General features: G+C 36.5%; 3 protein-coding genes and 1 long non-coding RNA gene across 6 annotated transcripts; 3 read left to right on the plus strand and 1 right to left on the minus strand.

The window, feature by feature from the left end:
- The first annotated feature begins 7,294 nt into the window (after positions 1-7,294).
- LOC147842806 (uncharacterized) lies at positions 7,295-15,969 on the plus strand. Of its 2 annotated transcripts, XM_087265257.1 has the most exons (6): positions 7,295-7,379; positions 9,418-9,448; positions 12,278-13,345; positions 13,486-13,641; positions 13,777-13,872; positions 14,832-15,969. In XM_087265257.1, the coding sequence occupies exons 3-6, from the start codon at positions 12,278-12,280 to the stop codon at positions 15,147-15,149; spliced, it is 1,638 nt and encodes a 545-aa protein (XP_087121383.1). In that variant the 5' UTR covers positions 7,295-7,379; positions 9,418-9,448; the 3' UTR covers positions 15,150-15,969. The 2 variants fall into 2 exon arrangements, with proteins under 2 accessions (XP_087121383.1, XP_087121385.1); XM_087265259.1 differs by lacking the exons at positions 7,295-7,379; positions 9,418-9,448 and adding an exon at positions 9,536-12,197.
- A 14,269-nt stretch (positions 15,970-30,238) lies between these two features.
- Positions 30,239-33,875, plus strand: LOC147842807 (uncharacterized). Its single transcript, XR_015498368.1, has 3 exons — positions 30,239-32,158; positions 32,591-33,430; positions 33,857-33,875. It is a non-coding gene; the product is annotated as an uncharacterized LOC147842807 (long non-coding RNA).
- Positions 33,876-61,398: 27,523 nt separating this feature from the next.
- On the plus strand, positions 61,399-119,131 carry lzts1 (leucine zipper, putative tumor suppressor 1). Of its 2 annotated transcripts, none has more exons than XM_087265249.1 (6): positions 61,399-61,547; positions 110,410-110,868; positions 111,601-112,446; positions 112,548-112,736; positions 116,493-116,687; positions 116,767-119,131. In XM_087265249.1, the coding sequence occupies exons 2-6, from the start codon at positions 110,548-110,550 to the stop codon at positions 117,352-117,354; spliced, it is 2,139 nt and encodes a 712-aa protein (XP_087121375.1). In that variant the 5' UTR covers positions 61,399-61,547; positions 110,410-110,547; the 3' UTR covers positions 117,355-119,131. The 2 variants fall into 2 exon arrangements, with proteins under 2 accessions (XP_087121375.1, XP_087121376.1); XM_087265250.1 differs by lacking the exon at positions 61,399-61,547 and adding an exon at positions 106,786-106,905.
- On the minus strand, positions 72,198-88,067 carry LOC147842808 (uncharacterized). Its single transcript, XM_087265273.1, has 3 exons — positions 87,967-88,067; positions 75,951-76,835; positions 72,198-72,759 (listed from the first exon to the last, which is right to left on the minus strand). Exon 2 carries the CDS (start codon positions 76,822-76,824, stop codon positions 75,958-75,960), a length of 867 nt encoding a protein of 288 aa, XP_087121399.1. The 5' UTR covers positions 76,825-76,835; positions 87,967-88,067; the 3' UTR covers positions 72,198-72,759; positions 75,951-75,957.
- Positions 119,132-144,179: the final 25,048 nt, after the last annotated feature.

A 144,179-nucleotide genomic window follows, 5' to 3' on the forward strand; every position in this document is an offset into this window, starting at 1 on the left:
CCTTGCATGTAATCTCGTATTTAACCTTGTGGAATGTTTGGAGAACATTTCTAATGCATTGGAAAGAAGTTTGGTCTTTTATGAAGAAACTAATTGCTATGTGCAAAGCGATATCTGTACAGGAAACCAGAAAGGAGCAGAAGCAGGAGATTAATCCGGTGATCGAGTATATCTGAGGTGCTCTGGAGAAAGTGGAGTGAAGTCAGGAGAAATGGACCTTATGCCAAGGTTGCCAAAGGGGATGCCATCAACTGGGTACCATCGGTCGTGCCCAACTGAGTCTGGTTCCCTCAAGGTTTTTTTTCTTCACTCCCATCAGGTGAAGTTTTTTTTCCCTCTCCGCTGTCGCCACTGCCTCGCATGGTTCAGGATTGGTAGAGCTACGCATCGATGAATTGGCTCTTCAGTGATTGAACTCTCAGTAATGATTAAATCACACTGAACTGAGCTAAACTGAATTAAACTGAACTTAAACACTAAAACCTGAACCACACTGTTCCAGTTACTATGACCATTTATGTGAAGCTGCTTTGACACAATCTACATTGTAAAAGCGCTATACAAATAAAGCTGAATTGAATTTAATTGAATCGGAGAGACTGCACAAGGGTGCCAAAGAAAAAAAAAAAACTCCAGCAAGAGAAAGTTAACGGGAAACAGAGGAGGCAGAAAATCCAAAAGCTCAAACCAACGAATTGCAAAGTGTGGCAGAAGTAGTTGATCAGAACAGTTAAAAAAGTAATTCTGATAGTATACCTGAGTAAAATATACAGAAGGTGCCACAAGTTCAAGTGATGAGAATCACCACAACTTCAGGTTATAGACTCTCAACATAAAGTCTCTAGCAACACTTTTTAAGGCCAGAATGAAACAAAGAATGCTCGCAAGTCTGTGCCAGATTTAGGGTCAAAAAGATGAACTAGTGCTAAAAATTTTGATAGTTTATAAGAAGAGGATGATGAAGAGGATCCATGCCTTGGGTGTTAAGTGCTAGTCAACCTCTACCCCAAAACGGCGGCTCTCTACGATACGCAAAGTATCTGGGCTGAAGATCAACGTACTCTACTGATTATGTTTTTTGGGTGTTAGATTAGAATATTGTGTTGTGACCATAGATTGGGAGATTGTGCATGTTTAGTTTTTATTTTAACTTTATTCTTTACTGTGTGTTAAATAACCATGACCCCCAGAAGCAAATATATAACCACCTGTATGCTTACAACCTTACCTCTTATGATAACAACAAAATAGAATCGAGTCTTTTACTGTGTCCTCGTCAATAGTGGGCGCAGAAGTTTGGCTCGATTTTATTCCAAAGTGCAATTACATGATCTGGTCATTTGTAATAATACTGTGACATATATTTGTCATTAGGTAGTATGGCTAAGGGCTAGATCATGGAGTTGCACTATGGGCCAAAAAACAAGAATATTAAGACTTAAAGTCTTAAGATGAGGGATTATATGAGGTGGAATTTATACTCTTTAAAGTGTGAAGTTAATCTATATATTCAAATTATATGTGTATAATCTGCTTGTAGACTTGCATACCATTAAAACAATTAAAGTGTTATGTAGAGTTAGAAAGGGGAAATGGCCTGAGAAAACAACTAAGGGTCATAACAAAGGGATGGAAAGAGAGTGGTAAAAAAGCTTGAGGTGTCTCAGGAAACAGATGTCAGAGGTGGAATTTAGGGTCAGGGGTTAAACTAGGAGGGATCGTCCAATCTCACTAATTAATGTAGACACTAAAATAATTGCTAAAGCACTTTCAAATAGAATAGAAAAAATCATGCCATCCATAATCCATCCAGATCAAACCGGTTTTATTAAAGGTAGACAATCATCAAACAATACACGCAGACTCATAAACCTAATACACCACTCATCAATAAACAAAAACAAATCTATCATAGTCACCCTCGACGCAGAAAACGACAAAGTAAACTGGAAATTCCTGTTTTCCACATTAGAGAGGTTTGGTTTTGGGGAGTCATTTATTAATTGGATAAAAATTCTCTACACATCACCCTCAGCTACTGTCATTACTAACGGACTAACATCACGCAGCTTCACTCTACACCGGGGAACTAGACAAGGATGCCCACTCTCTCCCTCTTTATTCACCAAATTCATTGAACCACTTGCAGCAGCTATCCGTCAAAACAATTATATCAAAGGAATTCAAACATTAAACATACACCATAAAATAAGTCTTTATGCTGATGACATATTATTATACTTACAAAATCCCCAAACATCATTACAGGAAACAATAAAACTTATTGATACCTTTTCAAATATTTCTGAATATTCAATCAACTGGAACAAATCTGCTATACTCCCAATAAATTCCACCAGTGTGGATGTGACATCCCAAACATCACAAATCCCTCTGTGCACTAACTACATCACATATTTGGGTATCAATGTTTCCGCCAGGCTGTCAGAGTTGTTTGCACTTAACTACACTCCGTTACTTAAAAAAATAGATGACGATCTGCAACGTTGGATGAACTTACCATTATCCATCATGGGTAGAATATCAGTAACCAAAATGTCCATACTCCCAAAAATAAACTATTTATTTTCAATGATTCCAACACAACCCACACATACATGGTTCAAATCTCTAGAATCTATTATAACACAATTCTACTGGAAAAACAAGACCCCAAGAATTAAATTGACAACCCTACAGAAACCAAAAACACAAGGAGGATTAGAAGCACCACATTTTTACAACTATTTTTTGGCAAATCAGCTTCAAAACATACACAAATGGATTAAACCTAACTCATCAGAATACACATGGCAAGACATTGAACAATCAATATGCAAAGACATTAACATTTCAGAATTACCCTTTCACAGTCAATCAATCAGGAAACATCACTGTTTTAAAGAGCCCATATTATGGGTTTTTGAAAATTCCCCTCCATGTAGTGTGTAACACAGCTCTAAGTGAAGTGAAGTATCCAGCTAAGGCTTAAATCTGTAAGAATACAGTGTTTAAAATGGTTGATTCATCTATAAAAGAGTCGACTCATAGTGCTTCAAACGAGTCGCCTTGATACCGATTCATTAGGTGTTTCGCCATGACGTACGAACGAAACCAAGTTATTCACGTGCACGCGCAAACCCGGGAGATTTCAAACCTGAGGCCCCGCCCTCTGACGCAGAAACCCAGAGACACACACACACACACACACACACACACACAAACATGCCGGTGGATTGAAGTCACACTGCAGATGGATATATTGAGTCTCTACCCAAAGATGAAACCTCAGCATTATAGTCAAGCAGTTGGAAACTACTGGAAACTACATGCTACAAAGAATACTTCATCTGAGTTTGTTAAAGGAAGGATCAGTAAAGAGTAACTTACTGATGGATGTCAGGATGGATTTTTCTTCCTCCATTTCTCAAGTGTAAGTAAGTGCGATTAAAGTTGCCTCGTTTACTCTAGCTTGCAAATGTATTTAGTTGTGATTTGTTACTTGTAACCGCGTGTACTGTATCAGGTTAACTGGCTATATTCTCTTATCGCGTGCAAAGTCACGTTAAAAACGTGACGCGTGCTGCTTTGTTAACGGAGCTCCGTGGACGGGGAGTAGTGTGTGTGTCTGTGTGTGCGTGTGAGCGCGCTGTCGTCCGGAGGTGTGTGTGTTTGTGTGTGTGTGTGTGTGTGTGTGTGTGTGTGTGTGTGCGCGCGCGTTGTCGTCCGGAGCAGGGTTAAGTGCGTGTGTGTGTGTGCAATATGCGTGTGTGTCTGTGAAAAGAGCAGAGTGAGAAGCTAGGAGATCCCTCAACTGTTTTTGAGTTTTTGCTCAATAAAATAGTTAGTTGTCTGTATTTTCAAGTCCATAGTCTGTATTTACATTGACCCACTGGCAGCTAAAATCCACGCCTACACTATCGAGCGTGTATGAACTGTGATTACTTTTATATTGCTGATTAGCTATTGGCCATTTCACTCTCTGACTGAAGGCAGTCAACCAATCGCAACAGACTGTCATTGGTCCAATCAGCGCAGATTAGCTTCGCGCTAAGGAGGGGTTTGGGAACAAACGAATCACTGGACGATTCATACAGGAGTCGCTGGGACAATTAGGTAAAAATAAATGCAGATTATAAGACCACGAAAGTGTTTTTTGACCTTGCATGCATATTAAACTGTTGTTGGAGACCCTTACAACCAAGATATGACCCTATTTCATGTATAATATGGGCTCTTTAAAATGCCGACAATAGAAGCAACTCTGACAGCCTGGTGGAAATTCCATCAGGTCACAAATTCCCCACTCACACCATCTAAATACACCCCAATTTGGAATAACCTTGATTTCCTAGCCAACAAGAAGCCACTTAACTTTCGCACATGGGCAGCCAAAGGAATCACACAACTTCAACATATCTTTATTAATAATAATCTGGCACCATTTCCCCATATAGCCCAGACATACAGCATTGGGAGTAATTGCTTTTTGGAATATTTACAAATCAAATCATCAATTAAGTCAAAATTACCTAACCAATCAATCAATCTAGACCTTCCACATCAAATCTCAGAGTTTATTAATATATCTCCCTCCAAAAAATTGCTCTCCCAAATATACAAAATGATATCAAAATCAGACAATGCATTAGTTCTACCAACCACTAAATGGCAAACAGATTTATCTATTAATCCCAATGCTGCATTCTGGACTCAAATTTGCAAAAACACATTTTCCATGACTAAAAATGCTAACTTACAACTTATACAGTACAAAGTACTTCACAGATCACATTTAACTGGGCAGAAATTATTTAAAATGGGTTTCACGTCAGAAATATGTTCACATTGCACACAAAACACCCCAGACACATATCTTCATGCCTTATGGCATTGCACTTCAATTAAATCATTTTGGGAAAAGGTTACTGACTCACTCTCCAACTTAATGGGTTGTCACATCCCACTGTGTCCCTCCCTCTGCATATTAGGTGACATATCCACAATCAATATAAATAATACAAATGGTCAGTTTCTGCTGGTGGCTCTAACTATCGCAAAGAAAACTATCCTCATGAACTGGAAATCAAGAAATACCCTTCACATCTCATACTGGAAAAACTTATTAACAGAATACATCTCCATTGAAGATCCTCTTTGCCTGAAGCCATTCCCCAACAACACCTTCATCAGTACATAAACAAGAGGGGAGGGGAGAGAGGGGATCAGGTAGAGATGAGGAAAAAAAAAAATCTTAATATTAAATCTAATTTAAAATAAATAAATCAATTGGAAAAAAAGTATAATGTAAACAATTAAAATAAAAGAATCATAATTCGGTCTTTATATACTTCTTTACTTTCCCTTTTGTTCTATGTGTTCCCCTTTCCTGTCTCTATCAATGTTATTTATTCATTTTATTATTATTATTATTTATAATATTTGTTTTCTATTTATGATTATTATTATTATACATAAATTATTATTTTTTTTTTTTATATACCAGTACTTCTCCTGACCAGTCCAACAACAGATTTAAAGAAAAAAAAAAAAAGGAATAAGTATGAAGGGAAAAAAAGGAGAGAAAGAAAGAAAGAGAAGAGGAGGAAAAAAAAGAGAGGGAAAAAGGAAAGAAAAAAAATCTACTTGCATGTACTAAATTCACAGGGTAAAGTGTAACGTAGGCATGGCAGTCTGGGCACTGCACTGGACTGATCCATGCCACACGTTACACTTTTTTTATGCATCACAAAGCAACTGACAAACACTATATACCTCAATGCCCATCACACAACTACAACCTCCTCAATTTATTGTTACAGCTGTTTTTTATTATTATCATTATTATTAGTATTATTATTATTACCAGCATGAGTATATTATAGTTATCAAGTTAATAATCTATCATACATATCTTTAATATTATTCTTCCATGTGGGTTTGTATAATTCATAATTAGCATTGATATAGTGTTTTCTTTTTTATTTATTTAGTTTTTATTATTATTATTCTTTTTTTTGCTTATTCTCTTTGCTTTGTTTGCTGAACTTTATTTTTCTTCTCTCTTATTGTTTCTTTTCTTTGTCTTCTACTCCTCCCCTTCCTTTTCTGTTTTTTTTATTTTATTTATTTTATTTTATTTATTTATTATTATTATTTTATTAATTTTTCTTTATTATCATTAGTTTATTTTCTCTTTTCCTCTCTCTCCCCTTCTACTTACTACTTACTACTATTATTATTTATTATTATTATTATTTATTATTATTATTACTTGTCCTCTCCCTGATTTCCCATCCTCCCCTCTCCTCAACACCTTTGTCATAAATGGTATTAATTTTATTTTTTATAATCATTATTATTATTATTATTAATGTTCTGACTTGTCCTGTTATCTTTCCATTATCATTATAAAAAGTATTTATACCATTATCATTATTAAGGTTGCAATTGTTGTAGTTGTAGCGGTGGTAGTTGTAGTAGTAGTAGTAGTAGTAGTAGTTGTAGTTGAAGTAGTAGACAGTGTAATAGTATCGATTATTATTGAGTAATTGTTACGGAGATTATTGAAGTAGTAGTTCATGTAAGTAGTAGCAGAAGTAGTAATGGTGTGGTAGTTACAGTAGTAGTAGTAGTCGTTGTTGGTGTAGTAATATCAGTAGTAGATGTTGTTGATGTAGATGTAGTAGAAGTGATTGTGGTGGTGGTAGTAGCAGTAGTAGTAGTAGTAGCAGCAGACGTTGTTGTATTAGTTGTAGCAAACGCTATAGTAGTATCAGTAGTGGTAGTCGTTGTAGTAGTATCAGTATTAGTAGACATTGTAGTAGAAGTAGTCGTGGTTGTGGCTGTAGTAGAAGCAGTAGTAGTTGTAATATAAGCAGTGGTGGTAAGAGTACAAAAAAATTGTACTCAATTACAAGTACTGTTACATTGCTGAAATTGTACTCAATTACAAGTAAAAGTACTGGTGTTAAAAAGTACTCAAGTAAAAGTACAAATTACTCTTCGTAAAAACTACACTGTAAAAAGTGATTTTTTGACCTTGTAAATAATGGAAACATTATTTAAGTATGTTTTACAAACAAATACTATTTTGTCTTTTTACTTAAAAATGGCATGTTTAATTCAGTACATTACTTGCAGTTTCTTTGTCATTTATTGTTCTAAAATACATATGTAGATTTGAATACAATCTCCTAAGTAATATTTACTTAGTGTTTGCCATCTAATCAAATCACACCAAAAAATGAACAACTCAAGTAAAATGTACTGTTCAGCAAGATAATTGATGCGCATGCGTCTTTGGCTCTGAGTTTGAAGTGGCGCGCACAGAGGAAAGGAAGAGAGACTTCACGACGGCTAAAGTGATTTTTACCACGGTAAGTTATTAATAAGCTTATTAATTAATCGAAGAATGTTTGCAGAAAAGTGTAGAGTTATTAAGCTATCTGCAGTCCCAGTGGTTTGTGCCTATACCGTTTCTTTTTTATCAAGTTACGGATGCTAAAGTGTTCATGTTAATTGCTAACAGATTTTTGGATAACGTTAAAACGTAATCTTAGTTTTGTTTTGTTTAACACACGGATAACAGAGTTAAATCATTACTAAATAAAGCTATTAATATAGTTGACGGAGTTTGCGATTTGCACCACAATCCGTTATTAGCAAACGGCATGATCTGTCGAAAACAATTGTCTTAAGTTTTATATATGACCTAATCTTGTCAGATTATTGTAAAAATGAGTTTTAACATCCGTGCAAATTTAGCTCGAGGCATTGCTATGGAAGCCCGTTCCCGCATATAAAGTCAGAATTGCGAGATATAAAGTCAGAATTGCGAGTTATAAAGTCAGAATTGCGAGATATAAAGTCAGAATTCTGAGTTATAAAGTCAGAATTGCGAGATATAAAGTCAGAATTGCGAGTTATAAAGTCAGAATTCCGAGTTATAAAGTCAGAATTGCGAGATATAAAGTCAGAATTGCGAGTTATAAAGTCAGAATTCCGAGTTATAAAGTCAGATTTCCGAGTTATAAAGTCAGAATTGCGAGATATAAAGTCAGAATTGCGAGTTATAAAGTCAGAATTCTGAGTTATAAAGTCAGAATTCTGAGTTATAAAGTCAGAATTGCGAGATATAAAGTCAGAATTCTGAGTTATAAAGTCGCAATTCCGAGTTATGGACTTTACTGTTATGGCGACTGACCATAAATGTGTGTTAAAGACTCTTTCAGGTTCTCTGCTTGTGATCTGGTATGGATTCACAGCCCAATTTTCCCAATAAAGGCCAGGAGGACACAGTATTTGGTTGACACTTTTACTGAACTGAAATATGAACTAATACAGCCCTTTTAGTTTTATCCCTGTGTACAATAGCCTGCATATGTCTGTACATATGTACACCACATGAGGGCACCCTTACAACGTGAAACAACAGCTGTAACAAAATGTAAATCATATCGTTACACATATAATACAGAAATAATAAAGAAATCTTAATTTTAGTCTTTTGGAGGAATCACACAAGCTACAGCTAGTTTCTGTTTAATGCTTTATAATTGCTATTTAGACCAAATGTTGTAAGTGGCATAATTATAAAGAACAAATCCATACAAATAAATAGACAGCCTAGTTTAACTAGCCTATATTTTCTTTTTAAAAGCGTGATAAACAATAAACAGTTGGATATAGGCTTTATGTTGTGATTATGGGCTAATGTGAGTCTTTAACACTCCATTTATGGTCAGTCGCCATAACAGGAAACTCCTTAATAACTCGCAATTCTGACTTAATATCTCGCAATTCTGACTTTATAACTCGCAATTCTGACTTTATAACTCAGAATTCTGACTTTATAACTCGCAATTCTGACTTTATAACTCAGAATTCTGACTTTATAACTCGGAATTGCGACTTAACTCAGAATTCTGACTTTAGAATTTTTTTTATTTCATTTTATTTATTAAATTTTTTTTTATTTAGTGGCGGGAACGGGCTTCCATACATTGCCCTGTCGTGTTCAAGCATTCTGTCCCAGAAAAGTTCGAGCTGCCGAAATTTAATAATCACCCTGTTTTTCGCGTATTAATAGGATTAAGCTTAGTTTTTAAAATGCACTTGTAAAAGGCAAATATTACCTTGAACTTTATTTATATTGTTTACCTATACTATCGGGTATAATAGCTATATATAGAAATCGATAAGGTGACTGTACTGCACACTTTTGCATTTACACAAGTCTAAATGCTTGTTTAAATAAATCTTAATTACTTAACAATCAACCTTACATAAGTTGTAAAGCCTGTATTTTGTTTCATGATGTTCTTTTACTGACCAATATCTACTTTACACGTGGTTGATATTTGCAAGTAGTTAAAAATTAATTCTGACATAAACATTTCTTACATTCTTTTACAGATATTGCACTCAGTATTCAAGCTAATGCAAGGTAAGTTGGCAATACTTTATTACAGCACACCTCACAGATAGGTAGCAATAAGTATGCATTCACATGTGCATCGTTTGTTAACTTTAGGTGCTGGAGAATGAGGTGGTTATGTAAAAAATGCAGCTTTCAGTCAAACCGAAGACTACAGCTATTAAAACACTTAAGGCTCAAACATGGAAATGCAGGCCGTCAATCATCAATACCATGTCTTTATGCAGATTGTCCTTGTTCATTTAAAACATTTAATGCCCTTCAGATACACTTATCCCGAAACCACACGGAATCAGACAAACCAAGCGAGGTGCTGTCATTTAGTTGTCTAAAATGCAGTGCAACTCCATTCTCTTCGGAGAAGCAATATTTTGAACACCTTAGAAGCCATATGAGGAGGTATGAGGTAATGACATGTGTGTTCAAAAACTGCAGCTTCAGTACCAACATTTATTCAACCTTTGCGACTCATAAACACAGGAAACACAATAAACACTCCATTGAAGATTTTAAAACTGAAGTCTTGAAAAAATACCCAAATCCTGCTGCTTTTCAAAATGATCTAGAGGTCTCTGATGATGACACAGAACTTGATGAAACTTTGGTTGATGCAGGAGAGAACTTACTTGAAGTTGTAAAGAAGAAGTTTGGACAACTTCTTCTAAAGTTGCAAAGTAATTTCAATGTGTCCGGCAAGTGTATTGATCAAATTGTAGATGACCTTCAGTTCCTATCTTCCGCTGCATCTGCTCCAGTTTTGAAAGATGTTGTTGAGTCCACTTTGAAGAAACATAACTGTGAAGTACATTCAGCGGTTATCTCAGATTTGGTAAAAAATCTTTGTGAATCACACCCTTTAAGTTCAGCTCTAGGGAAAGATGGCCCTTTTTCAACGTCATTTAAGAGGTCACAATTCATGAAAGCACATTTTTCAGTCGTTGAACCAGTAGAATACATACTACACAATAAAGACAACAGAACATTCCAGTATGTCCCAATACTTCAGTCGTTATTGCAAATCTTGAAGAATGTAGAAGAAAAAGACTTGGTCACTCAAAGAAAATCTGGATGTGCATCACAATACCAGTCTTTCCAAGATGGATCTCACTTCAGTAAAAATTATTTTTTGGCTGGAGATGAGGATAGATTAAGTCTTATTCTGTATATCGATGATTTCGAAGTGTGCAACCCCTTGGGAACTTCCCGCAAGATCCACAAAGTTACGGCCGTCTATTGGGTGTTAGGAAACTTTCCAGCACATGCACGATCAACACTAGCTTCTATCAATTTAGCTATTCTGTGCAAAGCAGATGACACAAAGCGATTTGGATATCAGAAAGTTTTAGAGCCACTCCTGACAGATCTTCAAAGCTTGGAAAAAGATGGTATTTTTATTCCAAGTTTAGGAAAAATCATGAAAGGCACTGTGGTGAGCGTGGTGGCTGATAATTTGGGAGCCCATTCTTTGGGAGGATTCGTTGAAAACTTCACAGGATCTAATGTCTGCAGATTTTGTCTTGGAGAAAGGTCCCAGTTTCAGACCACAGATGTAAGATCTGGACTTTTTCAGAGGAGAGATAAAGAGCAGCACACTCTGCATGTTGAGACGGCTATGTCAAGTCCTATTTCCACTCATTGCTATGGTGTGAAAAAACAGTGTGCACTGTCTGAAAAACTACAACATTTTCATGTAACATCTGGTTACCCACCAGATGTGTTACATGACCTTCTTGAAGGTGTCGTTCCATTGGAACTGGCATTGTCATTTCAAGACTTCATCAAGAAGAGATATTTTTCTCTTGTGGAGCTCAATACTTGCATTCAACAGTTCCCTTATAAGTGGAGTGACCAAACAAATCGTCCACATGTGATTCCTAGTCATTTTGCCACAAAAAGAACTGTAGGAGGGAATGCACACGAAAATTGGTGTCTGTTGCGTCTGTTGCCTCTCATAATAGGTTTGAAAGTACCTGAGGATGATGAAGTATGGCAGATGTTAATGACCCTTAAAGACATCGTGGAACTTGCAGTGGCCCCAGTGCATACTGAGCAGAGCATCTGCTACCTTGCCACTTTAATATCTGAGCACCGAAACAGATATCTGGAAGTTTTTCCTCAAGAAAAGCTCCTCCCCAAACACCACTTTCTCGAACACTACCCTGAGCTTATTCAGGAATTTGGTCCTTTGGCAGCCCTGTGGACCATGAGATTTGAAGCTAAACATAGCTTTTTTAAAAAAATTGTCAGACAAACAGGCTGTTTCAGGAACATACTGCTGTCCCTTGCAAAAAAACACCAGCTCATGGTTGCATTGCATCTCCATGATTCAAATGTGACAAAGTCATCACTTTCAGTCACAACAACTTCACAAGTCTCTGTGGATGTGCTAAAGGATGGAATAAAAGATTTGGTGCAACACAGGTATCCACATGTCACAGTGGTGCATGTTGCAAACAATATGCACTTCTCAGGCACCAACTACAAACCAGGGATGTTGCTATGTCATGGCTTTACTGCAGATTTGCCAGACTTTTCTGAGGTGTTACAGATTATCTTGGTTTGTAATGAACTGGCCTTTGTTGTCAGACTACTAAGCACATGGTATAACGAGCACTTTAGGAGCTATGAGTTGGAACACACAGGCAACATTCAGATACTGGAGCAAAAAGAAATGGTAGACTACTATCCTCTGGCTGCATACACTGTTGCAGGAAGACGACTAACTACCTTAAAGCACTACATTACTCCTTCTGTTTAGGTACATGATTATCAAAGTTAATATTGTACTTAATTCATATTGTAATAAATTGTTCATTTATTTTTTTGTATCTGTTGCAGATGTGCACCCCAGCAAAGCTGCGATTAGTTTTTGGAGAGAATGATGTTCGCAAATTGGTTCTGCCCTCAGGCATCCCCAGTACTCTCCAGGAGCTCAAAAGTATAATCCAAATAACATTCAGTATTCCAGAATGCTTTACTTTGATGTATGAAGACATGGAATTTGGGGGACAGTTTTTCAATTTGGACTCAGTAGATGATGTGCAGGATAAATGTACTCTAAAAGTAGTACAAACTGAACCCATCACCCTAAATATGGTTGCTATGAATAGATCAACTCTACCAACAGAGTCTGATGCCAGGTCATGCAGTTCTCAGGACACTGTTGGGCTGACTCCTGTAAGTGACACTTACCTTTCTTCTGACTCCACATCCAGCGGATCTCAGGACACTGTTCTTTTATCGTCCTCTGAGACTACCACATCATGCCGTTCTCAAGGATGGCCAACAAAGTTTATAGTACCTACTTTCTCCTTTGATACTGAGCTCTTGCTTTCAGATGGAAACAAAGCCTACCAAAAGGACGGCACTCTCTTGAACAATCATAGAGTGACAAGTAGTGTCCTTGAGACGCTAGCAGAGACAATATTTTGTTACACTGCATATCCAACAGGTGTCCAAATTATGAATGTAGTGGAGATGTTGATTGAAAAGTATCCATGCCTCAAAGAGCCAGGGTCCTTTAATGGACAATATGGGTGGCAACAAAGGATTAAATATAAAATGGGAAATTATCGAGCCAAATTAAGAGGTAGCCAGCTTTCTTGCCCAGAGCTTGAGGTGAACCAGAAAAGGAAGACAAATGAAAACCCTACTCCAAAAGGCTTCAAAAGACCTAGGAAGGCTGAAGTAAATTACTTGCCACCATTTCCATTTGGGGAAACAGGAGAAAGTTTGGAGAAGGAGAGACTAGATCTCCTTAATGAAATTAGGAAGAAAAACAACAAAAACATCATTGGCGAGAAAATGGAGAAGACTTTCTCCTATCGAAGAACAGAAGTAGTTAAGGACTGCCCTGCTGTTAAAGATTTCATGGAGAGATGGCCAGCCCTTTTCTGTGAATCTGAGGTAAACTTCACTTCTTTTCTTTGTTGGCATAATATGCAGTGATTTCAAATATAAATTTTTTGAAGTGCAATACAAAAATTTACCAGTGCACTCAACTCTAATCATCACTTGATTGTGTTACATTTTATTTTCTGTTTTAGATCAAGAATGAATTTAGAAGAATCACCACAATTTCCTTGGAGCGTACATTCTTGGAAAAGCTGGACTTCTATACTCCAAAACTCCTGGCTTTGTTTGAGATGAAGGGTGGGGTTGCTGGCATAAGAATTAGACATTTGCTGGATTCACTCAGCCAGGTAAAATGTAAATTTTGTTTACAATTGTGAATCACTTATGGGATGGTATGCTGCTTCCTGACTCTGTAAATATGTTGTTATATGTAGATGTATACACATTTAATGTTCGCTGCATTTTACTTCTGTTTTTAACAGCAAGAAGATAGGCTTGAAGATAGGCGAGACGTTGTGATTCGCTGCCTCCTGTCTTTCCTTGGAGAATCAGCTGAGGAGCTCATTGAAGACCACCAGGTATTACAGTTCAATTAAATTCAAATTTATTTGTATAGTACTTTTTACAGTGTACAATGTTACAAGGCAGCTTTACAAAACACACATTGTTGAATGATCAATAAATTGAAACAAATCAAAGAAAAAGTAATAATCAATTATTAGTCTAGTGCTGACTTTGTTTGAAGTCCTTACATGGCCTGGCGTCGTCAAGTCTTGGGTCATCTAACGTCATACTGGGAGGCGGGGTCCAGACATGGATATACAATAATTAGTGTAGCAGCTAGCAGTTAGCTAGCTACATACACAGCTACATCCATTTCTATTTTTCCTTGATTTTTGGATGTAGACAGTAGTGGTTTGACTGATATACTGTATTTGTTTTCTGCATATTTGAACCCTGTCAAGCACTGACGATGATGCTGAGATCCATGTTTTTATACTGAGGAAAATTGAAAGGCTTATACACCATTGTTACAAAACTTATAGAACACCCAGTGATGGTCAAGAAGGCAGCACCATACATTTAAATGTCAGGTGTATGTAAAATTTTAGACAGGATTTCCAGTGTAAATTGTTATTTTGTATATATTTCTTATCTTTCATTTATATATTGTCTATAGAAACCATTCAAATGTTTCCCAAAAGACATAATAATTTACACTAATTATCATTTCCAGAGGTTTACACCCTCCTGACTCTAAATGTACAGTGTTATCTTTATTAGCATCACTAAATGTTTCTATCTACTGTAATAATTGTGTATGAGTCTCATTATTGTGTTCAATGTAAAAGTATTACTTAACAGCATACAGATACTGCTGAAGAAACTGCATATTGGGTTTAAATATGCAGAAAATGCTAAATATACTGAAGACTAGTGGACAGTTTGTCTCAGAACAGGAACCCATTGAGGAAAATTGAAAAAGTGATACTGTACAGTATTTTAACCACTTTGCACTGATTTGTGTATTTCACAGGATGTCAGCAGAGACATGATTAAGGATACCTTCGCCAGTCATGTCATGAAAATCATCGTCCTGAGCAGATCTGTAGAAGAGGAAGATGCCAGTAGATCTGATGTCATCATTGTCATCGAGGGAACTGAGGTGCTGCTGGGATGTAAAAATCTCACAAATGCATGTCTTTCACTCATGGGCTGCATTTACTCCCTAAACCTAAGCTATCCCCCAAAGCTGAGAAACACATTTGAAGTGTTTCAGAAAATCTTTCTTGGCCTAGATGCTTTAAAATTCTCTCCAAAGGTTAACTCTTTGCATAGAAAGCTTCTAATGTAATCTGCTAGTTGAGCACTACTTGCACTTATTTACACTACTTATGCTGTTTTACTGTTTTTTTTTTGTTTTTTTTTGCATGAAAGGTTGTTCAGAAAACAACTACAACTTCAACTACAGTACTGTTTAACATAACCATTCTTCTGGAGACTATAAATGCAGAGTTTTATTTTTTTATTTTTTGATGTTTTTGTTCCCTTAGTTTAATCTTATTGAAATTAAAGTTACCTAATGAAAGGCAGCTACTAGTTTGACATTATTTGCACTTTCACACTTTTGTATTTGATATCTGCAACTGAGATTTTTGTAAAATGTTTGTTATATTTAAAAAGGTATATTTTATGTTTATATGTTTAAATGTTTATGCATTTTAATGCATGTGTGATATTCTAAAAAAGTTTCCTGGAGTAAAATGCACTATAGTGCATCTGATGCTCTCATCTGTTAAGGAATCTCATAGAAATAAAAGTATTCAAGTAAAATGTATGTCTGTTATTTTGTTGACCACCATTTAAATACATCAACAACATCAAATAATATTTAAAGTAAAGGTTACTCAAAATTTTAAATAAGATAACTAGGATTATTGTGTAAAAAAAAAAACATTTATAAGCATTACTTAAGTAAAATATATAAACAAACAGTCAATACAGTTTACTGGGAAATTCCAAGTAAACTTTACTTGAGATTTTCTAATTAAAGCTACAGTTCCTTGTGTTTAGTTTTTACTTGGGAATTCTATTGAAATTACTCACATTTTCTAAGTGAAAAAACTTTCCTAACTTTTTTTAAGTAAATCCTACTCCAAATTTTTTTCAGTGTACTCAAATTACAAAATTACAAATTACTTTTTTAGCTTGGCGATATTGGTGGAATTATCCATGAATGCGGAGTCAGACAAGATTCAGGCAGTAAAACACATTTTACATAACACATCTAAAGATACTATAAACACTTTTAAAACTGTGTAAACAGCATTAATTATAGATTATAATTATAGAGCACCTATAGAGGAAACCCACGCCAACATGGGGAGAACATGCAAACTCCACACAGAAACACCAACTGACTCAGCCAGGGCTTGAACCAACAAACTTCTTGCTTTGAGGCGATAGCAATACCCACTGCGCACCATGATTATTTTACAAAAACAATGTTTTGCTATTTTGAGTATAAAGATAACAGAAATATGCACAAATGCACAACTTTTTATCATTTCAAATGATGCCTTTCTATCTGTACGATCAATAGATGATTTAATAAATTAAAAAAAACACTTGCAAATTATGGAGAAACTTTGTTAATTACCTAATTCTCGAACTGAACCGTCAGAAACCACAGAACAACACTGCCTAGTACCTAAACATATTATTAATAAATTAAATATCACACAAATTAAGTTGTCTTCCTACCATAATGTTTTTTTTTAGACTGATTATAGATTATAGACTGAAGTCTTGTAAAAAAAAAAAGAGTTTCTGCAGATATCATAATGTCAAATGTAAGACTTTTTAAGACTACGTCATATCTTTAATATTGTTCAAGATTTTAAAAATAATTATTTTTCATTATTTTATAATTTATTATGATTACAAAGTTGGGTAACGGGTGGGGCAGTGGGTAGCGCTCTCGACTCAAGACAAAAAGGTTGCTGGTTCAAGCCTTGGCAGGGTCAGTTGGCATTTCTGTGTGGAGTTTGCATGTTCTCCCTGTGTTGCGTGGGTTTGCTCAAGATGCTCCGGTTTTCCCCACAGTCTAAACACATGCATTTTAGGTGAATTAGGTAAGCTAAATTGTCTGTTGTTGTAAATGAGAACGGGTTGCAGCTGGAAGGGCATCCGCTGTGTAAAACAATTGCTGGATAAATTGGCGGTTCATTCCGCTGTGGCGACCCCAGCTTAATAAAGGAACTAAGCCAAAAAGAAAATTAATGATTATAAAGTTTTTTAACTATTTATGATTTTTTAAATCAAAGTTTGATGCATCACTCACTTTTGTTTATATCTCGGACAGTTTTACCTATTAAAGTTAAATTTCAATGACAACAGAACATGGGTTACTCTACAATTATTTTTTTTATTCTGGCAAGAATAATAGCAAAAAAAAAAAAAACATTTTTTGCCCACTCAACAATTGACACATTATTGTCTGGCTAGTTTCTGTCCTCTACTAATGAGCTGAAAAGGCAATAATGGTCCAACAATCCTGTCCATCATCACCAATAAAGCCTAGAAATTGGGCATCAGTTTACTGTAAGTCGATGGGTTCATATATTATTGTCCAGTTATTAAATACCTAATTTGTTACTTAATTTTTGTTACATTGTTTTAACTTCAAAATGATACATCAGTGTAAAACCTATAAATGGTGGAAAAACATATTCTGTAATCTTAAAACCACCTGGGTCTCCACTTTTGCCATGGCCTCTTTTTTGTTGTAACAAACTTATCCCCCAGGTTTTTCCAAACTTTAACAAAACACTTCCTTTCCATTGCTGTTGCAATTTTTAGCCAAGAATTATTGGTCATCTGGTCATCTCTATGCTGATCACGCATGGTCGGATAGTTAAGATGTCTGTACAGTCGTACTGTTACAGACAAAATCTCTTCAAAGCGATTCAAATTCAACTCAAATCAAGCGCGGCGCCGCGCGAACTGTTCACCCGAAATCATGTCGCGCGCATCCAAAGTGAACCTCCGCAAACACGGCGATGACGTCACATTCGCCGCGCGCACTGAGCTATTGCATGCTGGTATTATTTGTAGTTTTAATACTGCAAATCACAATAGGACTAGTGAAATAAAGAACTACACCACCACGAAACCAAGCAACAACAACAAAATAATTTAAATGAGCATTAGGAGTAGCGATACATGTACATTGGAAAAATAAGACCTGTGCAAACATATTTCAGACCTAGAACAGCGAATTTAAGACTTTTTAAGGCCTAAAATTTAGATGTTTATATTTTAGACATTTTAAGACCCCACGGAAACCCTGTGTAACCCGGATGGCACAGCAGAGGGCAGGTTTCATCCACTTGTTTTTTGCGCTTTTTGGATATGCACATAAAAACGGTTGATGGAAACGCTATAATGCGCATATATTTTGAAAATGTGTGTGAATGGACAAACCAGCAGGCTAAGCACATTGTAAAACATCTTAAGTGTTGTTTTGGTCATTCTAAACCGCCTTAACCGTTTCAGTATTATATTATATTAATAATGACCTCCAGAATTGTCAAGAGTTTCTGCACTCCGTGTCTCGCGCCTTCAAACGCCAGCGCGCGTTCACTGCGTGCAGGATTGCCTTCTGATGCGCAAGTCACTTATTAAATGAAGATAATTTATTAACGGAGCTGCTCCTACTGATGCAAATTCTGTTTTTGCTTTTGATATTTGTCGCCAGTTAATCAGAAGATGGCAATTTTGTTCTCTTTGACTTGATGGACAGAAAAGCTGCTTTATTTGCTGTCTTTTATGCGATATTCCAGTTTTGAGCATATATTTAATTAGCATTTTAGATGGTAACATAGCTATTCACATCAGCGCATCTATCCCCTTTCTTCCCTATATACCTGTAACTTAAGGTGAACAGCTCCTCCGGGTGTGGCCATGCATTCATCCTCTGCTATTTCTTCCTCATTTCTTCTGTCTTTAATCTCCATATGTCAATTGATAACTTTGTGACTGTATGATGACGGTCACGTAAATCTGCAGTAGCCTGAACTTGTTTTTCGGTTCAAATAATGTACCAGGCTTTTCATTGGTCCGTTAAGATCAGCTTTTTTTATTGGCTACCGAAATGCTGGTCAGTGCGTGGCTGAAATATTAATTTATTTACAGTACTCTGTAACGAATTGTGATTTTAAAAGTAACGAAGTAGATTGCTCAGCTTAATTTGTACTCAAGTACAAGTAAAATTACAGGCTTAAAATTCTACTCATGAAAGTACAATTACACCAAAAATGTACTTAATTACAGTAACGTGAGTAGTTGTAATTCGTTACTCCCACCACTGAATATAAGTAACTTTCTGTAGTAGTAGTTGGTGTAGCACTTGTGATTTATTATTATTGTTGTCAGTTATTACTGTTGTCCTTTCTTTCTTTTTACTCTCATTTTTACTATCATACATTAATAAGCATTGTTGTTACTCCCTACCTCTGACTGGTTTCTTTCTATATGTTTTATCTATATCTGTGACACTTGCTTCATTTATTGACTGTTATTGTTCCTTATGTATGTACTCTGACCTGTCCACCAAGTTACCTTTACATGCATACACACACTCACACGCACACACTCACGCACATACCAGTACATGACTATATTGTTGTTGTTTTGTTTTTGTTTCGTTGCTTTGTATTTGTTGACGTTTTCTTGTATTTGTATGATTTTTGCATATTCTAATAAAAAATTCAAAAAAAAAAAAAAAAAAACTGGGAGGGATCTTACTGCGGTCAAGCCAGCCGCGGTTCGGAAAAACACAGTCAAGCCAGCCGCGCTTTATATTTCGGTGCGCGCGTATTATTATCATTACGGTAATGTCAGCAGCCACACAGAGAGCGCTCCACAGAGCACCCATTTCGCCCAGAACAGAGAGATAACAACGAAATATAAGTTTATCCCCCTTTCCTCCCACGTATGCTTTATTAAACAATTTATTAGCTTTTTTTTGACTGTTGTTATTTTAAGAAATTGGTTTCTGGGCTTACCTTTAATTTCCTCAAGTTTATCTTTTTGCTTCAAATGATTTTATAGCAGATCAAACGGACAGAATAAATATACGATTTCTAAATACACAGAATGCGTTTCTACTTCTCCTAGCCAACTACAGTACATTGCAAATAAGGTTAAATGCAATTTTATACAACGTGGCTAACCTCAGAAAGTGAAAACAATCATAAAGTAGTCCAACAAAACATTATTTGAATTACAAATTTATGTTTATTTCATTTAAAGGGGATTTAAAAGGTTATGCTTCTTTCAGTATATGGGATATGGGGCATTATTACACTTTAGATGACTGTAAAGACCTTATTTGTTATAAGTAGAATAGAACAACAATAAGATCTGATGCAGGAAGTCAAATACTAAGCATACATCATGTGAAGCCTGTTTAACTGCAGCATTTTGGAGAAATGTACCATTAACACACTTTAAAGTGCTATAAAGAAATAAGTAGAAAAAAAACAAAGTTTGGTTCTGATACAGGATGTACATGAATACCTCATGTAAAAGACCTCATTTAGGTGAGCAGAAGAAAACAATGGACAGGACATCCAATATTATATGCATACCTCATAATAACTTACTGCAACATTTTGGAGAAATGTGCTATTATTGAGCTATAAAGTCTTTAAAGTGCTATAAATACATTGTTTGACATAAGTTAAATAAAAGACTGATCTGGTTTGATTCTGGATGTCCCATGCTATATGCATATATACTACATCTGAATACTTTTTACTTCAGCAATTTGGAAAAAAAATTGCTCATTTAAAATATGTAGAAAAAAACAATAGTCAGGTCTGATACAGGACATCACATTCTAAACTTCAAATAAAGACTTGTTACTGCAGTGTTTTGGAGAAATTGGGTATTAACATTACTCAGTGTTATAAAGACCCAATTTCCAATAAGTAGACAAAAACAATGATCAGTTCCTGTACAGAACATCCCATGCTATATGTGTACTTCATATGAAATCTTTTTACTGCACTGTTTTGGAGAAACGGGCTAATAACCTAATAAAAAGTGCTATAAAGACTACATTTCAAATTAGTAGGAAAACACAATGGTCAGTTCTTATACAGGACATACCATACTATATCTGTACTACACAAAAAAACTTTTAACTACAGTGTTTTGGAGGAACAGGGTATTAACATATTTTAAAGTGCTATAAAAAACCCAATTCAAATAAGTAGAAATAAACAATGGTCAGTTCTTATACAGGACATCCCATACTATATGTGTACTTCACATTAAATCTTCTTACTGCACTGTTTTAGAGAAATTGTATATTAATATGATTTAAAGTGTTATAAGGACCCTATTTCTAATAAGTAGAAAAATAACAATGGTCAGTTCTTATACAGCACATCCCATACTATGTGTGAACTTCACATGAAAACCTTATTACTGCAGTGTTTTGGAGAAATTGTATATTATTATATTTCAAAGTGTTATAAAGACCCCAATTTAAATAAGTAGAAAAAAACAATGGTCAGTTCTTATACAGGACATCCCATACTATATATGTACTTTACATGAAACCTTTTTACTGCAGCATTTTAAAGAGACCGGGTATTAACATAATATAAAATACTATAAGGAACGCATTTTAAATAAGTAGAAAAAAACAATGGTCAGTTCTTACACAGGACATCCCATACTATATATGTACTTCACATGAAACCTTTTTACTGCAGCATTTTAAAGAGATGGGGTATTAACATAATATAAAATACTATAAAGACCGCAATTTAAATAAGTAGAAAAAAACAATGATCAGTTCTTATACAGGACATCCCATACTATATATGTACTTCACATGAAACCTTTTTACTGCAGCATTTTAAAGAGACGGGGTATTAACATAATATAAAATACTATAAAGACCGCATTTTAAATAAGTAGAAAAAAACAATGGTCAGTTCTTACACAGGACATCCCATACTATGTGTGGACTTCACATGAAACCTTATTACTGCAGTGTTTTGGAGAAATTGTATAATATTATATTTCAAAGTGTTATAAAGACCCCAATTTAAATAAGTAGAAAAAAACAATGGTCAGTTATTATACACGACATCCCATACTATATCTGTACTTCACATGAAACCTATTTACTGCAGCATTTTAGAGAAATGGGGTATTAACATAATATAAAGTGCTATAAAGACCCCATTTCAAATAAGTATAAAAAAACAATGGTCAGTTTTTGTACAAGACATTCCATATTTTGTGTGTACATCACATGAAACATTCTTACTGCACTGTTTTGGAGAAATGAGGTATTAACATAACATAAAGTTGTATAAAAACCCTATTTCAAATAAGTAGAAAAAAACAATGGTCAGATCTTATACAGGACATGGTAATCTATGTGTGTACTTCACATGAAACCTTTTTACTGCAGCATTTTAAAGAAACGGGATATTAACATAATATAAAGTACTATAAAGACCGCATTTTAAATAAGAAGGAAAAAAAAAAAAACAATTGTCAGTTGTTATACAGGACATCCCATACTATATGTGTACTTCACATGAAAACTTCTTACTGCAGCATTTTGGAGAAGAGGGGTATTAACATCATAATATAAAGTGATATAAAACCCCCATTTCAAATAAGTAGAAAAAAGAATTGTCAGTTGTTATACAGGACATCCCATACTATATGTGTACTTCACATGAAAACTTCTTACAGCACTGTTTTGGAGAAGCGGGGTATTAACATGATAATATAAAGTGATATAAAAACCCCATTTCAAATGAGTAGAAAAAACAATGGTCAGTTCTTACACAGGACATCCCATACTATGTGTGTACTTCACATGAAACCTTTTTACTGCAGCATTTTGGAGAAACGGGGTATTACATAGAAAAAGTACTATAAATATCCCCTTTCAAATAAGTAGAAAAAAACAATGGTCAGATCTTATACAGGACATCCTAATCTATGTGTTTACTTCACATAAAAGCTTTTTACTGCAGCATTTTAAAGAAACAGGGTATTAACATAATATAAAGTACTATAAAGAGTTTATTTTAAATAGGTAGAAAAAAACAATGGTCAGTTCTTATACAGGACATTTCATACTATGTGTGTACCTCACATTAAACCTTCTTACTGCACTGTTTTGGAGAAATGGGGTATTAATATGATTTAAAGTGTTATAAGGACCCTATTTCTAATAAGTAGAAAAAAACAATGGTCAGTTCTTATATAGGACATCCCATACTCTATGTGTACTTCACATGAAACCTTATTACTGCAGTGTTTTGGAGAAATTGTATATTATTATATTTCAAAGTGTTATAAAGACCCCAATTTAAATAAGTAGAAAAAAACAATGGTCAGTTCTTATACAGGACATCCAATACTATATATGTACTTCACATGAAAGCTTTTTACTGCAGCATTTTAAAGAGACGGGGTATTAACATAATATAAAATACTATAAAGACCGCATTTTAAAAAAAGTAGAAAAAAACAATGGTCAGTTTTTACACAGGACATCCCATACTATATATGTACTTCACATGAAACCTTTTTACTGCAGCATTTTAAAGAGACGGGGTATTAACATAATATAAAATACTATAAAGACCGCATTTTAAATAAGTAGAAAAAAACAATGGTCAGTTCTTACACAGGACATCCCATACTATGTGTGGACTTCACATGAAACCTTATTACTGCAGTGTTTTGGAGAAATTGTTTAATATTATATTTCAAAGTGTTATAAAGACCCCAATTTAAATAAGTAGAAAAAAACAATGGTCAGTTATTATACAGGACATCCCATACTATATCTCTACTTTACATGAAACCTATTTACTGCAGCATTTTAGAGAAATGGGGTATTAACATAAAATAAAGTGCTATAAAGACCCCATTTCAAATAAGTAGAAAAAAACAATGGTCAATTCTTATACAGGACATCCCATACTATATATGTACTTCACATGAAACCTTTTTACTGCAGCATTTTAAAGAGACGGGGTATTAACAAAATATAAAATACTATAAAGACCGCATTTTAAATAAGTAGAAAAAAACAATGGTCAGTTCTTACACAGGACATCCCATACTATGTGTGGACTTCACATGAAACCTTATTACTGCAATGTTTTGGAGAAATTGTATAATATTATATTTCAAAGTGTTATAAAGACCCCAATTTAAATAAGTAGAAAAAAACAATAGTCAGTTAATATACATGACATCCCATACTATATCTGTACTTCACATGAAACCTATTTACTGCAGCATTTTAGAGAAATGGGGTATTAAGATAATATAAAGTGCTATAAAGACCCCATTTCAAATAAGTAGAAAAAAACTATGGTCAGTTTTTGTACAAGACATGCTAATCTATGTGTGTACTTCACATGAAATCTTTTTGCTGCAGCATTTTAAAGAAACAGGATATTAACATGATATAAAGTACTATAAAGACCGCATTTTAAATAAGAAGGAAAAAACATTTGTCAGTTGTTATACAGGACATCCCATACTATATGTGTACCTCACATGAAAACTTCTTACTGCACTGTTTTGGAGAAGCGGGGTATTAACATCATAATATAAAGTGATATAAAAACCCAATTTCAAATAAGTAGAAAAAACAATTGTCAGTTTTTATACAGGACATCCCATACTATATGTGTACTTCACATGAAACCTTTTTACTGCAGCATTTTGGAGAAACAGGGTATTACATAGAAAAAGTACTATAAATACCCCCTTTCAAATAAGTAGAAAAAAACAATGGTCAGATCTTATACAGGACATCCTAATTTATGTGTGTACTTCACATAAAAGCTTTTTACTGCAGCATTTTAAAGAAACAGGGTATTAACATAATATAAAGTACTATAAAGAGTTTATTTTAAATAAGTAGAAAAAAACAATGGTCAGTTCTTATACAGGACATTTCATACTATATGTGCACTTCACATGAAACATTTTTACTGCAGCGTTTTTGGGAAACAGGGTATTAACATATGATAAAGTGCTATAAAGAGCCCATTTTAAATAAGTAGAAAAAAACAATGGTCAGTTCTTATACAGGACATACCATACTATATGTGTACTTCACATGAAACCTTTTTACTGCAGCATTTTGGAGAAAGGGGGTATTAACAAGATATAAAGTGCTTTAAAGACCCCATTTCAAATAAGTAGAAAAAGACAATGGTCAGTTCTTATACATGACATACCATACTATATCTGTACTTCACATGAAACCTATTTACTGCAGCGTTTTGGAGAAAGGGGGTATTGACATAATATAAAGTGCTATAAAGACCACATTTCAAATAAGTAGAAAAAAACAATGGTCAGTTCATATACAGGACATACCATACTATATGTGTACTTCACATGAAACCGTTTTACTGCAGCATTTTGGAGAAAGGGGGTATTAACATAATATTAAGTGCTTTAAAGACCCCATTTCAAATAAGTAGAAAAAGACAATGGTCAGATCTTATACATGACATACCATACTATATATGTACTTCACATGAAACCTTTTTACTGCAGCATTTTGGAGAAACTGGGTATTAAGCCAATATAAAGTGCTATAAAGACCCTATTTCAAATAAGTAGAAAAAAACAATGGTCAGTTCTTATACAGGACATATCATACTATATGTGTACTTTACATGAAACCTTTTTACTGCAGCATTTTGGAGAAAGGGGGTATTAACATGATATAAAGTGCTATAAAGACCCCATTTCTAATAAGAAGAAAAAAACAATAGTCAGTTCTTATACAGGACATCCCATGCTATATATGTACTTCACATGAAACCTTTTTACTGCAACATTTTAAAGAGACAGGGTATTAACATAATATAAAATACTATAAAGACCGCATTTTAAATAAGTAGAAAAATAACAATGGTCAGTTCTTATACAGCACATCCCATACTATGTGTGAACTTCACATGAAACCTTATTACTGCAGTGTTTTGGAGAAATTGTATATTATTATATTTCAAAGTGTTATAAAGACCCCAATTTAAATAAGTAGAAAAAAACAATGGTCAGTTCTTATACAGGACATCCCATACTATATCTGTACTTCACATGAAACTTATTTACTGCAGCATTTTGGAGAATTGGGGTATTAACATAATATAAAGTGCTATAAAGACCCCATTTCAAATAAGTAGAAAAAACAATGGTCAGTCTTGTACAGGACATTCCATACTATGTGTTTACATCACATTAAACATTCTTACAGCACTGCTTTGGAGAAATGAGGTATTAACATAATATAAAGTGGTATAAAAACCCCATTTCAAATAAGTAGAAAAAAACAATGGTCAGTTCTTATACAGGACATCCCATACTATATATGCACTTCACATGAAACCTTTTTACTGCAGCGTTTTGGAGAAACAGGGTAATAATATATTATAAAGTGCTATAAGGAGCCCATTTCTAATAAGTAGAAAAAAACAATGGTCAGATCTTATACAGGACATTCTAATCTATGTGTGTCACACCTGTTGCAGTGCCCTAGTTTGGACACTTGAGGGCACTAGTTTGTTTTGTAGTTTCACTTCATTTTCCATAATCCTTTGTATTACTGATTGTGTTATGTTACAGCTGTTTTGTGTTTGGTAATTTAGTCCTGTCTTTATAAACCCTCTTGTCCTCTGTTTTAGTTGCCTTAGGATTTTGTTAGCTCCTCACATTTGGTATGTTTGTCTGGTCATCTAGTTTTTGTATTTTGATAATTCTTGGATTCCTGTTTTGTGTTTTTTTTTTTTCGTTAGCACTCTTTAGCACTCCTACCCTGTTTTTGTATTTACTCGTTTTTGGATTTTTGCCTGTTCTCTTGTTTGGACTAGATTTTCATCCTGCTTTAGTTCTGTTCAAGTTTGGAAACCTTTGTCTTTTGGAAACCTTAGTCTTTGTTATAATAAATTGCTGCACTTGGATTTTTTGCATTTTGTGATCATTCCCCATTTCGTGACAATGTGTGTACTTCAAATAAAAGCTTTTTACTGCAGCATTTTAAAGAAATGAGGTATTAACATAATATAAAGTACTATAAAGACTTTATTTTAAATAAGTAGAAAAAAACAATGGTCAGGTCTTATACAGGACATTTCATACTATATGTGTACTTCACATTAAACCTTCTTACTGCACTGTTTTGGAGAAATTGTATATTAATATGATTTAAAGTGTTATAAGGACCCTATTTCTAATAAGTAGAAAAAACAATGGTCAGTTCTTATACAGGACATCCTATACTATATCTGTACTTCACATGAAACCTTTTTACTGCACTGTTTTGGAGTAACGGGGTATTAACATAATATAAAGTGATATAAAAACCTAATTTCAAATAAGTAGAAAAAACAATGGTCAGTTCTTTTACATGATATCCTATACTATATGTGTACTTCACAATAAACCATCTTACTGCACTGCTTTGGAGAAATGGGGTATTAATCTAATATAAAGTACTATAAAGACTGCATTTCAAATAAGTAGAAAAAACAGTGGTCAGTTCTTATACAGGACATCCCATGCTATTTATGTACTTCACATGAAACCTTTTTACTGCAGCATTTTAAAGAAACAGGGTATTAACATAATATAAAGTACTATAAAGACCTTATTTCAAATAAATAGAAAAAAAAACAATGGTCAGTTCTTAAACAGGACATCCTAATCTATACGTGTACTTTACATGAAAACTTTTAACTGCAGCATTTTAAAGAAACAGGGGAATTAACATAGTATAAAGTACTATAAGGACCCCATTTTAATTAAGTAGAAAAAAGAATGGTCAATTCTTACATATGACATCCCATACTATATGTGTACTTCACATGAAACCTTTTTACTGCAGCATTTTTCAGAGATGGGGTATTAATATAATTTAAAATACTATAAAGACTGCATTTTAAAAAAGTAGAAAAAAACAATGGTCAGATCTAATACAGGACATCCCGTACTATATGTGTACTTCACATGAAAACTTTTTACTGTACTGTTTTGGGGAAACGGGGTAATAACCTAATATAAAGTGCTATAAAGACCACATTTAAAATAAGTAGAAAAAAACAATGGTCAGTTCTTGTACAGGACATCCCATACTATACCTGTACTTCACATAAAACCTATTTACTGCAGCACTTTGGAGAAATGGGGAATTAACATAATATAAAGTGCTATAAGGACCCCATTTCAAATAAGTAGAAAAAAACAATGGTCAGTTCTTATACAGGACATCTCATACTATACGTGTACTTCACATTAAACCTTCTTACGGCACTGTTTTGGAGTAATGGGGTATTAACATACTATAAAGTGATATAAAAACCTCATTTCAAATAAGTAGAAAAAACAATGGTCAGTTCTTTTACAGGACATCCTATACTTTTTGTACTTAACATGAAACCTTTTTACTGCAGCATTTAAAAAAAATCGGGTATTAACATATTATAAAGTGCTATAAGAACCGCATTTCAAATAAGTAGAAAAAAACATTGGTCAGTTCTAAAACAGGACATGCCATACTATATGCGTCTTCGACATAAAAACTTCTCACTGCACTGTTTAGAAGAAATGGGATATTTGCATAATATAAGGTGATATAAAAACCCAATTTTAAATAAGTAAAAAAGAAAACATTGGTCAGTTCTTATTCAGGACATCCTATACTATATATGTACTTCACATGAAACCTTTTTACTGCAGCATTTTAAAGAAACGGGGTATTAACCTAATATAAAGTGCTATAAAGACCACATTTCAAATAAGTAGAAAAAAATAATGGTTAGTTCTTATACAGGACATCCTATACTTTCTGCACTTGACATGAAACCTTTTTACTGCAGCGTTTTGGAGAAATTGGGTATTAAAATATTATAAAGTGCTATAAAGACCGCATTTCAAATAATTAGAAAAAAAACAGTGGTCAGTTCTTATTCAGGACATCTCATACTATGTGTGTACTTGACCTGAAACCTTTTTACTCCAGTGTTTTGGAAAAATTAGGTATTAACATATTATAAAGTGTTATAAAGACCCCAATTCAAATAAGTTGAAAAAAAAACAATGTCAGTTCTTATACATGACATCCCATACTATATCTGTACTTAACATGGAACCTTTTTACTGAACAATTGGGTATTATTATAATTCAAAATGTTATAAAGACCCCATTTCTAAAAAGTATAAAAAAAACAATGATTAGTTATTGTATACAGGACTTCCCATACTAAATGTGTACTTCAAATAAAAACCTTATTACAGCAGGGTTTTTGAGAAATGAGGTTTAACATAATTTAAAGTGTTTCAAAGACCCAATTTCTTGTAAGTAGAAGAAAACAATGGTCAGCTCTTATGCAGGACATCCTATATTATAAGCATACTTCACATGAACACTTGTTACTTCAGTTTTTTGGAGAATTGGGACATTATTACTTTTCAGATGGATATAAACACCCAATTTCTAATAAGTACATAAAATCATCAGTTCTTGTACATATGAAGACTTCTTACTGCAGCAAGTTCTATAATGACCCAATTTCTACTAAGTAGAAGAAAACATTGATCAGTCGTACAGGACATGCAATGCTATATGCATATCTCAGACGAAGACTTGTTACTGCATCGTTTTGGAGAATTGGGACATTGTTACCTTTTAGATTGCTACAAACACCTCATTTCTAATAAGTAGAAAAAGAACAGTCATTTCTTTTACAGGACATCACATACTATATGCATACCTCATAGGAAGACTTGTTACTGCAGTGATCTGGATTAATGGGGCGTTATTACTCTTCAGATGACTATAAAGTGTCCATTTCGAATGAGTAGAATAAAATAATGGTCAGTTTTGATACAGGACGAATGTGTCAAGGACAGACAGCACATCACAGTTTTCCACAACTCCAAATGAGTCAGGGATACACAAAATTGCAGTTCCCTTCCTGCTGTGGAACTATATTTATTGACCTCCATAGTAATTGTTTTTTTTTTCTAAAATGGAAGTCAATGGTTACCAGTTTTCAAGTTCATTCTAAATATCTTTTGTGTTCAACCAAAAGAAGGAACTAATAAATGTTTGTAACCATTTGATTGCCAGTGCATAGCGCGTTCATTTTCACTTTTGGGTAAACTATCTCTATGAAATTAACCAAACATATTTGTTTTGTCTTTGTCTTTGTACCCTACATTTGGAGCAGCACCACTCATCATCCCCAATAATATCATTTTGTTGTAATAGTACAATAATAGCTTGAGACAGTTGGGATGATGCCATCAACCTAACTGACCACTGAATTGTCCATTGAAGAACTGACCGTTTTTTTTTTTTTTTTTACTTATTAGAAATGGGATCTTGATAGCCATCTAAAAGGTTATTATGTCCCTTTTCTCTAAAACGCTGCCGTAAGAAGTCTTCATATGAGGTACGCCTTTAGTATAGGACGTCCTTTTTAAGAACAGACCATTGTTTTCTTCTACTTATTAGACATTGGGTCTTTATGACACTTTGAATGTTATTATTCCTCCATTTCTCCAAAATGCTGCAGTGACAAGGTTTCATGTAAAGTATGCATATATTATGGAATGTCATGAATGTGAACTGCCCATTGTTTCTACTTATTAGACATTGGGTATTTAAAGCACTTTATATAATGTTTATGTCCAAATTCTCCAAAACACTGCAGTAACAGGTCTTCATCTGATAAATACATGTAGTATGGGATGTCCTGTACAAGAACTGACCGTTGTTTTTTTCTACTTATTAGAAATTAGGTCTTTATAGTACTTTAAGTTGATACCTATTTCACCAAAATGCCGCAGTAGGATGGTTTCATGTAAATTATGCATACAGTGAGGGACGTCCTGTACAAAAACATAAAGCACTTTATATTATGTTAATGGCCCAATTCTCCAAAAAGTGGCAGTAAGAAGGTTTCATATTAGGTATGCATACAGTATGGGATGTCCTCTACGAGTATTCAGCAATAGGAAGAGCTGAGCATTGTTATTTTTTTCTACTTTTTAGAAAAGGGGTCTTTAAAGCAATTTATAAGTTTAATACCCAATTTCTCGAAAATGGTGCAGTAATAAGTTTTCACATGAAGTATGCATAAAGTATAGGACATCCTGTATGACAACTGACTATTGTTTTTTCTACTTATTAGTAATGAGGTCTTTATAGTACTTCATATTATGTTAATACCCCATTTCTTCAAAATGCTGCAATAAAAAGGTTTCATGTGAAGTACACACATAGTATGGGATGTCCTATATATGAACTGACCATTGTTTTTTCTACTTATTTGAAATGGGGTCTTTATAGCACTTTGTAATATGTTAATACCCTGTTTCTCCAAAACACTGAAGTAAAAAGGCTTTATGTGAAGTACCCATATAGTATGGAATATCCTGTATAAGAACTGACTATTGTTGTCTTCTACTTATTTAAACTGTGGTCTTTATAGCACTTTATAATGGGTTAATACCCCATTTCTCCAAAATGCTGCAGTAAAAAGGTTTCATGTAAAGTATATATATAGTTACATATATAGTATTGGATGTCCTATATAAGAATCAACCATTATTTTTTTCTACTTCTTTAAAATGCGGTCTTTATAGTACTTTATATTATGTTAATACCCCGTTTCTTTAAAATGCTGCAGTAAAAAGATTGTATGTGAAGTACACACATAGTATGGGATGTCCTGTATGAGAACTGACAATTGTTTTTTTCTACTTGAAATGCGGTCTTTATAGCACTTTATATTAGATCTATACCCCATTTCCCCAAAGCAGTGCAGTTAGGAGGTTTAGTGTGAAGTACACATATAGTATAGGATGTCCTGTATAAGAATTGACCATTGTTTTTTCTACTTATATTAATAGAGGTTTTTATAGCACTTTATAATAGGTTAATACCCCCGTTTCTTTAAAATGCTGCAGTAAAAAGTTTTCATGTAAAGTACACACATAGATTAGGATGTCCTGTATAAGAACTGACCATTGTTTTTTTCTACTTATTAGAAATGGGCTCCTTATAGCACTTTATAATATATTATTACCCTGTTTCTCCAAAACGCTGCAGTAAAAAGGTTTCATGTGAAGTGCACATAGTATGGGACGTCCTGTTTAAGAACTGACCATTGTTTTTTTCTACTTATTGGAAATGGGCTCTTTATAGCACTATAAAATATGTTAATACCCAGTTTCTTTAAAATGCTGGAGTAAAAAGGTTTTATGTGAAGTAGATATATAGTATGGGATGTCCTGTATAAGAACTGACCATTGTTTTTTTTTACTTATTTGAAATGGTTTTTTTTATATCATTTTATATTATTATGTTAATACCCTGCTTCTCCAAAACAGTGCAGTAAGAAGTTTTCATATTAAGTACACATATAGTATGGGATGTCATGTATAAGAACTGACCATTGTTTTTTTCTACTTATTTGAAATGGGGTCTTTATAGCACTTGATATTAGCTTAATACCCCGTTTCTCCAAAACGCTGCAGTAAAAAGGTTTCATGTGAAGTGCACATATAGTATGGGATGTCCAGTTTAAGAACTGACCATTGTTTTTTTCTACTTATTGGAAATGGGCTCTTTATAGCACTTTATAATATGTTAATACCCCGTTTCTCCAAAACGCTGCAGTAAAAAAGATTTCATGTGAAGTGTACATATAGTATGGGATGTCCTGTATAAGAACTGACCATTGTTTTTTTCTACTTATTAGAAATGGGGTTTTTATGTCACTTTATAATAGGTTAATACCCAGTTTCTCCAAAACGCTGCAGTAAAAAGGTTTCATGTGAAGTGCACATAGTATGGGACGTCCTGTTTAAGAACTGACCATTGTTTTTTTCTACTTATTGGAAATGGGCTCTTTATAGCACTATAAAATATGTTAATACCCAGTTTCTTTAAAATGCTGCAGTAAAAAGGTTTTATGTGAAGAGCACATATAGTATGGGATGTCCTGTATAAGAACTGACCATTGTTTTTTTCTACTTATTTGAAAAGGGGTCTTTATAGCACTTGATATTAGCTTATTACCCCGTTTCTTCAAAATGCTGCAGTAAAAAGGTTTCATGTGAAGTACATATGTAGTATGGGATGTCATGTATAAGAACTGACCATTGTCTTTTTCTACTTATTTGAAATGGGGTCTTTATAGCACTTTATATTATGTTAATACCCCCTTTCTCAAAAATGCTGCAGTAAAAAGGTTTCATGTGAAGTACAGATATAGTATGGGACGTCCTGTATAAGAACTGACCATTGTTTTTTTCTACTTATTTGATATGGGGTCTTTATAATGTTTTGAATTACATTAGTAACCTAATACTCCAAAATGCTGCAGTAAAAAAGATTTAATGTGAAGTGCACATATAGTTTGGGATGTCCTGTATAAGAACTGACCATTGTTTTTTTTCTACTTTTTAGAAATGGGCTCTTTATAGCACTTTATAATATGTTAATACCCTGTTTCTCCAAAACGCTGCAGTAAAAAGGTTTCATGTGAAGTACACATATAGTATGGTATGTCCTGTATAAGAACTGACCATTGTTTTTTTCTGTTTATTTGAAATAGGGTCTTTATAGCACTTTATATTGGCTTAATACCTCGTTTCTCCAAAATGCTGCAGTAAAAAGGTTTCATGTGAAGTACATATATAGTATGGTATGTCATGTATAAGAACTGACCATTGTCTTTTTCTACTTATTTGAAATGGGGTCTTTATAGCACTTTATATTATGTTAATACCCCCTTTCTCCAAAATGCTGCAGTAAAAAGGTTTCATGTGAAGTACACATATAGTATGGTATGTCCTGTATAAGAACTGACTATAGTTTTTTCTACTTATTTGAAATGCGGTCTTTATAGCACTTTCTATTAGGTTATTACCCCGTTTCTCCAAAACAGTGCAGTAAAAAGTTTTTATGTGAAGTACACATATAGTATGGGATGTCCTAAATAAGAACTGACCATTGTTTCTTTCTACTTATTGGAAATGGGGTCTTTATAGCACTTTATATTATGTTAATACCCCCTTTCTCCAAAATGCTGCAGTAAAAAGGTTTCATGTGAAGTACACATATAGTATGGTATGTCCTGTATAAGAACTGACTATTGTTTTTTTCTACTTATTTGAAATGCGGTCTTTATAGCACTTTATATCAGGTTATTACCCCGTTTCTCCAAAACAGTGCAGTAAAAAGTTTTTATGTGAAGTACACATATAGTATGGGATGTCCTGAATAAGAACTGACCATTGTTTCTTTCTACTTATTGGAAATGGGGTCTTTATAGTACTTTATATTATGTTAATACCCCATTTCTCCAAAACAGTGCAGTAAGAAAGTTTCATGTCAAGTACATAGTATGGGATGTCCTATGTAAGAACTGACCATTGTCTTTTTCTACTTATTAAAATGGGGTCTTTGTAACACTTTAAATCATATTAATATACAATTTCTCCAAAACAGTGCAGTAAGAAGGTTTAATGTGAAGTACACATATAGTACGGGATGTCCTGTATAAGAACTGACCATTGTTTATTTCTACTTATTTAAAACGGGGTCCTTATATTACTTTATACTATGTTAATTCCCCCGTGTCTTTAAAATGCTGCAGTAAAAAGCTTTCATGTGAAGTACACACAGAGATAAGGGTGTCGTGTATAAGATCTGACCATTGTTTTTCTCTACTTATTTGAAAGGGGGACTTTATAGTACTTTTTTTATAGTACTTTTATATTTAGTATGGGATGTCCTGTATAAGAACCGACCATTGTTTTTTTCTACTTATTTGAAGTGGGGTTTTTATATCACTTTGTTGTGTTAATACCTCATTTCTCCAAAACAGTGCAGTAAGAAGGTTTCATGTAATGTACACACATAGTATGGGATGTCCTGTACTAGAACTGACCATTGTTTTTTTCTACTTATTTGAAATGAGGTCTTTATAGCACTTTATATTATTTTAATACCCCATTTCTCCAAAATGCGGCAGTAAAAAAGTTTTATGTGAAGTACAGATATAGTATGGATGTCCTGTATAGGAACTGACCATTGTTTTTTTCTACTTATTTGAATTGGGGTCTTTAGAACACTTTGAAATATATTATATACAATTTCTCCAAAACACTGCAGTAAAAAGGTTTCATGTAAAGTACAGATATAGTATGGGATGTCCTGTATAAGAACTGTCCATTGTTTTTTTCTACCTATTTAAAATGTGGTCTTTATAGTATTTTATATTATGTTAATACCCCGTTTTTTTTTTAAATGCTGCAGTAAAAACGCTTCATGTGAAGTACATATATAGTATGGTATGTCCTGTATAAGAACTGTCCATTGTTTTTTTCTACTTATTAGAAATGGGGTTTTTATATCACTTTATAATAGGTTAATACCCAGTTTCTCCAAAACGCTGCAGTAAAAAAGATTTCATGTGAAGTACACATATAGTATGGGATGTCCTGAATAAGAACTGACCATTGTTTCTTTCTACTTAATCGAAATGGGGTCTTTATAACACTTTATATTATGTTAATGTCCCACTTCTCCAGATTGCTGGAGTAAGAAGTGTTTATATGTAGTATGCATATTGTATGTGATGTTCTGTACAGGAACTGATCATTGTTTTTTGTCTATTTATTGAAAATTGGGTCTTCATAACACTTTGAGTAATGTTAATGCCCAATTTCTCCAAAACGCTGCAGTAACAAGTCTTTATATGAGGTTTAGTATGGGATGACCTGTATAAGACCTGACTATTGTTTTTTTTCTACATCTTTTAAATGAGCAATTTTTTTTCCAAATTGCTGCAGTAAAAAGGATTCATATGTTGTATATATGCATATAGCATGGGACATCTAGTATCAGACCTGATCACTCTTTTATTTAACTTATTCCAAACAATGTATTTATAACACTTTAAAGACTTTATAGCTCATTAATAGCCCATTTCTCCAAAATGCTGCAGTAAGTTATTATGAGGTATGCATATAATATTGGATGTCCTGTCCATAGTTTTCTTCTGTTAACTTAAATGAGGTCTTTCACATGAGGTATTCATGTACATCCTGTATCAGAACCAAACTTTGTTTTTTTTCTACTTATTTCTTTATAGCACTTTAAAGTGTGTTAATGGTACATTTCTCCAAAATGCTGCAGTAAAACAGGCTTCATATGATGTATGCTTAGTATTTGACTTCCTGCATCAGATCTTATTGTTGTTCTATTCTACTTATAACAAATAATAAGGTCTTTACAGTCATCTAAAGTGTAATAATGCCCCATATCCCATATACTGAAAGAAGCATACATTTTTAAATCCCCTTTAAATAAAACCAACATATATTTGTAACTTAAACAATGCTATGTTGGACTACTTCATGATTATATTCACTTTCTGAGGTTAGGCACGTTGTATAAAATTGCATTCAACCTTATTTGCAATGTACTGTAGTTGGCTAGGAGAAATAAAAACGCATTCTGGGTGTTTAGAAATCGTATATTTATTCTGTCCGTTTGATCTGCTATAAAATCATTTGAAGCAAAAAGATAGACTTGAGGAAATTAAAGGTAAGCCCAGAAACCAATTTCTTAAAATAACAACAGTCAAAAAAAGCTAATAAATTGTTTAATAAAGCAAACGTGGGAGGAAAGGGGGATAAACTTATATTTCGTTGTTATCTCTCTGTTCTGGGCGAAATGGGTGCTCTGTGGAGCGCTCTCTGTGTGGCTGCTGACATTACCGTAATGATAATAATACGCGCGCACCAAAATATAAAGCGCGGCTGGCTTGACTGTGTTTTTCCGAACCGCGGCTGGCTTGACCGCAGTGGGATACTATGTAATATATGGAGAACAAAGGAAAACAACGGATGTAAAAGGGTATTTAAGTAAGGCCAGCTCATTAGTGAGACAGAATTTTTCAGACAGAGACGCTACTGGGGGTCTCCTGAAAGTTCTCCTTTGTTGTCGACAATAAAGTATATTCTTCTGATATTCATAACCTCCAGACTGAGTGTGATTGAGCAAGAGAAAAACCAAGAAAACCACTACATGGGGTCAGAAGATGCAATGAGAAGAGTTTGTGTGGGAAGATGTGGAGTGTGCAGTTTCTTGTGAGACCCTCTCTGTTGTAACCGAGTGTCCAGCGGTATGTAAATGTAATGTAGCGTGAGGTAAAGTGAACATTTAGCTATGAATGACCAGCACAATTCTGGTTTGCCGGCGTAACATGCTGGTGGAGGGAGTCGCAGTTAAGTGGATCTGGGGGTCTCTTCTTGTGCATGACTTGCTGGTGGATTAGTGGGAGAAGCTTGCTGGACGGCTTCAGTACGGAGCTCAGAACCCAGTCTCTGAACCTGAGTCGTGAGCTCAGAAACTTGCGTGACCAGCGCCTGAATGGCCTGGCTGGTCACCACCATTTGTTTGTCCTGTTGATCCAGTCGGGCTGAATTGTGAGCGAGGAAGTCTTGGATCTTAGAAACACTTGCTGGGTCCATATTGCTCAGTTCGTTCTGTCACGAATTTCAGGGAGACCCAATTGCAAGTAAAAAGAGATTTATTGGACTCAGACAGAAAACAACAGAGAAGGATGATCGCTGGCAGATGACCGGGGAGTGGAGCGAGCAGCAGGAAGATGTCTAATGAAACGAACAGGGAAGCACAGTAGAACAAGTTCAGGGAGCCGTCAACAGATAAGTACAAGAGTCCAAACACAGAGCTCTCCCAGCGACACACCACCAGTAACTCAGCGACAGGAGTCTGACAGGACACAGACAACAGAGGTGAAGACAACGAACTGACAATGTGAGACAGAAATGCTAAACATATATTGGCGCAGTAATGCGCTGCACCTGTGGTCCGCTGATTACAGCTGAGCGGTGCTACGCACGGCAAGTGGTGGTGACAGCGTACACGTGACCACCCAGCTGATATGTAAACACAACTGACAGCCACGCGACTCCCTCAAAGACACAGAGACACCCAAACACACACACACGCAGACACATCATAGAAGAACAGACAGATCCACAATCGTGACACCCTGCCCTGCATTTTTTAGAGTGATGAATGAATAACAGCAGGAGGCGTTTGGTTCTTTAAATGTGGTAAAAAAAAACTATATTCTCTCTCTGCTAGCAGTGAATCAGCTGCATCGTAACCCCAGCAGCAGGACATGAACTGAATTTAGCATTGCAAAAGGGCTTTAAATTAGTGGTAGGGAGTATTTCACAGGCTCTAGATCAGCATTTATTTGACCTGATGTGGCCTTCAGCTCAGTTCGTGTCCCCAGAGGTTGGTCAGTATGCGGATGTGGTCAGGAGCAGGGATGTTTTTGTAGAGTATTGAGTAGAGGTGGGCAGGGGTCATATCACTCTCTCTTTCTCTCTCTTCTTTAGAGAGAGAACAGATGGGGAGGAGATGAGACAGTTTGGGTCACTGCCAAATAGCTAATAAAGGAATAATAAAAAAATTAGATATAAATTTACATGAACTTCTTGAAGGTGAACATATGCCTTGATCTAGGTCGTATTGAGCTTTTATATTATAGTATTTGAGATATTACCTTGTGCATGCTGACAAATACAAACCTTTAAACATAAGGACGTGTGCTGCAGATGCAGTGCTCGGCCACTCACAGAAAGGTGACCATTCATTCATTCATTCATTCATTCATTCTTTTTCAGCTTAGTCCCTCTATTAATCAGGGGTCACCACAGCGGAATGAACGACCAACTTATCCAGCATATGTTTTATGCAGTGGATGCGCTTCCAGCTGCCACCCATCACTGGGAAACACCATTCACTCATTCACGCTCATACACTATGGCCAATTTAGCTTATTCAATTCACCTTTCCTACATGTCTTTGGACTGAGGGGGAAACCAGAAAACCGGAGGACACATGCGAACACAGGGAGAACATAAACTCCACATAGAAATGACAGCTGACCCAGCTGGGGCTCAAAACCAGCGACCTTCTTGCTGTAAGGCGATTGTGCTGCCCAATGTGCCACCGTGATGCCAAAAGGTGACCATAGTAAGTCTATTTTCATCTTTTGCATTTTCAACATCAAAATATATATAAAATAAAGGAATTAAGGGTTTTATTATTAAAGAAAACAAATTTCCAAACTACACTCACTGGCCAGTTTATTAGGTACACCTTACTAGTACCAGGTTGGACCCTCTTTTGCCTGATTTTGGTCCATATTGACATGATACGCAGCTGCTGCAGATTTGTTGACTGCAAATCCAAGATGCAAATTTCCTGTTCCACCACATCCCAAAGGTGATCTATTGGATTGAGATTTTTTTGACTGTAGAGGGCATTTGAGTACAGTGAACTCATTGTGTTGAGGTGGAACCTCTGGAATGTTCTGATAGTCCTTGAAAACTGGAGACTCCGGTAAGAGAGTAAAGGGCTCGGAGAGTTTCATCCAAAAATATCTTTGATGAGTCGGTATATTGGTACAGATTAACCGTTGTTGGTATAGGTACAGAGGGGATGTGAGGGTTTACGTATGTGGGTGTTGTGTGGTCTGGAACATAAAATAGGACAAATTTGTCACGTTCAAAATAAATGTTCGGGTGGATCCAATAGCGAGTGAACAAAGTGGTTTATTAAACAAAGTCAAACTCAAAAAGGCAGGTGTAACAAAAGAGTGAGGTGCTAAGGCTAGGGGAACAGGACAGGAATCGAACAGGAAATCAGGCTCTAGCAGAAGCTCCTCACGGTCCTGAGCACAGACAGAGAGACACACATGAACACACGTAACGAACTGACAATGAACATTAAACACGTAGCACTTAAATAGTCACGATGATGTAATTCAGCTGGCGAAAAATCAATCCAGCGGAGTGACGTAAGGCCACGTGACCAAACAACACACGTGGGCCACAAAAGCAAAACAAACCCACATGATCACACAGACATTCCGGAAGAGCGCACAAACCTGCAACCGTGACATTACCCCTCTCTCAAGAGCACCTCCTGGTGCTCCCAGAAGCGCTTACCTGGCGATTGTAATCATCGATAAGAGAGTGATCCAATATGTCCTTTGCAGGGACCCAACTCCTCTCCTCCGCACCATAACCTTCCCAGTCCACCAAGTACTGAAATCCTCGCCCCCTCCGTCTTGAGTCCAGAATGCGCTTAACCGAATAAACGGTCTCCCCATCTACGAGACGCGGCGGGGGGGGGAACCGGAGTGGGCGGGTTAATCGCCGTATGAAAAACGGGCTTTAATTTGGAAACATGGAACACGGGATGAATTCTCCTGTACGCTGGAGGAAGTTTGAGGCGGACTGCCACCGGACTAATGATCTTGATGACAGTGAATGGGCCAATAAATTTGGGTGCAAGTTTATTACATACGGAACGCAAGGGAATATTCTTAGTTGAAAGCCACACTTTTTGACCGACGACGTAAACGGGAGGCTTCGACCGGTGGCGATCGGCTTTAGCCTTAGTGCGCGCACCCACTTGGAGGAGGGTCTGCCTGGCCCTGTTCCAAGTGCGTCGGCACCTCTGGACAAAGGCGTGGGCGGAGGGGACCGCGACTTCGGATTCCAGACTGGGAAAAGCTGGTGGCTGGTAACCTAAACTACACTGAAACGGAGAGAGGCCCGTAGCCGACACTGGTAATGAATTGTGTGCGTACTCCACCCATGGGAGCTGCTGACTCCAAGAGGAGGGATTCTGGGAAACCAAACAACGTAACATTCGCTCGAGATCTTGGTTTGCCCTCTCAGTTTGTCCGTTACTCTGAGGATGAAACCCAGAAGAAAGACTTACAGTCGCTCCCAATAAATGACAAAATTCTCTCCAAAATTTAGAGACAAACTGGGGCCCCCTGTCAGAAACCACGTCCGTCGGGAGGCCATGAATGCGAAAGACGTGATTAATGACAGCATCCGCTGTCTCTCTGGCTGAGGGTAATTTGGGCAGAGGAATAAAATGAGCTGCCTTCGAGAACCGGTCCACAACGGTCAAAACAGCCGTATTGCCACCAGACGGCGGGAGCCCGGTGACGAAATCTAGCGAAATGTGCGACCAGGGTCTCGAAGGCACTGACAGCGGCTGAAGGAGTCCAGCGGGAGGGCGATTAGAAGTCTTAGAAACAGCACAAACAGAACAGGCCAAAACAAACTCGCGTATGTCCCGTGCCATAGCTGGCCACCAGAATCGCTGTTTAACTAAAAATAATGTACGACTCACCCCCGGATGACAAGCCACTTTGGAGGAATGTCCCCACCGAATGACGTCAGACCGAATCTCCTCCGGCACAAACAAACAACTGGGTGGGCAACCGGCCGGGGGCGTTACCCCATCCAGGGCTGTGCGGACCCTGCTCTCGATCTCCCATGTCACAGCAGAAATACAAATCCTCTGGGGAACGATGGGCTCAAGAGACGTATTGCGCTCGGAAGAATCAAAAAGACGGGATAACGCGTCGGGTTTGATGTTTTTGGAACCCGGCCGATAAGAGATGGTAAAATCGAAACGACCGAAAAATAATGCCCACCGAGCCTGCCTGGAGCTGAGTCGTTTGGCGGACCTGATGTATTCAAGGTTCTTATGATCGGTCCAAACGATAAAGGGAACCCCCGAACCCTCCAACCAATGACGCCACTCCTCCAAAGCGAGTTTGACAGCCAACAACTCCCTATTACCAATGTCGTAATTACGTTCTGCGGGAGATAATCGATGAGAGAAAAACGCGCATGGATGAATTCTGTCATCCGAGGCAGCGCGCTGGGACAGGATAGCTCCCACCCCCACCTCTGACGCGTCAACCTCCACCACAAACTGCCGGGAGGGATCAGGTGTCACTAAAATAGGAGCTGAAACAAAGCGGCTCTTCAGATTGGAGAATGCAGCCTGTGCTGCGATCGACCACCTGAAAGGAGTTTTGGAGGAGGTTAAGGACGTCAGAGGGGCGGCGAGCTGGCTGAAATTGCGAATAAAACGCCGGTAAAAATTAGCGAAGCCCAGAAATCTCTGCAGGGCCTTACGAGACTCGGGGATTGGCCAATTCACCACAGCCTGAACTTTCTCTGGATCCATGCGCACCCCCTCGACTGACACAATGTGTCCTAGAAAGGGAACAGACTGTGCATGGAACACGCATTTCTCCGCCTTGACAAAAAGCCCATTCTCTAGCAGCCGCTGAAGCACTCGCCTGACGTGCTGCACATGTTCCTGGAGAGAACGAGAAAAAATCAGAATGTCATCCAGGTAGACATAAATAAACTGATCTATCATATCTCGCAACACGTCATTTACGAGTGCTTGGAAAACCGCAGGAGCATTAGAAAGCCCAAAAGGAAGAACACAATATTCAAAATGCCCCCTGGGGGTCAAAAACGCGGTTTTCCACTCATGACCCTGCTTCATGCGAACCAAATGATATGCGTTGCGGAGATCTAATTTCGTGAAAAACGAAGCCCCTTGCAGACGCTCGAACGCTGAAGACATCAGCGGCAAAGGATATGTATTCTTCACCGTGATGCTGTTCAGCCCTCGATAGTCAATGCAGGGTCTAAGGGACCCATCCTTCTTTTTCACGAAAAAAAACCCCGCCCCCGCCGGTGAAGAAGAGGGCCGTATGATCTTGGCCGCTAGAGAATCAGAAATATATTTCTCCATGGCCTCCCTCTCAGGAATAGAAAGAGAGTATAACTTGCCTTTAGGCGGAGACGTACCTGGCAATAAATCTATTGCACAGTCATAGGGACGGTGAGGAGGCAGTGAAGCAGCTCGAGACTTACTGAACACTCTCTTCAGGTCGAGGTACTCACTGGGCACGTTTGACAGGTCCATGCGCTCCTCCTGAAACACAGAACAAGAAACAGCAGAACGAGCAGACGAAAGACAAGACTGATGACAGTTCTCACTCCACGAAAGTATGGCATTAAGACCCCAGTTAATGTGAGGCTTATGAAGAATTAACCAAGGATGACCTAAAACCACTGGTGTGTTAGAACAGTCTGTTAAAAAAAATGAAATGTGTTCAACATGATTTCCAGACGTGATCAGCTTTATGGGTTTAGTGGAGTGAGTGATAGTGGGAAGGGAAAGTCCGCTGAGTGCGCGTACTGCAATGGGTTGTGACAGTGCAATAACCGGAAGTTTAAAACTGAAAGCGAAACCAGAGTCAATGAAGTTTCCCTCCGCCCCGGAATCGACGAGCGCCTGTGTGTCTTGAGTTCCGGAACCCCATGATAAGGAGACGGGCAGTATAGTGGCAGACGTAGAGGATTTGTCCAAATTAATTTCACCCATCAGTAACCTCTTACCTACTGATGGGTGTTGACTTTTACGGGACAGGAAGCCACCCGATGCCCCGCCCCACCGCAGTAGAGACAGAGTCCCTCCGTTCTTCGCCGGCGCTTCTCCTCTACGGACAAGCGGGATCTGCCCAACTGCATGGGTTCCGGGTCAACGCTCCCAACTTCCGGTGCCATCGGCGAGACCGGCGAGTCAGGGACAGGATCCGGAAACCTGTTTTGCCGCATGCGACTCTCACGGCGAAGCAGTCTGGAGTCCACCCGGATGGCCAAATCCACTAGCTCGTCGAGGGTCTTGGGAAGATCTAGGGAGTAGATCTCGTCCTGAAGACGATCCGAAAGGCCATGAAGGAACATGTCCCATTGAGCCTCCGCGTTCCAGCCGGATTCAGCAGCCAAAGTGCGGAACTCAATGGAATAGTCCGCCACGCTCCGATTCCCCTGGCGGAGCTCAGCGAGGACTCGAGCGGCCTCTCTCCCAGAGGCGGCCCGATCAAAGACCTTTTTTAGTTCCTTTGAGAACAGGTCGAACGAAGAACAACAGGGTAATTTCTTCTCCCATGCTGTGGTTCCCCATTGAGCCGCCCTTCCTGAAAGGAGAGTGATGACGAACGCCACCTTGGCCTGCTCTGAGGAAAACAAAGATGGCTGCAGGGAGAAGTACAGGGAGCATTTGGCTAAGAAGGACCGGCATAAGTGAGGCTCCCCAGCATAGCAGGTCGGCGGAGGAAGGCGAGGCTCAACTGAGCGACCAACGCCCAAGTTAGCACTGGCAGTCACCGGCGCAGGTATCACCTCCGGAGCTGGTGCAGGCTCCCCTTGTGTTGTTCCGGAAATCAGCTGTTGGACCTGAGTAGTGAGTAACGACACCTGACCAACCAAGGCCTGGATAGCCTGTGCAGTCGTGGCTAAAGCCTCGTCCTGGCGATCGATCCTGGCGTTGCTAGCAGTAAGGAACTCCGATATCTGAGAAGTACTCGCTGGATCCATGGTAAAGGTCAGTTCGTTTTGTCACGTTCAAAATAAATGTTCGGGTGGATCCAATAGCGAGTGAACAAAGTGGTTTATTAAACAAAGTCAAACTCAAAAAGGCAGGTGTAACAAAAGAGTGAGGTGCTAAGGCTAGGGGAACAGGACAGGAATCGAACAGGAAATCAGGCTCTAGCAGAAGCTCCTCACGGTCCTGAGCACAGACAGAGAGACACACATGAACACACGTAACGAACTGACAATGAACATTAAACACGTAGCACTTAAATAGTCACGATGATGTAATTCAGCTGGCGAAAAATCAATCCAGCGGAGTGACATAAGGCCACGTGACCAAACAACACACGTGGGCCACAAAAGCAAAACAAACCCACATGATCACACAGACATTCCGGAAGAGCGCACAAACCTGCAACCGTGACAAAATTAAGTATCAATAAAATATTACAGGTTTAGCAATTAACTAACAACAGTCAAACATTTACATTCAAATTACAACAGAAAACAATCTTTAAATATAGAAATAAATTCACTGTCAAACTGTAGTGTTTAGAAATGACTCAAAATTACACCATGTGTCAAAATATATACATTAATCCAACAAAGAAACATACTATGGCATAAATAGTTTGGACTAGCATATTAGCTTCCCAACACAGATTGACATATAACATAAGATTATGCAAATATATGCATTAAAGGAGAAATATAACATTACAAATATTGTTGCAACATAAGTATTACACATATTTTTGGTGGAAATCAGTAAATAAACTCACTTTCTTGGCATGAACACACACAGGATAGATGGTTGCCTTCTCACCGTGCCTCACAAGTGATTTTTGCCATGTGCTTGCTCTTAAAAGTGAAAGTAGTGAATGTCGGTCAAATTAGAGAGGTGCGTCATCTAGTGTATACTCATAAAAACTGCAACCCCGTTATAGGACTTTCCTACACATTGTCATGTTCAAGAAACCAGTCTGAGATGATTTGCGCTTTATGACATGGCACGGTATCCTGCTTGAAGTAGCCAGCAGAAGATGAGTACACTGTGGTCATAAAGGGATGGACATGGTCAGCAACAATACTCAGGTAGGTTGTGGCATTTACACGATCCAAAGTTAGTACTAATGGGCCCAAAGTGCGCCAATAAAATATCCCCCACATCATTACACTAACACTAGCCTGAACCAGTGATACAAGGCAGGATGGATGCATGCTTTCATGTTGTTGACACCAAATTCTGACCCTACCATCCGAATGTCACAGCAGAAACTGAGACTCAGACCAGGCAATGTTTTTCCAATCATGTATTGTCCAATTTTGGTGAGCGTGTGTAGTCTCAGTTTCTTGTTCTTAGCTTACTGGAGTGGCACCAGCTGTGGTCTTTTGCTGTTGTAGCTCATCCATCTCTAGGTTGGACGTGTTGTGCATTCAGAGATGCTCTTCTGCATACCTCAGTTGTAATGAGTGGTTATTTGAGTTACTGTTGCCTTTCTATCAACTCAAACCAGTCTGGCCATTTTCCTCTGACAAGGCATTTGTGCCTACAGAACTGCCGCTCACTTGTTTTTATTTTATTTTTATTTTTGGACCATTACCTGTAGAGCCTGACCATAGAGATGGTTGAGAGTGAAAATCCCAGTAGATCAGCAGATTCTGAAATACTCAGACCAAACCATCTGGCACCAACAACTATGTCATATTTAAAGTCACTTAAATAAACTTTTTCCCCTTTCTGATGCAGATCATGTTGACCATGTCTACAAACCTAAATGCAAATAGTTGCTTCCATGTGATTGGCTAATTAGAAATATGCGTAACTAGCAGATGGACAGGTGTACCTTATAAAGTGGCTGTTGAATGTACAAAGCCCTGTGTGAAAAAGTGTTTATTACACCCAAGTTTAATTTCTTTAGAAACAACCAGGCCTGAATAATGCCATACACGTTTGCAATCAAGAAACTACTTAAACAGGGCCTGTCTGACAAAGCAAAGTAGACCAAAAGATCCTCAAAAACTAGAAATAGACATACATTCATTTATTTATTTTCTTTTCAGCTTAGTCCCTTTATCTGGGGTCACCACAGTGGAATGAACCACAACTTATCCAGCATATGTTTTACGGAGAGGATGCTGTGGTGTTCTTACAGTAATAAATCAGACGAGACAGGAATCGCGGCGTTCAACATTTCTTTACTTCACTTACTGCTCGCTTCACTTCCATTTCCCCAACAGTTACATAAAAGTTTCTTATTTCAACATAAAAGTCACAGTACTGAACTACATGTGAACGCAACATTTTCCCCCTATTTAAAACAGCTTGTGGGGTATCTAAGCAATAAGATTAGGTGCTCAGTATCAGTTACTAATTTAAACACAATAACCTTAAGTCATTTAACCAACTTTAAGTCTGTAGTGTAAAACACAGTTGTTGTTTTTTTGTTTTTTTTTTCATAACAGCAAAAATACAGATTTTAACAGTTCTGTAATATTAGGAACTTAAGTAGTCAAGTTAACACAGTTTGGTAACATAAGCAGCAGAAACTCAGTACAACAACAACCTAAATCTAAGCAACATAGTCCTTTAACTAGCGAGGCTTTTGAACTGTGTGATTAGGTCAGTGAGTCAGAGAGGTTGTACTGTGATCAGTGTTGACAAGAGGAGTTGCTGTTTTGCATGGAAATGCAGTGAGATTAGACGCATTCCAAGTTTTCCCATCACTAAGCACATATGTACCCACCCCCAGTTTTTTGTTAACTGTGAGGGGATCAGTGTATCTCTTGTGTCCCTTTGGAACATGCAGATGATTTTGAACTCTTACTTTATCTCCCTTCTGAAAGCAAGGAATTTGTGCACCACGCTTAGCATCAGTGTACAGTTTCATTTTGTTTTGCATCTTTGTAACTTTTTGACGCACCGATACATCATTGCTCAAGCATGCAGAAGGAGATTGCAGAATAGACAACCTTGTGCGCATTTGCCTGCTGAAAAGTAGCTGAAATGGTGAGGTGCCAGTAGCAGCGTGAGGAGTCACAACAGTTTCCATGGTTGATGCTGTTGGATGGCCTTTTGTATGGTGTGTTTGAGAACGCGGTTGAACCTCTCTACAGCACCATTAGCTGCTGGGTAGTAGAGAGAACAATGGTGATGGCGTATATTCCGTTTTTCCAGAAAAGCAGCAAAGGAAGCAGACACAAACTGTACACCATTATCAGTAACTATGCTCATTGGATTGCCATGGCGACTAAATATGGATGACAGAAAGGAAATCACAGCATCTGTCGTGATGGTGCGAGTGAACGATACTTCAGGCCAGTTGCTGTAATAATCAGTCCATGTAATAGCATTTCTGCAATCAGGTGCAGCGGTTTCAAACGGCCCAACTATATCCACAGCCACCTTCTGTCTTGGTTCATCTGGAAGCGGTATAGGCTGAAGAGGTGCATGCTGTGACTTCACAGTTTTGTCATTGAGTTGGCAAAGATGGCAAAAACGCACAGCATCATGAACCTGAGCATCCATCCCTGGCCACTAATAAAGATCACGGAGACGCTGCTTGGTTCTTGTCTCCCCCTGGTGACCTTCATGTGCTATGGAGACAAGTATAGTGCGGAGAGCAACAGGTGCAATTAGCTGTGACCCCCGGAAAACAAAGTTGTTCTTGACAGACAGTTCTGATCGCAGCTGATAGTACAGCAACAGCTCAGTATTTAGTCCCGTGCTTGAAGGATGCCAGCCCTTCGAAATCTATAATCGCAGTTTGGTCAGTGTAGGACATCTAGCACATGCATCATCAATATCTGCAGCAGATATGGAGTTAGAGGGGGTAGATAGAAAAGCAACCAAGTCCTCGTCTAAATCATCCTCATTATCCAAGGAAACAGCATTGTCTGTAGATGGAGCAGGCATAGGCACACGTGACAGATAGTCAGCTGGAGCATTTGACACTTCTCAACGACCCACACACATGCTAGTGCTTCTTTTTCAACAGTAGCATACTTCCGCTCAGCAGCAGACAGAGTGCGCAATGCGAATGCTACAGTACATTCAATCCCATCTGAACTGACTTGAGATAGAATAGCACCCAGGCCGTAATCAGAAGCATCTGTGGAGACAATGGTGTGCAAACTGGGGTCAAATAATGCCAATGAAGGGCTGTTTGCCAGCAGCTGATTAACCTTGGTCAAGCTTAGTTCAGCTTCATCTGACCAGCTGAATATTGGAGCTACAACAGTGGCAAAATCGGGTATAAATTTACTGTACCATGACATAAGTCCCAGTAAGGAGTGCAAAGTAGAAGCATCTGAGGGTTGAGGTGCATTGAGTATTGCCTGCACTCGTGACTCATCAGGACGGAAGCCCTCAGCTGATACTGTATGCCCTAGAAACAGTAGGCTGGTTTGTCAGAAACAACATTTGTCTTTATTTAGTTGCAGGCCAGCAGCCTCTAGGCGTTGTAGGTCTGCTTGTAGTGTTTTATCGTGAGAAGGCATGTCACGTCCATGTATAATAATGTCATCCAGATAACTTTCGACCCCTGATAAGCCAGCCAGAATGTTTGTCATCATTTTTTGGAACGCTGCAGGTGCTGCTGCTAATCCATACGGAACACGGCAAAATATGTACAGTACATCATGACTAATGAAGGCAGTGAGATCGCGACTCTCTTCATGCAGCGGTACTTGATAGTAAGCATTAGTCAAGTCAATGGTAGTAAAAATAGCTGAACCCTTAAGAGCAGTGAGCAATTCCTCCATATGTGGCAATGGAAATGGTCAACAATTACTGCCTTGTTTGGTCCTCTGAGATCCACACACATCCTGATTTTTCCAGATTTTTTCTGTGTAACAACGATTGGTGAGACCCATGCAGAAGCATAAATACGTTCAATCACTCCAACTGCTTGTAAGCAATTTAACTCCTCTGTCACAGCACTGCGCACAGAGAGTGGCAACCGACAAAGCTTGTAACGCACAGGTGTGACAGTTTCATCCAGCTTTACGCGGTGTACAAAATTTCTAGCACATCCGAAATCTGTTAAATCCACAACGGTGCATTGAAACACTGGCAGTGGAGGTGTAATGTCAGGAATGACAGTAAAAGGCAGTACTTGATTATTCTCAATCCTCACATGCAGTGCAGACATGAGGTCCCTTCCCATCAATGGTGTGCCTTTATCCACAATGTAAAAAATAGCTGAAACTGTATGGTCTTATAACGAAACATTTGCTGACAAACACCCAATGACTGGAATGTGAGCTTTTGAGTAAGTTACAAGCTTAGCTGTTAGCTGCGACAGTGGCACATGACTGAAATAGCATGCATAAGAGCTGTGGGGCAAGATGGATAGAGAAGACCCGGTGTCAACTACCAAGTTCACCAAACAGGTATGAACAGTAGAAGTGGATATAGTTACTGTACTCATAATGCTTGGTGAATGATCTGAATTTTCAGTGTACAAGACTGTGACTTCTGGTAATTCAATTTCTTGAACCCCTCGTGTATTTGTCTGAATGGATCTGCACACTTTAGCATAATGTCCAGTCTTTTTGCACTTTCAGCATGTTGCAGCTGCAGCAGGGCAGTTTGCAGCATTAGCTAAATGGGTCTCTGAGCCACAGCGAAAACAGGACCTTTTTGTTCCTTGCATAATTAGAACGTGCATGTGACGATCTTCCTGTCTTGCGCTTTATTAAAGGCTGCACTGCTTGTATGAGGGCGGTAACTTGACAGGGATTTGAAATGGATTTAGCCTGATCAGCCACAGTTTCAATCTGACTCGCTATTGTGACAGCTTTGTCCAATGTAAGATCAGTTTCAAGTAAAAGTCTCTCGCGTCTCATGAGGTGCCTGGCAATGTTTACGGAAGGCGTGACGTTCCACTACTATGTTGGTTTTTGGCACAAAAAAAGCTGTTAGTGCACTCTCTGCATCTTTGTATGTAGTACCTATGTTAGGCAATGAGTAGAAAACTTGCTATCCTTCTGTGCCGAGGCAATGGAGCAGTACGGCTCTCCGTCTGTCATCCGGCCACGCGTCCCCCGTCGCATCGATGACCCGTAGGTAATTCTCAAATATTTGCAGCCATGTAGTGAACGGCATAGCAGGCTCAGCGGGACAAGGTAGAAAAAACTCGGAAAAGGCACATTGTTAACAGCCATCTTCGACCAAAATCACGGAAAAATTAAGCGTAATCCTCGTCGCCAATTTGTGGTGTTCTTACAGTAATAAATCAGACGAGACAGGAATCGCGGCGTTCAACATTTCTTTACTTCACTTACTGCTCGCTTCACTTCCGTTTCCCCAACAGTTACACAAAAGTTTCTTATTTCAACATAAAAATCACAGTACTGAATTACATGTGAACACAACAGATGCCCTTCCAGCTGCAACCCATCACTGGAAAACACCTATACACGTTCACTAAGAACAATTTAGCTTACCCAATTCACTTTTACCACGTGTCTTTGGAACATGGAAGAATCCGGAGCAACCGAACGAAACCCACGCACACACCGGGAGAACATGCAATCTCCACACAGAAATACTAACTGGTCCAGCTGAGGCTCGAACCAGCGACCATCTTGCTGTGATGCAATCTTTTAACCCACTGCGCTATATTATATTATATTATATTATATTATATTATATTATATTATATTATATTATATTATTAATTAATTTTCCAACTGACCCAGCCGAGGATCGAACCAGTGACCTTCTTGCTGTAAGGCGAACGTGCTACCCTTTGCACTACTGCGTCGACTATTGTATTATATTATATTATATTATATTATATCATATTATATTATATATTATATTATATTATATTATTATCACTGTTAGACATTTATTTGCACTTTTGCTGTAACTTACTGGCAGCACTGTTGTAAAATTGGTAAATGTATTTTACAGTAGCAGGGCTCTACTGCACTTTCATTTTAAAGTAAAATAGCCTTACCGCAAATTTTTTTATGCTAAAATTCCCTTTACCACATTTAAATTTTACAGTATGACAACTAACAGTAACATAATATATTTACATTTTTAACAAATGTAATTTATTTACATTTTACACTAGCAGTACAAAACGTTTAAGGCTTAAGGTCTTTATAATTGAGTTTAATATTTTTTTAATAATTGACGAGATCATGTACAACAGCATTTTATAATGCATTGTTATTATATCTATTTTAAATGGTTTGCAAAATTTTTCATTCATCAATGTATTTGTGATACAAGATGTAATTAATACTACTTTATTTGTATTTTTTTGTCTTCAGCTACAGTAGCATTACTTGATTACTTTGATTACAATAGAATACCACAAACTCCTAATATGCAGTAAGTTTCTGTAAAAGTTTTAAAATTACTCATATAGTAGTGCATATTACAGTAGTCTTAAAGCAATTTTATTGTAATATTTTTAGTTTATGTTAATTTTATTTTACAGAGCATTATTGCAGTAAATAACTGTAAAATTGCAGCAAAGTCTAACAAAGAAATATTATATTATATTATATTATATTATATTATATTATATTATATTATATTATATTATATTATATTATATTATATTATATTAGTGGGACTGGTAAAATGCATATCAAAGCCACATTTCAATATAATAAAAACAGCAATATTATGAACATTTAACAGATTTTCTTGAATTGAATATTGTTTCAAATGTAATTTATTCCTATGATCAAATCTGAATTTTCAGCATCATTGCTTCAATTGTTTTTGGTGTCCGTAATAATATACTGATTTGATGGAACATTTGTTTTATTATCCTGAATGATATTCATAGTTGAAATGCTTAAAGTGCACATAGTTTACCCCTTTTCTCAGATTTAAGATAAGTCTATTGTGTCCCCAGAGTGTGTCTTTAAAGTTTCAGCTCAAAACACTCATGAGATTATGCATTACAGCTTTCATTAGTTTGTATTTGTTAGCTCTAAACAGCTTGTTGCTGCTTTTGTGTACTGGGTCTGTAATGGTAGTCCACCCCACTCAAAGTTCCCAAACGTGCCTCAGTCTCCGCCCTTGGCTGCCTCAGACAACAGACAGACATGAAGGAAGCAGATCTCATGTAACATTTGTGAGAAATACTACAGTAAAATCTTTACCAATGAGTATTTGATGCATTTGTTGTGGAGTTGCAACGATGAGTCACACACAATGTCGTTATAAAGTTCACGCACACACAGATACACACACATACACACACACACACACACAGAGAGAGAGACAGCGCACACGTTTAGCTTTGCACTGTTTTTGCACGCAAATGTGACAGGATACATGTTAATATTCACTGCTGTATGGATATCTGTTATGTTAGTGTACAAAATAAACCTGATTTAATGTCCACAAACTGGGATTGAAGGGTCTTCTTTTATAGTGACACGCAGCTATGCTGATGAAGTAAAGACGGTAAAATTGCTGTAATTCATTACAAACATGCACTCTTTTAAACCATTTTAAACCTGTAAAACTCACTCTTGATCACGTTTGATGATGATTGATGATTCTAGCAAACTGAACAGGGGTCCAATCTTCGTACGTGGATTACTCAGTTAGCTGGATTTGGATATTGACGATTTGACACGATCCAGGATCGTTTCGTTCTTCAAACCTGATCCGAGAGTTGTGGTCATAGCAACAGTTCTGCTAGCTCAAACCTGATCGGAAGCAGGTTCAAATCATATAAACAGGATTAGATCGGCTCATTTCACGCAAAGATAATAGAGAAAGTATGAACCGAATTCTGATATTTTCTTACAGTAGTAGTTATACACTTGGGAAAATAGTAAATATTTTTAATATATATATATATATATATATATATATATATATTTATATATATATATATATATATATATATATATATATATTTATATATATATATATACATATACATATATATATATATATATATATATATATATATATATATATATATATATATATATATATATAAATATATATATATATATATATATATATATATATATATATATATATATATATATATATATATAAAGTTATAGCTATTAATAAAATAAATAAAGTTATATATATATATTAATAAAACTCATGCAATCTGCACCCCCGAAATAAAAGTACAAAGACTGGTGGTGCATAGAGAAAATTTATTGGTATGAACTTTTTAGATCGCTTTAGTACAATTTTTGTATGATAATAGAAATGCAGAATATGTGACTTTTAAAAAAAGAAATAATACATTAATGCAGTCATAAACATGTTTTGGCAGTTAATATGCCAGTGATTATGCTTCACAAAAGTTGCAGACACCTTTAACAAAATCAAAATGCTTTTGTAAACATCCAGTTATTCCATACATTGATTATTAAACCGGCTACAATAATAAAGAAAATCTTTTTTTAAATGGAGAACTAAGTACATTGATATGCATTGAAATACATGATGAATACTCTTGACACAAGTGTAAAGCCTGCAGCTCACAACAAATGTGGAAAGTTATTGCGTGTCATATTTAACAAATCGTTTACTGCTAATTTGATGTAATTTTGCTCACATGGATAATTGAATATTAATCAGATGATGTCATTACGCTGCTGTGCCGTCAGCCAATCATGGCTTTGCTGATCATGATTTCGAGGATCGATAGATCTGTCCTTCACAACACACGCAGCACTCTCAGATCTGTTCATCCAGACATTTTAATCTGATTCGCGAACTTGTTTGAAGAACCAAATTAGCGAGAGATCAGTTATCAAGATTAAAAGATCCCGGATCTGCCAAATCATCTTAGATCTTTTAAGCGAGGTACGAAGAACGGACCCCAGATCTTTTATTCCCGGTTGCGCACGTCCTGTCTTGTTGATATAATTATACACGTTACTATGGAGACATGTTAATATGCAGCTGTCAATGAATTTGGTGGGCAGGGAAACCGCATTCCTACGTCAAACTACGGTCGGTCAATAGACGAATTACAATGTTTGTAAACATTCAGGATGTGCACGCAGGGAGGTGGCAGAAAAAAGCCGGGAGCACTAGCATTTACAGTGAGGGAATGACATCCAATGCGGTACAGAGTTTGTTGTTGTCTTAGAAATAAGATGTATTGATTACATATTATATATATTATTTACATAATGCTTTCAGCATATTATAATAGCTTGTCACCCAGTGACAAGCACATTGAATCAGCAAAACTAATGTTAAAAAGTTAGCAGCGTTCACCTGACAGGTCCATTTGCGATAGCACCCTCCCAATGAATATTGGATAAGACGAAATGACCAAGCATCCAGCCCCACATATACAGTCTCATTGAAGCTCCAAGTGATTCACAAGAGAGAAGTTAAAGGCCTACAAGTCTTTGGATGCCAACAATAATGTTCTTTGTGGTCATGTGCAAGAAATAATGTTCCATAATTACCAGATTCAATTTAGTGCTAAAAACCGAGGTTCTGAAAAGCCGAAGACAAGGAAAGAAGACAGAACTGTACAAGACCTTGCAAAACAACTGCATTCTAACAGCGAACTATATGGCAGGGTATGTGAACTTTCACATAAAGGTAAAGTCGGTTTTATATTCACACATTAGGACTTTCTACTTAATATAATTTCACAAAAGTATTATTTGCAAATTCTAAATAGCGAAATCATATTAGCAGCCAATGACTATCAAAGTACAACATTGTTCACTATCAAATAAACAGTGTTAATGTTGTTTCTGAAATGAAATAACACTTGCAGGTTATTTCAGACCGAACAATATTAAGTGCCGTGGTAAACAATATAGGGATTGTGTTTGTGATTGTGAAGTTGTCACTGAATGAATGTGTGAAAATAAAACCTACTTTACCTTAACTTACACTTACATAGTTTAATTAACCATATGTAACAGTTTTTGCTGTAATCATTGCTGCAATCAAAAACGAGTAATGTGTATGATTCAGCATAGCATGAACTTACCTGATATAACATGAAAACTGCAGAGTCCAGCATTTCTAGTTAGGTTGTCACTACATTCAGCTCCCTTTTAGCCAAATATGTCTGCAGTTAGCATTAAAGCAGTGTGGCGTACAGTAAAAGTTATGTTTTCTATTTTTGGACTTTCAAGTTTGGCATCCTACAGCACAACATGACATGTTTGCTATTGCAGCCGGTCTTTTTTTTTGCAACCGGGGACCCATGTGATGTCATGTATGATGTAGGTTGGTAATTCGTCTATTGGTCGATGGTAATATTTCACTAGATAATTTTTAAGACACTTCTATACAGCTTAAAGTGACATTTAAAGGCTTAACTAGGTTAATTAGGTTAACTAGGCAGGTTAGAGTAATTAGGCAAGTTGTTGGATGATAATTGTTTGTTCTGTAAACAGTCAAACAAAAAAAAAATTATTAAAGGGGCTAATAATTTTGATCTTAAAATTGTTCATAAATTAAAAACTGCTTTTATTCTAGACATAATAAAATAAAGACTTTCTTCAGAAGAAAAAATATCAGACATACTGTGAAAATGTCCTTGCTCTGTCAAACATCATTTGGGAAATATTTAAAAAAGAAAAAAAAAATTCAAAGGGGGGTCAATAATTCTGACTTCAAGTATATGTCTGACTAAACAGCTTGATAAGTAGATTTTTCACCATAGGTGCCCTTTAAATTTCAGAAATTCTAATAGAAATGAGCAGATGTCAACCTAGCAATGAAAAAAAGTAAGTTGCCTATAAAATTTGGAAACCATTTCTGGGTTTTTTATGTAAGCAAATGTTTCACAGTACTTTAGAAATACGCAAAAATGCATCTGTCAATGTTTTCAATCTATTTTATTTAATTTACCAAAGTCACACAAGTGGCAATTTCACATCCGTCACATCCATAACTGAGAGATGTCACATCCATAACAACAGTTTTTTCCTCATAAATATGAAAATATTAAATTGAATAAAACCAATCATTTTTGTTTTATAGAGAGCCAACTTATATCCTTTTGATTATCATTATGTCTTTTGGGTTGTGCAGTTTAATTCACAGAATTTCTACAGAGTATGTTGTATACTGTAAACCCGCAGACTTTTTTTGTCACATCCATATGTTTATTTTCCACATTTAAAGTACAAAACATGTTTACAGATTGATGTTTTTCTGGTCCCATAACTCTGTAATTAGTTGTTCTGGAAAATATAAACAGATGGTTCAATTTCATGTTAACATACTTTCTATACGGATTTATGTGTTGAGTTTTTACTGCAAATGTCACATCCATAATGCTGGAATTGGTCAAATACATTTATAATCATTTATGTATAAAATCAAACAAAATAGGTCACAGAATGCATTAAAATGACAACCCTGGACAATATTACGTCTTATGTATCAAGTCAGCATATGACAACATACAGTATGTTGGGTATGAAACTTTTTAAAATATGTGAAATATTACATAACGTAAATGTTATTAATTACCAAATAATTTAAATAAAGTGAGTGTCAGATGACAGCATACTCTCTAAAAATGCTTGTCTGATTCAAGACAGATGTGGATAAAATATGGACAAACCCAAATACTCACTTAAAAAACAATATTAAAAAAATTAACCCCCAGGTTTAATTTGACTAGAAACAAACCAGCATTTTATAAGTATTCAAACAGGTTAAAATGAGAAATTAATATGAACAGCATAGGGAATAACTGTTTTAAATCCATTTGAGTTTCTTTATTCTTTTAAACAAAAAAAGGAGATGTTTTGAAAAACGTTGGGATTCTGAAACTATTGACTTCCATAGAATTAGTTTTTCCTAGAATGGAAGTTAATGTTTATAGGTTTTCATCTTTCTTCCGAATATTGTCTTTTGTGATTAACAGAAAAAAAAACTTTGGAATAATAATAATAATAATAATAATAATAAAAAAGGTTTGGAAGTACTTTAATAGTAAATAGTTAGTAAATACCTGAACTATCCCTTTAAATATATATTATTGACTAATACAGCATGATATTAAAAAAAAACTCATTTCAAAACTTATTTGACTTTCTTTCTTTGGTTAAACACAAAATACGTTATTCTGAAGAAAATTGTAACCTGCAACCTTTGACTTCCATAGTAGAAAAAAATAATTCTATAGAAGTCAATGGTTACAGGTTTTTGGCTTTCTTCAAAATATTTCATTTCTATATTCAACAGAATAAAGAAACTCAAAAGTTTGTAAGCACTGACGGGTGAATAAATACAAAATAAATGTTCAGTTCTTTTAACCATTATACATTTTTCTGCAAAAAAATGTGTTTAAGAAAGATGTTTTTTTAACAAACCTTTAACACAATATATCTGGGGCTTCTGAAAAAAAGCATTAAGGGCCAGAGCCCCAGAAGCAACTTCCCCTGTTAAGCCCCTGAATGAGTAAACAATGACAGCATTTTTCATTTTTTGGTGTTCCATACCAGCTGATTATCCTTTTTGGTTAAACCAGTGGGTCTCAAACTTTTTTCATCAAGTACCACCTCAGAAAAAAATAGTCTCTCCAAGTACCACCAAAATGAACAATATTGAAATACAGTAGCGTAGTAGGCCCAGTAAAGCAGCTACAACCCTGCACAGTTAAAAAAACGTGGCAGATTACCTCAAAAATATAGGCTATATGCCATATGGCATATTATATACATCATTTTTAATAAATTTTGAAATATGTGTAGCATGTACATGACATATTTCATTCCTTCACGTACCACTAGAAGGAAGCCTGCGTACCACTAGTGGTACACGTACCACAGTTTGAGAACCACTGGGTTAAACTATCTCTTTAAAGAAGCAAACCTCCTTGAAGGACACAGATGTTTTGGAAAGAGTCTCCTCTCAAGCACTCGCATCCTTCAGAGGTCACAGCTGTAATAGATGGCGCTGGACTCAAGAGCCGGAACAGCTCCATCAAACGGCCCTCGGGACGCCTAGAGGATCATTTCCCTCTTAACTGTCACTGCATTTATACAGAGCGGATGTGATCCCAAATAACCTGAGTCATGCTGGCAGTCCTGAGCTTCACGATAACATGCTTTATTGTTTTAAATATAATCACCATATACAGTAGCAGAGCCATAAACATTGCATGCCGTAAAATATTATTAATCGCAGATGAGTACACTTCTAGTAAAAATTGGGATTACTAAGACTTTGTTCTCAAAAAGCCTATTTTTTATTTTTTAATAATAATAATAACAATAATAATAATAATAATAATAATAATAATAATAATAATAATAATAATAATAATAATAATAATAATAAATATTGATATTATTATTATTATTATTCATATTTTCATTTTTGTTTTATTATTATTAATATTGCTGTTCTTATAATTACTATTATTATTATTATTATTATTATTATTATTATTATTATTATTATTATTATTATTATTATTAATATTAATATTATTATTATTATTATTATAACAACATTTTTATTATTATTACATAATATTAATATTATTTTTAGTATTATATTCTAATATTATTATTATTATAGTCCTCCTTTAGATATTTTTCACTTAAATGACAAATTTAGATTACAAAATGAAAACAGACTGAATTCTTTAATAACAGGAATAGGCTGTTTTTTCCAATCATGTTTTTTTTTTTTTTGTCAAAACAATAAATATATGATGCTACCTCAAATGTATTATTATTATTATTATTATTATTATTATTATTGTTGTTATTATTATTATTTATTTATTATTATTAATAATATTATTATTACTACTACTATTATTATTATTCTTAGTAGTAGTAGTAGTAGTATTTAATTATTCTTTATTATTATTAATATTATTATTTTTACTATTATTATTATTATTATTGTTGTTGTATTATTATTTTATTATATAGTATATTTATTATTATTATTATTATTATTATTATTAATAATAATAATATTTTATTATTATTAATCTTATGGCGACATTATTGTTTTTATTATTATTATTATTATTATTATTATTATTGTTATTGTTGTTATTATCAATAATAATGTATTAATGTATAAATGTATGATCAATAATAATGTCAAATGTATAAATAAATAAATAAATAAATAAATAAATAAATAAATAAATAAATAAATAAATAAATAAATAAATCGGCCCTGGCATTTTGGGACAGAGCGGCCCACTACATTCAATCAAATTGCTCCTCATCTGTGCACGACCTTAAATAGGTTTACCAACTCCTATTCTATAAAAGCACAAAACCCATAAATAGGAAATTATGAGAATTGACTAATTAAAAACTTTTAAAATATAACTTATTATTATTATATAATAATATTATTATTATTATACAATTATAAACCACACTTGAACTCCATCTTATGTGTGCCTGTGTGTTTTGAGGAAGCCTATATTAAATAATGAACATAACAAAAACGGCTTGCAGATGCGCACAAATAATGTTAATTAACAAAATAAAATTAAAGTTGTATCACAGAACCTTAAAAAATGTTTGACTCAACAATGAAACATAAAACATAGCTTAAAGATTGTAAATAGTCAATTAAATGAACTTAAACAATTATTTGCAAAAAATGCAACAAATATTTGTTTGGGCCCGAACTACAAAACTATATGTTAAAAAAGTATTAGTTTTGCATAAGTTGCACACTAGTTTGGTCATGTATAAATATCATTATAACCATATTGTATAAATATTATTGTAACTTTATAGGCCTACATCATGCTGACAAACAAAAACAAAATGTCATGATATTTCATGCAATTGTCTTCTGACCGAATGCATCTTAAAATATATGAATGACACTCCTCAGCTTGAGAAGCATACATTCTTTATGATATATATATATATAATTTGTAAAATAGAGACTGGCAGGTTATAGAAACAGCATAGGAGGAAGTTGCCGCGGGCCTTGGTGCAGATAAAAAGTTAAAAAAAATAGTAAATTTTCATTGACGGATAGGTAACTATATAGAATAGACAGGAATATATAATGTTCTGTGGAATAGTTGTCGATCCACTGCGCACTACAGACGCAATTGCCTATTTGCCGCTTCTGCTCTCCTTATGCGTGTGTGGGGTGAGAAGCAGGGGTAACTCTCGACTATTTTGACAAATACACAGACGTTGCATGCTTACACAGAGCCCAAAATGGAAGTTTGGGATTGGGTCAGCCCAATGTCAATAAAGAAAAGAACCAAATTATGTCACATGGGCCTGTCTGTTCGAAAATGAATCACCTTCAGAGCATCAAAGATCACAGCTTTCGTCAATTAATTAGGCAAAATAACACGACAGTCTGCTAAGTGTTTTAATGGGTCGATCAGATCAGATCAGAAGAAGATGATCAGCTGGTCCAAAAAGTATGTAAATTATAATTTTATGTGAGAAGCTATACATGCCATACAGATTATTGAAAGTTTAAAGCAATGCGCTTGCTGCTTTTGTACAGTTTGTCTTAAGTAAAACCACTGTCCATTGAGACAATCCCTTTTTCCTTTTCTTTGATGCGTTCAGATTAATAAATATCTACTCTCATTGACTGCATGACTTATTGTGACTACTTAAATTTTAATTCAGCAATTTATTTTTTTTAAAGCTAATTGATTAAACTAAACAGTAACTCATGATATTTCAAAAAAAGCAATTCAAATATTAATATTTATTTCTTAAAAGTAATGCGTTACTTTACTTGTTACTTAAAAAAGTGATATTATTATGTAACTTGCTTTGCTTCAATGTGTTACCCCAACACTGATAATAATTGATCATAACAGAACAGCAAATCAGCATAACCATTGCTGAAGGATCACATGAAAATGAAGTCTGGGGTAAATTCAACTTTTATTTTTTTTTCTATTGTATTTCTAATCAAATAAATGCATGTGTGGTGAGAAAAAAAACGTAATAAACTTGACTTACAAAAAAAAAAAAAAGAAAAGAAAAGAAAAAAATAAATAAATACCAATTCCAAACTTTTTGACCAGTTGTGACCAGTTTGAATTCATGAATAAAGCATTTCAACAAATGTATAAAAGATTCATTGCAGATATCAAAGGAACTCTTGCACACAGGAACTTGAGGAACTTAAAGAGATAAGCCGAAGAGGGAGGGAAAAACCAAAATAGAGGAAGCAGGGAGGGGGAGGGTTTGTGCAGGTTGGAGACTCAACCCACAGTGTAGAATAAGAGGAGATCGAGAGAGGAGAGACCGACCAGAGAGACAGAGCGTTTATATTCTCCCACTCTCAACACAAGAAGACAGCATTTAGACTATACTATACTTATCCAGAGATAAACACAGACTTCAAAGAACATGAAACCTGGTGAGTCACTGTTCATTTTACAGTTTGGGTATGATTTGTTTGCGATTGAAATTATGCCGTTTTCATAGTTTTTTCTGTAGTAGGAGCAATAACAACAAAATAATAATAATACTAATTAAAAAATATTATTATTATTATTAATATTATTATAATTATTATGTTTTTTATAATTATTTAAAAATAATTTGATGTTTTGTCAGGATTTATTATTCAATAAGTGGTATTAATAATATTTCTCCAGATTTTTCCTAATTTTACAGTAGTCATTACAATGTCCTTCATAAGAGAGATACCTGAAATAAAACTATAAACACAAACACACACACACAAAAGTTAAGTGTTGTCAAGGAAAAAATGAGCTTATTTAAAAAAAAAAAAAAAAAATATATATATATATATATATATATATATATATATATATATATATATATATATATATATATATATATATATATATATATATATATATATATATATATATATATATATATATATATATAACAATCCTAATACGTTCAATTATCAAATATCAAATGTTCTTTGCTATAAACAAAACTTGAATCTAACTAGCAAAACCCTAGAAGACAAAACAATGATAACCACTGCTGGAAATGAATATAATCACAGACCACAGAGACTGCAATGAATTATTCTAGAAACGTATACTTGCATAACATACTTAGTTTTGTCCCAGTTAACCATATTATGTCTGCCATTGTTATCTCTTTATACTGCATACTGTTCTTCTGTAAAATAATAATAATATCACAATACAAACTTGCATAATAAAACATGGGTAAGGACACCCTAAACTAAACGTCAAGATCATTTAACTTCGGTAAATATTAATTAGAAGGTTACATCTCAGCGATGATGCTGATAGCATGACATAAAAGAACCAAATGAGCAGGTCTCATCATGCCCCTGGTGTTTCAGAGAAACTGCAGAGAAAAAACGATTTGAACACAACAGCCTCTTGCATGCTAAGACAAGTTCAGATAATGCAGAAGTATACTGAAGATATGTGGGAACACAGGAACTAATACTTCAGGAACTTATTTTCACTTTGACAATGGCTTTGAGCTCTGGAAAGGCAGGAAAACAGACACACAGATTTGGTGTCATTTAATAGGATTTCTGCAAAAACAATTTTTCAGACATTGCAAAGATATGGTGTAACTGTAAAACTGTTCACTGTACTTAACAGAAAAAAAGTTATGTAAACTCAAAATTTGATTACTGTATATTAAACTGAAATATGGATATCCGCAGCGCTTCGGTTCTCAGAATCAAACACAGAATGAATAAATCATTAACTACAGCTTTTCCAAGCACAGTTTATTCAGTTATTTAGGTCAGTGAAATGACTGTTCAGATATATAAATGTATGTAAGTGTAAGCTTCAATTGTAAATAAAGGGGACCTGCTGTACAAGATGCTCCTTTTTACAAGATGTAAAATAAGTCTCCTATGTTCCTAGAGTGTGTACTTGAAGTTTCAGCTCAAAATATCCTACAAACTATATTTTATAACTCTTGAAATCTACCCCTTTTAGACTTTGATCCTAATGTGCAGTTTTGGTGACTGTCACTTTAATTTAAAAATAGCTTGAAAAGTTCCCATGGTGACCTGTCAAGTTTATCACGTGACCCACCAGCCCCGATGATCTATGTATATATTGTATTTTGTTTCTTCATGAGGAATGTATATTTTGTCTTTTTAACAGCTTAATAATGAGAGTATTATTTGTTATATGATGGATAACCGTCACCACTGCTGTAGCTAAAGGGCATATAGCTGCGATCTGATGTTAACAAGTGGCATTTTTATTATGCGATTATTAGATATAGCTGAGAATACACTAATTAATATTGCATAATCTGATCAAATTTTATTTTATTAGATTATGCTTTAGTTACGCGAGTATCCATAGCTGTATTCCATCTAGACCTCACCCTCTTCTGCAGCGCGATGAAGTCTAGATGGGCTACAGCTAAGGATACTCACATCAATGTAGCATTCCTTTTTTGTGACACAGCACAACAAATAACATTTTAACCGTGAGGTCGGGTTTAGGGTTGAGGTAGGGGTAGACGCTAATAAAATATAATAATGCGTAATTTAATAAATAATATCAATACTTCACGGTAACTTCTAATTGCAGCTGTATCCCTATCAAAGCTGTTGGATTGATATCATGCTTATTCATAATTTTACAAACCTTAAATGTGTTGCAAAAACACATTGATCTGCTTCATAAGACACACATTAACACCCTGGCAGCAAATGGGTTGGTTATACAACCCATTTATGCGCTTTTGGAAGCTTCAAAATAAAAGCCACTATCCAACACATCATAAAAAAGCTAGGTTAAATGTTTTAAGTTGTAGTTTTCAAGCATGTTCTTGTAGTATCAAAATGTAAAAATTGTAAAAGTTCTGTAAAAATATGCATTATACAAAAATTTGTAAACTATTAGGTTTTACAGTGTAAAAAAAGAGTGGTCAGAATCCAGAAATATTGATGGCCCTCCATGCCTTATGACTACAGTATGTGTGACATTTTATGACAATATTTGCTTGTTTCACTTAGGCTAATGTAGCTACAACAAGACACTGTACAGTTAAGTTGTAAATTTCGCATAGCAGATGCAGTAATATGTATCTCCAGCACTTTAGTTCTCAGCATTAAGCATGCAGAATGAATAAATCATACTCTACTGCTTTAGTGATCACAATTTATACTTTTATTTTGGTCAGTGATATGACAGTTCATATATTATTTTGTTATTATACAAAAAAATGAACACAACGTTTTAAAATAAATGCATTATTATTTAAAAAAAGAAAAGAAAAAATATATATATATATATATGAAATGATCTATACATTTCTTGCAATTTTTTGTGAGATTCAGCATAAGTTGAAAACTGTTCTTAAACGTTGTTCTCACTGTAAAAATATTTAGTTTCCAAATAAACATTAAATAAAACCAATCATTAATTAAACATTAAATTGAAAAAAAATAATTAAATGTAACTCAAAAAACAACCTAATTAAGTGTTATACTGTCGATTAACAGAGGTTGAAAAACTACTATGAAAAAGTTAAAAATTTATTAAATAATACATGAATTCACTTAAAACTAAATTAAATATATAGATTTTAATAAGCTAATTTAAAACCATTATAGTAAAATGTAAGTATTAAATTGTATTTTACAGTAACTGTAAGCAAATGGCAATGTAATTATCTTGATATTAATAAAAAGCAAATAAATACTACAGAAGAAAGTTCATTCTTGAAAAGAAAATCTTAAATAGTTCAACTGGATCCTGTTTTCTAAATAAAAAAAATACTTTATTATACTTAAATAATAAATGTCAGATAAAATCTTATTAGGGATGCTCATTTCGGTAAAATTTTGCCAACCAACAACCGCCACTTGTAAATCGAATATTAACTGTTAACTAGTCAGATTGTAACAACTACTTTTTTTTTAAGCTAAATTAAAGAAATTGAGAGACCACAAAAACAACTTTCAGAGATTCATGTGTATTTAGAATAAATGTATATGACAACAGGTATGAATAATTATTGTTACACACTGGGGATATGCAATGATCAGCAGTCAACTCATTAATGATCACTTTTCGACAGAAATAAGCATTTGATAAGTGTCTTTCTCATTGAATCCAGTATTTATAGCAAGCAAAAAAGATACCATCAGTCCTTAAGTGAATCACATGAAAGATCAATTTCAGCAAACAGTTCATCAATGGTTGGCCACGGAATCAGTAGGAAAGTGGATGGGAAAAGTCTGCGGATATGAGGATGGATTGTCCAGGTCCTGTTTTGATGACTTAAAGTGTATACCAAAAACCCTATCTGAGGTATGAGAACAAAAATGTTCCTCAAATAAGGGCATCAACAAACAACAGCGCAGTGAAGAAGCCTTTCCATGTGCTAGGCACCATACTTCCTCCCTACTGCTTCTACTCTACCTCCTTTTAAGCAGATTGGAGACTTACTACCTAGATCCCCCCCTAATGGGAGAGATAGCTACTACAGGTAGAATTTTCAAATAGTAACAGGAAAACTGTTACAAGATTAATATTAAAATATTATTTAATTCTATAAATGTTAGACTAGAGCTCATACAATTTAAAGTGATGCATAGATTACACTATACTAAAGCTAAACTTAACAAGCTGTATCCTTCTATCTCTCCTCTGTGTGATAAATGCAATGGCGCAGTCGGGACTTATGGTCATATATTCTGGTGCTGTCCAGAAGTATCTGAGTTTTGGAAAAGTATCTTCAGACTTTATTCCCAGGCTGTTGAAATGGACATTAAAACTGATGCGGAATTAGCACTATTTGGATATTCAGACCAGGCTCTAATTTCGCCTAAGCATAAACAACTCTCCCTTATGTTTGGTATGATATGGTGATGACCAATAGAGTGATTCTGATGGAGTGAAATCAACGACACCTCCAAAATGTTTTAAATGGTTAGTTTAAATGGTTTCTGTCCTCAAGCTGGAAAGGTTTTGTTTCTCTAGATTTGGCAAACAGAAGTTGTATGACAAAATATGGGGCCCCTTCCTTAGATGTATAGGTTAATAATGCTTCTGTAATTATTTTTTGTTGGTAACCTTTTTCGGTAACACTTTATAATAACTACACACTATAAATCATTTATTAAGCATTGGCATCAAGTGAGTTCATTATCTGTTAAGCATTAACTCTACATTAATAAACGTTAGTAAGCAGTTTACAACTGCAGCTACAAATGCTCTATTATTGACTTATAAGCACCAATATATTGTGTTTAATAATTGTACTTTCATACTTTGTTAATGATTTTATTTTTCATTACTAAATTAAGTATCGCATTATTTACAAATTATTTGTATTTAAGAGTAGCTGAGAGTTTTAAGGAACATTCAGAATGAGTGAGTAAATGATTAATAAACTATTGAAATCAACCTTCATATACTGTATCTTATTAATCAGGCATACATTAATAAGTACTATATATGTTAATAAATGCTTTATTAACTCAACTTCATCTAGTTTTGTGACCTAATCTAAAGTAAGGACTATTTCTGCTTTATAAATCCCTTATAAATGACAAATAAAGGCTCAATTAAATTTTAAACAGGAAAAATGACGTTATTCATTCCTATTCATTTAAAGATACACACATGAAACTGTTTTATTTAAAAATAAATCTTTGCAACCTTACCTGAAATAAAATCACTGTTGAGTTTAAACATTGCATCTTACTATATTGTTATATTATTATAGTGTCGTTGATGTTTTATCCAGTTTTATGTTGTATTTTGACACTCCTATTATTCAGCAATGTTTAAACTTTACAGTAATTTTACTTTTTAAATAAGATTGCAAGGATTGATGTTCATTTGATTCTGAGCCTTTATTGGTCATTTATAAGGGATTTGTAAAGCAGAAATAGTCCTCACTTTAGATTAGGTCACAAAACTGCATGAAGTTGAGTTAATAAAGCATTTTTAACGTATTAGTTAACTATTAGTATATGCCTAAATAATAAGATATATAAATGTTGATTTCAATAGTTTATTAATCATTTACTAACTCATTCTGAATGATCCTAAAACCCCTCAACTACTCTTAAATACAACTGGTTTGTAAATGATGCAATTCTTAATTTATAGAAATTAAAAATAAATCATTAACAAAGAATGAAAGTACAATTATTAAGCACATTATAAATGTTTTTGTAAGACAAGAATAAAGCATTTGTAGCTACAGTCATAAACTGTTTATTAACGTTTATTAATGTAGAGTTAATGCTTAACAGATAATGAACTCACTAGATGCTAATGCTTAGTAAATGATTAATAGTGTGTAGTTATTATAAAGTGTTACCCATTTTTCTTGCTTTCCTTATTATTCCATTAGTCTGTTTTTTTTATTTATTTTTTTATTTTTTATGGTGATGTATAATTGCTGTATTGTCTGCTAGTGTTTTGGTGCATGTTCTAGTTAATATCAATTAATAACACCAAGATAATTTTCTTAACATATATACATGATGTACACTATATACTGTTATATTTTTATAAAAACTTCTATAAATGAAGTATATATATATAATTTTGGCTATTCAAAATGTAAAAAAAAAAAAAAAAAAAACAAGGCTATTCAAAATGTAAAATTAATGTAAACGTTAGACAAAAACTATTTAAATTCAAAATTTAATTGTTTATGAGAATTTTTGTTTAACTTGTAACACTGCAGATTTCTTCATGTAAACAACATAAACCATCAAGATCCTGGCTTGACAGTTTCTTTCTGTGTTTCTTTATTACAGAAATAAAAACACAGGCATGTTAATGCCATTTGAATTTTAAAACAATCATTGCCAATAAAGACAAAATTGATTTGCAAGTTGGATTCCAAGTGGACTGCAAATAAATCCCAACATACAGGCATTGCAAATATGGAAAATGGAAAATAATAATAACAATAAAGTACTGAATGCAAACAATTGCACTGTGAATTTTGTAAAGTTTTTGTAAAGTTGCATTGCTGTGAGTTGAGAACATTAATTATAAAGCAGAAACAATTTTGCTTAGTCCTTCTTTTCATTGAGCCAGTTGCTAAAACAGTCCAGTCTGGATGTATCTATTTTGTGTTACAATAAATATTGCAATTTAAAATACTGATTTATTTTAATAGTAGAACAACAGCGTACAGAACAGAACATCTTTTTACGAACCTGTAAAGTTTCCAACAGCATAGAAAAAAGAATAGAATAAAGTCCTCCTTTAGATATTTTTCACTTAAATGACAAATTTAGATTACAAAATGAAAACAGACTGAATTCTTTAATAACAGGAATAGGCTGTTTTTTCCAATCATGATTTTTTTTGGTCAAAAAAATAAATATATAATGCTACCTCAAATGTATTATTATTATTATTATTATTACTATTATTTATTATTATTATTATTATTATTATTATTATTATATCACAAAACATCTGTCAACATTTTTGTATAGAAATTATAAGTATGTCTTATGGTTATGACTTATTTCCATCTCACTCACGGTTAATGTGTGCATGGTGCGTGTGATGAAAGACAATGACAAACTGTCAATTCACCTTAAGGCTCATACTGTATGTTGACTTTTAGTAAAGTATAGACTACTATCACATATGTTTTGTTGTTTACGTATAATATTGCATTAATTTGTATACATGTTTTAGAAGCCATAAAATAAAGACCTTAGTTTGGTGCGGAGTTAAATATTATGCAAAAATCAAGACATTCTTTGTACTTGTTTGATTTATAGATTATGTAGGATTTATTATTTTTTTAAATGGATTGTTGTACACTGAATCATCAACAGCCTATTTGTTGAGTTTATGATGCGGATCTAGGACCGAAGCGATCAGCATCAGTGCTGGTTTGTGTTAACTCGTCTGTGTCTAACTGTGACAAGAAATAACCTTCTTTCTTTTTGCGTCTTTGACAAAATATGTCTAGTCATGAGTGGTTGCACATGTCACCGTCCCACGAGTTTACAAATATGTGTTCCAGTTGCACATTTACCATCCATTCACACGGGTCAACAGCATCAACGCTTCCCATTCACTTTGAATGGGTGATGTCAGGCGTTGCCGAACTGCATTGTGGATCAGTCGGCGCTGCTTCAGTGATATTGTTCTCTGCAGAAGTTAGAACTCTCAACTTTAAGTGCAAACGGAAGTGTCAGCCAATCAGATCGCTGTATACAACTACACCAGCTCAGACAGTAGCCGATTGCTGACTAATTTCATAAGCTGATGCTGCTATGACGATCGCGTCAGCCCCAACTTCAGACACACCCTCTGTCAAGAGATGACACGGAAGCGCTGTGTGAATCGGGCGTTAGGGGCACCACACCACCTTTTATGTTGACGAAAAAAAAAAGAGCGGTGCTCTTTTTATGTTCCTAGGAAATAACTAAATCAGCTGACCCGTATTGTGTGTGAGTGTTGCTGTCCATGTTGTTATAATAGTAATATTTAATAATATTGTGATATTCAAGATTTGTAAAGTCATACAGCTCTGGATAACTTGAAACAGCGACCACAAGTCTCTCCACCATCTTCAAAAGTTATCCGTAGTTGTCTTGACAACACAAACACTGCTGTCAACTCAATGCCTCTGTTTTCATTTGATCGAAGAATGAAAAAGATGCGACTGACGTAATGCTCCTTTACCGCTCGGCTGACTTTTATTTTAACTGCAAGCACATAGCACACAAGGCCAAAATGCAAGGCGCACAAACACTCGGGCTGTTAGTAAACCATTCAAATGGTGCGCCTCTCTAAAAAAATTATAAAATAGAATTTTTAAATCTTTTAACTGATACCATTAACCGGTTACAAATGCATCATTTCGGTTAAACATCCTCTAAATTTCGATGAACATCCTTAAATCTTATAATTTAATCATGATAATGATTGTTTTCCAAATCAAAGTCATGTATTGTGAGCAACATGCAGGGTGGAAAAAAACATTTGCGTCAATAAGTCAACTTCAACAGCAGATAAGTTGACCTTGTGAAAGGCCAGGGTTAGTTCAGATTGTGAAATATCTTTTGTGCAACTCCACAAAAATGTGATATTTATGACTGAACAATTCATGATATTTATGGCCCTTATTATATCAAGTGCACACAAACATTATAGACTTAATCCTGACCTTTTTTTTACTCTCTTTCTCAGTCCCTCACTCTCTCTCTTACATACACATATACACACAGTCTCTGCATGTGGGAGGAACAGTTGGTGTTCAACTTCACCCTGAACAGACAAGTTTATCATCCCGTCTGAACACAGAGTCAGTTATTTTCCATTTAAGTCCAAGACGTTTCACTCCCCGACCCTCATGCCAGACATCTTCAGCAAAAAGCTCTTGAAAACACCTGTTTCCCTCCCAAAAAAAAAAAAGATCAATAACTCAAGATGGCACCCAGGACAGTTTTGTGTCTAGTAAACAGACGGTTTATGATCTCATAAAAGACTCTGTTCCAGTTTGGCACCATTGAATATTGCAAACATTCAGAGGCATTAGAGCTGCCCTTTTATGTCTTTACAGTTAATCCTGCGAGGAGAGAACGAGAGACATGCTTTTTCCTGCCTGCAGAAATTACTCATGTATGCTTATGAAATGCTGTGTGGGTTGAGAGATATGCTCGGGTGTGGAATATTGGTGCTTTATGGGATGTCATGCAGTCACATTGTTTCAAGAGGAGAATTAAAAGGTGTTTTGGGATGTTAACGCCAATGCATGTTTTGTCACCAGCAGAGTTTTTAAAGGTGCCATTTTTACAAGATTAGGTCTCTTATGTCCGTAGAGCAGTGCTTTTCTATAAGTTTGTTATGGGGGCCAGTTCATAAAAAGCATAAGCGGAGAGATATGACTTGCAATATAAGTGATGACACAACAGCATATACGTTTTTCGACTGAACCAAATTTATTTTTGATGTCTTGGTCACACTATTTGGAGGGCTGGAACGAATTGCCCTAGAGTGTGTGTGTGTGAAGTTTCCGCTCAATATACCACTCAAATAGTGTTTAATAACTTAATTTGAAACTGACCCTTTTAGGCTTTGATCATAACTGTGCCATTTTTGCTTTAAATTTCAAATGAGATTATGCTATTTTCAAAAGAGGACAGAGCTTGGGCTGTGGTTCGATTTTTTTGTTGGTCAATTTTTTGACAGATACTGAGATTTCGATTCGATTTGTGATTTAATGATTTGATTTTTGTCGTAGCTTCTTACTGCTAAAATGCAGTGAGTGTTAGTTAAAAAAAGGAACTGAAACGATATTAAGTTAAACATTTATTGAAATTTGTTAACTTCAAATTTAAGTTAAACATATATTCTCAATTTTCTCTTGGAGCAAACAGTAAACACAAATAGAAATTACTTTTCTGTAAACATGTTGAACTCAAATTAGAGAGATAGTGTAACTTTTTATAAAAACTAAATAAATAATAATAAAGTAAATAATATACATTTTAATAATATAAAATAATTATAATAAAAATGTAGAACACTCAGCCAACTAACATGGCTAAATCAACTCTGAAATTGTACTTTGCTGCTGCTTGCTACAAGATTGAGTGTCACTGGCAATACTTTCAATTGACTTTTAAGCAAGACACTCCTCATACTTTTAGATGCTGGTTGCTGTTTTTCCTCATGCTATGGCAACATATCTTACAAATGACCTGTTTTTGTTCAGTGTCTGTGACTCTGAAACAAAAATATTCCCATATTACCGATGTCCTGTTTTTCTTTTATATTAATACGTCTATTAATGCTTCTGAAGCAGCAGAATTTGGTTGTGCAATTCTGATTGGGTAGCACGAAAGTGTGCTCACTCAATTGGCTATCACACACAAATGGCAGTGCATTTGCTCTGGGTGGGGAAATGAAATAATACTTATAATATATATTTCATATCGCAGCCTCTTGCGATTAGCTAATCGTAACGTTTCAAATCACAATTGCGATTCATTTTTGAATAATCCCACAGCCCTAGGCAGAGCTACAATTGCTTATAAATACAAGTAACGTTACATTTGTGAAAAACTGAAAATGTTCAATTCAGCTTTATTTGTATAGCGCTTTTACAATGTAGATTGTGTCAAAGCAGCTTCACATAAATGGTCATAGTAACTGGAACAGTGTGGTTCAGGTTTTAGTGTTTAAGTTCAGTTCAGTTTAGTTTAGCTCAGTTCAGTGTGATTTAATCATTACTGAGGGTTCAAACACTGAAGAGCCAATTCATCGATGCGTAGCTCTACCAATCCTGAACCATGCGAGGCAGTGGCGACAGCGGAGAGGGAAAAAAAACTTCACCTGATGGGAGTGAAGAAAAAAAACCTTGAGGGAACCAGACTCAGTTGGGCACGACCATTTTAATTTCTCCGCTGGCCAAAAGTCTTGTGCAGAGCTTCATTTGCCGTGGTTTAGGCAGGAAGATGGCCTCAGCGAAGACTCGTCTGTCCCTGGAACGTCGCTGGAATCAGACTCATGATCTCCACTCCCCACGACCATCAGCGCAGCAGCAGCTCAGGATATGGCCTGGTCCCGGATATGGAAACCTTGGGATCATCACGTCGCTGGTCTTGGATCCAATCAGTGACTCCGCATAATCTGAGGACCTCGGGATGAGTATCCCCAGGTGAAAATAGAGAATAAAGAGAATAATTAGCGTAGCTGCTGTTCATCGTGTATATAAGCAAGATGCAGAAGCCTGTGTGGAACCCGCTAGGTGATGCATTGAGTGTATGCTTTACTAAACAGATAGGTCTTTAATCTAGTTTTGAACTGGGAGAGTGTGTCTGAGCCTCGGACATTATCAGGAAGGCTATTCCAGAGTGTAGGAGCCATGAAAGAGAAGGCTCGACCTCCTTTACTTGATTTTGCTATTCTAGGTACTACCAGAAGCCCTGAATTTTGAGATCTTAAAGAGCGAGTTGGTTTGTAGCGAGACAGAAGGTTGGTTAGATAAACAGGAGCTAGATTATTTAGAGGTTTATAGGTGAGAAGTAATATTTTAAATTCAATACGAAACTTAACAGGCAGCCAGTGTAAGGAGGATAAAATTGGGGTTATATGATCATATTTTCTAGACCTGGTCAGAACTCTGGCTGCTGCATTTTGTACTAATTGAAGTTTGTTAATAGAGGATGCTGGGCAGCCAGCAAATAGAGCATTACAGTAATCCAGTCTCGAAGTCATAAAAGCATGGACTAGCTTTTCTGCATCTGAGATGGATAGCATATTTCGTAATTTAGCGATATTTCTCAGATGAAAGAAGGCAGTTTTTGTGACATGGGATATATGGTTTTTAAAAGTTAGATTGCTGTCTAATATGACACCCAGATCTTTTATAGTAAAGCTAAAACTAACTTTGTATCCCTCTAATTGTAAATTGAGTTGCGAGATCAGCTGTGTGCGAGATTTAGGCCCAATAAGTAATAATTCTGTTTTGTCTGAGTTTAAGAGAAGAAAATTGTTGGTCATCCAGTCTTTGATGTCTTTGATACACTCAGTTAGTTTAGAAAGTTCAGACGTCTCGTCAGGTTTAGTTGAAATATATAATTGAGTATCATCTGCATAGCAGTGAAAGCTGATCCCATGTCTTCTAATAATGTCTCCCAGAGGTAGCATGTAAATTGTAAATAGTAAAGGGCCTAAAACTGATTCTTGAAGCACCCCATACTTTACTGGGCTGACTTGTGAAGGCTCTCCATTAATATTCACAAACTGGTAGCGGTCAGTTAAGTATGACTTAAACCATTGTAGAGCCTGTCCCTGGACACCTGTAGACTTTAAGTGATTTATGAGGATATTGTGGTCAATGGTAATAAATGCCGCACTAAGATCGAGTAAAACTAATAGCGAGACGCACCCTTGGTCAGCAGCTAAGAGTAAATCATTGGTTATTTTCACTAAGGCGGTTTTTGTACTGTGGTGAGCCCTGAAACCTGACTGAAACACTTCAAAAATATTGTTCGTCTGCAGAAAAGAGCATAATTGAGTGGAAACAACTTTTTCTAGTATTTTAGACATAAATGGAAGATTTGAAATAGGCCTATAGTTAGCTAAGTTGTTGGTGTCAAGTTGCGGTTTCTTAATAATAGGCTTAATAACAGCTAGCTTGTAAGAGTTTGGAACATGGCCTATAGATAAAGAAGAGTTGATAATGTTAAGAAGAGGTTCTCCTATAGCAGGTAGCAGCTCTTTCAGTAATTTTGTTGGAATTGAGTCCAGTATACACGTAGCTGGTTTAGAGCTATTTATAATTTTCACTAACTCTTCATGTTCTATGATTTTGAAGCAGTGTAGGTTATTATTGTGATTCAATGAAATATTTACAGGATTTGGAGTATAAGCCGGTGCAGAAAGTTTGGCATCTCCTATTTTCTGTCTAAAGCCTTCTATTTTATTACTGAAAAAATTCATGAAGTCATCACTACTAATTTGCGGTGGAGTAGTTTGTTCCAAGGATGACCGATTATTTGCTAATTTAGAGATGGTGTTAAATAAAAATCTAGGATTGTTATGATTATTTTCTATCAGTTTGCGCAGGTGCTCGGTCCTGGCAGATTTTAGAGCCCTCCTATAGCTGGACATACTGTCTTTGTACGCAATTCTAAAGACCTCTAAATTAGTTTTTTTCCATTTACGTTCCAGGGCACGGGTTGCTGTTTTGAGCGCACGAGTATGACTATTATACCATGGTATAGTTTTAATCTCTCTGGCCTTTTTTAATTTGATGGGTGCCACAGTATTTAGTGTGCTAGTAAAGATGGCATCCATACTGCTGGTTACTACATCAAGATCATTTGAGTTTGCGGGTGCATTACGAAATAGAGAGAGATCAGGTAAGTTATTTATAAATTCATCTTTAGTTGACTGAACAATAGTTCTACTAGGGCGGAGTATTGGAGCGGGTTTGCTGATTTCAGGTAAACACAGCTTATATAGTAAGAGGTAGTGATCTGTAATATCATCACTTTGTGGTATAATGTCTACGTCAATAACCTCGATTCCATAAGATAGAATTAGATCTAATGTATGCTTTAAGCGATGGGTTGGACCCACAACGTTTTGCTTTATCCCAAGTGAGTGTATTAAATCCATAAACACGAGCCCTAATGTATCATTAGCGTCATCTATGTGGATGTTAAAGTCACCTACAATTAGCATTTTATCAGTTTTGACTAGTAAGTCAGAAATAAAATTAGAAAATTCTTTTAGAAATTTGACATAGGGTCCTGGGGGTCTATATATGGTGATTAAAGCGAGAGATAACATAGGTTTTTGCATAGTATCTGGAAGCTGAACATTAAGCGATAATACTTCAAAGGAGCTAAACATAAGTCCGTTTCTCTGTTTAATATTAAGGAAATCACTAAAGATTGATGCAACTCCACCACCACGACCAGTTTGACGAGCCTCATGTTTATATAAGAATCCTGAAGGAGTTGCTTCATTTAAGCTAATATAGTCATTTTGTTTCAGCCAGGTTTCAGTGAGACAGGGTGCATTAAGATTGTTTTCTGTTATTATTTCATTAATGATAAGTGCTTTAGGTGCAAGTGACCTGATGTTTAGGAGACCAAGTTTTACGAAATTTGTATTTTCACTTTCAACTGGTTTTTCTGGTTTGATTCTTACTAGATTTTTTCTGGAGCACACAGTACGTTTATTTCTTAATCTATAATTATGAGGAACAGACACAGTCTCTATAGGATTTGCCAGATATGCGTTACTGATGTTTAAGTGGGGTGAACAAGAGTCTAGGTGGCTATAATGGGAATTTTGTGAATTTTTACCTGCTAGTCAGATGGTGCGAAGTAATCTGGAGATGTTGTCCGACAGGAGTTCAGCTCCGGCTCGACTGGGGTGCAGGCCGTCAGGACGGAAGAGCCTAGGACGCTCCCAGAAAAGATTCCAGTTATTAGCAAAGAGCAATTTCTGTTCTTTACACCATGTTATTAGCCATTCATTCAGAGCTAAAAGTCTACTGAACCTTTCATTTCCTCGGCGGTAGGTAGGAAGCGGCCCAGAAACGAGGATCTGCGTGGCGGGCGAGGTGCGTCGAACCGTCTCGATCAGGCTCCTGAAGTCCTTCTTCAGGATCTCCGACTGCTGGAGCCCGGTGTCGTTTGTCCCCACATGGAGGACAACGGCACCAGGGCTCTCGGCAGCGCCCAGGATGGTTGGAATCTGTGTAGAAATATTTCTCACACGGGCACCAGGAAAGCAGAAAGTACGTACTTTATTACCTTTTGAGGAAGCGGCACGGACGTGACGAACGATCGAGTCACCGATGATGGCCACATCGGGACCCGACTCGCGGAGAGGGGAGAAGCGGTTCTCCGTGGAGATCTCGAACACGGGAGGAGACGTTCTGCCCCGAAATCTGGGAAGCACCTTGCGCAGCTGCACCCAGGCGCCGTGGTAGCCGGGTGTCGGCGTGAACGACGCCTGGCTGAGCCGCGCCCCGGGTGCGCTGGGCCTGGACAGAGAAGGACGCGGGGTTGAGGTAGAGGGAATGATGTGGTTGTAATTTCCACGTACCTTAGGTGATGAGACGGCCTTAGCATTAGGTACAACAAGCAGTTGTTCCCGTAGCCGCGACCGTCTCACCATAAGCGACTGAATCTGGGACTCCACTTCTTCCAGCTCCAGCTCCAACGCCTCCATCGATGCTTCTCCTGCACACAAGGACAGAGACGGAAGCGACATTTTACGGGGTAAAGAGCAAAGCCAGTAAGTCAAAAGTGTATGGTAAAAGAGGTCGGTAGCTTTAGCTGACCAGCGGCGCTAGCAGGCTAAAGCTACAAACAACAGGCGGATGCTCGAGGGACAGACCGTTTTTAAAGCAGTTTTGTTTGTATAAATGTATTAAGGGTTTGGTCACCCTAAGTAGGAGAGACAAATACTTAGCAAATGAGGAAGAATTTTATGATTAAGATTTAAATTGCAAGTAAATAGCAAGTCCAAACTTCAAGCACACGCAGTATGTGACCAAACGGAGACAGTGACGCCAGTGACGTCACTCGAGCATGCGCCTCACCTTTTAATTGATTTTAATTTTTTTTTGATAAAATGTCAAAAAAAAGGGTAGCTCAGAAGGAGGAAGTCTATGAAGACTGCAATTTGTGCAACCTAAAACTCCACATTTATAAGCCTCTTAGTTGCTGACTTTATCTTCAGTAGATTTGGTGTGAAAACTCTAATGGTGGACAGCTGCATCTCACTCAGGGCTGTTTATGCTAATGAGGAAGAGATCACCATTATTGGACTAGACTATGGTTTACAAAGGGAAAATGTCAATCAAAGTTTTTCTGCAAACTGTTTTTATTAAGTGTGATTATAAAAAGTAAATTAATTATTGGCTATATTCCCACACTGTTGCCAGACAAGCGTGTTTAAACCCCTTATAAAACTGATTTTTGCATAATAGGTGCATCTAGTGGTGGACAATCGGTTCATTTTATTTATTAGAGAAAGTGGCAATTTTTAAGGTTGTTTGTTCCTCTGTCTGGGATTGCATGATGTTGGTGTGTGATGTAGCACATTATAGTCCTATTTTGTGACATGTCTGTGATATTCAGGAGACTGCATGTTTTTATCTTATGCGAAGATGTTCTGCTTAATAATTCATGACAGCATGTATTACTCTCCTAAAAGACACTTCAGTCTTCAGTGAGATTGCAAGCAGGAAGGAATTAGCATGCTCATGGATCAAAAGTAGGCGTTTCTAAAGTTTCTAAAATTGCTTAAACTTTCAATAGACCCCAGGTTTTGACACAAATGGGATTGAGCTTTCTTTACACTAGCATATTTTTATTTTAAAATTGTGTTTTAGAATGAATATGCTCCTCAATTATACTGGCATTTTTACTGTATTTCAGAAAGACGATCTCCATCCACACTGTACAGCCTAAACGTACGATACATAATTACTCACACACATACACACACAGACAATGGCCATGCGCATATCTTGCTGTTACCAATACTTGTTTTCCATTTGTAATGGTCAAATAAGTGGGGCTTGACAAATCAGAAAATTATACACAATCCAGAAGATTTGTCAGAGAGCAAATGTGAATAGCTGCAAGTTCAGTTTTCAAAAGTGTTTTGGTCAGTCCACACTGTAATGCACGGGTTCTCAACCTTTTTCATTTCCCGTGTTCGAGGCCCACCTCTTTCTGTCCTTTATAAAATACTCACAGAACATTAATTTTGATAACTATGTGGATATTTTAACGTGTTCACACAAAGAGAGCACACATACAGTTTGTGAATCAACAGACTCTGAGATTGAGTGTGATTCTGAAACAGTTGCAGACCTGAGGCACTCGAGAGCTTGTTAATACATCTATAATTATCCCTTTACATTTGCGTGACAGTTTGCTTTATACAACTGAAAATGTAGTCCTAGTTGTCGTGCAGCTGTTGGAAGTTTAAGCTACAGTTATGTCTGTATTTAACTGTTTTTGCACCAAGTCCGAAGTGATCAATCTCAGAAAAGGGCAAATGCCATTACTTCGATCATTTTAATATGACATATTTAATAATGGAATCAAATAATTAAAGCATAATTATCAAGTTAACTTTAAGCTTGACGCCAACCTGAAGGATCCCTAAGGCCCACTTGTGAGAATCCAGGCTGTGACGGAACACCCGCATTTCCAGTCTAAAACAGGCCTTTAGCATTTCCAAAATGTTCCATTTTCATGGGCCAAAAATTCTGGAGTAGGGTAAATGCTAGATGTAGCTGTAACAAAACTTAAGTGTATTAAAAGCAAAAATGCACTAGTGTAAATGCCACCTGTGAATGGTAGTGTAATCAGAATTTAACATTTCTTTATATTGCTAATCAAAAATAAATTTAATATTGGGTGCATTTGGTTTGGTTTGCTTGCCTGCTTCGAACCCAAATTTTTAATGATATACTGTATTAAGAATTGCCATGAGTTTTAGAATATATTAACACTGCAGGCAAATGAGGCCTAAATTAGATTTACATATATATATATATATATATATATATATTTATTTATTTATTTATTTATTTATTATTATTATTATTATTTTTTTTTTTTTTTGCTTTAATACACCTTTTTTAAGAAGGGGCGACGGTTCATCTTCCAGCAGGGAAGCAGAGTTTGAGAGGTACTGCAAAGAGAAAACGGGCAAAAATTTCCAAAGGCAGGTGAGCCAAGCTTGTGGCATCATATTCAAAAAGATTTGAGGCTGTAATTGCTGCCAAAGGTGCATCAACAAAGTATTGAGCAAAGGCCATGAATACTTATGTACATGTGATTTTTCAGTTATTTATTTTTAATAAATTTGCAACAATTTGAAAAAAATCTTCTCCACATTGTCATTATGGGGTATTATGGTGTGTAGAAAAAGTGAAGCTGTGTGAATACTTTCCGGATGCACTGTATATGCCACTTTTCATAAATTAAATCAGATTCAAATCTATGTAGAAATGTGACTTTTACATGAATTTGACACTCAAACGGTTGGCAAAATTACAGTTTCACTTTAGTGAGTTTTGACTGGATAAAGTTTATGTTGTTTATGACAAATTCATATTAATTAATTAACAGTAGGCTATCAGACTGTGCAAACAATACAATTTTTAAGCACCGTAGTTTCCAGTCCATTAAAGAACCACCAGACTTGTATCCTTGTGTTCTTGAGAGTATGTTTAGAGTCAAACTTGGCAATTCTGAACCTCCAAAGACACAAGTCCAAACTTTGCATATTGGTATTGGAAAATGGCCTCCGGATGAGTCTTCTTGTGTCTTCGCATGTCTGTGTTTGGCGTATCTTGATTATTGTTCAGTCTGATATTTAAATGACATCTGAGATCTTACGGTGTGACATAAGAATTATTTGCATGGAGTTTTACAAGCTACAGTTGTACAGGATTATTAAAAATCGTCCAGTGTGAGTTGGCCTTAGGACAGATTTTACTATAATCATAGGTTAAAATCTGTGGTCTTTGATCATTGATTTGACATGTTCATTAATAGTCATTGCAATCAAATTTACCCTCCAATGAAATTTTGGCATTGTCAAAAGATTTCAGACACTGTCTTGCAGGTTGGCTTCTCTTACAACAAGTTTCAAACCAAAAAACAATCAATCAATTACATCTTCCAACATGGTAAATCTCTCAGATCGATCAATGCGATCCGCTGCCTGTTCTGCTCACTCTATGTTGTGTGGGTTAACAACTGAATCTAAAGAGCACAACTATTGTATTTCGCTGTCTCTATCTATAAAGGCATATTCAAAGATGAGAGCATATCTGTTAATATTTCATGGAAATGACAGGGAGCATACATTTTCCAGATATGCTGGACTCTAAAACTTCTTTTGGAAGAATTCCAGAAGCTTCTAAGCTTTCAGGGAATCTTTGACGCTAGCAGGAGCCAGACAACAGAGATCAATCAGAGACAAGAGTCTTGATGCTTCATGACATTCGATCACTTTATTTCCAAAGGGAATGAGAGGCTAGGAATGCAGAAATATGATATTAGAAAAAATAATGGCTGCCTTAGCATTCTTTAGATCAAATAAAGCTACTTTCCTCATCATCTTTCTTTAGTCTTATAATTATAAGTATACTTTACTTATGCCAGGGTAAAATCTGCAAAAAAAAAAAAAAAAAAAAGGTCAAAACAGAAGAGATTAGTTATCAGCTGTCGTTTGAATGAAACCAGTGAATCAGCAGGTTTATGGGACTGGAAAGATCATTCCACCAGTGAGGAACAGTGACAGAAAAGGTTCTAGAAAGTGATTTTTAAACCTTTCTTTGATGCTACTATGACATCGGCTCACTTTCCGACTTGGAACGATTGGGGTGGGTTCCTTTTACAAGCTTTAAGAGGTGACCAGTGCAGAAAGTTAAAGAGAGTACAGTATGCCATGAGCTTTCTCGGGAAGGTGGGAGACCAGCTAAAAAAAAAAAAAAAAAAACATTGCATTAGTTCAGCCTAAATGACAAGAGCTTGGACTAGAAGTCAAGCAGCACGATTAGTCAGGAAGAGTCTAATCTTTTTGATGCTGAAAAGTTGTGTCTGCAATGTGCTCTTTGAAGGACTGCTGATTAGGGCTGCCTATTGGAAAAATCTAACAAATCACAATATGTTGTTATTTTTGCAGTTTATATTGCGATATGAATATAATTTTACCAGATTACTTGTATAATTCTAGTTGGAAAAAATTGCATCTGCATAAAATCAATTTGAAAATCTATAAATACAATAAAGAATACAATACAATTAAAATATCATGTTCCGAGTCTAACAGCATTCAAGTACACTAAATAAATAATAAAAATAAAAATAAATACAATTATACAAACTTAACTTTACAGCTTACCACCTGTTTGAGAAAAGTAGTAATAAATAAAATGAAGTAACAAAGAAAATGATCCTATACTAGAAAGCACTGGATGAGGTTAGAAATTAATTCACATAGTTAAATGTTTTTTTTTTTTTTTTTTTTTGTCTTTTTTATATTACCAGTTAGTTTTAAGTTTATAAATATTAACCACATATTAACTTTGGTTTGCCTTAAATACATAAACTAAAATAAATATTAAATTAAAATAAACTGTGTCCATAAAACAACTGCAGCTGAACTAAAGCTATACTGTACACTGTAAAAACGTAGAAATATATAAATACATATATTTAAAGTGTCTTTAATTGACTGCTTTTTTCCCCCTTCAATTATTCATTTTCAAATTATTACTTGAATAGTTATAATTGTGATTATTATGATTACTATTATAACTATTATTATTACAAAAATTAAATATAGTCTGGGTTGTTGTTTATTAGTCCAGCCACCATATTCTTAATGTTGAATTCCAATATTCTGAATGTTATTGTGATTTGGAGTAACCCTTCAGTTTTTCTTAGGTAGCCACATCTTCCTCAATAACCCAAGCAAGAATATTGGTTTAACTTATTCTTTCTTTCCCATCATTTCATTGATCCTTATTTTTACAGTGTAAACAGAGTGAAAGAGAACTCAAATCTAGTATGCAGTAAACTCCAATTATTTATGATGGTCTGAGTTATCTAAACAGATAATAATAATATCCAAGTCAGAGATATCAAAGACTAAAAGCACTTTCTAAGAGGCAATGGTAGTGATTTATTCCTCCTCTGCCCAATTATATCTAAAACCTAACTTTGAAAGGAAGGCGTATCACTTAAGTGCTTGATGCGGTCGGCATGCATAAGTGACTGTTAGAGAGGCTCTGAGTGATGCTAGAGGAGGAAATGTCCTTCCTTTTCAATTATTCACTCCATTGCCATAATGCATCTCCCATCACATCCTTATTTCAAGAGTGCATTTATTCTCCACTGCTCCAGATGTGCCTGAAAGCTGGACCTTGACAATGTGACCAATGGGATGCTAGTGTGTGTGTGTATACGCGCTATGGAGTAAATTTAAAAAGTAATATGATTGCTATTTTTTTCTTTAGTCTGACATACTTTGTGTACAATTCAATTACTTCTGTCAGATCTCAGTTCATGTGGCATAATATAAGTGCACTGCGAGGTGAATATTAAAAGCCAGAATCTGAAAACATCAATAATGGCTTTATTAACTGCTGTCATGCCTACTTGTGTTGGATATTAAATGAATAATATTAGCATATTGGTATAAAATAATAGTATAGTACTAATACTAATTGAATCGGGCATTTAAACAAATCAATTGAATTACTGATTCAGAAAATAACTCATTAAAACAGACTTGTCACTACCTACTTTCGGTTTTAGTGTTAAACATACTAGTCTATTATATCTTTGCATCTCTACCTCAGAAACCAATCAAATCAGAAACACAGAGAACCAAATAATGCAGAGATTCAGCCTCTCTACTTTGAAACACTAAACAATACAAACAAAAACTCAGAATCAAAAAGGCACAATACACCTCAAAAAAAAAAAAAAAAAACTGACAACAATAGAGAACTCCATTAACTCAAATCAATTCTTGGACAACTGGAAAAACTTGATCAAAAATGATCACGAAGAACGTTTGAGGTTACAGAAGTAACCCTTCGTTCCCGAGAATGGGGAACGGAAGTGCTATACAGTGGATTTGATCTTTGGGAAAATCCACAAATGGAAGGTTTCGGTTCAGAAGCCGCTTGTCTGAAAGAGTATTGAACGGGCCAATGAATAAATGGATTGGCAGCCCTACCGCGTTATGATAAGCGGAGATGGCAGCCATGTAAACCTTGAGAGTGGAGGGCAACAGCCTGCTGTACAACTTCTCTTGGAGGAAAGAGCACAATACTGATCTGGCAATTTTGTGGGTCTTCTCTGCGAGAGACGCACCACTCCAGACTCCACTTCAGGGCGTAGGCGCGCCTCGTGGCGGGGGCTCTAGCCTGAGTGATGGTATTAACCACCGCACTCGGTAGGTTACCTAAGTCTTCCTCACGTCTAGGGACCACACGTGGAGGTTCCAAAGATCTGGGCGAGGGTGCCAGATGGTGCCCTGTCCCTGAGAAAGTAGGTCCTCTCTCAAAGGGATCTGCCAGGGGAGGGCCGTCGCGAGGAGGGAGAGCTTTGATATCCAGGTCCGGTTGGGCCAGAGGGGCGCAACTAGCAGAACCTGTTCCTTGTCCTCTCTGACCTTGCACAGAAACTGCGCGAGCAGTTTTGGGGGAAACGCATATTTGCGCATGCCCCGAGGCCAACTGTGGGCCAGTGCATCCGTGCAGAGGGAAAAAAACAACTGGCAATGAGCGTTCTTGGGGAAGCAAAAGATCGATCTGGGCCTCCCCGAATCGCGCCCATATCAGCTGGACAGACTTGGGGTGGAGTCTCCATTCTCCAGGGCATAACAGCTGCCGTGAGAGCGCATCAGCTGCACGGTTTAGCGTGTTTGGAACGTGAATGGCGCGCAGCAATTTCAGCCGCTGGTGACTCCAGAGGAGCAGACGGCGGGCGAGCTGAGACATGCGGCGAGAGCGCATACCCCCCATGCGGTTGATATATGCCGCCGCCGCCGCCGTACTGTCCGTTCTGACCAGCACGTGTTGCAGCTCCAGCACCGGTAAAAAGTGGTGGAGAGCGAGAAACACTGCCAACAGCTCTAGGCGATAGATATGCCAATGCAACTGGACACCCTTTCACAGGCCCGCAGCTGCAAGCCCGTGACACACGGCCCCCCAACCCGTGTTGGAAGCATCTGTTGAACAACAACATGGCTGGACGCCTGTCCTAGAGGCACACAGGCCTGTAGGAACGAGGGGTCGTTCGGTGACACAGCGCAGTAACAGAGACTTGGTGTGTGCCTGCGTGCCATGCGCGTCTTGGGACCCGATCGTGAAGCCAGGGCTGGAGTGGTCTCATATGGAGCAATCCGAGCGGCGTGATGCCGGCTGCGGATGCCATATGCCTCAGGAGCCTCTGAAAGAACTTCAGTGGGACCACTAGTTTGCTGTCGAGCTCTCTCAGACAGCCCAGCAACAGGCGAGCGCGTTCCTCGGAGAGGTGGGCTACCATGGTGACCGAGTCCAGCTCCATCCCGAGGAAAGAGATCCTCCGCGAGATGCGGAAGCACCTTGTCCCTGTGCATAATCAATTGCCCCCGCGAGTGGGCTAAAATCAGCCAGTCGTTAAGATAATTGAGTATGCCAATGCCCGCGAGCCGAAGGGGCACTGAGGCACTCTCCGCGAGTTTGGTGAAGACCCGCGGAGACAGGAAGAGCCTGAAGGGGAGGACCTTGTATTGCCACGCTCGACCTTCGAATGCAAACCGCAGAAAATGGCGGTGGCGTGGAATAATGGAGACATAGAAATATGCGTCCTTCAGGTCTATGGCTGCAAACCAATCCCGAGGACGAACGCATTGGAGAATGCACCTCTGCGTGAGTATTCTGAACGGCAGCCTGTGCAGACAGCGGTTCAAAACGCGCAGAAGGATTGGTCGTGACCCACCGCTCTTTCTGGGTACGATCAAGTATGGGCTGAAAAACCCACTCTCCATCTCGGCTGGAGGAACTGGCTCGATTGCACCCTTCGCCAGGAGGGCAGCAATCTCCTCTCGCAAGACAGGGGCGGACAGGGGGTTGACCCTGGTGAAATACACGGCCGTGAACTTGGGGGGCCGCGAACTGAATCGCGTAACCTGTGGCTGGGGCTGGCCCGTGCTAATCAGGCAGGCAGAGCCCTCACTAATGGAGTCATCGCTACAAACGCTGACGTACCAGCGGTGGGGCAGCGCGGAGTGGGTGTGCTGATCCGGGAAGCGCGAGGGTCCCGCGGAAGAGCTGGAGGAGAGTGATTCCCTCTGGCTCTGCACCCTGACTCCGGAGAGGGGGCTAGAGGGCTGAGGGAAGGGAGACCGTCCCTCCAGTGCTCGTGAGCCACTGGCGAAGCACGTAGAACCTGCGAGCCGGAAGGCACCGTGTCCCGGACTGGCAAGGTTTGTGCTGTCACATCCGGGGAAGGGAAAGAGTGCTCTTTCAATGATGTTTTCATGGCAGTAAAAAGTACCGTTGGAAATGGGGCCCCGCCCTCCAGCGGGGAAAGAGCAAGTTCCCTCTTCTCCAGATGGCCTGTCCCAGGGACGCTTCGCGGTCCGTTGCCGGACTTAGCGGCGTTCTGGGCAGGGGGGGCTGCCTGCTTCCGAGGTGCTTGATGCGCTCGCTTCGCCAGAGGCGTGTGCGGGGGTGGGGCAGCTCTCGTAAGCGGACGCCTTCGGCGAGTAGCAGGTATGAATGGCACGGCGTGCGGAGCGGGCTACGGACCGCCGATAAGACATCACCCATCAACTGCTCTCTCACCGCCTTGAATTCCTGGGTGAATTCACAGGTGGTGTCGCCGAACATGGCTTGGGATATGGGAAAGTCAAGAAAGCGGACTTTGTCGACTTCGCGCATATGAGCCTGGGGTGGCGCTCCTGGATCACTAATGTGCACATCGTCCTCCCCAACGCACACGTAGCGGACTCAGTAGTCCGAAGAGCTAAGTCAGCGGTGGTGCGAAGCTCGTAAGCCTGGGTTGGACCCACCCTCGTGCAGCTCGGCCAGTGCCTGCGCTTGGTAGCACTGGTAGGTGGCTATCGCAAGCAAGGCGGAAGCAGCCTGGCCCGCATCCTTGTAAGCTCTAGCTCCGAGGGAGGCAGATAACTTACAGGCTTTGGATAGGAGACGAGGCGAACCCCGTCAAGAAGAGGCGCCGTGCGGATTGACAGCCATCGTGCACTCAACCTGAGGAATCGCCACATACCCCCTGGCTGTTCCACCGTCAAGAGTGTTGAGGGTGGAGGGACACGCAGCACGAGCAGAAAAAAGTGCCCTTCAAGACCGCGTGAGCCTACTGTGCACCTCCGGGAAGAAGGGAACGCCCCTCAAGTCGGTCCAGCCGTGGAGCTGGGGGATAAACCATTTCCAACCCACGGCCGAAGCAGCCCGGGAAAGCACTGCTAACATGTCCGTTTCAGGATCCGTTGTGACAGCGCTCACCTGCCCGGAGGGGGCGAGCGGGTCTGGATCATCATCGGACAATGAAAGCCTACCCTCCGATGCCGCGGTGGACGTCTGGTCCCCAGTGTCATCGGGCGTAAGGGCTACCATCTGTTAGACGGATCGCTTCCCCCGCCCGAAGCTTGGATGAAGCGCTTAGAGGAGCGGGAGGTCCGCGGGCCCGTGGGCGACAGATTATCTCTCGCTGAAACCCTCAGATCTGCCCGAGTGCCCGCTGCAGAGCAGGGGACAACAGGGGTGGTTTGCCCTTTTGCAAAGGCTAGCCGCGATCTTTACTGCACAACAGTCATGGCATCGCAATGACGACATGAACTGACCCCCCAGGCATGCAACACAGTGCCCGTGCCCATAATCCGAGGACAGGAAACCACCGCATCCAGAAACGCACAGTCAGAGCGCCGTCCTGAAAAATCCACTGAATAGCATTGAAGTTCCCCAACCGAAGGGGTACTACCGATCCAAAATTCAGAAATATGGGAAACCCGTTTCCAAACTCTATTTAATAAAGTACAAACAGACACAAACTGTAGATAAATTTGACCCCAATAATTACAGAGGTATCTGTGTGGGCAGTAACCTGGGAAAGGTATTCTGTAGTTTAATAAATGCCAGACTACTGGACTTCATGACGACACATAATCACTTAAGCAGAAGTCAAACTGGATTTTTACCAAAATACCACACATCTGACCACATTTATACACTGCATTCGCTAATTGAAAAGCACACTGTCCAAAATAAAGGTAAAATATATGCATACTTCTTTGACTTTAAAAAAGCATTCGACTTAATTTGGCACCAAGAGTTACTTTATGAGCTGATGGAAAGTGGTTTAGGTGGTAAAACCTACGACCTTATTAAATCAATGTACACCGAAAGCAAATGTGGCATCAAACTTAGCAAAAAAAAAACAAAATATCTTTCCCAGGAGCGTGGAGTGAGACAAGGCTGCTGCCTGAGCCCAAAACTATTCAACATCTACATAAACGAGCTGGCGCTCAGCCTGGAGCGATCCACCATTACGGGTCTCGATCTCCACGACTCTCGGATCAAATGCCTCCTGTACGCAGATGTCCTGCTGCTGCTATCTCAAACCGAACATGACCTTCAGCAGAGCCTGCAGCTGCTGGACCAGTACTGCCAGACCTGGGCCCTGACGTCAACCTAAACAAAAGCTAAATTATCACCTTCCAAAAACGAGCCAGACCCCAGGGAACACAACACACATTCACACTATGCACCAATCGGATAACACACACATCACAGTTAAATTTTTTTGGCCTTAACATTACCTCCACTGGAAACTTTAATCCTGCAGTGAATGAGCTGAGAGATAAAGCCTGCAGAGCCTTCTACGCCATAAAACGCCAATGTCCCATAGACATCTCTGTTCAGATCTGGCTAAAGATTCTAGAGTCAGTCATCGAGCCCATCGCCATCTATGGCAGTGAAGTGTGGGGTCCACTGACAAACCCTGAACAAGATCTGGCCAAATGGGACATAACCCAATAGGAACCCTGCACACAGAGCTGTGTAAGAACATTCTACACGTCCACCGACACACAGCAAACAATGCATGCAGGGCATAATTAAGCAAATTACAAAAATACAGAAAAGAGCTGTCAAATTCTGGAAGCACTTAAAACTCAGCGACCCTGACTCATACCACTATAAAGCCCTGCTGGACAGAGAGCTGAGTAGAAGAGCAGACCCACTCTCCAAGCTGGCCCAGAGCTTCAGGGTCTCTGAGACATCTCCTGAGAAGCTGAACACACTCCTGCCACTGACTCACATCACACACCAGATCAAGAACAGCTACACACACCACTGGGAAACTCAAAGGCAACTGCAAAGCAAAATGCAGTGTTATCTGGCCCTGAAGAGACAATATACTCTGGCAGACTATCTTCACACAGTGACAGATAAAGGTCTGAGTAACACCCTGAGCAGATACAGACTCAGCGGACTAGCTGACCATAGAGATGGGCCGGCACAGACAAACATGGCTGCCGGTGGAGGAGCAGTGCCCACACTACACTCAGCAGCTGATTGAGACGGAGTTGCATTTCCTCACTGAGTGCACAAAATACTCCGCGATCTGGGAGAAATTCTACCCTAAACTCACACACATACACAAAAACTTTGAGTCCCTGTCGAACAGTGAGAAACTGCCCATCTTACTGTGGGAGTGTGTGTGCTACTGTGTGTTAGCAGGTCAGATGTGCACTCCTGCCACCGTCTGAGGAACCCACAATACTGGAACTCTTTATTTGTGGACTTACTTTTGACAAAACTGTCATTATCTTTATCCTGTTTAATATATTACCATTCATCTGTTTTTATTTTTATTAATCTTTTTATCTTTATTAACCTATTTTTATTTTATTAATCTATTTTTATTTTCTTTTCTTTATTTCTGTATTATATTTTATATTTTTTGCCCTTTTTTGCACTGTCTTGTTTGTACGCAGCGACGCTGCACTGCTTTGGCAATACGAATGTACAGTTATTTGTCATGCCAATAAAGCACCTAAAATGTAAAATGTAAAATGTGAGAGAAAGACAATCATACTGGTAAACAGTACAGATACAAAAAAGAAACTGCATAATGGTCCAAAACAACAACCATCAGTGTGTAAAACTGACCAAGAACAACAATTCATTTTTTTGTTATAACCTTTTTCCGATTACACATAAATTGCTAGCTAATGAGTGAAAATGAACAGGGGCACATTATTCCATGTGTAAAAAGCTCTGGACACTGTGACAGGCTCAGCTCCAGATTGTCATTGTGTCCAGAACTGTTTTTATTCTTGATTAGGAATGATAAGATCACATCCGCTGGTAGACACCGAGAAATACAAGGCTAATTTCCCCCATGGAACCTGAGCAGCTGCACACACACCAATTATACCACCAATTAAACCTCCCCGAATGAATGATGGATGAATCTATATATAGCGGGCCACACACTCGAAGATTGTAAGGCTGATTCCAGGCACAAATTTCAGGACCAAGAGTAATCTCACTTCCCTCCACCTCTTCACTGTGTTTCATGTTGCAACTAAACAAAGGTGATTGAAACAACGTGAGGGAGAATTTTAAATTTTGGGTGAACTAACCCTTTAAAAATCAAGTGAAGGTCTAAACTTTCAAAAAAATATATACATATTAAAAAATTAGCAGCAAATAAAAAATGGTATAGGAGGCTTTAAAATTCCCAAATCACCATCTTTACAGACATTTAAAATGAAATAAAGAAATGCCATGGTGTGGACTTTTTTTTACACAGGTAAATAAACTTGTAACAACACTGGTATTATAAATAGCATGAGGCTTATTGTCACCTTAGAATTATAATGTTCTATCTGACATTTTTGCCAAAATTGAGTTATTGGCATATTCTTAATAAATTGAAACTTATTTACATTATGTGATGTTTTTTTAAAGTTGTTAACATTTAAGACTTTTTTGTTTAAAAAACAAATGTTACACACGTACTGTTTACTATGAATTGCAAAAACTTTGGAGCTCAATATTCCAAAATCATTCAGAACATAGATAGAACCTTATAATTCCAAGGCGGCATTATTTCCGTGTATGTAGATACTGTATATAATTAGCATGCATCATATTAATTAATCTATCTTTTAATAATATATGTTTGTGCATAAAATCACTGTATTCAAATATTTACTATGCCTCATTGTGCATGTAACAGATAGAATTCAAAATTGTGCAATGAAGTGAATGGATTTGTCAGTTCAGCTAATTAGCAAATGTACTCCTAGAGAGTGCTGGGGGAAAACAGTATTGTGACTGAGAAACATTATTCCCACAGGGCGACTCTCCAGTGCATACAAAACAGCAAGCCACATCTTTATAGACAGGTCGGATTGGTCTCCCATCACAAAAGCATCACTGTTTTTATGATTAGTTAATGACAACCCAGCAGGCACACAACATCATAAGACCTTAATATTAGATGCCACTTAACCTGCCACTTAACCTAATCTTAATTCATGCTAGTTTTCTAATATGATTATTTAAATTAAATACAGCATCAATTATCATAAACAAAAGTGTTGGGTAACATTTGCATATGACATCAATTTTCTGATTTATTAAAAAAAAATTGTTATTTAAATAAATGTTGTGTCTGTCTTTACATTCTGGTCAGCTTTGATACATCATTATAAAAAAGCATTATCATTTGTAAAGCACTGACTTACACCAAGTGATGTCACTTCCTCTGGAAGGCATTGAGCCATGTTCTTTTTCTACTCTCATTGATTTGTTAAAATTTTTTTGGATACACCAAAAGTAATATTTCAGTTAATTTGTCATTTGAGTTTTAAAAACAATAATACAATGCAAATACATCAAATTCTACCTTAAATATGGCATGTGGTGTCTGATTTAAGGTTACCATCTTGAGAAAAATTCCAGATGGGTGAAAAATGTTCATTCTTGGTTTTGGCTTAAAAAAAGACAATTAAAACAACAATTAGTAACATATATATATATATATATATATATATATATATATATATATATATATATATATATATATATATATATATATATATATATATTTACATAAATAATTTAAATACGTTGGCAACGTGGACACCTCCAAATTGTGTTAAAAGTGTCACATTTTGTATTTATGAGTCAGCCAAAAATGTCATTTCTGTCATAATGCAAGGACATATTCACCGCCACGAAATCACACATAAGCTGATGCACTGATGTTTGTTTACTACCAAGAGGATGTGCACATGCCTGCCAATCATGACTACTTCAGGCTGCATAGGCTGTGAATAATTGGTAATAAAGTTGTAAATAACGGTCAGTTTGTTGCAACTAAACTCAAAGTGATGGTAGCTATGAAATGAGTGCACTCAGCAGTGTAAAGTAAAACCAAAAGTATCTACATCATTTAAATAATCAGATCGCATTTTAGAGATATGATTACAACATGCATTTGATATGTTTTTTCTATCATAGCGAACCCAAAGTGTTGTGCATAAAAATAAATGTTTGCTGGGTCAGTATAACTACTCTAGCATTTGTACAATATTGTTGTAAGGAATCTGATAATGATCAAATATTTCATTTTACCAGTGACAAAAAGGTCCAATGTTGTCAATGAAAAATGACAAGCATATTTCTTAAACATAATAATTCAACTTTAGAATTATGAATAGTTGTATTCTTAATATTCTTGTATCCTAATATTATTATTGTTATTTTAACATATGTTTGATAATTAACAATAATATAATATGTATTTATATATTATTATTATTATTATTATTATATAATACATATGCGTTTTCCCAATCATGGGTTGCAGCTGGAAGGGCCACATCGTAAAGCATATGCTGGATAAATTGCCGGTTCATTGTACTTTGGTGACCCTAGGTTAATAAAGGGACTAAGGCGAAAAGAAAATGAATGAATATTTATTTATTTATACATATATTAAAGCTGCACAATTAATCGTAAAAAGATTCGACCCCCTACACGATCTTAATCCAGCATTTCTATGATTCCGTCAATCATATTGCATGAGTTTTTTCATTGTTTCACACACGTTGGTCAGCGACATGGACTTAATAAGGTATAATTCACCTAAAAATGTCATTTTTGTGTAATAATCTTGCCCAGCGTTCTCCAACCATTAAATCTGTAATAAATTACATTTGCTCAGCGTTCTACACCAATATATCTGTAATAAATTACATTTGCATGCTTTGTTCATTCTCCACAAATAAACAGGTAGCACATCATAATAATAATATAGATTAACTTGCACGCATATCCACATTAATAATCTGTGATAAATTATACTGTAGATTAAAGTGCTCGCATATCTACACCATAAAATTAGTAAATTAGCTCAAGGTTTTCTTCCCGCGCCTTTCAGACATTATAATGTTGTGAGTTATGATTTAGATTTCAAGGCTCGTGTACCTTCTGGAACATTATATAGCGGATTAGCTTAACGGGAGGAAGATTTATTTGAACGGGGCTTCAAATGAATCGACTCTTTTGATCCAAACAAACGAATGGTTCAGCGATGCTATCAACATAAAATTTGAGCAGGGTAGCAAGATCAAAGTTCAAGACATTAGATTCATGAATATACACAGGCACTTTTCTTTATACAAAAGTAGACTTTATTGACTAATCTAACAGAAACTAACACTAACACAAACACACATTCATACAAGCATAGGGAAGAGTAGCAAACGTGAGGTAAGAGGTTGAGAAGATGTACTGATGGGAAAACCTTGTGCTTTGTAAGCACAGACCAAGCAAACCAAACGTTATCAAATTCAATATAACCCTTCTATTGTCTCTTTAGGGTAAGTTAGTTCACACCAGTTTAGATGTTGGGAGAAAGGTGATACTTGCGGTCTGTTCGTGATGTCCGAGCTCCCGTTGTTGAGCACGTGGTTGGTTGGCTGATCCTTTGTTGGTCAACGCCGCAAAAGTTCTGAACAGAGAAATTTCAGAGCGTGGTGCGATTAACCCTTTCTGTCTGGGTTTCTGTCTGCTTTCTTGGAGGTTTCTCAGTCTGAGGAAGTTGCTATAGAGTTGAAGAAGGTTTCAAAACAGAGGCCTTTGGAGCAGAGATGGGGGGGTTGCTTGGAGTTGGGAGAGCTCCCAGGCAGCGTGTTTGAAGAGGAGAGCGTGTGTGCGAAGAAGAGAGAGGGTTCCAAGAGCGAAGAAGAGAGTTTAGCTAGGTCCTAAACTTTATATAGGGCGGGTTCGGATCCACCCTTAATGGAAAGTTGATTAATTAGAAGCTAACTTCCTGGAATATTAAATTTACAGCTCTTTGTCTGAGGCAGAAGAATTTGCATAGGTAAATTTTATGCAAATCGTGACAGAAATGTTAAAGTCTCTTAAAACATTAATATGTTGCACTCATAATAAAATAAAATGTCAACGATCAATTTGTACAGCGAGTAAGCTTTTCAAAAAGTCCAAACTTGAACAGTATAAGAGGATGCTTAGCCTAGGTACAGTTAAACATTATATGCAAAAATATTAATACAAGAGAAAGGGAAACTTTGCAAAACATATGATTAAACATAAAGAGTAAAGTTTATATGAAAACAGTGTTAAACAGCAAATAGTCCTTTGTAAGTCATTCCTGTGCTTAGAGCCACATGGCACATTCCTCTGGGTCGTAAATACCTTGGAATCAGGTTTCGAGCCTTCTCTGGGCAAAGTTGGCTGTTTGTGGAATAAAATGAAAAATGTTTATGTGTCTGGTCGGCCATATTCGTTACATTTGTTTTCATATAATGCTGTATTCGCAGCCGGAAAATCACACGTTCTGTGAGCTGCTGAATGTGCAGGCGCGCACCCTAATGATAGACACGTGAACAGAACCAGCATATGCTGTGAGTAACAGGTAATAAAGTTGTAAATAATATTCAGTTAGTGGCTTAGAGTGATCGCTTGAGAGCCGTGCGCAAAGTATGAATAGCACTTAGCAGTGAAAGTGAAACCGAAAGCGTGCACATCATTTAAATAATCATATTGCATTTTAGAGTTATGATTGCGTCAAGCATTTGGTATGTTTTTTTCTTTCATAGCGAACACACAGTCGTGCATCTAAAACATAATTCAACATCAGAATAATTATAAGTAGAATTATTTATAGAAACCAGTAGACCTACACATAATAATATTATTGTTGTTTAAACCCCTCTTGAAGAAGAGCAACCTGGGGTCCGTTCTTCGTACCTCGCTTAAATGATCTAAGATGATTTGACAGATCCTGGATCTTTTAATCTTGATAACTGATCTCTCGCTAATTTGGTTCTTCAAACAAGTTCCGAATCAGATTAGAATGTCTGGATGAACTGATCTGAGATCGCTGCGTGTGTTGTGAAGGACAGATCTATCGATCCTCGAAATCATGATCAGCAATGCAACGATTGGCTGACGGCACAGCTGCGTAATGACATCATCTGATTAATATTCAATTATCCATGTGAGCAAAATTATGTTAAATTAGCAGAAACGGTTTGTTAAATATAACACGCAATAACCTTCCACATTTGTTGTGAGCTGCAGGCTTTACACTTTCATGTGTCAAGAGTATTCATCATGTATTTCAGTGCATATCAGTGTATTTAGTTCCACATTTAGAAAAATATTTTCTTTATTATAATAGCCGTTTTTTTAATCGGTGTAAAGAATAACTGGTTGTTTACAAAAGCATTTTGATATTGGTAAAGGCGTCTGCAACTTTTGTGAAGCTTCAAATCACTATTAACTATCAAAACATGTTTATGACTGCATAAATGTATTATTGCTTTTTTAAAAAAGTCACATATTGTGCATTTCTATCAAACACAATTTGTACTAAAGCGATCTAAAAAGTTCATATCAATAAGTTTTCTCTTTGCACCACCAGGTGGCAGTCTTTGTACTTTCATTTCGATGGTACAGATTGCATAAGTTTTATTAATATGTATAACTTTATTTATTTTATTAATGACTATAACTTTATATATACATAGTTAAAAAAATATGTACCATTTTCCCGTGTATATAACCACTACTGTAACAAAATATCAGAATTCAGAACATACTTTCTGTATTATCTTTGCTTGAACTGAGCTGATCTAATCCTGTTTATATGAATTGAACCTGCTCCAGATCAGGTTTGACCTAGCAGAACTGTTGCTATGACAACCACTCTCAGATCATCTTTGAAGAACGAAACGATCCTGGATCGTGTCAAATCGTCAATATCCAAATCCAGCTAATTGAGTAATCCACGTGCGAAGAACGGACCCCTGGATAACACCTTATTGAGCAATTACAGACCAATCTCAAATCTCCCTTTCATTGGCAAAATCATTAAAAAAAGTTGTTTTTAACCAGGTTAACAAGTTCTTAAACTTCAGGGGGTGTTTAGACAATTTTCAATCTGGTTTCAGAGCACATCACAGTACAGAGAGCGCTCTTATAAAGATAATCAATGATATACGCCTAAATACAGATTCAGGTAAAAAAACAGTGCTGGTATTGTTGGATCTCAGTGCTGCATTAAACACTGTCGATCACAGCATACTTCTGGATAGGCTGGGAAACTGGGCTGGGCTATCTGGCACAATCCTCAAATTGTTTAGATCTTACCTTGAAAGTAGAGGTTACCATGTCAGTATAGATGACCATAGGTCGAGGTTGTAGGTTGTACATAATTACAAATGTCCATATGCAGTGGGTATGTACAGTTCAATAAGTAAACAGTTCAATGTGGTGCAGTAAATATGTGCAAATCTTAAATGTGCAAATGTTAAACAGTGCAGTTATTGCGAGGAGTTTAAGTTAGAGGAGAGTGGGGGGTGTATTGGGGGGGGGGGGGGGGGGCAAAAGAGTCAGTGTGGGGCAGAGTTCAGGAGAGAGACAGCTCTGGGGAAAAAGCTGTTCCTCAGTCTGCTGGTTTTTGTCCGGGGAGCCTGAAGCACCTGCAGGAGGGCAGGAGAGAAAACAGTCTGTGAGCGGGGTGAAAGGTGTCCTTCAGAATACTGCGTGCTCGGCGCAAACAGTGTTTCTTCTGGATGTCCTTTATGGCTGGCAGTGTGGTCCCTTTGATGCGTTGGGTAGTTTTCACCACCCGCTGCAGTGCCTTACGCTCAGCAACAGAGCAGCTTCCATACCAGACTGTGACACAGCTTGTTAGGATGCTCTCTATTGTGCAGCGGTAGAAGTTCACCAAGACGGCTGATGAAAGCTGTTCTTCTTCAGTTGCCTTAAGAAGAATAGGCGCTGGTGAGCCTTCTTGATCAGGCTGGAGGTGTTGGTGGTTCAGGAAAGGTCCTTTGAGATGTGGGTCCCCAGGAACTTAAAGGATGAGAAAGGCTCAACGGCCATCCCATTGATGTGGATGGGATCATGTGAGCCTGTTCGTCCCTTTCTGAAGTCCACAATGAGCTCCTTGGTCTTGTTGGTGTTAAGGAGCAGATTATTGTCAGTGCACCAAGTGGCCAGATGCTGTATCTCCCCCCTGTAGGCCGTCTCATCATTGTTGCTGATTAGACCAATCACTGTGGTGTCATCTGCAAATTTGATGATGGTGTTAGATCTATTAACAGGCTTACAGTCAACGGTAAAAAAGGAGTAGAGGAAGGGGCTCAGCACACAGCCCTGTGGTACACCAGTGTTGAGTGTGACGGTGGTGGAGCAGATGTGACCTGATCTAACATTCTGAGGTCTGTTAGTCAGAAAGTCCATAATCCAGTTGCAGAGTGATGTGTCGATATCCAGGTCTCTGAGTTTGATCAGTAACTTGGAGGTTATGACAGTGTTGAATGCTGAGCTGTAGTCCACAAACAGCATTCGTGCATAAGTTTTTTTATTGTCCAGGTGTGTAAGTACAGAGTGCAGTGCTATAGAGACTGCATCATCTGTGCTCCTGTTCCCACGGTAGGCAAACTTATGTGGGTCCAGTGTGGATGGCAGAGAGTCTTTTAGATGTCCCAGGACCAACCGCTCGAAACACTTCATGATGATGGGTGTGAGTGCTACAGGCCGGTAGTCATTCAGGCATGTTGGGCTGGAGTGTTTGGGCACTGGCACAATAGAGGTGGTTTTAAAGTATGTTGGCACAGCTGCTAGGTTGAGCAACAGGTTGAAAATGTCTGTGAATACCCCAGCGAGCTGTTCCGCACATGCTTTGAGAACACGCCCAGGAATACCGTCTGGTCCAGCAGCCTTACACACATTGATACGACTCAGTGCCGTGTGTACTTCTGAGGAGGTGAGTGTGATAGGTGAGTGGTCGGTGGAGGAAGTGATCCTGGTGTAGGGTTCTTTATTGTCTCTATCAAAGTGGGAGTAAAAGTCATTTAGCTCGTTCAGGAAGGAGACGTCTGTGGCTGTGGGTGTGGATTGGCTGGGTTTGTAGTTGGTGATGGCCTGGACGCCCTGCCACATGCGCTGAGGATCAGAGTTGGAAAAGTGCTCCTCTAGCTTTAGCTTGTAGCAGTGCTTGGCCTTTTTGATGCCCCTCTTCAGATTAGCCCTGGAAGGGCTGTAGGCCTGTGCATCCCCTGATCTGAAGGCAGTGTTGCGTGCCTTCAGCAAGAGGCGCACCTCCTTGTTCATCCATGGCTTCTGATTCGGGTATGTGGTGATTTGTTTCTGGGTTGTAACACTGTCTATGGTGGTGTTGATATATTCCAGAACAGAGGAAGTGTAACTGTCAATGTCTGTGTGAGAGCCATGTGTGGCCTGGGAAGCAAACATACCCCAGGCTGTGTGTTGAAACCTGTCCTGGAGTGTGGAGTCTGCCCCTGCTATCCACACTTTGATGGTCCTCACTAATGGCTTCACACGGTCGATGAGGGGTGAGTATTTGGGGGTAAGGCACAAAGAAAGGTGATCTGACTGACCCAGGTGGGGGAGGGGGGTCACAGCATAGGCTTAAGCTATGGTCCAATGTTTTGTTTCCCCTTGTGTGGCAGAGAATGTTTTGATGGAATTTAGGGAGCACTGTCTTTAAGTTTGAGTGATTAAAATCCCCCGCAACAATAAAAGCAGCCTCCGGGTGAGCAGTCTGTTGTTTGCTGATGGCTGCATGAAGTTCGTTCATAGCCAGCTTTGCATCAGCGTCGGGAGGAATATAAGCAGCAGATATTATGGTGGATGTGAACTCCCGTGGTAGGTAAAAAGGTCTACATTTAACCATTAGGAATTCCAGGTTAGCAGAGCAATGTCTCCCAACGACAACAGAGTTTGTGCACCAAGCTATGTTAATATAAATGCATAATCCTTCGCCTCTGGTCTTACCGGAGTCATCCGCCGTTCTGTCCGCTCAGAATGTGTGGTGCTCCATTATCGATACAGCGTTGTCTGGTATCCCGCTGTTTAGCCATGTTTCTGTGAAAATCATGACGTTACAGTTCCATAATCTTTTGCTGTGGTTGATGCCCAGTCGAATCTCATCCATTTTGTTCACCAGTGACCGTACATTGGCGAGAAAGATGCTGGGTAAAGAGAGCCGATGTGGTGTTAGCTTTAGCTTAGCTCTTAGCCCGCCGCGCTTTCCCCGTCTTTGTTTACGTTCTCTGCGCGGTCTGCGAGCACTTCTGCCCGGCCGGGCAGAGCGCCCAGCTCGGGGTGTTCTGACGATCTCATGGATGAGTCGAAGATTGCTAATAAAACTGTCCGGAATGCACAAACCAATATCCAAAAGCTCCTGTCGGGTGTACGATGTAAAGGCACCACTGTTCTGCACGAACAGACCCGAAATGAGCAGGAATAATACTGCAAAAATGCAGAAACTGGAGAGACCATGAGCCTCGCGTTGTACAACCGCCGCCATCTTGGATCGATAGTGAACAATTGGATGTGCCAAAACTTTCTTCAGTTAAACAAAGAGAAAACTGAAGTCATTGCGTTTGGGAACAGAGATGAGGTTCTCAAGGTAAATGCGTACCTTGGCACTAAAGGTCAAACAACAAAAAATAAGGTCAAGAATCTTGGTGTGACTCTGGAGTCAGATCTGAGTTTCAATAGTCATGTCAAAGCAGTTAGTAAATCAGCATACTATCATCTCAAAAACATAGCAAGAATCAGATGCTTTGTTTCTAGTGAAGATTTAGAAAAACTTGTTCATGCTTTTATCAGCAGCAGGGTGGATAACTGTAATGGGCTCCTCACTGGTCTTCCTAAAAAGACAGTCAGACAGTTACAGCTCATCTAGAATGCTGAATTCTGACCAGAACCAGAAAATCAGAGCACATCACACCTGTCCTCTAGTCTTTACACTGGCCGCCAGTTACATTCAGAATAGATTTTAAAGTATTATTACTGGTCTATAAATCACTAAATGGCCTAGGACCTAAATACATTACAGATATGCTCACTGAATAATACAAACCCAACAGATCACTCAGATCTTTAGGATCATATAGACTAGAAGTTTCAAGAGTTCAGTCAAGCAGGGTGAATCAGCTTTTAGCCACTATGCCCCTCGCTGCTGGAATCAGCTTCCAGAAATGATCAGATGTGCTCCAACATTAGGCACATTCAAATCAAGACTAAAAACACATCTGTTTAGCTGTGCCTTTACTGAATGAGCACTGAGACAGATTGCACTATCATGTTTATTTCTTTTTCTTCTTCATTCTTTTATATCACATTTTACCTGTTTTTATGTTTTTTTTACGCATTTTTTAAAATTATTTTTAAATTTGTATTTTACTTGTTTCTTTTATCCTTGTTTATGTAAAGCACTTTGAATTGCCAGTGTATGAAATGTGCTATATAAATAAACTTGCCTTGCCTTGCCTTGCCTTACCATGTTAGAAAAAAACAATAATAATTGCAGACTCATATTAAGCTTTATTTTATTGTGATCTTAGAAAATTGTGATCTTTATTTTCTTTATTTTAAGCAAAAATAAAAAAAAATCAAGATTCTCATTTTAGAATTTTTAGAATCATGTAGCTCTTATATATATATATATATATATATATATATATATATATATATATATATATATATATATATATATATATATATATGTGTGTGTGTGTGTGTGTGTGTGTGTGTGTGTGTTTGTGTGTGTGTGTGTTTGTGTGTGTGTGTGTGTGTGTGTGTGTGTGTGTGTGTGTGTGTGTGTTTAATAATATAATATTAACCTTTATTTTACATCTTCATAATCATGAGAAAATTGCAATCTTGATTTCAAGCAAAATAAATTATGATTCTCTTTTTAGCCAGAATCGTGCAGCCCTAATAGGAACAGACAAGTATTTTATTATAGAACAAGATCAGAGTCTTAACAGTGCAGATGCAGATCTCAAGGTGCCATCTGGCCATCCCAGGTGTGGTAAAGTGCAGCAGTGTACGCTTTGTTTAGACTGCAGTAAATCTTCTACAGTACAACAGCCTAAACTAAACTGGGTCTCTATGCATGCGGTAATGGATTGGCCATGCATTGGATAACGTCTCCTGGCCACACTTCTTATAGGACGCTTTTGTCCCTCATAGGATGACAAACAAGTGGATTGTGTGAGGGGGGACTAAACTGCACACACATGGAGTCTCAAAAGAGGCCCCTTTGCCTGTGATAAAGGTCTTTCATAGCTAATTTAAGCAGCCCGACTTTCCACCTCAATAACATCTAAGCATCTATTAGCAACAAAACCCCTCTGTCATGGCTCCTGCTGAGCTCGACTCATTGACTGTATGATTAGGTCATATCGCTCTCATCTGTCTCTGCGAACAATAAAACAACAGCTGAGAGCATGAAGAGCCAAAAACCGGTCATCTGAAGTCTCATTACTGACTCCCAAAAAAATCATGTGTCCTATTGCTGGGTGATTACAATTTGAATCTCTGAATGAGAACAAGGGTTACAGAGGCCCAAATCCTAAAATTAAGCTCAAAAGATCTTCTCTAGAGTCCAAACTGAAAATGATTTGCTCACTCAATTTAATTAATCTTTATTTCTAAAGACATTTTTTACAATGTAGATTGTGTCAAAGCAGCTTAACATAAATCACGTCGAGCTTTGTCATGCTGCACACCGTATGTGGACATACAGAGGAACGAGATGTCGTGTCTCGCAGGACAGCAGTGCTACATAAGTGAATCATAAATACAAACACAACACTGGACATAAGAGCTATTTTAAAACCCCCATGCATAATTAACATTTAATATTAGATACATCAACTTATACACATAAGACAGGCCATACAAGTACTTTTACATGAATTTGAACGCAGTATATTGTGTAGTATACTGTGCATAAGGTGAATATTGTGCAAAAGAGGTAATTTAGGTTTTACATTTTGCAAAAGAGTTATTTAAGGTTGAAGCAAGCAGTGCAACATGATTGTGGTACATTTATAGTAAACTTCGTTTTCCTTATTGAGTTCTTGTAAGATGGTGTAAATAAAGTGTCAGGTGCATAAGAGAGAAGAGTGTCTCTACAGTGTTTCTGTGGTTTGTCAAGCCCGCTCACCTGTATAAAGCATAATTTGAATTGAGATTAGATTTTTATCCCATGAACAATTAGGAAAATTGTGCAGGTAAACTCAAGGAGATTATAACACACCAAGAAATTTGTGCAGGTAAACTCAGGGAGGTCATGACAATAAGTTTGGTTTTATTATGGTAAAGCATTAAATAGATTTATACACATCAGGCTTTAGTAAAAATTCAGATGATTGGAAGACGTGTCCATGCACACGTCATGAGGAAGTTTGTGAAAATCGTTCAGAAGACACACACACACACACACACACAAATATTATTAAGAGTTTAGATGTAAATACATTTAAATGCTGTCTGAAATTGTCTCCTAAAATCAGTATTTTTCTCAGCCTCCTGTGTTTATGTTCAGTTATTTCACTTTAAAATAGCAGATATGCCTTGTTACTGCGAGCTGAATGAATGTAGAAAAGTAGGCATTTCATTTAGAAAGATCTGTAAAAGGGTTTGGGGAGAGTTATTACAACCTTACAGACACCTCCTCCTCACCATTTCTGTTTGTTGTCAAAACTGACAGTTGGAGCAGTGCGGTTAAATATGTTAGCCAATTCCTTAGATATGCGTAATCTTAACTGAAAAAAAAAAAAAAACGGAAGTGCATTTTCAGATTTTAATTAATAATTCGAAAGTTTTTTTTTTTTTCATTGACATGCACAGATGAATTGTTTACCACAAAACTAGCAATGTGAGCTATGAAAATCATATGGTTAGTTTAGATTTTTTGGGGTCTTTAAAGGCTGAACTTTTTTAAGTAGGAATCGAAATTGTCTTAAGCCAATGATCCAGTGAAGGGGAAAAGTCAGCCCTTTCAGTTTAAAATGCATTAGCATAAACATGAATGCAACTTCAGACAGCTGGGCGTGTAAAACATCCAAAACCATAAACCAAAATTGGTATATGTGTGCCAAATATTACAACCTTTTCCCATATATTGCTTGAGGCTACCACAGAATTCAAAACCTGAAAAAAACAGCGATTAATGACTAACACTGAATGGCCCATAACAGAATAAATTATTAGTCAGTTAAAGCTCATTTATTAGTCCAAAAACTGTCATCTGGCACATGGCCACATATGACACCAGTCATCACCCAATTGAGACTCTAGATCTATATCCAACTAAAAACGTCATAAATCAAAATAGATCCTACACAGAGGTGACCAGCTAGTGCCTTTGACTTTATGCATATGAGCGTATCTTATTATTACACTGCTGCCCTCTCACTTTCATTGCAAGACACCATATTAAACAACAACTCCTCTGGGAACTCCTAGACACTTAAATCCACATTCATAATTTAAAGAAGTGCATTCAACGTGCTGTCTGTGGCCCCTGTCCCAAAGGGCCACAGCCGTAGACTGGGCGACCTTTGATTCCTCGCACTCTTGCAAATGTGCCAGTCTATTGTCCACAACTAAGACCCATTTTTACATATTGATTACATTGATCCCTTCACTAAGCACTTACAAAGAGCATCTGAAGGATCAATACCATGCCTTCTGCTGTAGTCTTGCCAAATCAAACTTCACCCCAAAACAGCATCTTGTTAGGGTGCAATGAAATTAATACTTGCGATGAGATGTAGTTTGACAAAGCCATGCTAATGCTTGGAAAACGCCTGAAGATTAGCATTTAAAAGGTTATGCTAAAATTTCCTGCTAACAACACAACTCTTCCAACCTTGGTGTTTTGGACAAAGGGGTGCATCCGCAGAGTTGGGATAGAGTTTCATGGCCAGATTGATTATCTGAAAGTCTGCCTTCTTTGTTCTAGTCCCCGCGGTGCTGAATTTGCGCTTCACATAAAAGTACACAGATGCAGAAACTTGGGTGCAGGAGCAATCGCTGTGTAGTGCTTTTTATGACATTTTGAGTTTACTGTTAGATATTTTTATCATTTTTAGATCCAGTTTATGACGACTTTAAAATAAGAGTTTAAAACAATTGTTTGGGGGAAAGTGAAAAGTCAAGAAAGAGCTGAATTTAAGTTACAATGTGCCAAAAGCATAAAAAAAAAACAACTTGAATCTGCATAAAATGATTTGTTCATGTTTTTATCAAGTTCTGTCTTGATTTTAAAAATAAATGCACTTAAGGGGGATGACTGCATTTATTTAGATAAAGCCAGATAATAAATAAATGGCAGGTGGATCAGTATCGTTGATCAACTTTCAACTTAGGACTAGAGCTTCACAATATTGGAAAAAACATCAACATTGTAATATTTTGCTATTCTGCTATATTTATTACGATATGATTACAATTTTACCAAATTAGTTCAATGCCTCTATTTGTAAAGAATTTATCATTTTAGATTGATGTAAAAAAAAAAAAAAAGGTAAAATAATTTTGCAAAGTCTTAATCGTAAATAAAGTTACAAACAGAAAAATTTCTTAGGCCTGATTGCTTTTAACAGTAACAGGCCTCAAAAAAAAAAAAAAAAAAAACACATGCAAATGATCAATATAACTCAGACTCATGTCCTATGATGTGACTATTACAAATAATCACATTGTGATATCGATGTTAAGAAGACAATATATTGTGGAGCCCTAGTGGACGTCTTTGGAGGGACTTTTTTTTTTTTTTTTTTGCCAAAGACTAGGAGAAACCAATTAAATTTTATTTTTGCAAAAGTTATGAAACATTAGACATGATTTATTGTTTTCATGTATAAAAAATCCTTTTGTAACTTTTATTTGACACAAATTTGACAACACAAAACAAAATTATGAATGTAATTTCTTTGTAATTGTATAATTTACAATAAATTGACCGAAAATATTATCTACAATATAAATATTTTTTAATAAATATAACTTTTATATTAAGGTTGTTCTTTATAAATATTCTCTAACTATTTAAATTGTTTTTTTAGACAATGTGCAGTTTTCTAGATACTTATTGACCTTATTCTTCACGTACAAGCGGGTGCTGACATTGTATCTTTTTGACTCGAGACCTCCAGTCCCTTTTCACTTCCATTGATTTTTAGACATTAGAAAATGGCTCATTACACTGCTTGATGTTGCAAACTGATATTTTCTTGTTATATTATTCTACTTTTCATGTATGGTCATGCAAACACTTGTTTTCAGAGCAAGCAGTTTCAACATTTTCTGCTGTTTATTTTTCATGGTAATTTCTCCCATAGGCAAACTGAATCGGAAATTCGAAAACAAAGCACACTTCTGCATTAAAGAATAAGGTCAAAAGACTATGCTAAGTTCTTAATTTGAACAACTTGTGATTTTCTCAATATTTAGGTTTTTTAATCATTAGATTCCAAATGTCAAGTAATTGTATTTTTGCCAAAAAAATATGTGTTCTAATAAACATTACACTAATGGAAATATTATTCATTAAATTTATATATATATATTTACTAACTCTACTAACTGTCAAACACCACTTGTATTTTACTATTCCAAGAAGCATCAACTGGCTAATTTAAACATATGTTAATCGGTTTTTGAGGGCTACTAAAATGTGCACTTGCCTTGGCGATTTAATGTCATTTTTACAAACACCTGCACAAAAAAGCACACCTTTTCATTACACCAACACTCTCATTCTTGAGAGCTAGTTATGGAGTCATTAATTTTATGGTGTAAATGTAGCACTCAGCCTAAATAAATGTTCGAGCTCACTGAACCTCACATAAAACAAGCACACTTCAGTGGACAAAGACACAGACGGAGGGAGGGAGAATCCAGCTCTTCTTTCTTTTCCTGGAGGGGTGTTTGTTCAGAGTGGGTGCAGGGTTAAAAAAAAGAGGATGGAGGATGGCAAACAGAGCCAACTGGGAGAAGTGTGTGTGTGTGTGTGTGTGTGTGTGTGTGTGTGTGTGTGTGTGTGTGTGTGTGTGTGTGTGTGTGTGTGTGTGTGTGTGTGTGTGTTTTGTATTATTTACTTTGTGGACCAAATGTGCCCATAAGATCAAAATTCTGTAAATTTTATGAACAGTTTTTCATGGAAACCAAATACATAAATAAATGTCCCTACAAGGTCAAGAATTACTGGTATTGCAATGCTTGTGGGAACATTTGGTCCACAAAGTAAAGAATACAAAGCACACACATATTTCTTCCAAATTTCCTCATGGAGACCCCAAAAATGTCCCTACAAGTTCAAAATTTACTGGTATTGCTATACTTGTAGGGACCCAATGTTTGTTATATTACTTGTAGTGTCTGGTATTGCTGGTAAATGAAAAAATTTACTGGTATTGGTATACTTGTGGGGACCAAAGGTTTGGTATATTACTTGTAATGTCTGGTATTCCTGGTAGTTCAAAAATTTACTGGTATGTCTATATACTTGTGGGGAACAAATGTCTAGTACATTACCTGTAATGTCTGGTATTCATGGTAAATCAAAAATGTCAAAAAAACAAAAATGTCCCCACAAGTAAAGCAATAACAGTAAATGTTGACCTTGTGAGGACATTTATGTATGTATTTGGTCCCCTTTATGAAAATAGCTCATAAATTACACCGAATAAAGTATTTTAAAAATGGGTTCAGGGGTATAGTGATGGTAGAGGAATATAATATAGATTGTACAGCTTAAAAATCAATACATCAATGAAAAGTCCCCATAAAGATAGCAGCACAAGTGTGATTGAGGACGGATGTGTGTATGTGCCTGTATAAAAAATATGGTAAAAGATAGCTAACACAAATATGAATCAGTCTTAAAAAGCTACTCAATGTTGTGCTTTTTTCTGTCTATTCTGATTCTGGTGGTGTTTAGCCGATTGGTTTGTTGGGGGTTAGAGAAAGAGCGGGAGAGAAAGTGAGTGACAGAGCGGGGGTTGGAGCTCATTGTGAGCAGCAGTGAGTTAATCTCTTTAGCGGCACACGTCTTATGTAAAGAGGTGTAATGGTCTCTGCCTCTTCTTGCCCCCAAGGGTCTTTGGGGGGACACCAGGGTTCAGTATCCCAGCAACATTTACATGACGGTTATTCCAAAAAAAAAAAAAAGATATGGAGGGGGAAAAAAACTCTGAATGGTAATAAGATCCGCCCCCTTTGCATGGTAGACTCTTGTCTACATCGCAGTCTACAGAGTATTCAGTGGTTCAGTCAAGGACAAACACATTCTGACTCCTCGCAGAGAGGAAATACCAAGGAGATTTGATTCCAATTTGACAAATGCTGCTCATGTGGATTTATTTGTTCCAAGAGTAAGTGTCACTTTGGTTATTCTGGGTTGCTTTTCAACTTAAATATAAAAGATGTGATTTTGGGGCGCTAGATAAATATTAATAGAGAGTCAAACTGAGATTGTTTACCTGCAGCACATGGTAAGAAGTAATTAATGCGCCTGTCAAAGCATTTGATTTTCATGAATTGTTTTAATAAACAAATAATCCTATAAAACCACAACAGTATTAGCTAATGTTCATTTTAACTATTTAATTAAAAAAAGTGCAAACTCATCATAAAAACGTTCTCCATCTGTGGATTGTCAACAACAATGTGCTAGCTTCAGTGATTTATAGGAGTTGAATTAAATGGGTTTAATTTATGACAGTGTCGTGATAGAACATGTTAAATGATAATGATGTCAAGCAGCGTGATTTACTTGCAGCGCTATTGAAGTGTATAAGCATTACATCATTGGTTGGCATGCGTTGAGCACAAAATATGTGAGACTCTTATAAACAAAGATGCTGATGGGGTCGCTTTTCATTGGGCTGCCTGAAGCCATTAAGTCTTTCTGCTGAAAGAGATATGTTTACGAGAATACAAAAGTAGTTTTAATAACCTTATTTTCATCCCTGCGTGTGAAAAATATAGCCACATGAATGATAATTGAGATGTTTGGAGTATCATCTTTCTGGCAGTGCTAACAGAACACAGATATTTAAATGACAACTTATGGAGCTATTAGAAGATGGCAGAGCATTTGTGGTCTTCTTAAAAAATAATAAAAGCAGCTGTGGGGTGGTAAAGTTAAAACAATAGCAAATAAAAAGACACACTTTCTTTGGATTGCATAAATTCATAATGTAATATCAACAATTAAGAAACAGCTGGTATATTTGGTTATTATGTTCATTCTAGCTAATAAGCCTTTAGAATATTAGCCATAACAATTAGGCTAGTTATACAAAGCCACTATGTGTGACAATTGTGGCAGGTCTTTTGTTCATAAAGCCCCCTTCTATCTGCTCTAAAGACAGATGGAAGGCATGATGTGTTGATTATAGATGTGTAATATATGCTTTAGGCACATGTAAATCATAAAAGGTTGATTAGCTGGTGACAGAGTGGTGGTACAGTTGAACTGCCGTCAGGTCAGAGTGGCAGGAACCATCTCCCTACTGAAACTCCATGACAAGAATATTAGGGCCAGTTTATTACAATTCTGGGTTATTTCAATACAAATTTAGGCAAAATAGACAATTTAAATTAAAGCTTAAACTATTGCCAGAATTTGGATTGAACCCCAGCATTTTAACACTACAAAATGTCTTAGAATTTTTGTCTTATTTCTAGTCCCAATATTTATACAATCTTAAATCAAGCAGCAATTTCTATTAAAATAAGCAACATAATCTAGAAATATGATTATTTTACATATCTCATTGGCTGATTATTTTGCTTTTATTAAGGAAAACTCAAATAATTTAAACATTTTTAAAAGCAAGAAAATTTTATAGTCAAGAAAAACCTGTAGTGCTTTATAATAGACTTCAATTATTTTAAATTAATTGGTTTGATTCTTAATGCTTGTTTGATATTATGAATGATTGAGATAAAGTAAAAACATAAATTATGTTAGCATGCACAATTATGACTCTAATGACATTGTAAGTATAGGTTTTCAATCACATGGTTTTTCAGATGGAGGGCAGGAAGTAAAAACCGAAAGGGGGACATATAGGAAATTCCTTACTTTTAACATTTATACCATATTTTAAAGGAGATTTAAATAAAAAATAACCACATATGTTGGGCATGATCCTCCTGAAGAGGGCTGTGTTTTCTACTGAACTAAAGTTTATTTGTCTGTCAGAAGCGGTAGATATTACGTTTGATAAAAAAAACTACTAAATTAAATACTATGGTGTTTGGAGGCATATAGATAATTGCTTAAATTAAACTGTCGTAGTAATTATATCGTGTCTGTGGTACAGCACAACTGTGGTAATAAACAAATTATTCAGTAGGCTTCAGTTTTCTAGGCTATAATTATACACAATCACGATGCACCACAGTTTACACTAGCGTTACAGTATTTCTTACAGTTTATCAGTATGCTACAGTTTTCGGTAGCATTCATTAAAGAGTTGTACACATTATATATTTTACTGTGTGGTTCAAAAACATGTTTCTCAAATTACTATGGTATTTTTACCCATGTGAATATCATACATTTATTTTTTGTAAGGGGGAAGAAGTGCTCCACAATAATAATCATCTAGTTTTGTCACAAGGATTGCATTTCAATTTTATTCCGTCAATGAACTTACCATCAGCAAATTTTCACCGCTGCTGCGCATAAAGACATTGACATTATGGTTGTTTATTCTGCTGAAAAGCCAGTAAAGACATGTATTATTGCAAAACGAGACAGAGATTTTGTTGCAGTGATTACTTGGCAGCAGGCTGTGTTATTTATGTTATCCTGGATTTTGTGGTGTTTGTTTCAGATTTTTATATAACACATTAACATATTTATACATATAGCTAGGCCTGTATATATTCTTTATTGCTGCTGTCAAACAAATTATCACCTTCCAATAAAACACATGGATGTATTGAAAAAAAAATTTTTACATGCCGCCCTTTTCCTGTATTTCAGGCATTTCTTGAACTTTCCCCCTTTATGAGAAAAAAGCTTTTGGAAGTCTATAAAAGCTGTTCGGCATTTTTTATTTTGGCCGATTTAAACAATTATAAGCAACATAAAACAGAAACATTTTGATGTTCTGATAGCAATCCCTATGTGTAAGAATCACTTCCTGCCCTCCATCTGACTTTGTGAAAACAACCTATACACTACATAAAATGCACAGTAAAATATTAATAAAAAAGAATAAGATTTAAATGAACAAGCAACCACACAACACCAAGGCTAACAGTTTTTTTTCATTAACATGTTGGAGAAAGCCAAGCTGAAAATCACATCTAGGTCATTTTCAAACAAAAATATCCAACTTAAGTTGACAAGATTTAAATATGTACACATTAAAAAAAGAGAGACAGACATTTTAGTCTAATCAAAATCAAACTCAGAATACATGCAAGCATAACATTTGTTCATAGTCTGACAAGCAGAATAATTGGCAGGTCTTTTGACCTACTGACCAAGAACCATGAATAGACTTGTGACCTATTAACACTAGATTCAAACTAATTCTCAAATGAATTTGCCTTTGTTTGTCACAGAGAGGGCTGTTCTTGTTATTTGCTCAATGCATGCATTTGGTCTCAATTTTGGGAATCAGGATTTGCAGGATAACTGCCGTTTTAGCTCTACCCCCACTGAATCCACTGTTGGCAAACAGCCATCAAGATGTACTGTAGTTCCTGTTATTGCATTACCTGTTTGCTGAGCTGGTGGACGTTAGGTAAAGTAAACATTAAGGAAAATTCTGCACTGTGGACTATGGGGCTATATTGCTTTAACGACAACAGGACATCTCACTACATTTTATTTAAAATCCATGTTTTACCAGGTTTCCCAGTTGGGAATAAGAAGGATCTCCACACAAGGCTATGAATACATCAGACCTTCCTCCATCATTAAAATTCTGTAATTACACACCTGCCACTACCAAGACCACCACCTGCTTTCTCCAGATGTCCCAGGCAACATGGGTAGTGTGAGCAGTTTGATATCAGGCCATAGCCTCCACAGCAAACACTGCAAAGCTTCTGAAAACAAACTCAAAAAGGGGCTTCAGTCTAAGAAAACAGGCCATAGTTTGGATGGGCTTCTGAAGTATGGCTTCGCTCAGGACTATTGCAGCACCAACAACAACTCAAAAGTCAGCTATGACTCAGGCAAAAACGATGACTTCTATTACATCAAGGTCAGCAACAAGCCCCGAGCTGTTCAACTAAACATAAATACAACTGAAGACAGTCGAGGAAGAGCAGCTGAGCAGCTTCCGCTGTCTGGAAAACTAGAAAAGGTAACAGTGAGCTAGCCAGAAAGTAAATCTTGGACTGCATGTTTTTAAATCACCAAAATAGCAAATCATCTTTTCTGTCTTTATTTGTTCTATTTTTATTCTATAAAAACTTGTTACAACAAGCATAAGAGTAAACAAAGCAGAACGTCTCCTTAGGAAGCATAATCAGCTCACAATAAAGCAGCCAAATTAACAAGATTGCCCATCCTGAGTCAGTTATCATACAAAAATCAAACAACAGTCAAGTATAGTTTATCTTAAGTAATCCCCACCAGCCTCTGACACTTTCACTAAGAGCTTAGCGGTGTCTGCTCTGTTTAATTAAACCTCCAGATTGACGAGGTAAGAATGCCTTGATCTCTCCAGAGATTCAATCCAATGGCGGTGTGGCACTTGCAAGCACCTCTTTCCCTGAATAGCCTCATTTATGAAGGGTCTAGCTTGGAAAATGAACGCATTAGGTGGGAATTTAATGCTAAACCAGCAGGGTAAACATACTACCAAAACGAAAATTACATATAAATATATATATATATATATATATATATATGTGAGGGAAATAAGGGTTAACGGGATTCTTTCTTGAGTAACAGGGAGACCCTTTGTTTAATATGTTTAAACATGGATGGTGCCATTATAACTTGATCTTCATCAATAATCAATTGCATGTAGTGCACTTAAAATGGCAAAAAGTACTCATTTGTCTTTTCTTTTTTGTCTTCTCTTGATTAGAGTATAGAGACTGCTTTAATCAGACCCACTGCCTTCAAACCTGTTCTTCCACGAAGCAGCAGCTCCTCTGTGGAAACTCATAACAACTTGAGCACAATCCTGGGAAGGAGAATTAGTCCCATAGATAGACTCAAAGATCTTCAGGACCCTAAGCTGGAGACAAATTCAGGAACATTCTCTGACTCTGGAAGGAACTCTATGTCCAGCTTGCCCACCCACAGTACCAGTGGCAGCAGCCAGATGGACAACCTAGGCACTTCAACTAACCACATGGCACGCCATGGAGGCCTTGCTCAAAACACAGACACATCTCAAAACCCACAGGGGGGAATAGCAGGGATGAATGGCAATTCTGGATTCAGTTGGATGAGTAGTGGGACAAATGGAAACATGTGGTCCAATGGATTTAGCGAAACAAACAGAAATTGTGAGTCCACAAATGGCAACACAAGATCCATCGGCGTCCTCAGTGAAAGTGTGGCAGCTGCGATAAGTTTAAACAGAGAAATAACTGCTGCAGCACTGACAGTTTTATCTACAGAGCCAAAGACCGATTTCACTGGAAATCAAGAGCAGCTTCTGGAACACAGGTTTACCTTTTCAGAACAAAGCTCAAAAAAACCCTCACCTTCTGGGGGCTGTGTTCGATCACCAATTTCAATGGATGAATCGCTCATACAGCAACTCGAGCAGAAACTTCTGGAACGTGAATCTGAGTTGGCAGAGTTACAGACAAGTCTTGAGGAAAAAGAGACAGACACATGCCAGCTATTTGAGGAGAAGCAACGCTACTGTGCAGAGGAGATGGAGGGGCTAAAACAACGCTGTTCTACAAAACTTCGTCAAGTGAGTTTCTAAAAATTTAGACTTTAAATCAGTGTGAAAATTAAATCTTAGAATAAAAATACAGAATTCACCTTTGTTACGCTTATTTGTGTAACCTGCAGGTGTCCCAAAGGGCTGTGAAAGCCCAACAGTTATTGCAGCTTCAGGTGATACAACTTCAGCAGGACAAGGATCGTCTGCAGGAGGAGGTGGACCAGCTTAATCGTGACAGGGACACTGCAGAAAGCAGAATCCGAATCTATGAAAGCCAGAAAAATCTTGTACCCACATTAGAGGAGACGCAGTGGGAGGTCAGTCGCTAAAAACTTGCTGTGGTATGATGACAAATGTGAATGCACTGGAAATCAAATGTGTCATGTTTGATAAACTCACTTTAAAACAGTTGAGCTTTTAGGGAAAAAAAACAACTCGATTTAGATGGTCTGCTTTATGCTGGGTTGACATTCAGTTTAGTTTACTTGCAGGATGTTCTTCACTTAACGCTAATTTTCAGCTCAAGTTGAATTATTTGAACTTGAATTCCGCATTTTCACTGCAAATGCTTCTCGGGTTAGTTACTAATTAAGGATGCACCGATCCCGATACTTGTATCAGATATCGGTTCGATACCGCATATTTTTGCTGGATCGGGTATCGGCCTGCTGGTACCTATCCAAATTCAATCTTGCGTGTGCACAATATTCTGTGTTTCCTCTATAAGCCAACTAAGCCATTAACTTAGCTTATTATAATGCACTAGAACATTGTCACGTAGGCTTGATATATGCCAAATGTTTTGAAGCCATTTTATAGTTTAATGTGAAGTACAGATGGATATTCAAGTTAACTTAAATTCATGTTCACCTCAGCGCTTCCTGTCTCTGTGCCTGTCAATCATTCTCCGTTTGTTCACAATTCAAACTGTTTGTTGCATTTACGACAACACAAAAAACTCTCCAAGGCTATGTATTCCTATAGATTAAATGATCAGTGGACAAATGCATTTAGTTTAGTATTAAAATTTCATTTTGATCTACAACATGAAGTTCATTGCTGTTTTTAAATGTTTTAGATCAGCAGATCACATTCACAACTCTGCAGTAGAGAGGGTTATTACCTGCTCTTCACACACAAAGTAGGCCTACCTGAAATGTTTAATTAAAAAAGCTTCAATAATATATTGGACAGATCCTTAACCCACTGATTTCTTCCATTTGAGCTGCTGTTTTGGAAATATCTGCAGATACCGGAGGGCTGCACGCTCTGATGCATCAAGGGCTTACATTCACGTGCTGGCTGCATGCGCCGAAAAATTATTCTCACAATGAGTTTGTTCTTCTTCAGACTGAGTTTATTTTTCTGATGGGGAAACTTTTAAGTGCTGCTAATGGTTTGTAAAGGGTTTGCCTGGCCCATTGTGGTCAAAGTAGTTGATTATATTAATAAAAGTGAAACTAACGGGTGCAATATTATTTGTCCTTGAAAATGTACTTAGGCTAATATAGGCTACTCTGAAACTGAATATTTCAATGTAATTTTATTCATAATAGTTCAAACCAGTTTGTGTTTTGGCGCTGAAGTATAAGTGGACCTTGTTTTGAACTTTCTCCGTCTCACTTATGGCAAGATTTGGTGAGGGATTATTAAGTAAAACTGACGGTTTTGTTTCAAAGCAGCAGGAAAATATCAGGCTTTGCTAAAAGGCTGATTATTTTACCAATGATGTCAATAGTGGTAGCCTATTGCAGATTTCAAAGAAAATCTTAATATTAAAAAAGGAAACATATGCTGGATCACAACAGATCAATGTCACAACAAATGCTCAAATAACGTGGCCTACAGCAAACATGTTTTTAGTTAGATTGTGCCATCAGTCATGTGTAGGGCTGGCCTCTTATTTTTTTATTAAAGCAGATATAATATTTGAGTTTAGCACTAGAGCTATAGAAACTGTATTATGCTTGGGAATAGGGATGCTCATTTCGGTTAACTTGGTCGACTGACAACCGCCGCTCGTTTACCGAATGTTAACTGTTAACCGTTAACAGATTCATTTAAAAATATTTTTTATTTTTATTTTTTTTAAATAATTGACGTCTATTTTATGTGGCAAATTAAATAGACTATTGCGTTTTAAAATACTGATTTATTTTAACATGCGAACAGCATACAGAACAGCATCTTCATGTACCTGCAGTGTTTTCAACAGCATAGAAAAACAGAATAAACAACAAAAAAAATCCTGCTCTAGATATTTTTCACTTAAAATGATACATTTAGATTACAAAGCGAAAACATTGGAATACTTTTTAAGAACAGACATAGGCTGTTTGTCCAATCATGTATTTTCTTCCGTCAAATAAAAATAATAGGCTATAATAGGCTAAATAGATTGCTCTACAGGAAATATGCATTTAATTAATGCTCTGCTGTTATTGTTATATCCCAAAACCCCTTTCAACATTTTTAATAGAAGTCATTAGTTTAAAGATTATGTCTTAATTATGATTATGATTCATTTCCTCTTTCTCACTCACACTTCATGTGTGCATGGGCTGATATAATTAAAGACAAGTGAAAATGAACCTCAATGCACACATATGTTGACTTTTTGTAAAGTATAGGCTATTATATAGCATATAATAATTTTTTTTGTTTACATATGATATTGCATTAATTTGCCTACATGTTTTATAAGCTGTAAAATAAAAGAATCAGTTTGGTACCAAGTTATAATCATGCAAACATTAAGAAAAACTTTGGATTTGTTTGACTGGTATTAGGCTATGTAGGCTATTTAAAATGTTATATTACATAAGAACTATTAAAAACTAATTTTCCAAATGGAAAAAGGTTGGTTTGTTGGTTGTAAAGTAAATCATCAATAGCCTATTTATTAAGTTTATGACACGGCTCCAGGCAGCACAGAGGCGATCAGCATCAGTGCTCTTTTGTCAACTCATCTGTGTAAAACTGTGACCCGAAATATGTTCTTTCATTTTGCTTCTTTGGCAAAATACATCTGTAGGCACGTGTTAAAATATGTGTTGCACATCAGGGGCCAATCACAGCAAACACGCCATTCCATTCCAAAAATTTGAGGCGCATTGCCTTTTATGTTGACAAGAAAAAAGAAGCGTGGTGCTCTTTTTTTACGTCACTAGAAAACAACTGAGTCAGCTGACCCATATTGTGCACGATTGTAGCTGTCAATGTTGTTATATTTGTTATTTTTAATAACATTATGATATTTAGGATTTGTGAAGTCATACAGCTCTTGATGACTTGAAACAGCAAACACTAGTTTCTCCTTCATCGTTAAAAATTAAAACACTGCTGTCACCTCAACAGAAACCCCGTGCACATAGCGCACACAGCAAAACACGAGGTGCACAGGGCACATAAGCAGCCCGTAAAACACTCGTGGCCATTTGCAAACCATTCAACAGAAGCCTCTCTCAACGCAAAAAGCCCGTTCGCTGTGATCAGTCTTTCATGCAGCCAAACTTTAAAAATATATTAAAAAAATTTTTTTTAATTGATATCATTAATTGGTTACACACTGTTTTGGTTTATGGTTAATCGGTTATTTTGCGCATCCCATATAAGGAAATAAATTTTAAAAAGCACAGTATAGGGATCGGATCTGTATTAATCAATACTCAGAATTTTGGTATCGAGATTGGATCGTTTTTTGTTTTTTTTTATAGTATCGGTGCAGCCTAGTCCCCATTAATGCTGTAAAAAAAAAAAAAAAGAATCACTTACATTTATGCGTTTGAATTGACTTTGTATGTAATCTACATGGATACTTAATTTCCCTTTTGGCGTGAACCCTGTATTAGACTTTCTGTTGATTAAGCTTATTTGCAATTGTTGATTTATTAGACAAACATTACCAGCCAACTAATAATATAATTAGATTTAGTTGATATGGACTTGCAAAGTTACTGTCAACAGTATTTCTAAATGGACCAAAAATAAAGTTAAACAAAAACCAAACATTCATTATTTATGTTATATATATTCATTAATTATTTATTTTTCAACCAATGTTAATTTCTTAGGTGTGCCAGAAGTCAGGTGAGATTTCTCTGCTAAAGCAACAACTCAGGGACTCTCAGACTGATGCTGGGAATAAACTCAGTGAGATTGTCACTCTCAAAGCTTCTCTGAAGGAGTCCAGATGCAAAATGGAAGAACTGGAACAGAAAATCAAAGAGTGTGAGGAAACTCTTCATCAACGGAGTGCCGAGGTTGAGGTAAGTTGACTAACTTGCATTTTGATACTGCTTACTGTTCTGTTACTTTTAGCTGACTATGAAATACATTTCTATGAAGGTGTCTAAGAACGAGTTTCAAAGAAAGAAGAATGAGGCTGATCTCCTCAGGGAGAAGGTGAACAAGCTGGAAACAGACATCAAGGGCATGAAACAGGACCTTCACATGGCCAAAGAGGAGCAACAGCAGCTAATGGCCATGAGGGCCAAGGTTGAGGAGCAACAGCTGCAGCTGCAGATAAGCCAAGCACGGATGGAGGCCTTTGGGTCTGGTCATGCCAAATCGATTGCCCAGGAGGGAACAGGTGCCTGTAAAACACTGAACCATAATGGAGCAACCATAAACCTGGATAACTTGCAGAAGGAGGTTGAAAAGCTAAGAGGAGAACTGAAGGAAGAGAAGCAAAAGAAGCACAAGATGATGAATAGCTTTCAGCAGGAGAGACAAACATGGAATAAAGAAAAGGACAAAGTAATCAGATACCAAAAACAGTTGCAATACAATTACCTGCAGATGTACAGAAAGAACAGAGACCTGGAGAAGATTCTGAAGGAGTTGACTGCTGAGATGGACAAAAGGACAGAGTTGGATATGGACAGCCATAGTGCTGACCTGAACTTTGATAAAATTGTAGCTACAGAGATATGATGTCATAGAGGATGAGTGTTTTCACAAATTGTCTTCAAAGACTGAATACACAAAGCAAGATTTGAGAGGCCAAGAAGTCAGGAGATGCTTGAAACTAAAAATTATAATATTCTTTGTACAGACCATGAAAAGCTTTTCTTCTTTTAGATCTATCACGTCATTTGGATAGAGGTCTTCACAGGTCCAATTGTATCCGAAAACCCAAGGTCCCACCTGAGACCCACATTTGCTCAGGTCCAAAACTTTGTAGAGTGCCTTGGCCATGGGTTGTTTTCAGTATTTTCATTAAAAAATATAAATGGTTCTATACGGACCCAATAAAACCCAAAATGTTATTAGATGCAATGACATACCAGGGTGTAATTTGCACGTTCCTGTGGACGCATTTTTGAGAACAGTAAGAAACATTTGGGACGTCAAACACAAAAATCCATCTTAAGAAATGATATTGATCAAGAAATCACACTCGCTTCATTATGCAAGGTCATACAAGGTATTTATTTATTGGCAGAGTTGAGTTAAATAGTATTTACAGATGACACTGGCAAATCCTTGATTCAGCAGAGCTGTTGAAAAAATAACTGTCAACTGGTCAACAATTGCAAGTAGTTGAAGAAAAAATGTGTATCTTTGAGACTGGAAATAATAAGTAACCTTGGCTATAAGGCCGCAGACTGTACACATCTCAATGCTGTTTATGTTAAGGTCCAATTGGGTTCTAAAAAAATGGCATCAGATCTGTATGAACTTTGAGGAAAAAATTGCTTGTTCTTTTAAAAGATAATTTCACCCATTTGGTTTCAGGTAAGACATCATTCTGGTTGAATACTTATTTTAGAACACGAGAAGACCTCTACAGTGTGATATCAACCATTTGCATTTCTTTAGAAGTTCCTTGGTTAAGGTACATTAAACAATTGAATGATGTTCAGTAAATATTGTTTACTATTTAACAGATCTCACTGACTTGGTGCTTACTATAATATCACATCTATGACTGTTGTCACAAAAAATCGTTAATTCTGCATTGACCACAGTTTTCTGTCTGTCAGCCATTTTATGCATTTGTATGCATAAGGACAGCCCATATATAGTTAACAAGTGTCTAAGAGAGTTACAGCAAATAATTCAAGTCAAGAACCATGTTCAGTTTTATAAGCAGTTGACAACTGTCAGTTTGTAATGCAAGGCAAACATGATGCTAGCGTTTAGCGCTTTGATCTCTGATTTCATTGGTCTCAACATTACAACTAGGGGCGTTAATATTTAAAAGAGGGCGTGTTCAATTTAATGATTAAATTTGTAAAAGTTGTTTACAGCACCTTTATTACTCAACCAAATGCTTTACCTCTACATAATCTCAAATATCCAGCTTTTCTTGCCTGAACAGTATGAATTGTATGGCCTCACTGCTGGGTTGGCGGAGTGATGTGAATGTTTTCTTTGCTGTAATTGCTAATTTTGCACTGTCTCTTTCTTATAAATGACAATAATCCTTATCACTGATGTCACAGCAGACAGGCTCATAGAAACACGTTTTGTATACAAGGATATGGTAGCTTGTAGAATAAAATGTTACAATTGTAAATGCACTGTTCACAAATTGTTTATTTAAAGTATTTCATACATCATTGGCAGCTTATAAACTGGGCACTGTACCATTGCTGTACTTTCAACTTTGAAACCTAGATATTGTACAATTTGGTTGGTAGTCTGGTAGATGGTATGATTGTGAATGAAAATGGCAATACTACTATCCACGGACACAATATTTTAATCTGAACTGAACTTAAACACTAAAACCTGAACCACACTGTTTCAGTTACTATGACCATTTATGTGAAGCTGCTTTGACACAATCTACATTGTAAAAGCGCTATACAAATAAAGCTGAATTGAATTGAATTGAATTGAAATAAAAAACAAATATGTTTCACATATTTAAAACAGCACATTTGTAATAGAGTAACAGCATTTTGAAAACAATTATCAACTAGGCACAAAAATAAAAACACTAAACTATATGAATGTCATATATCTTTTGCATTAAAATTAGATGTGAAACACATGCTTAATCATGCCTTTAGCTGAACATTTTCTTCTAATAAGCATAAATAAAATTTAAGACTACAACCGCATGATTTTAAAAGTAAAGAAACTAGGGTTTAAGTTACTGGACAACAGTGATCTGCTATATTTTACTTTTACAGTAAAAAGAACTCTTGAATTTTTTATTTCTTCAAAATGCTCCACAAAACAGTATAAAAATACACTGTACACATGTTTTTCAGTAGAAAAATATGATAACAGATTCCTCTGCCCTAATTTATAGCACTTAATCCCTAAAGACACATATGTAATACTATACAATACTATACTTAACGCTTCACAGGGCAGTTTTTCCCTAAAATTGCTTTTGGAAAGGCTGAGGTGAGACAGCAGTGAGACTGTTTCTGTTTATCATTGTTCTATCATGTGAAATTGTCCAAAATTCTGCCTTGTAAACTGTCTTCCTAAGAGCTTCCGGAAGTCTTAATTCCATGAGAAGAGTTTGATAATCATATTATTGATGGGCAGGGTGGCTGTGTGGCGTAAGGCTGTCTGTAGGTACATCTGAATGCTTGTATATTTGTTATTTATTGTCTTATTTTTTATTAAATAAATTAAGGTTTGTTTCTGAATAATGTATCAGTTGATTTTTCTGTGAGATCTAAAGAGTAATAAAAAATCTTGGTTGCTAAAAGACAATTTCGGCTGCCAGAGCAGATAATGATGACATCGGTCTGCAACACAGGTCAGACCAGACAAATTTAGTTCTTGGTTTTCATTTTCTGCATTTGATTCCATTTTTTAGCACTTTAATGCAACCTGAGAGAATAAAGGGAAGTGTAATTATTTTAAATCATCTTCAAACGCAGCAAAATATAGTAGAATCTTAACTAAGATTAGTGATTCATATTGCGTGTTGCATAAAATGCCAATCTCTAATCTCAATGTTTTCTATGGGGTTGATTCTTTTAGATACCTTATGTGAGAAATGAACAAAGGATTAAGCCAGGTACAGTAAAATTCTGGCTACTGCAATATACATAAACTTCAACAGGCTTGAAGCTGATAACAAAACAATAAAAGTGATACAGCTTTATTATTATTATTATTATTATTATTATTAATACTAACAACTGTATTGTTTTCCCAAGCAGATATTTTTCCCCTTAATTTATAGATGACACCCACTAAAATGTCATCAATGTCAAAAATCTTGTCAGGGAGATGCGCATGCGCAACGGACGGTGATGGCTGCTTAGTGAAACGCGCTCTGCTTCAGATGTCCTTTTCTTTTATACATATTCCTACTGAGCTTTAAACTGAGGTTTTAAGTATTCGCTTTTGTTAAGAGACGTCAGAGATGGCATCCAAACGAGAATTGCTACACTCGCCCTCCAAAAAACGACCTAAAGATGACGAACGCCTTCACGACGCCATTGCCGAGATGCTCGAATAACAACTGAGCGCTATAAAGCTAAGTATGTCTGCGATCGTTCGGGAGGAAATTTCAAAGATTTCTACACGTCTTAACTCCCTGGAAAATGATGTCAAAGCGGTCGGCGACAGACTGGATTATATGCAATCCACAGTGCGCGATATTAAAAAGGATTCGATTGCCAGCACGTCGCGTGTGGAGGAGCTACAGGAGAAGCTTTGGCTTTACGAAGACAAGGCCAGACAAAATAATCTAAGATTGGTGGGTTTACCTGAAGGCGCGGAAAGCAGCAATGCAATTCAGTTCCTGCAGACCCAGATTCCTAAGTGGCTGCCGGCCTTGCAAGGGAAGGTGATCGAGATTGAACGCGCACATCGCCTGTACGCGAACGAAGATTCCTCCAGAAAGAAAGCGCGCACTTTGATTTTCAAACTTTTCCGGTACAATGACAGGCAAGCGATTCTTAAGGAAGCCAGAAATTCTTCATCCCTAAATTACGAAGGAACCAAACTATGGTTCTTCCCCGATTACAGCAAGGGCATGTCTCAAAAAAGGAAAGTCATATCAGAAAAAAGGAAACGTCTCCAACAGTTGGGCATTGAGTCTTTCTTGTTATACCCAGCAGTGGTGAAAGTGTTAAACGGCCGTGAGCAAATTCTCTTCAAAACACCCACAGATCTGGAGAAGTTCGTCTCATCGCTAAATGCTGACACTCCGATGGGAGAAAACCTGACGGCGCGATCAACTGACTAAATTTTGCCTCATATAAAGGGTGCTTACTACATATTTCAAGTAGGAATTTAAGTTGTATTACTGATATGGACATTTGATTAGGCAAGACACGGCTCCCTGGGTATAGCCGCGCAGCTCGAGCGCATGGCCTCGAATTTGTTTATTTTCCAGGCAGGTAAGAGAGACTGTATTCTCTCTCTACAGGCTGCCATTTATATTTTGTTTATTCTGTTTTTATTTAATTTAATCATTTCGTTGTTGTTAACAGGGTTTGCTTTTTCTTATTATATATTCAATTTGATGGTTCTCTGGGGTGACATTCTTGATTACATGTGTGCTATTTATGGGTTTAAAATGATCACTTTATCTTTTAAGTGTTTAATCTATGCGTTCTGTTATGAATGATATCAACGTGATATCGTGGAATGTCAATGGCTTGAATTCACCGGTAAAGAGAACAAAATGCCTGGATTATTTACATCGCAAAAGAGCCGATATAGCTCTCATACAAGAATCCCACTTCAGGGCCTCAGATGTTACTCGTTGTCAAAATAGACATTTTAAAATTATAGCCGCTTCATCTTACACTAGCGCTTCAAGAGGAGTGCTAATACTTCAAAATAGAAGATTCCCATTTATATTAGAGAAATCAGGGAGTGATGATCATGGGGGGATCACATATGTTTTGGGATCATGGAATAGTTTAAAAATAGCTTTTGTTTCAGTCTATGCCCCAAATAAATTTGACACAGTTTTTTTTCCTTCGCTTACCAAGCTACTTCTTAGCTTTGGTGACTACAATCTGGTAGTGGGTATGGATGCTAATGCAGTTGTCAATCCCTCTATTGATAAGTCTCTCTCCGCACCGTCCGCTGTACACAGTGACCAGTCTTCCCGGGCATTGAATGAGCTTATTTTGGATAAGGACTTGTGTGATATCTGGAGGCTGCAGAATGAAAAATGTAGAGACTATACCTTTTATTCTTCCCGACACAAGACATTTACAAGAATAGATTATATTCTTATATCAAAATATTTAATTCAGAGTGTAAATAACATAGGTATTCTCCCCATGCTCATTTCAGACCATTCGGCAGTAATTTGTAATTTATCACCCCCTACAGGATTTCAAAGGACAAAAAGGTGGCGCTTTAACACAACTCTGCTACTGAAAGATGATTTTATTAAACAGTTACGAGATAATCTGACCATGTTTCTTTCAGAAAACTCCAGTTCAGCAGTTAATCCGCAGATTTTATGGGAAACAACCAAGTGTTTTCTGAGAGGGAACTGTATATCATTTGCCTCCTATGAACATAGATCTAAAACTAAAGAATTAAATCATTTAGAAAAACAAATTAAAATAATAGAGAGAGACTTAAAGGAAACTTTTTCAGAACAGAAGAGCAGGATTTTAGGAAATTTAAAATCTGATTGCAAGGCAATTTTATTAAGAAAGGCAGAATTTTTGATTCATCGCACCAAACAAAATTATTATTTTAATGCAGAACGACCCACTAAATTATTAGCTTTAAGGCTGAAACATAATGAGGCAATGTCATCAATAACAGCTATTAAGGATAGTATGGGCACCCTGCATACTGCTCCGGACAAGGTGAATGCTACATTCAAGAACTTCTATGAGCATCTTTACAGTTCCGAGGTGGGGGTAGAGGATCAACAAACAATTGAATTTATATCAAAACTAAATCTCCCTTGCCTAAGTGATGAGCAACAGAAATTTTTAGACTCTCCAATTACATTAAGTGAAGTAAAAGAAGCTCTAGAGTCAATGAATAAAGGAAAGGCCCCGGGCCTAGATGGTCTACCCCCAGAGTTGTATTTGGTGATATGGGACTTGCTAGGACCACTCCTTCTAAATTCTTTAAATTTTGCAATAGATACAGGTTGTTTTCACAGAGATCAGAATACTGCCCTTATCTCACTGATTTTAAAAAAAGGGAAGGACCCCTTTAGCTGCTCTAGTTACAGGCCGATTTCACTAATCTGTACAGACACTAAGGTTTACGCAAAAGTTCTAGCCCGCCGTTTAGATCAAATTGCCGGTTCTATAATTTCCCATGACCAGACAGGCTTTCTTAAGGGTCGCTCTGCTATGGATAATGTCAGACGACTTTTAAATATCATGGACAAGTCCAAACTTACTGAGGATCAAAGTGCTATTCTCTCACTAGATGCAGAGAAAGCCTTTGACCGGGTCGAATGGACATATCTCTGGTCAGTTTTGAAGTGTCTGGGCTTTGGTCCAAATTTTATACATATGGTACAAACTCTGTATCGTAATTCAGCTGCAAGGGTGTCAACAGGGTTGAGCTGCTCAAGTGCTTTTCTGCTGGGCAGAGGCACAAGACAGGGCTGCCCATTGTCACCATTGTTGTTTGCCCTTTCGTTAGAGCCTTTGGCCCAGGCAATTCGTCAGGATCATGTAATCGCCCCTATCATTATAGATAATTCTAAACATCACATCTCTCTGTTCGCTGATGATATTCTACTATATATGTCAGATACTTCTACCTCTATTATTCAATGTCTTAAAATATTTAATGATTTTAGAAAAGTGAGTGGGTATAAGATTAACTGGGAGAAATCTGTACTAATGCCACTGTCGGGGAGAAGTGATATCACGTCAGTGCCCGCTTCAATTCCAGTTAATAGCGCATTTACATATTTAGGAATTCAGATTCTTCCTTCACTTCAGGTGATGGTCAAACAAAACTATAGTTCCTTATTCAACAATATCAGACAGGACCTAGAGAGATGGGGCGCACTATTACTCTCTCTGCAAGGTAGGATTGCGATTATCAAAATGAATGTTCTACCTAGACTTCTATTTTTTTTACCATGATTCCTCTTTCTCCACATAAGACGTTTTTTAAAGAAATAAATTCCATTATAACTAAATTTATTTGGAACAACAAACGTCCTCGAATTAAACTTAAAACATTACAGAAAACACCTGCTAAAGGGGGGTTGGCAGTTCCTAACATTCAACTATATTTCTGGGCATGTCGACTGCGCAGTCTTAAGACTTGGTTGGAAGTAGATTCTGATATTGCTTGGCGTAACATTGAATCATCTGCTGTGCATCCACACCGACTACAAGATTTGTTATTTACGGGATTACCTAAGAAAGTAAAAAAATTGATAATAGAATAGTGGTTGACTCCCTTAAAATATGGTATGATGTTTGCAAATTTACTGGATGCACCAACAAATTTACAAAAGAATCTCCGATTTGGAACAATTATCATTTACAATCTGGGGGTAAGCCCTTTATATATAAGCTGTGGTCAGATCAAGGTATTTCTGTGTTGGGTGATATCTTCGACAACCAGGGCTTGAGGTCTTTCCAGGATTTGAAAGAAGGTTACAATCTCCCCGGACATTCCTACTTTCTGTATTTAAGGCTGAGAAGTGCAATGCGCGCTTATGGAGTTCCGTGGAACTGTAATTTGGACAATCATCCATTGCGGGACTGTGTGAATTTCTCTCAGTCACGTGGATCAATCTCATGCATTTACAACAAACTGCTTAATTATGACTCTGTTGCACTCCCCATCATCACAATATGGGAAAAGGAACTGTCCTCTTACCAACTGAACTGGGACTGGATATGGGAAAGTATCCAGGTGATGTCTAAGAATCCTGCCCATCAACTCATACACTATAAACTGATCCACAAGGCTTATGCAACTCCATATGTGCTTCACCGCATGAAACGGTTACCTACCCCTTTTTGTACACTGTGTAATTCAAACTCTGTGGGGACATATATGCATATGTTTTTTGAATGTCCACTTATCAGTACATTTTGGGATAAGGTATTTCAAACTACTTCAGAATTGTGTGAGATGTTCATTCCCAAATACCCTAATATCTGTTTATTGAATGATGATTATGATCTAAACCTAAACAATTCCCAACGCAGGATATTTCATACTGCACTAACTGCAGCCAAGAAAGTTATATTTAAAATATGGCATGAACCCTCATTTCCAGCGGATAAAATGTGGCTTATTGAACTAAAAAATATTGCACTGTTAGAACGTTCCACTGCAAGAATTAACAGAGCTAAACCCCATACAATCAAAGCATGGTCCGATTTTATTGAGAAAATTTCTTATATAATAACTAGTTAATTCTCACCCCAGAGTTTTTTTTTTTTTTTTCTGTGTATTGTTATTCATTTATTATTGTAATGTCTTTATTTTATTATTATTATTATTATTTGTAATTTCTTTATGTATTTTTATTTAATGCAAACCCTGGCTTGTATATGGTTGTTGCTAGCTATATATGCTGGCTTTGTTCTGCAATAAATAAATAATAATAAAAAAAAAAAATCTTGTCAGGCATTTTTATAACAATTGTAGTCTCATTCTCTGATTCTAATTCTGCTAGATTTTTTTTATTGTTGTTGTTGACCATTTCAATGTGGTCATGTCATTGGCCTGAGCATTTACTGCTTCATATCAAACTATTTCACTGTAACAAGAGACAATTCCATCATAACTTAATGTTAAAACCACTATCATGACATTATTTTTAAAAAATGTGGTTTGTTTTGGATTCTCAGAAGCTGTAGAAAATAAAAACTGTAAAACAGGAAATGAGTTGGGAACATTGTTTTTGATAACATCCCACAAAATGGTCTATTTATTCTATATTTTCTTTTTCTATAAAAAAGATTAAAGTTGAAAAAAATTAGTCTATAAATATTGTAAAAAAAATAGTATAATTATTATTATAGATAATATTTAGGCTACTTATTAACCAAAATACACGTAATATATTGTAATGTAATGTCATTCATTCATTTTCTTTTCGGCTTAGTTCCTTTATTAATTTGGGGTCGCCATAGCGGAATGAACTACCAAATTATCCAGCATATGTTTTGCGCAGCGGATACCCTTCCAGCTGCAACCCATCACTGGGAAACAACCATACACACTCATTCACACACATACACCACGGACAATTTAGCTTACCCAATTCACCTGTATCACATATCTTTGAACTTGTGGGGAAAACCAGAGCACCCGGAGGAAACCCACACCAACAAGTGAGAACATGCAAAATTCACACAGAAATACCAACTGACCCAGCCAAGGATCAAACAAGCAACCTTCTTGCTGTGAGTCGACAGCACTACCTACTGTGCCACTGCAACGGTTCAAATGTATTTTTATTGAATGCAATTCTATAAAGTTGCCAGTTAAACTGAAAACCTTTTTTTTAGGCCAAACTCAATTCCAACATTACCTTTCCCAAACTGAGACATGTCAAATATACAATGAATCAAATATAAAGCCATAAAATTACACAAAACAAACAAAAAACAAAACAAACATTATAAAATAACTTGCAGACATCAAACAGAAACTCTGTAAGGGGTTAAATAAAACCATATTCTTGATACAAATCATACAATTGTTTTGTTTTCTCACCCTTCATTATTTTTAAAGCATCTAGATAGGTGGCAAACTCCTTTTTAAAGACAACCAAATAACAAGCTGTTTTTAAAATTTTGCATTAATGAATGAAGAATTTAGATAAACGAAGTAAACAATTTGCAGTTAAGTCATCATCTTTGTTGTTCAAATGTACTTCACAATATACCATCAAATGGAAGGAAACATTAAAATATATTGTTTTATCCAGTTGCCCAAATCAGACCAGAAAGGATTGATCAAATTGCAATGAAGGAATGTTCAACAGTTTCAAACTATTTTTCATTCAAAACTATTTTTGACAAAATAAAAATTCAGATTTATTAAATTACATTTGTCAATAATTCAAATTAACACAATTCAAATTCATATTGTTTTGGCATATTATTAGCTCCATATTAACAGTGGAATAAAATAGGATCTCTTTTAACATATTATTTAATGGTAAGGGAATATATCTAATTACTTTTAAATATATATTTTAACAAAATTAAATTTAAAGAAAGTACCAAGCTCATTGCAACTAACAAAACAACCATTCTAATCCAAATATGCAGTACTGACCTAAAACTGACAACCAAAAAAAAAAAAAAAAAACATCTTTGGTGCTGTAGAGTCGCCCTCTTGTGACAACATGTTGTATTAAAATATTTGATATGTTTTTAAATCTCAAATGTTTCTCAAACTCCTCCAAAGTGATGTTCAAGATAAAGTGTAGTTTATTCCAAATTGAGTCTAACATCAGATGCAATAAGCAGACGATTTTTAAATACAATTAGGCTAACTCGCTGTGTAAATCAACCCCTAGGCTACTACATACAGTACTTGAAAAAACAGAAGGCCAAGGTGAGTGTGAGCCACAAATGTTTTAACTCATTTCCTGTTTTGTCTTCATCTGATGTTAAATAAACATAAGCGGCAATGAAATGACTGCTGACCTTGTATCATGGTCTTCTTGTCCACCACATTTCTTTTCGTGAGTTTTCCAGAAAGCAGTTTGTGTTTCAAACCAGGGCTGCACAAATCTGACTAAAATGTGAATCATGATTCTTTCTCACGATTCTTTAGATGTAAATAAAGGTTAATATGAGTAGGCTATTATTATTTTTAATGCTCAAACATATCATCACCATGGAATTATAAGGTTCTATCTGCGTTCTCAATGATTTTGAGACATTAAGCTTCATAGTTTTTGCAAATACATATAGCAAACAGTATGTGTGCAACATTTTTTAAAAGTCTTGAAATGTAAACAATAAGTTGTCATTTAATAAGAATATGTCAATAACTAAATTTTGACAAAAATGTCAAATAAAACCTTATAATTCTAAAATGATGATATGATAAAACAACACTAATAATATTAGGCCTATGTGTAGCTCTACTGTTGCTTAAAATGCTAAATTTTGTACAGTCATTATGGAGGAATTCACTGTTTGTTAATTCACAGTAAAATAATGACATCAGAATATAATTATAAAGTTGAATTATTATGTTTCAGACATGTGCTTGTTATTTGTCATTGTCAGCATTATTAGACCATTTGTTTTCACATGTAAAATCAGACATTTTTGCATTATATTCATTAACATTAACATTATATAAGCTAGATTAGCTATACTGACACTGTAAAACATTTATTTTCATGCACAACACTGTGTCAAATTAGCTGTGAAAGACAAAAAAACATCAAATGCTTGTCATATTTATAATTGTAAAATGCATTATGATTATTTAAATGATGTTTGCACAGGTTTCACTTTCACTTCCCAGTGCGGCTCATGGCTGCCGTCACTGTGATAAAACACACACACATGCAAATTCTTTCAGCGCGGCTCTCAAACGATCACCTTGTGCTACAAACTGAACGTTATTTACAAATTTAAAACTTGTTATTCACAGCATAAGCAGGCTCTGTTCACTGTAGCTACGTGGACGCGCGCGCGTTCTCCGTAGCTCGTGGTCATCTCACAAGTGATTTTGCGGCCTTAAATAAATTATTACATGAGACAGAAATGACATTTCTGGGTGAATTATACCTTATAAATCAGAGGTGTAAAGAGTACCTGAAAACCATACTTAAGTAATAGTACAGATACTGTAAAAAATTACTCCATTACAAGTTACAAGTCACCAATTCCAATAAGACTTAATAAGAGTATTAATGTATCCAATTTTAAAAGAACTTATTTTACTCATACTGAATGTAGGTTCAAAGAACACCAAGAAATGTTTTATATCCTAATATAGAAATTACATTGAACAAAGTGTTTTAAAATGGCAAAAAAAAACAAACAAAAAAAAAACAAGAACAAAATCTCAAACTCAAATGTTCAAAAAAGGCACAACCAATTAAAAAAAAAGTACAGTAGTAAAACGTAGTAAAAAAATTCAGAGCTGATTTTCATGTGATTCACTTCTCAGTCTCAAAGGGGGGCAATACTTTAATTTTGAGTAGTTTTATTTAATTGATTGGGATGTTTTCTCTGTATTAAAATTAAACAAATAGAAGCAGTGTTATTTTTCAACTTAGTAATCAACATATAAATTCAATTAAAAAATACATCACAAATAGTCATGTCGCACTGGTTTTTGCCATATCAGTAACTGTATTAAATACACAAAATTCACATTAAATGAACATTAAATAAACTCTTACTTCAATGTGTTTTCTCAAATTTGACGATAAATTCTTAAAAACACATTTGCATGGTTCGTAGCAAACAAAATAGACATCCTGTGAAAGCCATACTTCATATCGGCAAATGAAAATTTTTCTTTCTGATAAGGCCATGAATGGTCATCAGTGCTGGCACTGCTTGATCTGTGGACTTCGGCTTCATCATTTGCTGCAGCCATATCGCTAATTACAGTTTTTCTTGTTTGCTTTGACCTGGTTAACTAAACTAGGTTCCACTTCATTTTCATTATCACTATTCCAGCAGAGCAGAAGACCGGTCTTGCAAATGTGTAAACCCTTTCTCATTGGGTTGACACATTTTCCCCACCATTTTTCCAAACAGTTAACATAGATGTCATTCAAGCAGTCCAATCTTCATTGTTTTAGCTATGGTAACCAAACAGAAACTGTCTATTCCTAACCATTAGAAACTACCAAGATCAGTATGAATTCACTGAAGCAACGGTTTGACACTCCTTCACACAAATCTTCAATTAGCAATCAATCTGCAAACATTAAAAATGGTGGAAGGTCTGTGTTGTTCTGTGCCAGCATGGTTGGAGGAGGTCAATAGTGGCTATGTCCTATACTCCCAATAGATTTGACTGTATATTGGTTGACATGTGTTTTCTCTAATATTTACATTATTTTATTTTATTACTTTTTTCATTTTTCTGCAAGAAAAAAAAAAAAAATATATATATATATAAAAAAAAAAATATATATATATATATATATATATACATATATATATATATATATATATATATATATATATATATATATATATATATATATATATATATTTTTTTTTTTTTTTTTTTTACGTTATTTCAGTTTTCAGCCACAGTTTGAAAAATGTCATGAATTTAATATAAGTTTAATCAAAGCATTTCTTATTCTGGATCCAATTCTTTGCAAAAAGGCAAATTTGACAGCCCAAATAGAATTCACACTGAGTTTTGTGTTTTGTTTTTTGTTGTCCATTGTCTAATAATTAATTGAAAGAGCTCATATACTTGTTTGCAAGTTGTGTTGTTTGAAGGTAAAACTAGCTTTTGTTGCATATTTTGAATGTTTTGACACGGTATGTGCATTTTGCAAGCATAATGTTTCATTTTGACCATGAGGCCGCTGTTTAGGCCTGTGTGTTAACTGTTTTGAAAATGTGGAATTTCAGTTGACGGCTGCATCAAGGCAAACAAGAAAAACTGTAAACACCTGGTATTAGGCAAGCTGCTAATTCACGGTCACGTGATTTAGCTCATAAATAGAATCCTTTCAGCACCCTGCAGATGGCGATATCACCTCGTCGCCCAACAAATTAGTCGTGGTAGATAAAGATGCCGACTTGTCGAGTAACAATAAGCGTCCGTTCAAATGTAGTGGAGTATGTTCAATCAAAAATGTAATGAAGTACAGGGTAAAAGTTGCGTATATTTTTAATACTCAGTACAAGTACAAAGTAGCCAAAAAATACTTAAGTAAAGTAAAGAAGTCCATTTACTTAAGTACTTTACACCACTGTTATAAATACAATATGTGATACTTTTAACACCATTTGAAGGTGTTCATGTTACTGTGAGGACCGCCTTCAAGCTTCTCTCCTGACCTTGAAAATATAATTGTCTGAATCGTAGAAAAGCTGAATTAAGATCCTGTGTAGGGTCGAATCGAGATTGTGATCTTTTTTCGATTAATGGTGCAGCCCTATTTCAAACCCAGGTGACTTTTTGAATAAATTAACAGATAGCTTAAAATTAAGCTTCGAAAAACATATAGCAGCCTATCAGCTGGGCTTTACAATAAATAGAAAAATAATCGTTATATAGTATGGATATCAGTGGCGCAGTAGGTAGTGCTGTCGTCTCACAGCAATAAGGTCGCTGGGTTGCTGGTTCGAACCTCTGCTCAGTTGGCGTTTCTGTGTGGAGTTTGCATGTTCTCCCTGCCTTCACGTTGGTTTCCTCCGGGTGCTCCGGTTTCCCCCAAAGTCCAAAGACATGCAGTACAGGTGAATTGGGTAGGCTAAATTGTCCGTAGTGTATAAGTGTGTGTGTGAATGTGTGTGTGGATGTTTCCCAGAGATGGGCTGCAGCTGGAAGAACTTGCTGGATAAGTTGGCGGTCCATTCCGCTGTGGCGACTCTGGATTAATAAAGGGACTAAGCCGAGAAGAAAATAAATGAATGAATGAATAGTATGGATATGCACCCTTATCGCAGAAAAGGTGAGATAAATAAAACTGATTAAACGTGAACAGCATTTCTGTGATGCAAATTTAAGTTGATTATCTGAATATGACCAATTAGATAGTGGAGTTAGTATTTTAAACCCGCCTCCAGTAGGTGCTGTTCTGCTATTGGCAAGTGGGGCCAAATTCTAATGGCGGGATTCGAGAAGAGTCACTCATTTATAGTGTTTAAATGTCTAAATGCTGACATTTTTGATATTGTTGTTTGTTTGTTTGTTATTTAGCTTGGATTAGATTTTGTTGAATTAAATTATTTAATTATTTTAGTTAATAAAAGAAGGATTACTACTGGAAAATCTTAAATCACAAGAAATATCTTTATTTCAATACTCAACAATAATATGCCATATCACATTTTTTTTCCCCAGTACCCAGTACTCAAGGGCAGTGTTGGCAACTCATGCACTACTCTTCTACATTAGTATTAACTTTTGTTTCTCTTTCATTTTAGTATAAATTACTAAAGAAAGTTATGTCTTAAAGATATTCTCTTTAATCATTGTAATGCAGATGAGTTAGAATATATCTCTTCATTGTCTTTCCATCCATTGCGTGGCCAGTAAAATTGCACAACATAAAAAACGACATCTCAAAAAATGGAGTTATCAGTTTTTTCAAAGTCTGGAGTTTAGGACCAGCCTGTATTGGGTATTATTATATATTTGTGTCTAATATACTGGATTGTGCCACTTTGACATCTTTAGACAAGCATCTTTCCTCTTCATTAACTATACCTGTAAATCATCTCCTGGCATTTGAAACAGCCAATGAAGTAAATATATCACCATTGTAGGACTTATTTTTATGATGTTTGTCTTATTTTCTTGGCATCTACATTAGCAATCCATCCAAAACTACTATTATTTGAGCAGTGTACTTATTCTCCCAAGAGCTTTTCAGTTCTTCTTTACTGGAGGAGTCTCAGTTAAACTCCTTAGTGAACACCAGTACACTATGTTTAGGTGTTTTTGTCTGTTCTGATCTTAAGCCTAGGCAAATAACTGAGATAGCATCAATCTGAGGCTGCGTTTTTTGCATGTTATCATGTAAACTTATTACAAAGTATTTTAAAACACAAAAATTCAAGACGCTAAAGTATTTTAATACAAAATATTAACCCATTTCCATAAACCCTATAAAATACAAATTACAAAATACTATTTTCATATTTAAAATACGTGTTTGAAATACATATCATAAATCGTGCCCATCCCTGCTCAAGGGTATATGATGTTTCAGGGTTAGTTTAGTCCAGGTATCAGCATAAGCTTGTTTTATGTGCCAAAATCCCTCATTGCAATTGTATTACTGAAATACAGCTTATAATACACATTAAAAAAACTCATTTAAAAATTTTTGAAAAACACCCAATTTAATCAGCTGCTCATGCTTTTTTTTTTTTAATGAGTTAATAATTATAAATTTTATATTTACTTGAGTTAAGCAGTTTTGAGGGATTCTTCCTGCATTTTTTGTATATTTTAAAATAACATAGTACCATTGCATAGTGAGATGCAAAATTGGAAAACTTTACTTTAACCTACTTTATGTAATCTTTGTTGTTCAAAATTTTTGGTCATGGTCATTTGGTTATGGTCATACTATGCTAGAAAAGCAGTTTTAGAAAATAACCAAGGCACATTTTGTGGAAAACACAATGATTAAATCTAGAGAACTGCAATAATTGTTGCAAACAATTAAAACTAAACTTAAATTTGTATAAATTCTTTATCTTTTTTATGACACAGCTTATAATTCAAGCAGGAGTCTTTTTTATGATTCTTTGCAGAGTCTCTAAGAATCAAACACCTTGTTCTCGAAAATAAATGTGAAATTTTCTAGAATATGGTATTATTGTGATAAGTTGTTAGTTAAAGTGTTAAAGTTAAAGTGGCATTTAAAGGCTTAACCAGGCAAATTAGGTTAACTAAGCAGGATAGAGTAATTAGGCAAGTTACTGTATAATGATGGTTTGTTCTGTATCGGAAAAAAAAAAAAAAAAAAAATATATATATATATATATATATATATATATATATATATATATATATATATATATATATATATATATATATATATATATATATATATATATATATATATATATATATAGCTTAAACGGGCTAATAATATTGACCTTAAAGTGATTTAATAATTAAAAAAAAAAAAAAGAACAAATAAGACTTTTTCCAGAAGAACAAATATTATCAGACATAGCTTCTGTGAAAATTTCCTTGCTCTGTTAAGCATCATTTGGGAAATATATATAGATCTCTTACAATCCTGTGATAAAGTCTTTTTCTCGCTGCATTTTCTATCAAGAATTTTTTTTTAAAAATAAGATAAAAAAGTATAAACGTGTTTTTTTGTTTGTTTGTTGTTTTTTATGCATATAGACGTAATTCATGATCTCTGATATTTAGGCGCAAATTGATTTAAGGCTTGACCGCCCTCTAGTGGTAGAGAGAATATTGACGGACCCCATTACAAATTAATAAATCTATTTAAAAAAATAAAAACTATCACGTATTATATAACCATGTTCTGTGAACTGTGAACTATTATTATTGGTGTAAAAAGTCATTTACTTATGCATATATTTTATTTTTTATGCGATGGACTGTTTTTGTTTAAACATTTTAAATTTTTCATTAAAATGTTTGTGTTAAAACTAACTGCTTATCTTATTCATATTTCAAAACTATAGCTGTCGGGGATATCGTACAGGGATAGATCATTGCTATAGATACTTACAGTTTTTCTAGTTTGCTTTGACCTGGTTAAAGAAACTAGGTTCCTCTTCATTTTCATTATCACTATCCCAGCAGAGCAGAGGACCGGTCTTGCAAATGTGTAAACCCTTTCTCATTGGGTTGACACATTTTCCCCACTATTTTTCCAAACACTTAACACAGATGTCATTCAAGCAGTCCAAACTCCATTGTTTTAGTTTTGGTAACCAAACAGAATCCATCTATTCCTAACTATTAAAAACTACCAACATCAGTATGAAATCACTGAAGCACCGGTTTGACACTCCTTCACACAAATCTTCAATTAGCCATCATTCTGCAAACTTATAAAAACGATGGAAGCTCTGTGTTGTTCTGTGCCAGCATTGATGGAGGAGGTCAATATGGCTATGTCCTATACTCCCAATAGATTTGACTGTATATTAGTTTACATGTGTTTCCTCTAATATTTACAGTATTTTATTACTTTTGTCTGTTTTTTTATATACAGTATTTCAGTTTTCAGCCACAGTTTGAAAAATGTCATGAATTCAATATATATTCAATCAAAGCACATCTTATTCTTGATCCAATTCTTTGCAAAAAGGCAAATTTGACAGCCCAAATAGAGACAACAAATGCCATTGGCTATAAGCTACAATGGCAAGCAATGGTGGTACATTTTGAGTTCTGTATTTTGTATTTTGTTGTCCATTGTGTAATGATTAATTGAAAGAGCTCATATACTTGTTTGCAAGTTGTGTAGTTTGAAGGTAAAACTAGCTTTTGTTGCATATGTTAAATGTTTTGACACAATATGTGCCTTTTGCAAGCAAAATGTGTCATTTAGACCATGAGTGCCGCTGTTTAGGCCTGTGTGTTAACTGTTTTGAAAATGTGGAGTTTCAGTTGACAACTGCATCTAAGCAATCGAGAAAAACTGTAATGTTGAAACCTGATGGTCTAAACATTCAGTTTTAAATGTCCATTCATTATCATATACAACATTAAGATCTAAGCAATGGTCATATTTTAATTCTGCATTATCCAAAGCAGAAATATAAAACGAGTAGAGCCGTAACATGTCTTTACATCTTTTACACGCTTTGTACAAATCCTCTTGTGTCCACTAGGCTAGCATAAGGTTAAGCACGCTAGAGAGGTTGGTAATCCTGTAGTGAGCGGTGACGGGATCACATGTTTAGGTGTGTGTGTGTGTGTGTGTGTGTGTGTGTGTGTGTGTGTGTGTGTGTGTGTGTGTGTGTGTGTGTGTGTGTGTGTTTGTGTGTGTGTGTGTGTGTGTGTGTGTGTGTGTGTGTGTGTGTGTGTGTGTGTGTGTGTGTGTGTGTGTGTGTGTGTGTGTCAGTGTTTGTGCGTGCGTGCGTGCGTGCGTGCGTGTTTATGTGTGTGTGCTGCAGAGAGAGATTAGCCATGGCTGGCACTAATTAAATACTTAAGACTCAGCCATAAGCAGTGAACATGCTGACTAAAGCCCCGGCAGCACTTGGAGACTCCATGAAGCAAAACAGCAACTTAGTAGCTCATATGGATTTTATATTTATATTATTTTAAATTATTGAAAATATTTACAGTCAGTTTGTGTTAGGCCAAATGTAATACAACATAATATATAATTTATATCAATGTTAAACAACATCTTTTTATTTCTGAATAACTAAATATATCGAATAAATAATTATTGATTTTAAATTATACATTAACTTCACTACAGAGATTGTCAGCTTTGAATAAAATAAAATAACATTGTTTTAGCCACTTTGTTTTGATTACACTAGTCACTAACCCTTTACATTTATAAAACATAACTGTAGTAATTATTCATTCATTCATTCATTCATTTTCTTGTCGGCTTAGTCCCTTTATTAATCCGGGGTCGCCACAGCGGAATGAACCTCCAACTTATCCAGCACGTTTTTACGCAGCATTTTTAGCACTACCTAAGGCGCTACTTCTTCGCCCACTGTAGTAATTATGTTAGAGTACAAAATAAATAATCCAACATAGGGATAAACAATTAACATTTATAGCATAATATTCATACTGCACTTTCCATTGATACTGACTGCTTTAAACCAACTTAAACATAAGGATGAAATTTTTATAACTTACAAATAAATCTGAAACCTTATTAACTTTTTATTATTGTTAGAAAAATTTCAAATAACATTTGCCATGACTTTTTTAGGAGTGTTTTTTTTTTTTTTTTTACAGTGCATCAAAAATGTTGTTTAACCAGAAAGTATAGGACCCACTTTCTGATTTTTGTCACATTTTTACTCCTATAGTTGTTTGATCACCTGTGGATCACATCCACTTCCATTGTATGTAAGAGAGCAGCACAAACGCTTTTCTAAATGTCTCCTTCTCTGTTCCAAAGTGGAAAGAAAATCTAATGAGATGAAATAAGAAGCTAATGATAAAGGAATACTTGGTGTCTCCCTTTGAGATAAGACACAAAGACAACATTAGTCAATGTAACCAGCCAGGATTAATGTCTTAAATTCACCATCTTGTACCATATGTTTACGTTCCGCTCTAATTACATTTGTCCATTGCGGGCCTTTAAGTGTGTGAATTAGATAGAACAAGTGGACAGACAAATCAGCCACATAAATTCACACAGCCAAGCACCGCTTACCCACAATCCTATTATGACATATAAATCTCCAGAAGATCTGACCAGTTGTCGAGAGCCACTTTTCAATGTGCACTGGCCTTTTACCACCTCTCATACATGTCAAATTAGGCCATACGGCCAGATAAATCTGTATTGATCTTCAGGCGGCCTCCAGTGCCACCTGCTCACACTGAACACCATCAGCTCTTATGGCTTTTTTTTTCACAAAGCAACACATGGATAAGGGATATTGTGTTTTGTATGGAGAACTGAAATCTGAGTGAACCGATTCAATGTATTTTTAATTTTAGACATGAAGTGAATTGAGTCAGTGAGATGTTCTGAAATGTTTTTTTTTTTACAGTAATAATGCAATGTTTGTTTATATATATATATATATATATATATATATATATATATATATATATATATATATATATATATATATATATATATATCAGTTTGTGATTAGTAAGTGCTTTCTACTTACTCTTTATTGCATTATGGGACACTGATCTGTTCTATGATTATTTTATCAAAGTGGTTTTTATTTACATTTCTATTAGTTTGAAGCCACACTCACTTTATTACGTACACCTGTCCAACTACTCGTTATCACAAAATTTTAATCAGCCAATCACATTTACATTTTACATTTAGTCATTTAGCAGACGCTTTTATCCAAAGCGACTTACAAATGAGGACAAGGAAGCAATTTACACAACTATAAGAGCAACAATGAATAAGTGCTGTAGGCAATTTTCAGGAATGTAAAGTGTAAGAAGCAAAACATTAGTAATTTTTTATTATTTATTTATTTACTTTTTATTTTGTAAAACAGCTAGCGGTAGAGCCAGAGATGCAATTGCAGATTAGGAAGGAAAGTGGAGACTAAATAGTTGAGTTTTTAGTCGTTTCTTGAAGACAGCGAGTGACTCTGCTGTTCTGATGCAGTTAGGGAGTTCATTCCACCAACTGGGCAGATTGAATGCAAGAGCTCGGGAAAGTGATTTCTTCCCTCTTTGGGATGGAACCACAAGGTGACATTCATTCACAGAACGCAAGTTTCTGGAGGGCACATAAATCTGCAGAAGTGAGATAAGAAAAAAAGGAGCAAAGCCAGAAGTCGCTTTGTAAGCAAACATCAGAATTGGATGCAAGCAGCAACTGGCAGCCAGTGCAAACAGATGAGTAGCGGAGTGACATGTGTTCTTTTAGGTTCATTAAAGACCACTCATGCTGCTGCGTTCTGAAGCAGCTGAAGAAGTTTGATAGAGCCTGGCTAGAAGAGAGTTGCAATAGTCCAGTCTGGAGAGAACAAGAGCTTAAACAATGAGTTGAGCTGCATGTTCAGATAGAAAGGTTTGAACCTTACTGATGTTATAGAGTGCGAATCTGCAAGATTGAGCAGTTCTAGAAATGTGGTCAGAGAAGTTTAGTTGGTCATCAATTGTTACTCCAAGGCTTTTCAACGTTTTGAATGCAGTAATGGTTGCCCCATCCATCTGGATTGAAAAGTTATGATGTAGAGTCAGGTTGGCAGAAACTTTAAGCATTTCTGTTTTTGCGAGGTTAAGCTGAAGATGATGATGTTTCATGCTGTGTGAAATGTCTGACAGGCAGGCTGAGACGCGAGCTGGAACCGAGGGATCATCAGGGTGAAAAGAGAGTTATAGATGGGTATCATCAACATAGCAGTGGTAGGAAAATCCGTGTTTCTAGATGACTGATCCTAAAGATGTCGTGTGGATGGAGAAGTGGCCCAAGAACAGAGCCCTGTGGTATCCCAGTGTTTAGATGTAGGTTGGACACCTCTCCCCTCCAAGACACCCTGAATGACCTGACAGAGCGGTAAGATCTGAACCACCGAATAACAGTGCCTACAAAGCCCAGTGACTCAAGCGTAGATAGCAGGATCTGGTGGTTTACAGTGTCAAAAGCAGCTGACAAATCCAGCAAGATGAGAACTGATGATTTAGAGTCTGTTTTAGCCAGTCTGAGATCCTCCATGACAGAGAGCAGGGCAGTCTCAGTTGAGTGGCCTTTCTTAAAGCCAGATTGCTTGTTGTCCATGAGGTTGTTTTAAGTAAGAAAGTCCAGGACTTGATTAAACACGACTTTCTCCAGAATCTTGGCCATGAATGGAAGCAGGGATACCGGTCTGTAGTTTTCAAGTTGCATTTGATCCAGGTTGGGTTTCTATAGCAGTGGGGTTACCCTAGCCTGCTTAAATGAAGTGGGAAATAATGAGATGTGCTAATTATGTGAGTCAGTGTTGGTATGACTGCAGGAGAAATGGCTTGCAAGAGATGAGAGGGAATGGGATCAAGCTGACAGGTGGTTGCATGGCTAGATAGCAAGGGTTTGGTCACCTCAGACTCAGAGAGCTGAGTAAAAGAGGTGAGTGTGTGTGGTGGTGGTGTATCTTGCCTGTTTGTTGTAGGTGCAGCAAATTGAGCACTGATTTTTGCAGTTTTGGTGCAAAAGAATGTAGCAAAGTCATCAGTAGTAAGTGTGGAGGATGAGGGTGGAGGAGGAGGATAGAGGAGGGAGGAAAATGTTTTAAATAGTAAGCAAGGATTGGTGGCATTGTTGAGTTTTTGATGGAAGTATGTCTGTTTTGCAGAAGTAACATCAGCCGAGAAAGAGGACAGATGAGTTTAGGATGTTATGAGCTAGACAGCGTAGGTTTCTGCGAAAGGCAACTAGTGTTGGAGTGTGTGGTGACTCAGGAGTAATGTGGATGTTGATAGACAGAAGAAAATGATCCGATGTGTGTAGTGGAGTTACTAGTGTTTGATCAGCGAAGCACTGTCGCATGTAAATAAGGTCTAGCTGATTACCTGATTTGTGAGTAGCAGAAGTAAATGCTCTTTTGAGGTCAAAAGAGGCAAATAGAGTCTGGAAGTCAGAAGCTTGAGGTCTTTCAATGTGGATCTTGAAGTCACCTAGCACCAACAAGGGAGAGTCATAATCAGAAAAAGATGAGAGAAGAACATCCAGTTCATCTAAGAAGTGACCTAATGTACCTGGTGGGCGGTAGATGAAAACCACATTTATGTAGAAGAGGTGGATAATGGTGGCTGCATGGAAATCAAAGGAGCTGATCTTTGCCAGGGACGGTCTCTGAGTAAATTTCCATTCTTTGGAAATCAGTAGTCCAGTCCCACCCCCTCTCCCTGTCTGACGAGGAGTGGGGGAAAAAGAGAAATTAGCAGAAAGAGCTGCATGTATAGCAGTGTCCTCCGGTCTCAACCAGGTCACAGTTAGAGCCATGAAATTATAGTCAGAATATGTAGCTATGGAGGTAATAAAATCTGCCTCGTTAACAGCAGATTGAAAATTCCAGAGGCCCACGGAGAGAGAGAGAGTTATGAAATAGCAGATACATGTATTGAATGAAGGTTATGAGGATTACGCCTGCAGCATACCTCCCATGCTTTGCAAGTGTTAGAAACAACAGGAATTAGTAAACACATAATAGAAGTGCAATGAAAACAATAATAAGTGCAAAGATAAAGTAAAAACACGAGGCGGCCTTCTGCCGCGGTGAGACTAGCGAAACACACACAAGCTCTTACAGTAACCAAGGAAACTGAGTAAACTTTCTAGCACCACACACAAACAACTGAAAACAAGTCTAAATGTCCTAGAACCATACACGAACAACTGAAAACGAGACTAAATGTCCTAGAACCACACACAAACAACTGAAAACAAGTCTAAAGGTTCTAGAATCATACACAAACAACTGAAAACAAGTCTAAATGTACTTACACGCTGCTAAAGTGCTTGGACAAGACGATCTGCTGCAGTTCAAGCATCATAATCAGTGGTGTAAAGTAACTAATCACAAATACTCAAACTACTGTAATTGAGTAGTTTTTCTCAGAAATTTAGTAGTTTACTAAGTAGTTTTAAAAATGTGTACTTTTACTTTTCCTTGAGTACATTTTTAGTGCAGTATCTGTACTTTTACTCTCACTACTTTCCTTTAACCTGCAGTTACTACTTTATTTTTTCGTGTTTATGGGAATTAGAAAAATCAGTCCTGTAATTCCTGTCCAATCAAATCACACATAGAAGGTAAACGGCATCTTAATGAACTACTTCAAGACATCTGCACTTTACATTACAGCAAACTGTTTGGAAGCATTAAGTGTCCAAGAAGATGTTCAAAATCTTTACACGCATTGACCCAGAGACTGTTTAGGTCAGGGATGCCCAAACACAGGCTGTATCTCAATTCCAAGAACGCAGAGAACGGACTTGTGTTCTTGTGGGGACCGGTCTTGCCAGGTGTCCTCGGAAGAACGAACTCTGGTGACCACGAGAACAGAGAACGTGTTCTTTGAGAAATAAGATGCTGCGTTCTTCCTGATGGTCACATGACCTTCACGCATTTACAAAAATTTATTGTTTCCCCCCCGATTCAAAATATTTACTTTGCATAAAAACATGATCAATATACTCTGCACAATATAAACAAAACTGATTTTAATAAGAATTTCAGCAAACACCCTTAATGTGTTTATTCCTTTATTAAGATGTCCATGGTAATGTTTACTTTCACCATTTCATTTAGGGAAACTCCTGAGGTAAATAAGTTAAATCTCTGAACTTTAATAATAAATCTAGATAAAATGCTACGCTTCTCATCTCTAGTCGCAATGACTTCTGGGACTTCCAGAGCGAGTTCGGTGCTCAAGTCTGCATCGGTGCGTCCTCGATATCAAGATCACATCCAGGAAGTTTCACACATCCTCTGTTCTTGTGGTCTTAAGTATTGGAACTGAACTTTGGCAGCTGATTATGACGTTTTACATGGACACAAGACCACTGAAGAATGTATATTGAGAAACAGCCACAGTCCTGGAGGGCCGATGTCCTGCAGATTTTAGCTCCAACTTGCCTCAACACACCTGCACAGATGTTTCTAGAAAGCCTAGTATGAGATTGATTAGCTAGCCCAGGTGCGTCTAATTGGGATTGGAACTAAACTTTGTAGGACTCTGGCCCTCCAGGACTGAGTATGGGCACCCCTGGTTTAGATGCATGTCACTGATGAGAAGATGATGGATATTTACTGTATGATGACCGAAAATGGCCTTAAACACCCAGCAGGCACAAGATGTCAACATGCCGTCAGATTAAAATTGTACCCTACACTGTAAAAAAGAAAAATCGTAAAAAAAAAAAAAAGTCAAATGACTGGGAGCTACGGCTGCCAAACAAAAACCATAAAATTACGGTAAAATTTCTTTTTTGAAATATAGTGCAAAAAATAATAAGTCTAGAGATATTTTCATTAAAATATTTACAGAAAAACACTGTTATTTTACAGACTTTTCCTAGATTATTATGATCAAATCCATTTAATAAAGTAACCCAATAAGAGTTTTACAGAGAAACACTGTTATTTTACAGACTTTTTCTAGATTATTATGATCGAACACCATCAATAAAGTGACTGCACTAAAAGTTCAAGAGAAAACAATGTTATTTAAAACTTTTTTACAATTAAACACCTTTAATAGAATGCCAAGACATGCTGAAGATCGTAATTTAACAGTTTTATTTTGGATCAAAAAAATTAGGAAAAAACATCAAACGAGATACAACTGATTAAAATTCTGACAACTATAACATTACATTTTATTGAATAGTATTATTTTAAAACATGTAAAGGTTTAAGTTGTATGAAATGATTCAGTTCCAAATCTTAAATGAAATGGAACTGTAACGTGAAGGGGACTCTGACAAAGAAGTGCAGATTCAAATGCAGGTGTATTACACAGAGATGGTCAGGTAAGCAACAGTCAACACAGGGGCGAACTGCAAACAGATGTATGCACGGAATCCAGAGTCATGGTCAATTAACAAGCAAATGATCAGTCCTGGCAGCAAACAATGTAAACAATTTACAAACAAAGCAAGGCAAAAGAAGAGAAACACGTCATAATGTTCACAGTAGCAGTATAACAAGACTAAGCAATTGGTGCGTGTGTCTGTGCTGCTTTTAAAGTGCATGTAATCAGTTCATAACAGTCCTCCGACTGTGTGTGTGCAATCAGCAGAATCTGGAACAGGTGTATGTGAGCGCTCTTAGTGTGTTACTTTATTAAATGGATTTGATAGTAATAATCTAGGAAAAATCTGTAAAATAACAGTGTTTTTCTGTAAACATTTTAATGAAAATATCTGAAGATTTATTATTTTTTGCACTTTTTTTAAACAAAGAAATTTTACCATAATTTTATGGTTTTTGTTTGGCAGCCGTAGCTGCCTGTCATTTGACCTTTTTTTTACGTTTTTTTTTTTTTTTACAGAGCAAGTAATTCGATTTATTACTTTAATTTTACGTAATTTTAAATGTACTTAAAAAACAGGAAAAAACACTGTAAATAATACGTCAATTTTATTGTATAAAACAGACAAATTGCTGTAATTTGTCATTACTTATATAGTACATAAAATAACAGTCAAGCCATTAATTTACAGATAATGATAGTAATTTTTATGAACTTTTGAATATAATTTAAAATAACAGAAAAAATACTGTACAAATAATAATAATAATAAAAAATAATATAATAAAGCACCTAAAATGAAAGTCAAACGGTTAATTTGGAGAGATTGGTTGTCATTTTACTAAGTTTTGAATATAATGTGAAATGACAAAAAATTACTGTAAAATGTTTTGAGATTTTTTTTCTGTAAAATTAGGTTTTTATTACAGTGTAATGTCAGGGAGATGCTGCATTTTGTTTGGAAATGAAAATCGTGTTTACATCAGAACTCAATGTCAGCCAGATGTCACTGTCGAGCGTCCAAC

The sequence above is a fragment of the Danio rerio genome, chromosome 8, assembly GCF_052040795.2.
Source record: "Danio rerio strain M-AB ecotype USA chromosome 8, GRCz13ab, whole genome shotgun sequence".
Classification (NCBI taxonomy): Eukaryota; Metazoa; Chordata; class Actinopteri; order Cypriniformes; family Danionidae; genus Danio; species Danio rerio.

Coding starts and splice junctions, on each gene's coding strand:
- lzts1 (XM_087265249.1), top strand. CDS start 110,548: ATGGGTAGTGTGAGCAGTTTGATATCAGGCCATAGCCTCCACAGCAAA. Junction 110,869..111,600: donor TGTCTGGAAAACTAGAAAAG/GTAACAGTGAGC, acceptor TCTCTTGATTAG/AGTATAGAGACTGCTTTAAT. Junction 112,737..116,492: donor TAGAGGAGACGCAGTGGGAG/GTCAGTCGCTAA, acceptor TTAATTTCTTAG/GTGTGCCAGAAGTCAGGTGA.
- LOC147842808 (XM_087265273.1), bottom strand. CDS start 76,824: ATGGAGGCGTTGGAGCTGGAGCTGGAAGAAGTGGAGTCCCAGATTCAG.
- LOC147842806 (XM_087265257.1), top strand. CDS start 12,278: ATGTGCACCCCAGCAAAGCTGCGATTAGTTTTTGGAGAGAATGATGTT. Junction 13,346..13,485: donor CCCTTTTCTGTGAATCTGAG/GTAAACTTCACT, acceptor TTTCTGTTTTAG/ATCAAGAATGAATTTAGAAG. Junction 13,873..14,831: donor AGCTCATTGAAGACCACCAG/GTATTACAGTTC, acceptor TGTATTTCACAG/GATGTCAGCAGAGACATGAT.